Source organism: Denticeps clupeoides, chromosome 7 (assembly GCF_900700375.1).
Source record: "Denticeps clupeoides chromosome 7, fDenClu1.1, whole genome shotgun sequence".
In the NCBI taxonomy this organism is placed as follows: Eukaryota; Metazoa; Chordata; class Actinopteri; order Clupeiformes; family Denticipitidae; genus Denticeps; species Denticeps clupeoides.
Window position 1 is genome coordinate 14,303,198 of NC_041713.1, and position 111,857 is coordinate 14,415,054.

Genomic DNA, 111,857 nt, shown 5'->3' on the forward strand with positions numbered 1-111,857 from the left:
TGTTGTATTTAATGTAGGTTATGTTGTATCTAACTTATTTATCATCCATGAATCAGATTCTTCACCATTCATGATACTTTCAGGATTATTGGAAAACCATTCCCATTTACTAGAGAATGAAAAGAGTTTAAAGTGCTGTCATATTAGCTAAAGTTCACAGCTTTGAAGACTCTAAAATATGATGGATATGTGATATGACATATTTGTTTTTTCTACAGTGTAAAAATAGCCACACTTTAAATGAGAACTACTACTATTGTTTTTTTAAAAGGTTTTTTATGATGCTGGAAAATTTGAGAGCCAATTTTGTGTGGTGTACACAGCTGAGGAGTATTGGAAGAACGTGGCCTTTTTGTATGGGAGCACGTGTGTCGTGATTGGATGGGTTGGCAGTGTGACGAGCCTGAAGAGTAAGTAATTACCCAGCCTGTTTGATGAGTGCGGATTCAATTAGCGCTTGGATCACATGACCCATCCAGAGGCGCAGAGCTGTATTTAGCTTCAGAGACTCAGACACCTTAGCTCTGCCTCCATCACAGCTACAGCTGGCTCACTGCTGGAGAATAGGAGGAGATCTCCAGGCGGGGGAACGGGCCTAAAACATGCCTGCAGCTGAACGCCTGTGAATTCCACAAAATCATGTTGCCCAGATCATCAAGGGAAGTCAATTTCCTGTAGTTAATAGGTTGATAATGTGGCTCAACTTGACTTCACAATTGGCCACCAGACACATGCCTGCTGCCTGGGGACGGTAGAATAGCGTTCTGGGATGGTTTCAGTCTTTGTGGATGTGTGGGGAGGTGTTTTCTGGCTCCATGGAGCATGGCACATAGGTGTGGATGAGTATAGATGTCCCTGTTCTGTCTTGATCCCTTGCCTGTCCCTCAGTGTCCCTCGGTCACGGTCTCTCATCCCTCAGCCTGACAGATGGGACCTCTCCATGATCAGCATGTGATGAGATACCTGGAGAAAATCCTTCTGAGGCCTCGCTGTCCTGCTGACGCAAACATACGCACACATATGCGCACAGATATTTTCACTCTCACTCACACTCATACTGGCTCCTGACCGCCTTCTGTAGTTTTAGCAGCAGCATCCTTTGGACTGTTGCTCAGCTCTGTTGTACATTTATAGTTATACAGCATATACAAATGCTTAATCACACACACCCTTCAATAGACACATGTTAATTTTCTGAGTTCAGGACCGAGAGCTGGCATAAAGGAAAGGGTCATGTTAATTATATAAACAATCAATGAATCCCTGAGGCCCCAAATGCATTGACCAGCCCATAGCAAAGGGATAGAGGACCTTTTCAATGTAGTTTTTTTTTAAGTTCTTGAAAAGTGCATTGCTTGTAAATGGCATATTTTAATATTGGTTGCAAGGTTCTTGCCATTGCACATGTTGCTGTGGTGTGTGTGTGTGTGTGTGTGTGTGAGTCAACGTGCTATGGAAAAGTACAGGCCCTTGGGCACAAATCCCAAATTAGTAGCCTTGTGGTGTTAACCCTCACATTATGTCATTTCCTCTGATAATTAAAGAGAAATAGTCCATGAGTCTTATTTTCTCTAATGCATTACTCTGTTCAGCCCCTCCATCTCTGAGGTGTGATAATTAAAGTCAGGAGTTAGTTAGGTCACACTGTGTAGTAAGGAGGACAGCTCTTCCAAGCAAAACGTTATCACTGGTCTCAGATCAGTTTAAAAAGTCCCTGTCCACTAATACCTTTCTAAGGAAGCATGGCTTCAAAATACAAATTGAGCAATAAATGGTTGTAACAGCAGAAGACATTAATGGAAGAATTAAGAAATATCTCTTACAGGATCACAATCCAATGACCATGAGCATGATATACAGTAAATAGCACATACAGAAATTATGAGAAATCTGTCTGGAACATTTCTTGATATTCCAGAAAAATATATTTATATATGTTGTGCAGTTATATATGCTATATAGACTTAATATATATAGCCTATATAAAATGCTTAGATACCACCTCACACACTCACATTAATTACTATTTTATTTGTATATTTGCTGACTTTTTTCTTTTTTTAATAGAATCATTTTAAAAATAAAATAGGGGCAAAAAAAGAGGCATCAGTGCTGCCACCTGCAGTTGATAGAGACAATGACATCTAGGTCTTTGCTGACTCTTTGAAATGTCCACTCCGTTTACAGACTACTGATCCAGGCTGGTATCGACATCAACAGACAGACGAAGGCTGGCACAGCCCTCCACGAAGCTGCCCTGTGTGGGAAGACTGAGGTGGTGCGCCTCCTATTGGATGTGAGTGTTAATTACATCCTCAATTGGTGATCCTCCGACTAATTCATATGAAAATAGACTTCATGATTTGGGGTGTTTGTGCGTGTGTGTGTGTGTGTGTGTGTGTGTGTGTGTGTGTGTGTGTGTGTGTGTGTGTGTGTGTGTGTGTGACAGAGTGGCATAAATGCCTCAGTGAGGAACACCTACAGCCAGACAGCACTGGACATCGTCTACCAGTTCACTGCCACCCAGGCCAGCAAGGAGATAAAACAGATGCTCAGAGGTGAGATGGGGAGAGGATATAGAATACTTTGCATTGGCCTCAGTTCTTAGCTGATGTGTATAATGCTGTGTTTGTGCCCTGCAGAAGCCTCAGCAGCGCTACAGGTCAGGGCTCTCAAGGACTACTGCAACAATTATGACCTGACCAGCCTTAACATCAAAGCTGGAGATGTCATCACGGTAACCCTTGAAGCTCAGTGGACATGTCATGCAGGGGCGGGGATCTTGTATATTTGGTTTTCCGATTTGACTTTAACTATGTTTGACCAAAAGGTGTTGGAGCAGCATCCTGATGGCAGGTGGAAAGGCTGCATCCATGATAACCGCACAGGAAATGACCGAGTGGGCTACTTCCCCTCTAACATTGTGGAGGTGATCAGCAAGAGGGCAGGTGCGCCAGGGAAGGGGGAAGGTATGGGAGATATCCTGCTTTTTTATGGTTCAGAATGGCAGAAAATATCTGAAGCTGACTTTTATGTTGCCTCATTTAAAGCTCAGGACAGGGTTTTTGTTAGAATTCATGACAGATGTTGCTGGTGAAGATGGTTTGTATATGAAAGGGGCCAGACATCTGGTGCACGGGGTGTATAACATGTCCTATGGAATGAGGCCTCGCCCGATCCCGGCTGTTGAGTAGCAGTACGGTTACGTCAGGATGGATGTAAGGTCGCCCTCTGCTGGCCCTCAGCAGTCACACCTTGTATCCATCCCAGCATCACACCTGTCAGCGTTCTCCTGTGGCTCCAGCACTGCACAGCTGGACAAGAACCCAGCCACCCTGCCCTGAGACGTTACCACGGCAACCCTGCACCTCTGTGATGTGTGCTGCCTCGATCATTACCAGTGAACCACTTAGTGGCTTTACATCGAACCTTGATTTGGGAAACATGGTTTAACAGCAGCATTGATGGCCTAATGTACAGTCCTGTTTTTGGTGTATGTGTTAAAAAGACATTGGTTTAATGACTGTTGCCAGAATTTCTTTTATTTATCAAAATAAGTCACAAAAATGAAATTATAAACTACGTACAGGCAGTTAATGGAAAATGAATGTATTTTATCTCAGAAGCGATGACCTTATAAAATAACAAGTGACTGATTTTTAAAACCACATCACTCATTATGTGTGGGGTGCTGAATTAATCACGCTACATTTGCTAATCACCATTCATTATTAATCTCCTGTGTTATAGTATTCATGGCTCGGTTGAAGCAAATGCCGCTGCTTTGTCTTCATCATTTCCTGAGGTTCCTCAATTACCTTCAGGCCTTGCAGTGTGTTCTGGTGGAATTTCTGGATCAGAAGTCTGACAGCTCATTTAGGTGGTCAAACCTGGGCTATGTGCTGCATCACAATGCATGAATGCCAAGGCTGTGTGTGTGTGTGTGTGTGTGTGTGTGTGTGTGTGAGAGAGAGAGAGAGTGAAAGTTATCGCCAAAGCACCAGATGATTCTAACGAGCAGGTGGCAGGCAGCCACACAGCCCTCACCTCAGTGTAGACAGGAGTGACTCCTACTGAGCGTGCTCAGAATCTCGCAAAGGGAAGGCGAACTGCAAGACATCCAAGAGAGTGTGTTCTGAATGTCAGACACTGAAAGCTATTGATAGAAGAGTCATTTCCTCCTCAGTCAGGAAGGAAAGTAGCCATCTTTCTGTGAGTGTGTGTGTGTGTGTGTGTGTGTGTATGTGTTTATGTGTGTGTTAGCAGCTCAGGACCTAAACAGCATCAGTGGCTTCCATTGTTCTGTCAGTAATGCTCTGCCCCACCTGTGGGTCACGTGACTCCTCAACCCGACTTCCATTCCCCATTCAAGGCCAGCCAGAGCCGGTGCATCCTTACACGGTCCCCAGGCTTTAGTCTGAGCTCTGAGGGGTTTCTGTTCTGCTTTTTTTGTTGTCATATCTGTCCTACAAAGCTCATATACACACACGTTGAGAGACATTTCACATTATGAGATGGATATTTCTGATGCACAGTATGCATATACACCAATAGCTGTTTTGATGTTGCTAGGCAACCATAGTGCTGGGTATAAAAATACCAACAATGATAATTAGAGCAAATTTGTATTTCAGTGCTATTAGAGTCATTATATGATAGCAGTAGGCCCATTAAACATCTCAAGGACAGCTGAAGATGTTTTTTTTTTCTCCAGTGTGTGCATATTTGCTGTTCTTTGCTGTGTTTGTCCATTTTATGCCTCATTTTCAGCTTGAGCCACTATGACTGTTTTACTAAATATACACATGTGAGTTAATGTATGTGTGTAGCTGCACTGCTACTTTCTCATCTTTATATGTGTGCACATCCATCCCCCTCTACTCACTACATGACAATAACAGAACTACATACACGCAGATACGCTGTAGTAAGACGTTGAGGTGTGCACACTGTTGCAAATTTCCTGCAAGGCTAGTCTGAGTCAGAGATAAAAACACATTTTGCCATTCCCCCCTGATGCGCAGTTCTTATCTGGTTAAAGTAGCGTAACCCAGTCCTGTTGGGATGATGGACATCATGACCTTTTATCTACTGAACCGTCCTACTGCACACACTGACTCATCATCACACACACTAGACACACACACACACACACACACTGAGTCATCACACAGTCAAGCCACACACAAAACGTGGAAGCACTTGCCAGCTGTACTATTAGAAATGGAGGGCGGTAAACCTGTCTGCAGGGCTCCAGTCGGTTCCCTCTGTGTTCTAGAGGAACAGGGCAGCATTGGTTTAAGCTACAACGCACTCTATGCTCAGCCTATTTATCATCCAGACCGCCACCCCCCCATGATGGCATTTTTGGATACGTGAGCAGAGCTGCTTGCCACAGGTCCTATAGGTGCATTCTGAGCAGGAAACAGATGAATAGAGAACTTTTCCAAACTCTTTTAAGTTGTCGCCTTGGTTTCAGTTTGCAGATTTGTTTGATTGATTTTGTGGTTTTAATTTTGTGACTTTATTTGGAGTTTGTGTTTTTTATTTATCTATTCGTTTCTTTTCGTTTCCCTCTCTTATGTATGTTTCTTTTGTCGATGTTTTTCTTGTGTTGTTGTTGTCCTTCTTGTCGTATCTAGGTTCATGGAGTACAGTCATTTGTACCCAACAGTATCAAAAGATACAGCTGTGTGCGCCGGCCAGCGTCCCGGCAGCCGTGGTCAACGGCGAGTCGTACCATGAGTTTCATATCCTGCCGCCTCCTCCACCTCCGCCAACCCATTCCCATCAGCCACTTTTCACTTCCTTTGGCTATAGCAGGTCCCCAAACACCCCGGGAGAACTGCAGAGTGGACAAGGTACAATCCCCCACACTGCCTCCACTTATTATTATATTTATTATTCACAAAGCTTAAAGGTATGCTGTAATTAAAAAAAATGATCAAAAAATGATCAAATTTGCTATCAAGGAAAAAATACAAGCCATTCCTTTGAGCTTTATAAATTCATGTTTATTATTATTATTTGTTTATTATGTGATTATTCTTTATTTTGGGTTCTTTTGTTATCGTCAGTTTTATGGCTTAGGAGTTTTCAGGTTACCTCCTGTTCCTAAAAAGACAGTCAACACAAAGCCTTCTGGGTACTGTATCATTTACAGCTGACACCCGCAGGCCACACTCTGCTCTGCTGTAGATGGTTCTTTGTGTCCCTTGTGTTTGGTTTGATTTCTGGCCCCCACCATAGTGCAGGTGACGTGAGGTGACCTTTCCACCTTGGTCGTACCCTCCTTGTTCCCAAAGCAGACTGACAGACAGAATGCACAGCCATTCTAACACACTGTTCTTAAAGCTTCACCATCAGTCTGAGTCTGAATGTTTCCCATCCCTCCATCCCTATCCATCTGCTCCTCTTACCTGTGTACCTCATAAACATGGTGTGTCTCTGTAACACTGTCACCTTGTGCTGTTACACAATTTTAAGTGTCCTTTAGTGATATTCAACTCCAAAGATCAACACAGGGTTTTGGTACCTCTCTTTTCATCAAACCCACATCAGTGGAAATGGGGGAGTGTGAGCTGCAGTGTGAACTGTGGCCCGTTGTCTTTTTGATGGGTGATTTGTAGATGATTTGATGATTGCAGTGTGCTTTGTAGGTTTGGGCGTTGGTGCCACGTTCCGATCAGTGTGAACCTGGCCAGACTAGGCTCCCCACCATTTAAATATATACTGGAAGGCTGATCTCTTAAGTGCGTCCATAGTTTTTTTTTTCTGCAACATTCTCATTGTATGATTACATGAATGCAACTTATCTGAATATTTAATGAAGATGGTGTTATTTAAATGTTTATTCTAGATCAATTATAGATTAATTATTAACAGTTAAAAACTATGAAACCTTTAATTGAATTGATAAAAATTCAGTGATTAATAAGTGTGATTTAATACGGAAACCTAAAACAAACACCTAATCATGTGGTAAGACAGGCATTCAGTACACAATAGTTTAATGAGAAATTTTTGTCAATGAGATCTGAGGATGTTTATGAACTTTTTCTTCAATGATAAATGCTCTTGTGATGCACTGCAATTAAAATTTAAATGAATATATATTCATATATTCATTTTTAAATTCATATGTATTTATATGTGTGTGTTTGCACAAGAAAGCATATACATGTATATTCACAGATATACATCTATATTTGTATAAATATGTATGTGTAGTTTATATGAATGTCTCATATATATGTGTTATATACAGTATATATGGGAGTGTGTGTATGTGTGTGAAGCTGCGCGTGGACAGGTCTGATGCTGCTGACAGAGGAGAGGGACCCTGCAGACCTCTCCCGGTCTCAGGTCACATAGAGGCCTGTGGGCTCAGGAGAGGAAGCAGTTAGACTGGAGGTAGCCTGGGCCCTGGCCTGGGGGCCGCCGGCGGCAGTTAACACTGGTCTCTGTGTTGAAGGTTCCCGTGGCTCGGAGTCCAGCCCCCACCGCTCGCCTACCCTCACCAGCGGCCCGCAGGGTGGCAGCAACGAGGAAATCTGGGTGCTGCGCAAGCCTGTGGCAGGTAATAGCAGCAGGGCCGACCCCCACCTCCACGACCATCTTGCCTTTCGTCCCTTCTGCAGGCATGGGTCAAAAACATGTCTGGCTCCCTAGATATTTTAGGTCTAGATCCAGATTTCCTAGTGGCTTTGCAGTGTGCTATGATACATCATTTACTTCTAGTAATGTTGTTCTGATACGCTGTCCTAATTCCTTTCAGAACAAACAACGTGGAGCCTCCTTTCCCAAATGCTGTTCTGCAAATGTAATTGTTTCCGGCTTGAATTTGACATCATTTTCTGTTGTGCAACAATACAGATGTGCACAATAAAATGCATGATATACATTTATTACATTTATTTATTGCAATTATTTTTGTGGTTTTTGTTGACCATATCCCACTGGCCATTTTTTCATCAAAATAATTTGAACAGGACATGCTGACTATCGAAAGAGAGTTGCTATTACTTGACACTCCAATTTAATGTTTTATAATAAGGAAAATGCAACTCTTGATCTTTTTAGCCCAATCTGAGTATGGCAATGTTTTTCAGTAAAGGCCACTAGTACATCTGCCTACTAGATTACCCAAAACTGGTTAAAAAGAGAATGCGTGGTTGACCCCAGCCTGCCCTCCTCTCCACCCCCATTACGTCCCCTCTCCGTTCCGTTGTGTGAGCAGCTGCTCCATGCCAACCCTCCAGTGCGCCACAGCCTTTCACATCCACTATTCTGACCTCCACTGGGGCATCGTGGCCATTAGCAGCTGACCCCTCTGCCTCTGTTCACACTCAGATCCCAGTGGCAGGGCGAGATTCGGCATTGCGAGCTACTGTGTCAGGCAGCGTGGGGGGGCTCTAGGTGCTGAGCGGCTGTCCATCTGGGCCCGGGAGCCAAAACTCTCTTCCTCAGTCGGGGCATCTCTATCTCTCTCTCCCTCTCCCTCTTTCTCTCTCTCCACTGTCTGACTGCATCATGCTGTCTGTGCTTCACTGAACGTGTGGCCATTACTGTGTCAGCCAGCCGTCTGTGTGTCGTCACTGTGTTGTGCTTCACTGTGGCGTGTGTTCTGTGCTCTGTGGTTTTTGTGATTAGTGTGTCTTGGGATGGACCTTCAGTGCATTACATTGGAGCATGGGGCTCAGAATTGGCACACCAGCCACAGCAGTAATGTGGACTGTACATATGTTTATATGTGTGTGTGTGATCGTGTGTGTGTGTGTGTGTGTGTGGGGGGGGGGTGTTGCTGTAGGTGGAGACCGCAGCAGTGTTGGCAGCTCAGGCAGCGTTGCCAGCGCTCGCTCTTCAGGCAGTGGGCAGAGTGCAGGCAGCAGCTCCCACATCCTCCATGCCCAGGCAGAGGGGGTCAAGGTCAGTTTTTTCTTTTAAATCAATACAGAGATTATTCTTCAACATGTTATTTAACTGACTGTTTTGTAGCATTAAATCAGATGCCTTATTAAATGTCCATTCTGTGTTGGCCTAATAGTTTTTGAAGTCCACAAGGGGGCGATATATAAAAATCTATACTCCTAATTCACTCTGACAACTCATTCACATTCGTTATCAAGCAGTCCGATCTACAGGTGCTTTCACATATGTAACTGAATGCTGAAGAAACCTTCAGGCCCTTTGGGACAATGAGGCAAATTGTTATATGTGAAAGATGCTAACCAATATATTAAAAATCTGGTTAAGGTGCTGACAAGCTACAGCCAATGAGACTGCAGGACGATGATGAAAATGTTTTAAGGCTAGACACCATTCAGATGAATGATTAACTAATCTTAAAACCATTTCACTTCACAGAAGCTCATGTATTGCATTTTTTCAATGAGTACCACATATATATATATAAATATATGAAAAGCTGGGGCACCCACTAGATGTGTGGGATATAGGCTCACATGATTGGTTTGTAGTGTTGTCCATAGGAGAAATTTGTGGGGGGGTTATTGGTGTCACGACCCCTGAAAAAAACAGATTCAGCCAATATTATCCCCCTCCAAATTAATCATATCATTCTGGTTGATAAATATATGAATTATCTCAAATTTTTCCATTTGTCAGAAAAATTATAGAAATTTTAATCATCTGAAAATGTTAGTCACTCCCCTGCCAAATTATTTATATTACCAACCCTCTATTTTTAGGGGCATCTGGACAGTTTTTAGGTAAATTAAGATTCATCATGTCATGTGCTTCCTACACAAAAAGTGCCATTCTGGTAAATTTTATTGTAAAGAAAACAACGGATTTTATGCCACTGTTTTAGAAAATGTACTTTGTAACTGGGGAACAGTAGCTGCTTTTCTGATTTGTACATTCAACCGATCACAACACCCCCCCCCTCAATAGCATCACCCTGTGTTGACACTTGATCCTGATTATGTTTTATGATCTGGTTTTATATGCCCTGCTCTTACAAGCTAAATATAACTGATGTAAACTTATGTACTGGTATATATAATTTGATTTCTGTATCCTGCAGCTTTTGGCTACTGTCTTGTCCCAGTCAGCAAAAGCCAAGGAACACCTGCTGGAGCAGTCCAAGAGCCTGGAGCAATCGTCTGTTAGCAGTATAAAGGGTTGGTCTCTGCTTCTTCTGCTCAGAAATCCTTCACTACCTCAACCGAGACACAAAATCGTTCCCCGAGAAATCAGCAGGCTTGGCGCTCTCTTCCTTGGGCAGATGGGACTGGAGCTGTAATGGTCGTGGGCGGGAGCATAGCTACGATTAGATTGGTCAAGCCGGGCTATTTGGTTAGCGTGATTGGTTGTGCTCTGCCACTGTGTGTGTGCTACTGTCTGTGTGTGTGTGTGTGTGTGTGTGTGTGTGTGTATGTGTGGGTGCATGTGTTTGATGCATTTGTTTCCTCCTCCCAGGCTCCACTTCGCGCAGTCAGAGTGTGTCGAGCTGTCCTCTTCACGAGTTGCCGTATGGGGAGGCGGCTTCCCAGAGAAAGGGGGAGGTTCTGTCTGATGGGAAGGTAAGGTGGTCCCATGCAGAACCCTCTCTCACTTTTGATCCATCTACCTCCCCAACGTACTCTCTCTATCACTCACATACATACACACACACACACACTCTTCTGGGCACACTGAGGATGCTGCCCAAGCACTTCCTCTCTCACCTGGCCTCGTCTGTCCTGCGGGCGTTTGGTTGTGGCCATGAGGCGGTGAGTGGGCTTCACTTCTCCTCTCCTCTCGTATCCTTTTTGATGTCTTTGCCAACTTGTGCTTTTGTCTCATCTTATTCATCTGGTTGTTGTTGTTATTTCCTATCATTTGCAACTATTCTTCTTTTGTTTGGGGCTTCTTACCTTCTTCATTTGCTCTGGCTCTTTATTTCTAATCTTTTCAGAGACTACCCCAATAATAAATGACCAGTTGTTGGACTCATGTTGTGGTGTGTTGGTATTGTGCTGTTAAAGTGTCTTTAGTGAAGACATCTCAACTTGTCAAGCAGTGCTCTGACCACAGACTGTGAAAATGTGTTACAGTTTGGAGCATTTGTAACAGCGGAAAGGTTTTTTTTTATGATGCAAAAGTATCTAAAGATCTAGTGAACGGTTCAGAGTTGAAATGTGAATCTAAATAACAACTGAAGTATCTTACAAAGACCTGTAAGATGGACTCCCAGCATGTTTTGGTCATCTAAGATGAGGGGCTCAGTGGACACTGTTCCCAGCATGCCAGTTGGAGCTGGTGGGCATAGATGGACGCTGTTCTATTTTTTTTTTTTTATATACACCATCTGCTCCAACAGTCTCTTTCCCACCTACAGCATCTCCCTCCTCTACCATTTTCTATGCCTGAATGCCGAGCCGCATCCTCCCACGGCCCGTACAGAGACCTCTTTCACACGGTCCTGTAGCCAACACTTGTGCTTTTTTTTAAATGTTATTTTCTTTTAATCCACCTTCATAGTGCAGAGAACTCATTAGCATTCAGCAGCTCTCAAAGTAGTCCGAGCATCGGCCTTGAAGCGTGTTTTGTATGACGCTTGTATACTTGTATATGTATAGCGCTTTTACGAGTCTTGGGGCAGATGAGCCGCTCTGACCTCCCTCTGGGCAGCTGCTGGGAAGGTGGGAGCCAGGTGGGGGGCGGCCTTGCTCTCTGCTCAGTGTGGGTTCAGGCATGTTACCGAGGTCCCGAGGACCTGGTGGTGGCAGTGCTCCCAATCTGAACTCTTTCCAACATTAGGAAAATGTAACAAAATTAGTAATGGGAATGTAGTCCAGCTGTCTTTATTCCTGTAACCTTCCCGGAAACGTCCCCACCAAAGACGCGTTCTCCCCTTGCAGCAGCACAGTTCGTGACAGAATGCCGCCTATCTTCTCTTTCTAGAGCTCAGAGGCTGTTGTCCAATGGCTGAGCGAATTTCAGCTGCAGGTCTACGCTCCAAACTTCATCAGCGCGGGCTATGACATACCCACCATTAGCCGTATGACCCCAGAGGTAAGAGCTACCCCGCCCTCGTCCCCACGCCCCAAAATGACACCCAAATAAACCCCACTTTCCCCCCAAACCCCCTAATCACCGTCTCAAAAAAAGAACCCAGGCTAAAACCCTAAACCGCCAACCTCGTTCTTCCGACCCGTCTGTCCTTCCCCCCTTCCCGTGTGAACTCTGTGTGCAGAGTGTGTGAGCAGCCAGGTCCCTGCGCATGTGCCATTGGCTGCATGGGAGAAATGACAGAATCCCTGATTGGCCATGCCGCCCACCACATGAGTGGGCAAGGGAGCCTTCCTGGGCGTGAAGGCCGCTGAGCCACACCTGCTGCCGCCCCGTGTGTGTCTGTCCCAAGTACGCCTCTAAGTGTGTCTTTTTCTGTAACCGTAGGATCAGTCAAGCTGTGGAGATGTGAATAAATTAGCTTGTTGCTGAGGCTGTTTCCCAGCGCTGTGCTGCAGCCAGTGGCTTCGCTGATTAGGCTCCACTGAACTGTGTGAGAGCTCATTTGCTCTTAAACACTCGTTACCCACTGAAGCAATTTGTCCTGTCCTTTCCTCATGTGCAGGAAGAGCTACGTTTTTTTATTATGAAATCTAAACCAGGATCGGATTTTCTTTAGATTTGACACAGAAAAAAGGCTGTAATAAAAGTCTGGTTATTGAAATGCTTTTATGTGCCCAGACCTTATTAATATTTCAGAGCAAATTTATCTAATACTTTATTTATCTAATTCTTCAGTGTATTAAATAGCTATTTTAATCATTTTATTCATTTTTATCCACATACTCATTTTATCAAAAGTGAATTTATCACGGGATTGTTTCAGTGTATAATGACTGTTCTAGAAAGAATCACTCAGCCAGTGGCATTGACAGGTTTTAGAAAGCATTTCTGAGTTCGTGATTTGTGGGTGCTCTGAAAAGGCATTTTTCTCTTTTATTGCATTCTTTTTTTTTATTTTTTTCTGTTATTTTGGGGAATTCCACATCACTATCCATCATTTTCTGAAAAGACCTAAATCCGTCTCAGTGTGTGCATGTGTGTCTATGCACTATAATTTGCAGTTTGTATGTGGCCTGAATGGTTGAGTGCATATTGATTTTTGCGCAAAATTTGAAAAGGCTCTGAAAAATATGGTTTTTGATGATGGTGGTGGCCGTCTGTCTTTCTGCCTAAGGATCTGACTGCCATAGGAGTGACTAAGCCGGGTCACCGCAAGAAAATGACCTCAGAAATCAACAAGCTAAATGTCACTGAATGGTTACCAGAGCAGAAACCTGTGAGTACCAGACTTGGCTTTCTCCTGTGCACTCACTTATGTGTTTATCTAGAAAACTGTGTGCTCATTGCAGGCTAACCTGGCAGAATGGCTGTCGATGATTGGACTGAGTCAGTACTACCAGGTTCTGGTCCAGAATGGCTATGAGAATGTAGACTTCATCACTGATATCACATGGGAAGATCTGCAGGAAATTGGCATTACTAAGCTTGGTAAGTACTTGCTTTTTTAGTACTGAGTTTTTAGTGAGTATTTACTAGTAATAAAGTTCTATATGGTGAAAGCGTTATATTTCATATTTTCTGTCATAAATCATAAAATGTTTTTGAATCATAATCCACAACTCTGAATGGCTCTAGTATCTGCCTATGTAATGGGTCTTTATGAAATGGGGTTTAAACAAATATTGACTAACACTGGAAAGTAATATTGGGCTTAAATAACCAGCCTTCTTACTGTTACTGTTCCATCACTAACAACACACACATGCGTTGTTCTGTAGGCCACCAGAAGAAGTTAATGCTGGCTGTGAAGAAGCTGGCAGAGCTGCAGAAATCTTCAGAATCTCGCAGCACCCTGCGGAAGAAGGGAGGGCCCTCTCAGGAGGCAATGTCCATCGATGGTCCACCTCCCAACAGTGGCGAGTGCATGTCACCAAAGATGAGCACCTTCCCAGACAACGAGCTGAGTGGGGAGCACCAGGCCACAATTACCCGTCCTGCAGAGGCCCAAGAGGCACCAGCAGAGGTCAAGCCTAATGGGGGCCACACGGCTACCCAGCGAACTCGGAATCTCCACGAAAACAGCCTGGGTAAGAGCAGAGAGGGTGAGGAACCTGTTGGCCCACCAAGGAAAGAAGCTCGAACCATGAGACAGAGCAGCCAGAGTGGCCAGCGGGCGAATGTGCCATATTGTCAGAGCAAACCACGCCAGTCTTACCCCCAAGGCCCAGGGCCTGCCTATACACCACCTCAGACACCAGCCAAAACCAAATCGACCACACCACAGACTACAGGCTCTCCACAGGCCAAAGCCAGACCCCCACCTCACCTGATCTCCCAGACGGAGCGGCCCATATCTCCCCGCTCCATCCCTCAGTCACCCACCCACAAAGTCAGTCACTATGCGGCACCACCACCGGTGACAGAGACTGCAGAGCCGGTGCTGGCACCTTCCACTCCGGGGGTCTCTGTGCCCCTGCTGTGCCTCCCTCCAGAGGGTGACACCGAACCTGATGATGATGACCAGAGCCTGACAAAGAAACGCGCACACAGCCTGAACCGCTACGCCGTATCCGATAGTGAACAAGATCGTGATGAGCTCAATGTTCCAGACGGCGGGGGCAAGTACGCCACCGTGCAACCCCGGGTCAGCCGCAGCAACTCCGCACGGGGACAGGCGGACAAGAATGTTAACCGTAGCCAGTCCTTCGCCCTCCGGCCAAAGAAAAAGGGTCCGCCTCCACCCCCTCCCAAACGCTCCAGCTCTGCAATCTCCAGCTCCAGCAGCAATCTGACTGAGGAGCCCAAGGGCCCCAGCAGCAGCGGCCCCCTGCTGGATGTGAATTACCACCCTCAGAGACGAGCCAGTGACGTGGGCGGAGCTGTGGACACGGGTAGTGCAGGCAGTGTCAGGAGCATCGCCGCCATGCTGGAAATGTCTTCCATTGGAGGCGGGGCTAAAGGGCTGGCACTGCAGAGGTCTGGGCCACAATTCCTGCAGGTAAGACTTCTGTGCTTCCAAGTCATATATGGTTGCTCCTGTGGATGGGACAATGCATGGAATACCACAATATCATGGTCAAAAATATGTCTTAATACCATTGCACGTCTGTGAATGTGTCTACATTAATTGTTAGTATAATTATGGTTAGGTGACTAGCATTCTGCCTTATGAAAAAAACAGCAGAGGGCACTTAATATTCACATACACAGGCGAGCATATTTTTTCTAATTTGCTTTTGCTACAGGTAGGGAAGCAGCATGATGCCATCGGCCTCGATGGGGAGGTGGTCAACCGCCGCAGGACCATTAGTGGGCCGGTTACTGATTTGGTGGCAGCTGCAAAGAGTCAACGAGCCAGGGACTCACCACCAGCACTGGGGCCGGGTCCAGAGCCGACCCCTGAACCGAGGGCGGCAGTGGAGACTCAGCCAGGCTCCACCAGTAGCTCTGCTGAGAGCCTGCCCTTCGCTGAGGATGGCAACCTCACCATCAAACAACGTCCCAGGCAGGGGAAGGGTGAGGGAGACGAGCTCTCAGATAACATCTATTCACTTCCTCAAGAAGAGCTTTCTCGAATGGACGCTACAGCAACTCTGAAGAGGAGGGTCCGGGGGTCAAAGCAGCACCCTAACGGCTCTAAGTTTCATCTTACGGAGTCCAGCACGGTCAAGCGCCGACCTAAAAGTAAAGACAAAGACACAGACGATCTCCAAGACAACCAGGTTCCAGTTCCCTATCAGAATGGTACAGGCACCATCAAGAGGCGACCGGTGTCTGAAATGAATGCCACAGAGCATCAGACGAGGCCACAAGACCCTGTGGAGAATACTCCACGAAGGGACAGCGTGGACCTGAGTGCTCAAAGTGCTGAGGCCACGCCACGAAAACCTGCCAAACCACCAGTTTCTCCAAAACCTGTCCTCGCCCAGCAGATGAAGAAACAAGGACCTCCAGCAGCCTCTGCTAAGAAAGCCCCCTTTCCTGGGCCAGGGGCACCAGGAAGTCCAGGTACTGGCTTCCCAGTTTGATTTTATGATATAGATTTTTTGTTGGTAAATTCATGTTAATAATAAATGTAATGTTAATGATAAATTATATATATTTTAACCTTGCCAGTCTTTCTGACTAAAAACTATACTAAAACTAAAAAAATGTTCATGTTTCTGATCATCTGCTCATAAAACAGTTTTGGTGAAACTCTTAAAACTCTTGACTGTTGAACTCTCATTTACCATATTAATAAAATTGTAAAATTTTTAGTCAAGATTCTAAGATTCAAAAATGATTGTTCTCATTGGGATCTAACGTTCCTATTCCAGATTGTGACACTACAATATGAAATGCAAATGGAAACTGTAGCTTCTTCAAAAAAAAAAATTAAATAAAATTTAATAAAAACAGTTAAATGTATAGAGTTTGGTATGTATATAGACATATTCATTTCCGTCTTCTTGTATTGGCACAGCTGAAGGAAAGAAAATACCTCCCCCAGTTTCACCGAAGCCTGCACCACCTCCAACTGCTCCAAAGCCAACCAAGAACGTTCTGCAGTCAGTGAGCACCACACCCACCCCTTCTCCAGCCAAGCAGCCAGTGGCTAAAGTCTCCATCACGCCCGCCACTGCAATCCCCGGCCCATCTAAACCCTCCAGCCCTCCTGCACAGAGTCCACAGACGCCCCAGACCCCCCACACCCCACAAACACCCCAAACACCGCAGACCCCTCAGACTCCCCAGACCCCAGGACCATCCCCGACACCCGCGCCTGTCAAACCACCACGCTCTTCCATCAGTGGGGTGTCCATGGACTGTGGAGTGGGGGCGGGGCCTGCAACAGCACCAGGGGCAACTCAAGAGTCTGTACAACAGAAGCTGGAGGAGACGAGTGCCTCGCTGGCTGCGGCGCTGCAAGCTGTGGAGGAGAAAATCAAGAAGGACGAGTGAGTGGTCATGTCTGCCATGAACCTTTCATTTCTTTATGGTCAAATTCAGCAGAAAGGGTCCGTTTTGGCACGTCTGTTTCATATTAGGGTCATAATGCTATTGCCATCATTTAGAAAAGCTCTAGCAGCCAATCTCCGAGATTGTGTATATGCTCTTCATAATTTATTAATTAATGTTTATTAATGTTTTGCTTGGAACATCATACTTGTAATATAGATTTTTACACTGCAAAAATGTGTAAGGAATGATCTGGGATGTGCAGTGTTTACAGAATGTCAACTAGCAGTTATACAATACTTCAAAATGAGCTAAGTGTGTGTGTGTTTGTGTGTTTGTCACCTGCAGCTCAGTGGAGGAGCAGAAGAACACAGTGAGTATTCTGGACGACATCGGCAGCATGTTCGACGACCTGGCCGACCAGCTGGACGCCATGCTGGAGTGAAAGAGCACAGACTGTGTCACTGTGGCACAACCTCAGGACCCGTGAGGGCACAAGGGCACAACAAGCCAACCAACCCACCCAAACTCCTCCTCTTTGCCTCCTTCCTTCCACTCTTTCTCCTCGTTTTCCCACACTCTGTCGTTAAGGGACACCTCTCCTCTCTTCTCGTCCCTGTCGGTGTGCACAAACCCCCAGATGAAGTACCTCAGGACTGGGCCATGGTGCGTCCAGAGACCACAGAGACAGAGCAGGGGTGGAGGGCCGCACTGAACTCAGTTGACTTTTTCTGTTTCTTCCTGTTCTTTTTTTAATCATAATTTAAAAATTCTTTTTTTTTTTCTAATATTTCAGAATCCCCGCAATTCTCTAAGCTATTGTGAAAGACGACTAGCAAAAACAATATAAAAACAAATGATCATATGAAATTTTAATTCTAATAATATGGTATGTGTACATTGTAAGCATGAAGAAAGTTTATATTAAAGAAAATAATCTCATAGTGAGAGTCATGCATTAGTACAGTAATATATATATAAATAAAAAATATATATAAATTTATTTTATGTTTTTAATGACATGTTAAATGGTACAAGTGTTGTAATGTTGAGAAAACTATGGACCTTTGATGAGAGTAACTTTTCTTTTTCCCTTTTCTATGACCAAAAAGCAGAGGTGTTTGCTGTTCTCTGCTTCAGACTCTCGCTGCCTGTGTTGCTCTGTGTGCTTCGCTCTGGCCGGCCATCGCAGGTGGCTTTTCCATCGACTCCTTTCCACTCTGATCCTTTACGTTTCCGTGCTGACTAAGGCACACCCCCTTCCCCACCCACCTTCAGCTACCTTGTCTGGGTCACTGTCCTGCGTGCCTTAAAGCGACAGGTGACCTCAGCGCTGCTAACAACACACACATTCACACAAAGCGGTCTAGCATACAGCGTCTGTGTAGCAGACACACGTACTGGGTGGTATGTAGTACTTGTTGGTGATTAGGGAAGTTCGGGGGGGGTGCGCGGTCAGTTCATTATGTATCGAAAAGCACAAAGGGCCTCGAGGGGTCCCATAGGGCTACAGAACCTGGAAATGCTCCTGGGATGGAGATGGGCAGTGCATGACCGTGACCTTGTGGAGTTATTTGTTCCCTTGGAACAATTTGGGCGGTGTAACTCCCCTCATTATGCGGATGGTTGCGTTCCTTCCCATCTCCCTTCTATCTTGTTTCACATCCCTTTGTTGGTATGTTTGCTTCATCTGAGGAGGGCCCATTGCCTCTTTGGAATGGCTGCCGTCCTTCTGCAGTTCCTCCAGCCGGCCGCTGAAGGACACTGAGCAAGAACTGATGTCAAGTTTTCCAGAAAGTTCTTCAGGTGAGCAGGCTGCTGTAAGGAGGGAGTCTGTCCTGCCCCACTGTCGGCGAATGTCGTTATCTCATCATCAGATTGAAGAAAATTAAACGTCCCTCATTATTTCTGTACCATCGATGTTGCCATGACAATCTCTGAGCTCATTATTGTAATTGCCACTGTATCCAAGAGATGCTTCCGACGGCAAGTGAGTGTGATTAGAGTAAGGAATACGACCCATGGGGGGACAGGGAACGTGAAACACTTCCAGATGAGTGAAAACAGCCCCAGGAAATTTCCCAGCCTCAAAAACACAGCTAAACATATTTGCAATATTTCCAGAAATTATCTTTCATTTTTTCAGTTCAATAGCTTGATAATGTTTGTGATATTTAAGTTATATACATAAATTATATATACAGTTAATGTTGAAGGCAGACATTTCATAATGTGCAGCATCCTGAAGGCTTTTTTGTCAGATTTTTCTTGAGGAGATGTAACAAACTTATTCTCAAATCTGCCTAGTGGTCTGAAGTAAATAAATTGTACATGTTTTTTTTTCTTTTTGTTTTTCAAAGAAAGCCTCTCTTACTTTTTTGTAGTCAAATAACTCATGTAGTTTAAAAATGATAAGTTGTATATTATGCAATGTTAAGTTTTTAAGACATGTATGTGCCTTGCTTTTATTTTTTATTTCTGTTCACATGAAATGGTGTCCATGAATAATGTACAGATTCTGTGTATACAAGGCAAGTGCTAACGTGACCATGAATAGACGTTTTATTTGGCCCCTCAAACGTGGGTGACCAATCTTCCACACACGCAGTCTGGTAGTTGGTTTTGGGAAACATCGTGTTAAAAAGGCTCGTACCCCGTGCATTAAATGGACAGGGCTGCTTTTCCATTGTTTCTCCAGTCATCACAGCTCTTGTCTCCTGTGTATATAGCTGGATGTTTGTGGCTGTGAAACATTATCCCTTTTGTTTGTTTTGGGGTTTTTTTCTGCTCCCATTTTCTTTATTTTCGGTCATTTTCTATTTGTCTTTGTTTTCCCTTGAAGGGAAGAAAAAAAGAATGGAAATCTGAAAATTGTGACAATGGTCAAACTTGTCGTGGTGCAAGATATTGTTTGGTTAAAAAAAAAAAAAGATGTTAAAATTTTATCCTGTTTGCAGAGTTGTATAAAAGAAAAAAAAAAAGATTCCCTGCACTGCTCTGTATGTGAGGGCTGTATATTGTGTTAACGTTCTGCCATAGACTTGTATGAATACTGCTGTGACTGGCAATGGGAACAGTGGTGTGCTTGCAGTGACTGCGTCAACAACCATCTGCTCTAAATAAATGTTATATACAAACTTAATGCAGATGGTCAGTGTTCTTCGTTACTACAGTGCCCTCCACTATTACTGCCACCCATTGTAAAAATGAGTAAAAGGGTTTGTACAATACTTTGTACAACCTCCCTTTGTCGATATAACAGTCCTGACAAGACAGGACAGTCTTTTGTTACCTTATAAGGTTAGAGAATATAGAAATAGGAATCTGAGACGATTCACCTTTACAGAATGTCTGCAGACCATTCGGTGTTCCAGGTTCTCTCCTATGGATTCTTTTCATCAGCTCACTTCACAGGTTTTCAGTAGGGTTCAGGTCAGGGGATTGAGATTTGCAGAACCTTCATTTTGTGGTTGGTTAGCCATTGCAGGGTTGATTTGAACGTGAATTTCAAATTATTGTCTTGCTAGATGATCCAGTGACACCCCAGTTTTAGTTTAGGATTTAAAATGGCCTGATATTTAATTGAATCCACAACACTATGTTCCCTAATAGCGATAGGCTAAAACCCCTCCATCATTGGCAGGGATCATAGCCACCCTACTTTGAAGTGAAAGTGAAGTGATTGTCATTGTGAAACACTGCAGAACAGCACACAGTGACACAACGAAATGTGTCCTCTGCTTTTAACCATCACCCTTGGTAAGCAGTGGGCAGACATTTACAGGTGCCCGGGGCACCTCAGGTGTCAGTGGCACCTCAGTGATACCTTGGCGGCTCAGGATTCAAACCGGGAACCTTCTGATTACGGGGCTGCTTCCTTAGCCAACCTTGAGTGTTTTTTGCCAAAAAATTTACATTTTTGTTTACTGGTTACAGTAAAAAGTGTAGTAATTTTTTTTTAGAATTTAAAGCAATTTAAGTTTGTGGATAACTGACTGAAGAGGCTTTTTCTGTCACATCTTCCCAATAATTTGGAATATGGAGATGCCATCTGATGGTGGTTCAGGGTTTTCAATTCCCAAGAGTGACCCTTGGAGATATTTTTGCCTCTTACCATTCTTGTCACTGCTTGATGGGCTAAAATAATTTTTTACCTCTTCCAGTCAAGTTGATCACAGTTCATGTCGATGAATACTTTTTTTATTGCCCTAACAGTAGAAAAGGAAATTTTTTAAGAGTAGCTCTTTTTAAACCATTCCCTGAATTATGAAGGTCACAATACTCAATCCTCATTTGGATTGAGTATTCGCTTTTCTTTTCTTTTCAGGTTCACATTATTTCACGTTAATGTATTTTTGCTTGATGATTGGTGTGTTTTTCTTTGCTCACATTTGTTTTCGGTAAATTGTCACATTTTTTTTTTTTTACTCATTTTTAACATGGATGCCAATTGTAGTGGTTTAGTAGTGTAGGTAGATTCAGAGAATAATACAGAAATGAAAAGGGGGAATTAATAACCATAGTCCTACACTAGAGGGGGCAATGTATCCTAAAACATCTTTTCTACAATGCTCTCACGGCATGTTGAAAGAAGGACAGCCCCTACCAGACATTCTCCCCAAGACCTTCCCAAGCCTCCAACCCACTCCACTCCAGCTGTAAGCTTATAATGGCTGTGCCAGGTTGGAGCAAAAACTCTTACGGCAGCAGGATTGGGATTGGGAAACACTGTGCTGACAGCCAGGGGCAGGGCTTGTTGTAACATGCAATGAAAATGTTGATGACCTTATGATAATCATTTAATGACAACAACAGTTGCCACATTTAATATATTAAAAAACTCTGCTAAAATCATTTAAATTCATTTTTTCCTCATTAATATACACAGCACCCCATATTGACAGAAAAACACAGAACTGTTGACATTTCTTTGTTAACAAAGAAAAACTGAAATATCACATGGTCATAAGTATTCACACCCTTTGCTTCAATACTCATACATTTAACTCCAAATCTGATCATCCTTGGTTCTATATTTGAGTTCTATTATACTGACTGGTCTTGATGAGGAAAGCCTCACACCTGCTGTCTATATAAGACCTTACATGCCGGAGCAAATGAGAATCATCAGGTCAAAGGAACTGATTAAGAGCTCAGAGACAGAATTGTGGCAAGAAACAGATCAGGCCAAGGTTACAAAATTTCTGCTGCACTTTAGGTGCCCAAGAGCACAGTGGCCACAAGAGTATGTTTGGGACAACCAGAATCCTTCCTAGCGCTGGCCATCCGGCCAAACTGAGCTACCAGGGGAGAAGAGCATTGGTGAGAGATGAAAAACCCAAAGATCACTGAGCTACAGAGATGCAATCAGGAGATGAGAGAAAGTATTAGAAAGTCAACCATCACTGCAGCCCTCCACCAGTCGGGGCTTTATGGCAGTGACCTGACAGAAGCTTCCCCTCAGTGCAAGACATATGAAACCCAGCAAGGAGTTTGCTTTATAAAAAAAAAAAAAAAAAAAAAGGATAATACAGGTCAATGGACACTGTTGGGACAAGACATGAATCATGGTGGTGGCAGTATCATGCTGTGGGGGGTGTGGGTGCAGCTTCAGGGACAGGACAACTGGTTGCAATTGAGGAAAAGATTAATGTGGCCAAATACAGGGATATCTTGGACGAAAACCTTCTTCAGAATGCTCATGACCTCAGACTGGGCCAAAGATTTACCTTCCAGCAAGAAAATTACCCTTAGCACACAGCTAAAATAACGAAGGAGTGGCTTCACAACAACTCCGTGACTGTTCTTAACTGGCCCAGTCAGAGACCTGACTTAAACCCAATTGAGCGTCTGTGGAGAAACCTAGAAACAGCTGTCCACCAACTTTTACCATCTAACCTGCCAGAACTGGAGAGGATCCTGAATCCATGGGTGAAAAACCAAAAAGGCTCATGGCTGTATAGTGCTTCTACTAAATACATAACAACGGGTCTGAAGACTTAAGACCATGTGATATTAACTTAAAATATTATAAATATATATATATGTGATCTTAACAAATATTGAACTATTACTGCATGGACTTCACTAGACCTATGAAGATCCCTCTGCACAACCCTTCAAGTTGTGCAGAGGTTTCGTATGAATAAAATAAAAAAAAAAAAAAACAGGACACCTTCTTCCAATGGTCCATGGTCTAGTTCTGGTGCTCACATGCAGTTGGTGGAAGAGATGGGTCAACATGGGCACCCTGACAATTTTTATGCTTCCAACACACAAATGGCAGATGTCAAGATAATGTATGACATTCACTTCACCTGTCAATGTTGTGTCTGTTCAGAATATATTCATAACAAATTAATATTTTTTTTAGTGTCATCATTATTCTTATTAATATCATTACAAGGAACTAAATAAAGTTGAAACACCAACAAATATGCACAAAAAGGAGAGATACAACCAATCCAAAAGGTATACTGTTTTAATGAATAAAATCAGGTTTACATGATTTCATATCATTTTTTGTATACATGTGGCCATTTTCAATGGATGGCAATGACGGAGAAGTCCAACTCTGACCCCTACAGCTTAGAACACTGCATCTGTGTGATCTGGTAGTGAAGGCCTGGGAGCGGAACTTGGCTACTCCGCCCGATGGCACAGCCAGGAGCACACACACTGCAGCATTCCCATACAAGGCCATCCTGCTCCCATCAGCCCCCAGCCTGAAGCCTCCTGACCTCTGGTCTCTTGCATTCTGAACAGGCTGTTACTGTCACTCATTTACTAATTTGGTGGCTTTTTTCGCAGCTGTACTGACTCAGTCTAGCATGTCACCAATCAGCCAATTAAAGTTGATTCCAGGATTAGAGCCTCCAGACATGAAGAAAGACTGAATTGAGCAGTAATAGCCCTCAGGTATGGAAATGCTGCTTTATACTGTTAATTGTCAACCAACTATCATGACAAAGGGCGGCGGTTATTGTATCGAGCATCTCTGAGAGAGTAAAGGCCTCAAGTGCCGCTCTACCAAATGCCTCTAGCAGTTGTTGTTGCCAGAGTCAAAGCGCTAAGTTGGCACTGAGAAGTAGAAGTAGAGTTACTGACGTAAGAGCTGCGCTGGTCCACGGTGGAGACTGTTCTACGCTTGGTGCTTTGGTGGAGGCAGACAAGGTGCAAAAAGGCGACAGAAGCCAGCGGACAGTGAGCGTACATTTAAAGAAAAGGGGGAGAAAATGCACTTGACGGCACCTCAAGCCCACAACGCCATGGTTGGTCCTCTTCAGGGACCAGTCGGTGGTGACTGGGGTCAGCGAAGCGGCTCAGAGAGGTTTTTTTCATTTTTGTTTTTACTTCTGTCACCGGAATACTGCTGTGGCACTTCCAAAGACAACAGACTCGCTTTTTAAACTGGTGCGCATCTTATGACCAAAGTAAAAGCTGTATTTACAAGCATTAAAACTCATTTCTCCTCCCGTGATGGGGCTGTGGTCATGCGGCATTTTTAAAGACCGTTTGGTGCCGTGCTCTGGTGGGGCACAAACGGCTGCCATGTAGACATGCGATTTAAGGCATACAGTTCAGCTTTAAGAATTCAGCTGTACCCATAATGCACTAGTATCCCTTGATCCCGTGGATGAGGGCTATTCACCGATCTTGTAAGTCCCACTCCATTCTTTTTGATAAAAGAGTCCCATAATTTAAAAAATAGCTCTGATCCAAAAATTGTGTCATGTCTTGGTTGCGTTGATAAAAATCATTGGGTTGCACTGGAACCGGAATCGAAAAGGATTTAAATGGTGACCTGACGCTCTGGAGTGATGTGCAGGGTGTACAATGAAGTTTAACGGTAGTCCACTGATGACCATTCAGGTACAAAGATTTCACCGATCAGCAGGTCCACACCTGAGAGAGGCAGACGGAAGTGACATCATTATAACAGGGGCAGTAACCACACCCGAAAAAGAAAAGGTCAGAATCACATTGTAATCTGAAAAGTTTATAACAGAACGTTTTTCTATTTCCATATTTTGCACGAATAAACACTTAGCGTGTAAAAAGGTACCACCTCTGCCTGAGAAGTTATTACATAAAATGTTTACATTTTATAACAAGACATGTTTTCAATGTTTCTTTATTTTAATAATAATACTGTGTTGTTATATTGTGTACATATTTCTATAGAAAGTCACTGTTCATTGGTCAGGAGAGTCTCACACTAGCCCATAAACCTTCAGCGTGGACAAGTGCTTTTCATTTTTTCAAGATTTTGTTGTAAAATTTACCACCTCACTTTAAACAGGTTTTATTCAGGGCACATAAATGTATGAGAAATACTCTCTGGCGCACCTTTACTGTACTGTCCACAGCGCCAGAGAACAAGCGTCCCCTGGACACAGCCAGTGCCGTCACACTGCCCTGGTGCCGCAGCAGTGTCTGGGTGCAGATCATATTGTCCATGCTCCACACCTACAGAGCAGTGGGGAGGAGTCAAGAGTCAGAGTCAACGCAACCATGAGACGATGGCGAGAACATCAAGGTGGTCGTGCCCCTACCCTGAGAGAACGGTCGTAGGAGGCACTGAACACTTTCGTCTGGTCTGGGGTTGAGATCACTGCCAGGGCGTACACTGTACCCACGTGGCCAGTCAGCGTCCGCACCTGCTCCTTAGACTCGATGTCCCACACCTGCAAGGAAAATGGAGGCAGTTTTTCCTCTGCTTCCTCAGGCTTACCTTATTCAACACACAGGCAGGTGCCAAGCCATGGCCCCTACTCCTGGGCCCCGTAATTATTCCTTCACCATCAACCGATTATGCACATGAAACATGTATAACGTACATTTGATCAATTTGGTTCTTACATGTATGAGGTTCTCATAGGTGCCACACACTATGTGGTGGTTGGTCACTGCTATGGAGTACACACTGCCACCAGATGTCTGCAGGACATGGACACACTCCAGGGAGCGGATGTCCCAAATCTAAAACACAGACAGAAAGGGACAAAAAGGATTTAGCACTAAGACATGCCATTGATCAAGTGCTACCTCCACACTGCTTCATGGTAAAGCATTTACATTTATGGCATTTATCAGAGGCACTTATCCTGAGCACTTATCCACTTATCCCTGTATCCAGTTACAGGGACAGTCCCATTGGAGCAGCTCAGGGTTAAGTGTCAGAGACACAAGTTTAGTAGGTGGGATTTGAACCTGGGCCTTCTGCTTCATAGGCGAGTGTATTACCCACTAGGCTATTAACACCAGTAGACATGGCTTGAAAATGGCGTGAATGCTGGTGGCTTTAAATGTTAAATTCTGTTAACATCGTGAAGCCGACTAACTGGCTACCATGTCAGCTTGGTGACTTGCTCCTGAATTGTGGTTCCACCTCCAACGTTGTGGTTTGAAATCCAGGCTCCAGCTTTGAGTGTTGGTGTGGGTTTCTTCTGGGTTGTCCAATTTACTCCCACTACCAGTCCCATGTACACTAGGTGGGGACTGGTGAATCCATATTGTCCAGAGGTATTGAGTGTGTGTGAATTCAGCGGGTAGTGAGTGTTTATTCGTTTTCCCATGTGTTTAATGTGTTTTAAGAGATTAAGGGATATTTTATTTCTCTGCTATTTAAAAATGTAGAAGAGTTACAGAGAGTTATACGACACTAATGTCATATTCACTGCCTTGAATTAACATTTTATCTGCATGTTTGGATAATCTATCTACATGGACCTAAATTTACTTTGGGGCCATCAGCAGACATCACAAAAACAAGTATGACTTAAAGTAAGTCTTCTGGGTTGTAGGATACTAAGCTCTCCCAAGATACAGGGAACATCAGCAAACTTTCTTATTTGTACAGTTACCTCTTTAAATCCAGAAGAATCCAGAAACTGCATCTTATTTCAGGCCCTTAATGTGCATGTACCAGCCATAGCTCCACATCAGAAGTGTTATTGATAACTAACAGTTTAAGCTATCTTAAACACCAGCAAGCACGCTTCAAGTCAAAAATGTAAATATTGCGGGTAAATAGCCGGCACGCCCGGCATCTGCTCTCAGCCTGTGCAGACCCACTGGGCTCCCCTTGCTCTTATCAGCTTTGGGAAAAGCCAAACACCAAGCAAAGCTGGAAGCCATCTAGCTTGTCTCCATGGCAACACAACAGACAACTGGTAAAAACCAATGAGCGGGGTTTCTGTTTAAGTTACGCCCCCCCATCCCATAGCGTTATGTGCCGGGGTGGTGAAGGCACCGTAGGGTCTGTACAAATGACTCTACACTCCTTCGTCTCTTCCTTTCATTCCGGCGGCAGCCGAGTGGAGATGAAAGGCGTTAGAAGCTGGCACACTAGACCGGTTCCCGTCTACCATCTCCCTGGAGACTTAATTAGACATGTTGAAATGACAACAGCGGCCTCTCTCTTCCTTTTTCCGTGCACTTTCTGAGCTCCCCCACACCACCACCGGCGCCGCAATCTCTTTTTCCCTATGACCATGACAAACGCATCTCTGAATTTTTCCATGGCAACAAAGTTTCGGACATCTGAGCCCATCTGTTGTCTATTTTTAGGCATTAAGATGATGAAATCCCTCTCCGCTGAAAAAAATGCTGCTAACTGAAACAGGATGTGTTGGAACAGGCTGAGATGAAACAAAATTGTGTTGGTGGAGGAAATAAAGACTTATAAATTCTACACAAATGTGTTCTCACCTTGATGGTCTGGTAGGACCCACTGTACAGGTGATTCTGTGAGGCAACCAGCGCCCGCACCCAGTGGTTTAAACCAGTCAGCTCCTTCTTTAGTTTGAGCTCTGTGCCCACAATGTCCCAAACCTGTAACACCAGAGAGAGGGAAAGATGAAGAAATAATCGTATGATGCAGTTGTGGATTAGTGGAGGTTCTTGACTCTGGAGCAATGTGATTAAAATGAGATCACTCTACATTTCATCACCTTCTCTAGTTCTCCTCTCTGTCACTATGGTGATATAGGTCTGTGTTTAAGCACAAAAAAATTTAACATTTTCTAACTCCAGAATCTAGAGAGGAGAAGTAAAGAGACTCAGACTAAAGTAAATTAGCATTAGTTGTGCTAACCTTGATGGCCTTTAGAGACCCACTGAACAGCATGTTGTGTGAAGAGACCAGTGTGCACACTGGGTTGTCATGAGCCCGGATCGTGTTGACTTTCTGCAATGTCTGGATGTCCCAAACCTTCACACAGACACAAACAGAAAATGTAGTCGCTAAAATGGATTCTCTGCATTCTGCAGCAGACACATTGGATCAGACTCCCTTACAATGATTGTGCAATCAGCAGAGCCACTGTAGAGCCGGTTCCTGCAGAGGGGAGGGAGGAGGAGAAAATGAGTCATGGAGCAGACTGGAACCACCATTGTCCAGACAGAACACCCTCTCGTACAACTTACCCCTGAATACACAATGCAAGCACAATGCCATCGTGACCCTCCAGAGTCTTCTGGCACTTGTAAGTGGTGCAGGTGTCCCACACCTGGGTACAATGAATAGAAAAGAAAGAGAAGTATGTCATGAGTTTTCAAAAGATACAAGAGCAAATGAGAAAAGAAGAATTCCTTTTTTACTTTGATTGTTTTATCTGAGGAGCCGCTGAAAAGAAGGTCTCCAGTAGAGTAGACACAGAGGCACCACACGGGACCCTGATGGCCGACAAACGTGCCTTTGCACTTGAAGATTTGCTGAGGGTCGTAGGCTGTAGCACAGAGAGGGGGAATGTCAGGAGTTCAACATTAACCACACAGATGATGAAAAGAGTAAACAGGAAAAGACACTTACAGCCCAGAATCCCCATGTTGAGTCTGGCATTGATGTGTGACAGTTCATCCTGCAGATTCCCAGAGAAAGAGAAATTCAGTTAAACTGGTTTAATCTAACTGAGAGACCTCACGATAGCATGTATCGGTCCGAAATGGGCTTTCCACCATCCGCCAACCCTTAAAAATCCAATGAAATTTCTTTATGACATGTCTGATTTGTATCCGTCTTCTTATGAGCTCTGGAAAGGGAGTTTCAGTCAAACAGATGTTTACATAACGAATACTGATCAGTTCGATGACGCTCCACTCACGTTGAGCATTGATGCGTCTCTGCGGAACTCCATCAGGTCCTCGCTCAGTTTGCTCTGGTTCTCATCAAGAACATCTGGAACATGATAGATGACATCACCAAGGCAACAGGACACAAACACCCAGGAATATTACATTACTTACCAACTGATTACTTTATTAGTTTAGGCATATGAGAATATGTATGTATGTATATGAGTACTTTGGGGGTGTTTTTAAACTGCAAAAATGCTATAAGGGAAATTAAAAGCAGATTTAAAATGGAAGCTTCATTAAAGAATTCAAGTTTTGCTTGGGATAATCCTAGTTTTGTTTTTTGTAATATTCTGGATTCTTTAAAAAAATAACAGTAACAGTCCAAAGAGAACATTTTACTGTAGTACTGACTCACCAAACTTGAGGTCCAAGTTCTTCTCCAGCTGATCCAGCTTCTCCGAGAGCTTCCCCAGCATGGCTCGCAGGAATGAGATATCCTGGTCTTTCTGAGCCAGCATCACCTGCATCTCATGGAAACGATCGTCCGTCTGCTGCAAGAACTCTTTCAGTCCCTCGAACTTGCACACTTCTAGGTGGGTCTCATAGGTGTCCTGATTTCCAATGAAGGTGCATCTACCAAAATCAAAATGAAGGAAATGCTCATGATCATCCAAAGGAAGTCAGGTCCTGAGTTAAAAAAAAAAAAAAAAAGCCCTGACTTGTGTTTTACCCATATTTGGAGTGGGGGCATTTAATGTGCTCGCATTCCTTCAGGTGGGCTTCCAGGTTCATAGTGAGGAGTGGGGGGCAGCTGGGGTTGTTAGGGCAACGGACCGGACGATAATCACAGCTGACCTCATGATCTCTGAAAAAAAATTATGCTGAGTCAATTATTTTATATCCCAGTCAATAGATAAAACAACTGTGTAAAAAAAAAAAAAAAAAAAAACTCACTTTCTGGTGCTCAGCTTGATGGTGAAAGGGCAACCAAGGGGGTCAACTTCAAATGAGCCAGGCTTGCCAGATGCTGCTGGCTGACATCCATATTTGCAGTGGATGAAGAGTTCACCAATTTGCTCGGCCACAGCAATGTTGTTCACCACAACCGTTAGCTTGGAGTTGTCAACTGGGCACTTCTCTACAAACAAAACAACAAAGGACAAGAGAACAAACTGAGTGACAAATACATGTTCTGACTGAAAAGAAAGATGTTTTAATCCCTGATTATACACTACCAGTCAAAAGTTTGGACACACCTACTCATTTATGGGTCTTGCATTTTTGAAAGTGAAAGTGCAGTGATTGTCACTGTGAAAAACTGCAGCAAAGCACACAACAAAATGTGTGAAATTAACCCATCACCAGTGAGCAGCCATGATAGGTGCCTGGGTAGCAGTGTGTGGGGCCAGCGGTAAGGGATTTGAAAGGGCAACCTTCCAATTACGGGTCCACTTCCTTAGGCCACCTTAGACCCGATTGGCCACCACTGCCCCATTTTTACATTATAGATCAAAACTAAATAAACAGGACTATGAAATAACGTGAGCTTATGTAATAAAGAAAAAACTATTTGAAATATACTCAAATGTATCACTTTTTTTTAACAAGCAATGCAGTAAATGACTACATCACATACAAGTATAAATCGTAACGTTACTGTTAACTAGACAGCATGTCCTTCACTTGAGGTTTGCTCCCAAGTCCATCCAGAAAACTCTCCTGGCACAGGCGTTATGCACAGCGCGCAATGGTCAAAGTTTAACAAAATTCAACTTTGACCACAGTGTCCGCAGAAGCTCAGGAAGCGTCACTTTCTGTATTTATGCAGTGATTGAAACATTAAGATATAGCTTTAAATTATTGCAATATTTTTTATAGGCCATATTGTCCAGCACTTCTTATGCATTTCTTATCATTTCTTCTTGAAGAATTTTGATGATGACAGTAGTGAAAAAAACTGATTCATCAAACATACTTTGGATAAATAGACTTTTCACATGGACCACAGGGGGGAAAAAATCATGGTAATGGAATTTTAATACTTTTAGGGCCTTGTTTTTTGCTAATCTATAGATGGCTTATTTGAATACTCACTAACACAAAACTACCATCTAAATGAAAACTCTTAAAAACCTGAGCTGGGTAACTGAAGATATTACATTGCAAAGTTCTAAATAATTTGAAGCAGTAAAACATACCTGAAGTCAAGGCACATCGCCTGCAAAATGTATGCTGCGGAGAAAAAAAAACACAGAAAACAGTTAATGTTGATGGAATGGTGTCCACCGCTATACACAGCTTTTCCACAGTCCGTCTGCCGCCCGAAATAAATGGGTCAATGAGGTTCACGCTGCAGCACGGCAGACAGGAAATCAATACGTGGCGCGCCTCCAAAGCAGGACAGGCATCCGCCCCCCGCAGAGCACCAGGGCAGCTGACTCACCCCGCAGGTGGTGATGACGGGGTCCTTGAACACGCTACAGCACAGCTGACAGCACAGCTTGACTGAGGGCTGCTCGGCGAACACCTGAGGCTCCTGGAACGGGGTGGTGACACTAAACTCACACACTGAACTCGAGAGCTGTATTGCGCAGGAGACATGAAGTTAGCAGAAGGGACTCACTGCGTCCTCCTCTTCCTCGTGCAGGGAGAAGGTGGACCGGAGGGACATGTTGGACTCGGAGTGCAGCGACCGGACGGAGATGGCGGAGTCCGAGCGGCGTGGAGTGCTGATGGGAGGCTGAGTTGGGGAAACAGACTATAGTACATACTGTACATTGCTGTACACTATCCTATGTTTTTAGAATAAGTGGACAATACAGCATAATTATTTTTAAGACTGCTGTGTTATTACATTTTTTTTTTTAAATACTCATTCTGTGAGAGCGGCAGGAATATGAACTCCTGTGAGAGCTCAATGTGTGCATTATCAGCAGTATAATGTGAGAGTAAGCACAAAGCATGGCTGACAGAAAAGAAACAGCAGCACTAATCAAAGAGGGACAGGGACAGGAGAGTCACCATCAGCATGAGCAAATAAGGAAAGGCAAAATGGAGAAACCTTAACCACTTCTTCTAAAGTCAGTATCAAAAAACGTCCTGAATGTGTTGGACATATATGGGCTAAACATAATCATTCATCTATACCAACAGAGAACTAAAAAAAACAAATAACAACGCATGTAATAAAAAGACCAACCATGTCATCCTCATCACGGGGGGAGTATGTCAGGGTGCTGGAGGATGATGGTGTCCTGCGGTGTTGTTTGTAATTGTTGGACGTTTCTGCTAGAGTTGGACATCAGACAAACAGAAGATATTAAAAGTTAAGTTTAAGTCAATGCAGTTAAAGAACAGAGATTGAAAGCGCATAGTTCACAGGCCAAAACTGGCTTAATAAACTTCCATTAATTTGGGGGGTGTACTACGCTCCTACCACAGAAAAACAGCAAAGATGGTAAAAATCAAACAAGTGCAAAACTCACCTTTGGCTACTGGGGTGACTGTGGAAAATGTGGGCCCAAACGTGCTCTCCATTCTGTTCTATTTTCATTAAAAAACAGATTGTGAACATTAAAGGCCATTTTAAAGCGAAGAATTATTGCTGCCTGGATCCCAGATGTCCACATCACCTGACCAGGCCCATGGATATGGCTCTCACCCCGTTAATGTTGTCAGCAGTGGAAATGTTGATGATGGCTGCTGCGGCAGCACCTCCTGAGAAACGGTTGTAGCGCGTCTTACTAGAGCTCATAATCCAACCGAGCCTCGCAAATCAGAAATTCTGCAGCCTTGAACACCACACACACACAGAAAAAAACACACACAAACAAGAAAACAAGTGAATTTACACAAAATGTTTTACTAATAATTTGTTAACTGGCAATGAATTAAATTCTTTTCATCTGCACTGACTTATTTTACCCATTTGACATAGGCACCTCAAAATGATGTAAACAGAAAGGCACGCGGGTCAAATCACAAGGGGTCGGGATCTGACCAATCAACGCGCTGAGAGCCCTAATCCGCGTTACGTCACGAGTTTGGGACGTTCTAATTTCCCGAAAACGATCATCCGTCAAGGGGACGTGGATTCGGTCACTGGGTGAGAATACGCAAAGGAAACAGCACGTGTTTTAACGCTATAATGCATCAAAGCAGACTTCCTTTTTTAAAACTTTATGAGAGTATAAATGTCAGAAGCATGTCTAACACGACCTGTACTAAAGCGCACACGACATTCATGTTTTGCACTGTCGTGCGACATTAAGCATGGGGATCCCACTTTAGCAATAACGCAACAACGTTTCATGAGGAAAATAAAGAGGCTGCCATTTTGCCATTATCTGGTTGAAGTGAAAACTCAAATAAGCGTCACTGTAGAGACACTACGACTGTGTTTATGTCGGGCCAGGGGCACAAAACTGTCCACTGCTGGGACAACCAGCTGAGTCGGATATAGACTGAGATTGAAGTCGATGGCGAAGCAACTAACTAACTAATCGATGGCGAAGAAAGCAGCGAAAACAAAGTCGATGGGAAACCAGTCCGTTTACGAACTAGTCACATTACATAGAATAAGAAACGACGCACTATATGGTGTACGGTTTCTTTTTAGATTCTGAAACCCAAGAGGAATGCGTTTGAGGGTTAAAAAAATCTCACTCGTTAGCAGTCTCAACAGCTAACTTGCTAACTACCAAGTCGCCACAACTCGCAAGTGTGGCAAGGCAGGAACAGTGTCGTCGCAAAGACAGGCGACCAATTTTCCGTAAGAAAGTCTCACATTTAACAGCGCTGTTATGATGAAATGTCAATGGTTAATATGAATCTTCACGTAAAATAGCTTACCATTGATGCTACATTGCAGTCTCCAGATGAAATCCTCATCTTCCTCTCCCACACGCCTCAGTCTGCGCGCGTTGAGTTGTGGGAGTTGTAGTCGGTCTCCTGCAGGTGCCACGTTGCTGAACGTCAGAAGCGACATGCTGGACTACAAATCTCCGTACCCACCGTCAGAGTGTTTTTCAACACAGCCTGCTATTGGCTAATGTTATAACGCCCCGCCCTAAAGTCACGAGCCCATTGGCCAGATGGAATATCCGTCTGCGGCTGTAAGATCAGCCAATGGTCGTGTCCACGCGACACGACCAGCGTTCTTTTAAAAAAAACCATTCAAGTGGGATTCTTAGGCACGTGTTTGATGGTGTGATCGAGTAAATGTGCCGGGAAATGTGAGCATATAGCAGACCGGGATCCGATCACGTTCTCCTCACACATGCCGCTCGTCCAATCAGACGTCAGATCGCAGCAGTCTGTCCGCAGCATCCTTCCCAGCATCCGAATTAACCGGATAATTTCTGTGCCGCAGAAAAACCTGCTGACGTCTATATAGCGGTGTGATTGGCATAGCAAGTCATACACATGTAATTACATATTAGTAAGATTGAAATTCTTGACAAATTACACCTCGACGCCTACTTTAGATTAGTTTTAGCGTCATGATTCTCGCAATGATTCCACCTGCTCCACGCAGCAGCGAAAACAGATGTTAGACGTCTGTAGATGAGCGGATCTCCAGTTGCTCATCTCCGGCTGCAGTTTTCCTGACTCCATTTTAGATCCGTCTTATTGATATCGGGGTGCTCGTTGGTTCCTTAACAGAAGAGGGTGCTGTTCGTCTAAAACAGGCGATGATCTTTGGGCTGGTTGAAACTTTTCCAAATCAACTTTCATCACCTGCGAAACACTGATTAGGAGCACCATTAGGTCCAAGCCAATAACACCATTTATAAAGAGTAAAGTAGATAAATGATGGTTACCGAATTATGAATCAAATTTTATACCTTTCAGCATGCTGTTCATACTGAGCTAAACGAAAAGATGTTTAACCAAATCTTTACCAGAGAACTTATTAGTTACGAGCATGAGAGTTACTGGGATGTGCAATATAACATTTAATATTAAAGCAGATTCAATCTTGATCAGTGCGTAGGTAAGAATGAATGATTCGACTTGGCTACACTCTTGGTTGGAGTCACTCCATTAGCTGCTCTTAGACGGGGCTGCACCACTTAAGAACAACTTGAGTGCTGCAATGTGATAAATATGAAATGTCTTATGTGGTCTGAAAAAAAAAAAAACAGCATAGCCATTCGGTTGCTGGCTCCATTAGAGGAGCCCGTGCATTTCCCCTTTGTGTGAGGAATCGGAAGCGGCCGCGCACCCCTGAATCGGGACAAATGGATTTTTCTTTTGTCTGCATTATTCACCCTTGGGCCCATGAGAGTTGAAAACGGCCAACTTCTTTTGATTTGGAACCTCGTCATCCATTAACCTCGTCTTTAACTCCTGCAGTAAAATGCCACTGCGGTCACGGCCCAGGGCTGTGGCCCTCATAGAAAACCACCAGACACTACCTCCTCATTCAGTGCCTACATTGTGCCTCCCTATTTGGAGAGCAAAAGAAAGAAAAGAATGTGTTTATTCAAGGCTTCCACAGGTCAAAGGACCGTAATAGTCAAATCAGAACACAAACGTCTACCACATTTTCATTTATTTCAAAAATCAATGTATTCCTATAAATATATATTTGCATATGTATATATGTGAATAAGTTACTACATATTTAGATATTTGCTAACTATAACATATACTATATACAATACATGGACCAAAGGGCATGCTGGGATTTAGGAGAAGATTATCTGCCTTTACCTTCTTACACCATCTAGCATGGATCTAGCGAGATGTCTAATCCTGACCAGTTTAAAGTGGGATTGACAAATCCAAATAATACAGATGCACCATTAATCTGATCAGGGTCCCGCTTTGGCATCACTAAATAGACACGAAAATCAGCATCATGTGGGATAATGTGGTGGGCAGAGTGCACGTTTCATGTAAGCGTTTTGTCATCAGAGGCACACACACTGGTGCTTCTCCTGGAAGATGTGCAGGACCTGAAGAGGACGTGAACATTGTCTCATGTCTCAGCTCTTAATGCCCTGCTGCTCCGTGTGATGGCCATCCTGACAAGTGGCACATTCACCGGTAGCAGTCACGTCTTTATTCCTAACAAGAGCTGCTGACTGCAAATAATAGAATGATATACAGCTGACTCTTAATAGTGATTAAAATGGTGATCATGCCACAAAATGCTTTTGTTCCATTGTTCATATAGACGTGAACATAGGCTGATATAAAGTGATATGACGGCACTGTATTTATATAGAAGTATTTAAACAGGCATATTTAAATATGCATGAAACGGCATGAAGTGGATCTATTTTAAAAGTCGCTGTTGCTTTTTATAGCAGCCAATTAGTAATTCACAGCTTCTCCAATAGAGACCGCGAACATAGTTACAGTCGCTATGGTACATGCAGGAGTTTCTCCATATTAGGGCAGACATTTGGACATTGGGAGGCTCTGGGTCCGAATCCAGAATCGCGACAAAACACACCAGGAACGGCGACATCTTGAAGCGCCGGCACGAAATATCAACACAGCGTAGCCCGAGTTCAAGGGGAGATGAATTAATTCGGGCATCCCCACACACACACGCACACACACACACACACACACACACACACTCATAAGAGCAGCAGAGAGCGAGCGGCGCTCCGCCACTTTTATCCGCCCGTCCTCGCCGCCACGGACACAACTTGTGCGGCTCCATCCTCCTCCGCCGCACCCGGCACCAGCACCGCGGGCCCTTTTACACACTTACTACCGCGCCCGGATTTTATCATCCTCACAACACACACACACACACACCGAGACCCGAGGCTAGAACAGTCGGACGTTTTGGGATCGGAATCGGCAGGAAAAGCCGTTCGTCTCCACCCGGCCGCCACATCGGCGAGGTAAGCGGCGCGTTTTTATTTCTTTGGGGTTTTTTTTATTATTATTTATTTTCTACCCAATGCGCAATTTTCGCGTCGTCGTCGGATGGATGCTAGCCCGGATGGTGTTACCGAGACGGATAACAGAGAGCAGAGAGCAATCTGCGCCGCCCGATCTCCCGTCTCAGCAGCTAGAAACGATGCTCAATCCTGCCGCCCTGCGCGACGATCGCGCTACAGATGCTGCTGCTGCTGCTGTGCTGTGCTGTGCTGTGCTGTGCTGTCTGCACATTCCGCGTCCGTGGCCATCGCATCACTGCAGAAAAAAAGTGGTCTGTTCTTCCTCCCCCCCATGTAATCTACAACATCCGTTTTCACATGTACACCACATTTCTTTCACAATTTCGGATGAATCGAATGGCCTTCGTGGAACATTTCGGTTGTGACCTAAATTTATAAACGACCTACATCTGGGACTTTACATGGAAACTTTATGTAAAGCTTGGGTATCTTGGAAATAAACCGGTCGTGTGGAAGCCCTGGAAGCCTTCAGCCAAGGTCTGCTGAAGGAAGAGCGATTCATTCCTCGAGTTCTTCTTGTAAAAATTGCTGGATTTATACCCAGGGGATGGGCTTATTCTGGGAAACCGAGGGTCTGCCTGGTCAGGGTTATGGTGGGACACATGGCGCATCAGCACTTCCAATCGGGATGTCCCAGACGTTGTCTGCTAAGGGAAAATTCCGAAATTTGTCTTTCAGCATCATCTTGTTAAATGTAGCACACATCCATTCATACCGTGCTGTAATTTAAAAAGAAATGGCTCACTCCCCTCAGAGCGTCTCTGGAGAGTCGAGCTCCTGAAATCCGAGCTCTTGGAACAAAATGTATCTGTGTGCCTGACTTCTGCAAAGTAATTTCAGCCTTTACAGCGCGGTAACCATGAGACGCCGCAGCCGCATCCTTATGCACCGATGGTGCTGAGGAGGACAGAACAAAAAGTCCCTCCGATTTTTCACTGTTTACATGCTTAGGAGACGCATCATTAGCATCACTCCCACTCTTCTGCGTCTTCTCAACAAAGGCCCAGAAAGGCCCACTTGTATGTGAAGACAAAACAAAGTAGGAGATGCGACAAAATGTCCCTTGTTCACCAGAATTGCAGCCGTGTGGGACACGTGTTGGCTTTATTTATTGAGCTTGGTGTGTCCTCTGCAGGTTTTTGTTCTGGTGCTCTTCACATTAAGCCGCAGTCATGGATGAAATGGACCTTCCGCAGATGAAGAAGGAGGTGGAAAGCCTCAAGTACCAGCTGGCCTTCAAAAGGGAGAAGTCCTCCAAAACAGTGACAGAGTAAGAACTTTCGCCCCCTCCTCGCAACTGCACAGTTTTACCATGAATGGAATAAAGCTCAAAAATGCCCATGGGCTATATGTGGCTCAAAAATGAACTCACCTTTAACTAACCGAAACCGAAACCCTCTGAAAACTGAAACCCAACGTAATATTAACGTTAAATATGCTGCTGCCATTTAAACGTTGCGATTAATCTGCATTTTGCCAGAAATAATCCCTCTGTGGTTCAAAAATGCTTTTATGTTGATCACCGCGCGAGAGGATTTAGCCGCAACCTTCCGGAAATCGTTGAATGATTACTGTCCGCCCTGAATGCGTGCCAGTTTATTTCACCAACAGGGCCCGCATGAACGTGACAAAGCGCGCAAGATAGAGCTCCTTGGCCTCAATGGTCATTGCTGTTGTGCTAAAAGTGGGTGTCCCATAAGGCCCGCTGTCTTGGAGCTGATTGTACTTATCAGGGGTGATAAGTAGAGAGCTTCTGCTGCCATCATTTTTTTCTGCCAGTGCTGGAGGGCCAGGTCTCTAAAGCTCTTCTGGAGCAGTAATTATCTCTGTGGTTATGGGACTGACTGGTGTGGCTGATGGTGCTTGTCCAGAGCAAAGTCCCGTCAGATTTCAGAGCAGTCCCTAAAATGGCCCATCTAGCGCAAACCGATAGGGCTTAGTGGCGTTTAACCCAACGCCATTACCAGAACCAGAGTGCCCTCACTGAGACACTACAGCAGTGTCTCATTTCCCCCATCCCAGGACAGTCTCCCTAAAATATGCATGAGGGTAATTTCTCCGTTATAAATTAGATTTCACCAAGCAGCGAGCCGTCCCATCTCCGGTTACTGGTGCAGACATGCCGCGGACTGTACAAATCAGTGCAGTGGTTTTCAGAGATTTGGGCCTGAGGGTTTTTTGGTGAATTAAAAAAACCTTGCACAGACCACGCTGAAGGTATTGCACTCAATTTCCGAGATAAACCGGCCTGCCCATCTTGTGCAGGACACTCCCCGGACATGACTTTCGTCTTTATGGTGTCCATGATGGATGGAGCCTGCAGGATGAGTAATAACTGTTATCCTATTACAGTAATATAACCCCCTCATTTGTGTTTGGCATAGGTTCTGCAGATAGGGTTCAGATAAACACTCAGTTCCGTATTGACATCTTGCGTTTTCCCAGATGTAGTCGGCTTCCCATCTATTCTCATTTTCAGTGCCATGCTCAGAAAAGAAACCTGCTGCTACAGACCTGTCAAGCCTGTAAATACAGTGATAGAACCTTTTCCTTATTCCTAAATCCTTATAGGATTATTGTGTATTAAATGTAAAAAGATATAGGACCCTTTGGATTTGTGTAATATTCTAATGATGGTGACATCTTCTTTTTTCCATAGTCTGGTGAAGTGGATTGAGGAGGTTGTGCCCGAGGACCCTTTCCTGAACCCAGAGTTGATGAAGAACAACCCCTGGGTGGAGAAGGGAAAGTGTATAATCCTGTAGTGGGTGGGGGGGGGGACAGGACGCGTCCCTGCCCTTCCCCCAGAGTCTGCACTGGGCCGCGGCAGGATGACGCTCTCCTTACCCACCTTCCTGCCCAAATCCTCCCCTCACTATGAATGTACAACAGCTGAACATCCTGATGAGGACCACCGCTACCATTACACCGAAAACATGAGCGCCATGCAGTCACTTGCAAGATTTGAAAGCAAGAAAAGAAAATTGCCATGCATTACTATTATAATCATAAATGTCTTTATATCTTTATATACAATTAACATTTTTGGGGATTTTTTTTTTTGCATATTATTCCTTTGGTGTTGTCAATGCAGCTTGCGCTTTTTTGTTAATGAGTTCAAGCATAGTGTCAAATTCCCACTGCCAGTAACAGGTTGATAGATGACTGCCTACATCAAAGAAGAGGAAGAATGAGAAGAGAGAGAGAGAGATAGAATGCATCTAGAAATGATCTTTATTTAGAAACTATTGAAGTCTGAGGCAATCTTGTGAGCTTCCTCTTTTTCTTTGTAGTCTGCAAATCATTCCTGCAGGCCAATGCACTTAAACACGCTGCACCCTCACAGAATTCTTCTTTTCAGGCATGTACAGATGAATCTGTTTAATTTATTAACTTATTTATAGTAATTTATTTATTTATGGGCCGAAGCTGTGTAATTTAGAGGTTACCATGGCCTTTTTGAGTGATTTTTTTTTTATTTGTTTATTTATTGTCCACACCATCCCTTCCTTCATTTGAAAATATTGCCACCATCAGATACTGCCTTGTACACTGTTTCCTTAAAATGAGAATGTATGTGTGTTGTAAGGGTTTGGTAAACCATTGGCAACCTCAGCTTTTGATTTGTGTGTATGCATGAAGCTGACGGGTTGCGCACTGGCCTGGGCGTTGGCCACAGCGTCCAGCAGCACAATCTGTTCATTGCCACGGCACTTAATGAGAAAAAAAAGGCAAGGATGTGGATTTCTTTATCGTTTTGAGTTCTTTTTGTTTTTATATTCAATATATTAGAAAACTGTCTAAATATCTAGCAATGTATCAATTAATTGTGGGAGTGCTTTGGGGAATTATGCATAAGATCAAGTACTAGTTTAAAGACTAAGCAATAAGTAATGACAATTTTTTTAATGAATGTTTTACAGAAACATTTATCCTGTTGAATAAAGTAGAGGATTTTTAGACAGCTTGAACAGTATTTGTCTGTTTCTCTTGTGTGAATGGGCCAACAAGGTCCAGGGAGAGAGGGAATGGAACTGAAAAAATGTTTACCTGTGCTTATTTTAGGGACTTACGTCACACAATCAAAATTTCACAGATTCACAGGCTCACGCATTCCGACATCAGTTCAACCTGGCGTTCATTTGCTGCATGAAGCAATCTCTCCCTCTCCCTGTTGCCTCTGTGGCCCAGATCTTGAGGAATTCATTATTCCACTAGCCACATGTGCACCAAAGGCTGATGCAGAGACCTTCTTGACTGTAAGGTCAAATTATGAGTGACTCAACTCCCCCTCTCCTCACTCACTGATTGAGTTCAGGTCTCCAGTGACACGACTTTGCTTTGAAATAGATGTTGTGTATGTGTAGGAAGAGCAGGCTATCAGGACCAGTGGACAAGTGAGCCCATCTTGCAGGCAGGCATCAACATTATAAAACCCATGAACATAATTACTTTGGCTCTAAATGCATCTCTGTCGATTTATTTGGAAAGACCATTCATGTGATATACAGGAAAAACATCTGTGATTACTTTTGGAGAGCGAGGCTTATGGAAATAGAGCCAACATGGGAGAGCTGGGCACTGGACATCTACAGCCCAGATGCTCCCAAAATCCAGGCTTCAGGGGTGGGCGGTAAAAAGAAACCTGTTGTAGAAAAAAAGCTCACATCAAATCACAGCCAGTGTGTTCAGAAACCAAGTGGGGAGAAAAATCCTGTGGGTTGAGAAAAGCGAGATGGTTGGCTTCAGAGCTATGCCCTGTGTTTGGGTAAGAGCACTGTGCTTTGTTTGAACCATGGGTACAGCTGCATTGCCTTTCAGAATCTTTTCCACCTCAGGCTATTACTGTTATATTAATGATTTACCTAAATACTGATATTAACATGTTCCGTATATATATTTCTCAGTGTTTTTTTAATATTCTCGCACAGTGTTAGAGAAAAATTCAAAACTACAGTTCAACGATTTTGAGGAAAATATTATTATTAAAAAAAAAAAATCTGTCATTATTAAATTTGAACAATGTTAGTGTTATACCACTGTCAATTAATAATTAATAAAAAGAATAATAATATAAAGTAATAATAATTGACTCAATACAGGACATGTATACTGGCCCATCGTCAGATTTAAAAATCTACTGCGAATAAATATGCTGTTTTATCAAAATATTATTACAGGGAAACTATTTAACTACATAAAACAAACATTTTACATTTACATTTACATTTACAGCATTTATCAGACGCCCTTATCCAGAGCGACTTACAATCAGTAGTTACAGGGACAGTCCTCCCCTGGAGACACTCAGGGTTAAGTGTCTTGCTCAGGGACACAATAGTAGTAAGTGGGATTCGAACCCGGGTCTTCTGGTTCATAGGCGAGTGTGTTACCCACTAGGCTACTACCACCCTAACCACAAACATAACCGAAACATAGTTCGATACTTTATTATTTATTATCATTATTAAGCTACAAAGGTTCTATTGGTTATTGAACAGGAAATATCAGGAGTGCCTTTAGTATTATTTAGTTTTGACATTCATTTTTTATGCTTGAAAAGGTGTTGGAAGGGTTTGGAAACAAGTTACATCCTAAAAATCACAGTGAATCTGTGTATCTGCTGTGATAAGGGCAAGGGGAGATTATGGTAAAAATCATACATAAATTAAATCAAATCCATCATTCAGTTAGATTTATATTACATCTCAGCCACTTACATTTGTTAAATCTTCATGTTTTCTTACAGTACCTTTGAGCCATCTACAGGGAGGGCCATTTATATGGATCCACCTTAATAAAATGGGAATGGTTGGTGATATTAACGTCCTGTTTGTGGCACATTAGTATATGTGAGGGGGCAAACTTTTCAAGATGGGTGGTGATCATAGTGGCCATTTTGAAGTCGGACATCTTGGATCAAACTTTTGTTTTTTCAATAGGAAGAGGGTCATGTGACACATATATTTGTAATTTTACAAGAAAAACAATGATGTGCTTGGTTTTAAAGTAACTTTATTCTTTCATGGGTTATTTACAAGTTTCTGACCACTTATAAAATGTGTTCAGTGTCACCAATCATTCCCATTTTATTAAGATGTATCCATATAAATGGCCCACCCTGTATTGTTCATAAAAGGCAGCTGTCGATGACACCCTACTCAGCCCTAAATTATAAAATAAAAAATTATAAAAATAAAAACTAACACAGCAGCATGCTCTCAAATCATCTGACAGGTTTGCCTGGCACACAATTGCTGCACCTTAGTATTTATACCCCAACCCAGACCAAGATGGCCGCCACAGAGGTTAATGCAGGGGATAATGGCATAGCGCACTCACAGCCCTCCATTCACTCTCGGATTAAGATTGGTAATCCCACTGGCCTTCGCCATCTCCTGCCAAGCCCCTCACGCGTTCATGATTGTCCTCCGCACCATGAGAAACCTGCACCAGATGACACTTTAATCTGCCCAAAGTAATCCACTCTCTCCCTCGCCCTCTATCAGCCCCACCAAATAGCAATTTATAAATACATATGGGCTGGAGCAGTGCCCCTCCCACTCTACTCAAATGTGTATGTCTGGCCTGGCATGTTCCACCCGTGATGCTCAGTAAAAGTGAATCCTCCTACATTTCAAATCTTATTGCCCTCTTATCTGAATTTAGCTGAATGTGCCACACAACGCCACCCTCATACAGCTTCTTGATTTTTCTGGGCATAATACAAAGCATACATTGCAGGATCTGTCTTGCAACAGCCAGGCTAGTCAGGACACAATAATGTCCTAAGAGACCCTGTCTCTAGGGTCCATAGGCTATAAATGGGTAGGGTGTGAAGGTGGCAAGTGAAAACACATTTTCACTGAAAATCATTTATCCCTTATGACATCTGATAATTCTCAAATAGGGCCAAGTCGTGGGGCCGTCTGTGCTTTGAAATAAATTATTTTATTCCAATGCTTACATTTTGTACACGGTTCAATGTTTGTTAAATCAAAAGCAACTTTTGAAACTAAACTACATTTACCACTGGACCATTATTCTCTTAAAGGTAGATGTGAAGTTCCTCTTTAATGAGAGTGAATGTCTGATGTGACACTGATCTTTTCCATCCCTGGTTCCCACTGCATGGCCAGTATTGCCTTAATATCAAGAAACCTTTGAAAACTGCTTGGACAGCTTCAGCACCAGCAATTAGGGGCTTTATAATGACTTCACACGTAGTTTCACTTTCACCAGATGGCACATGCTGTTCCAAGAGCAGCATACATCAGCAGGCAGACTGATGGTCGATTAAAGGTCGACATTTAACGGAATATGTGTGAGGTCCGGTGAAGATGATTTTATTTTACTAAAAACAGAATGTGCACTCTTATTTCAGGCCATGTGGATCAAGTGGAAGTACCATGCACAATGTGTCAATAGAAAGAGAAAAATCTTTTTCATCATATTATAATTTTTCAACATGCCCTTAACATTCACACAGTACATTGTGGTCGTTCTCTGTTAGATGGTGGCATCTTCTTCTGTTGCTTATCTGCTTAAAATAGCTCTTCCTGTGTTTAATCCTGAGCTGGAGTCCGGTTCTGACAGTCCTCGCGGGTGTTAAAACATGAAGAACCTGCAAATCAATTCTTGGTCTTTCCAGGCAAGTTTTCTACGAATCACTCTTACCGCCAACTCAAACACCTAATTGTCGATGCACCAGGCACAGCATTCTGATTCGCTTTCCTGGGCATTCAAGGATACACATACTAGCAGTCAGAATTCTCACACAGAAGCCAATGTTCCTTCACTGAACTTCAGCGTGTGACACTGTAAAGGTTATGATGTCACATTTCTGTCAGTGTCAGTGTCAGTGGCTTCAAAAGGAAGGTTCCAGCTGTTTTTATTTTTCATACTTCTGCTTGTTGTTTTGTGCCTGTGAACAAGCGGGTTTATAAGCACACTGGGTTAAATGATCCATGTGAAATGCGTGGTGATGTATGTGGGGTTTAAATGTCTCAGGCACCCTCATAGATTACAGAAATGGCCATAAGCAGAAGGATTAGTAGTCACCCCCACGACCCTGTCGGCCTACACTGCCTGGCATTTATGCTACTTGCCATTACAGGCCACCTAATGTTCTTTGAGCTTTAGCTGTGCAGACTTGTCCAAACCAAGTAAGGCCAAATGTTTATCTCATAAGATTTTTTTTACCTAAAATGGGAACAAAACTCATGTAAATTTTATATTCCATCACATCAGTTAATGTTGCAATAGCGTTGCCATAATGTGGCTTCCCAAGCTGTCCTTCAATCCCACGGATGCTGGTATGTAAAGCTCCTCTGAAGCACAGCTAAAACCATCTATCTCCCATTAACCTGCTTTTCCCAGTGCCACTTGGATTAAGTTCAGGAAGTTGCTGTTTCCCGGCTGCCCCATCCCTCATTAAGAGGGTCACGTCCCCCCCACAGTTCACGAGTCTCTGCTGCTTCCCTGCTGGACCCGCCTAATGAATCATGTGACCAGGCTGGCAGACGCCGGGCAGCCAGATGAACAGACAAGTGGTAACCCTGGCTGGCTAGGACATCCCCGAACAGGGAGTGGGAGCTGAACCCCACGCTGTAAACAGAACAGAGGTCTCCTAGTTGTAAACGCGTATTTTCTGACGCACACAGACGGCGCCCATTTCCTCCACGGCCAAAAAACTGATCCAGTTCTGTCACCGCGTTCCCCGAGCGCTCACCCGGCACCCAGAAAATATCTTGGCGCCGTCACGCACCTGCACGCCTCGATCTATCTGCCAGGTGCCAGGGGAGCCAGGCCGAGTCGAGGGCACCGCTTCATTTCGCTAAAATAGGACGGAGCGCAGAGTTCCGAGACAACCAACCCGCTTCTTTCACCTTTTCTAAACTGTCCTGGGCTAATTATACCCACGATTGTAAATCCGACGTCTGTGGAGAGAGCGCTTGGCAGAGGGATTGTGCTCTCTGGCCTAGTTTTTTTTTTTTAGCAAAAAGTGGCATGAAAAGAGGGGGGCTTGAACAAAACCTGTCCGCTGCATTGATACTGGGTCAGCTCCTGCGCGTGGCATCCCTGCACCTGAGGCAAGGTGACTTTGTTTCTACCATTAAGGCAGATCTCTTGTCATTAGGGTTTGAGTTCAAAGAAAACAAACTGCTTCCTGCGGGCTCGACTGTATTTCTCTGTGGTGTCATTACACGGCTGATCTAACCCCTGTGGGCACGCAGTGTTTACCCAGAACACCTAGCTCGGTGGTCCCCCGGGGACGAGCGGCTCTGCCACTCTTTTACTTCATCTCCCGGGCAACCGTACAAACCCCGATGCCTCGTTCGGAAGGCCGCCGTCCAGACAAGGCGCTGGCTCCGCACAAAGAGAGGCAAACAAATTCTGACCGACATCCCGCCCCTGGCACAGAGAGGACTTCTTTTTTGCAAGAAAACCAGAGGTTCGATGAAGCTGTCACCCCCAAACGTCACCCAGGAGGAGACAGACAATGGCTGTGTGCTGTGACCGTGGCTCAGCAGTGCCTCTTTAGCAGATTAAAGCCTCCGAGCTGACAGCTCTCTAATCTCTAGTGCTTTGTTAGTCTACCATGTGGTGAGGAAGCATCGCTGCTCGGTGGGGGGAAGGGGGTTGGGGGCCGTGTGTGTCTGTGTGTGTGTGTTTGTGCGCTATTGCATGGGTAGGCAGGACCACACACGCCTCACCTTAACGGCAGAAGTGTGTTATTTCCTGATGAACTCCCTAAACTCAGTACGCTCCTGCAGAGGACGGGAACGGCAGTGAGGACCAAAAAAAAACGGAAAGAAAAAAAAAACCCAGTTGTGTTCGTCTACGGTGACTGCGTTGTGTAAACTGACAGCCTCACCCCCTCGAGTGTGCGGGCCGTACGCTAACAAGGTCCCCCCGCGGTTGCCATCCCTGACTCATCGCTGGGAGACCACGCTCACCTGTGAGATGAGGCGGCGCTCAGGAAATGTCATGGCTACATAAGCAACAGCGCCGCGCTGGGCTGGATCTCGCAGGGGGGGGGGGGGGGGGGGGGGGGGGGGACGTTCCTGGCAAGCTGAGCAGCCGTCTTCCGTCGTACTTCGTCAGGCTCTGAGTCTGCAGTTCACATGGGGACTTGGCAAGAACTTGGTCCGATGCCACTTTTCTATAAGAGAGAGACTATGTTATGGATAATTAATGAAGTTGGGAGGGGCAGGGTTTTGCACTGTGCGTTGACAGTGAAAGCACTAACACTACTTTGAAATATTTATCGCCGAGGCAGGAGCTTGGATACATTTAAGTTTGGGACTCGAGCGCAGACTCAAATCCACTGCATGATGAGTGCTCAAGTAATGTGGAGACTGGGCGAGAGCTACCAATGTGCTGTGAGCTATTTAAACAGCATTCATCGCACTGAAGCCACTCTCTTGACGCTCCTCTCCTTTTCCACTCTTCCTACCGTCCCACAGGCCTAATTAAGCAGCAGAAGCACAGGAAAGCTCAGTCAGCCAATCCAAATGCATTAACAATTCATGGACAGGCGTCACAGAAATAACCCAGGCCTTCTTCCGTGCGTGTGGTTGGGATGGGGGTGGTAATGAAGGTCTGATGGGGATCAGGGCCTACCATAGCTACGCTCGTCTCATGGCCCTAATGGACTCCGGCTTCCCCCTGAGCGAGCTCGGTATTACACCAGAGACTCAGCTAATGTCGGACCCCTCAGCCACATTTCACGGCCCGGCGGCTGCTGTTAGTGCACCATGACTAAACCATGACTTCCAGCTGTTCTGTAACGCAAAAATTAATTTCTTGTTTCCTTCACTGTGTAACTGTGGTGAATTGCTTAACTAATTAAGTGGATCATCTCATTCCTGGGTTGTCCATGAAATCCATACTAGCTCTTTTCTGCACAATGTTTAATACATTCTGAACTCTTCTTTACTTTACTTTAATTAGCAGACGCTTTTATACAAAGCGACTTGCAAGAGGAAGACACCAGCAACAAGAGGAAGACACCAGCAACTCTAAATATCCTTCCTTGCCTATTTCTGTATTTGAACAAAAACCACAACAAGCATCTGGAGAGAAAACTGGTCCTCATGTCATGAGTGAAGGTTCTTCATATGAGTTTAGTTTAGTTAGAACTTTGGTAGTGCTGCACTGAAAATGTATTGTATTGTTCCAGATAGACAGATATAAAAATATCTATGAATATTTGGAATTCAGATTGCAAACCACCAGAACAATAGGTCAAGATGGCACAAGCAGCATTATATGTGGACTCCTTACAACAGCTAATGCTTGTGGGGTTTGTGTTTTGTAAAGAATCAGGCTCCTGACAGCTCTCGCCCACAGTAAATAGGTCTCAATTTGCGAGCGAGGTCCACCCCTCTACTTACTGCATCTCCCAGCCAAGAGAATGCTACTCAATAAAACATTGCTGTCATTGTAAATCTTTAATGGTTCTGTCTTAGAGCATTAGCCCACATGAGCACACATTTAGGGCATCTTCTCTGAGTAAGTCACTGTTGACTCCTCCCACAGAATTCATTGGATGGGATGTAACAGTCATTTAGCAAATAAAGTATGTGTAAAATAGCAGCTTTATAGTGATTGTGCAGAATGAATTTTTGATACACTGGCACACGTCATTTCAAAATAAAAGCTTAAAAAAATGTTTTTATGTTTGAAAGTGTTCAACCTGCAAGCATGCTCCTGTACAGCATGGATCAGCCAAATAGTACAAATCAGGTCCCTTGCTCTGCTGTGGAGATGTATGGAAGCACCTTCTGTTCAACATGTACACAGTCATAAACGGTATGATAAGCAGTGAAATGCTTTTGTGACTGCTACTGACCTCAATATTGCAAATATTTCAAGTATTCAAGTGAAAACAATATGCAAATATTGCAAACATAACCAAATATTACAAATGTACAGTACAGGCCAAAAGTTTGGACACACCTTCTCATTCAATGTGTTTTCTTTATTTTCGTGACCATTTACATTGCTAGATTCTCACTGAAGGCATCAAAACTATGAATGAACACATGTGGAGTTATGTACTTAACAAAAAAAGGTGAAATATCTGAAAACATGTTTTATATTTTAGTTTCTTCACCCTTTGCTCTGATTACTGCTTTGCACACTCTTGGTATTCTCTCGATGACCTTCAAGAGGTCGTCACCTGAAATGGTTTTCCAACAGTCTTGAAGGAGTTCCCAGAGGTGTTTAGCACTTGTTGGCCCCTTTGCCTTCACTCTGCGGTCCAGCTCCTCCAGCTAGGCTGTCTCGTCGTTGTCAGAGATCAGGCCCAATACCACAGTGCTGTCAGCAATCTTAATGATGGTGGTGGAGTTTGTATTGGCTGCACAGTCGTAGGTGTACAGAGAGTACAGCAGGGGGCTCAAAACACAGCCCTGGGGGGCTCCAGTGCTGAGAGTGATGGTGGCTGAGACGTGTCCGCCCATCCTTACTGCCTGTGGTCTGCCAGTTAGGAAGTTGGAGATCCACTGACAGAGAGATGAGCTGAGTCCCAGGTGCTCCAGCTTGGTGTTGAGTGTGGAAGGGATTATCGTGTTAAATGCTGAACTGAAGTCAATGAAGAGCTTTTTAACATAATCTCCCTTCCGAGTGTCCAGGTGGGTGAGTGCTGTGTGGATGAGATGGGAGATGGTGTTTGTCTGGCTCTGGAGAAACTAACGTATATAATTAAAAAGAAAGAAGGAACTTTATTCACTTCTTGTAAACTTATGTTTGGTGATGAAAGGTCTTTCGTTATCTACGTCAGATGTGCACTGCCCCTGCTTTTATCTTTAAAAAATATATTTGATTATTTTTGCATGTTTATGCTGATTTTACTTTGTTGGGTAGGGTGGGTATTTGCAAGACACTTAACCCAGTGTCTCCAGGGGGGGACTGTCCCTGTAACTACTGATTGTAAGTCGCTATGGAAGAGGGTGTCTGCTAAATGCAGTAAACATAATTGTTAGGTGAGCACTGTCAGTCATTCCATTTCAAATGTCATTTCAAAAATGAAGTTTGCCTTCTTGAAGAGCAAAATAATGACACAAGCATAAAAGGCTGGGCGGGTAGTTACAATCCCTCCATGGCTCGGACAAGGTGTGAAGTGGTTGTTGTTCATTGTTGTTGTTCAGCTGATAAAAGGGAATCAGCCAAAATGTAAGCCAGTTATGGCTTATATACTATTATGCTATAGCACTCACAATCACCTCTAGAGCAACAGTGTCATTACAAGACAGAGCGAGCTGCTGCTGGCTAGTCAGCACGCCAACTTCTGTAAAAGATCTCACATTCATTTCTTCACATTCTTCTGATAATTTTGTTTTTGTTCATCTTTAATGCTTTTGTCATTCTTACATTGGAATTCTTAACTTTAAAGACAACAGCTGTCCGCTACACAAGATCTTTTCCACCCTTACAATATTATATACATACATTGATTCAATGATTGGCTTCCATTGGTAAAACTTAATTACTACACCATGTAACAAAGTGCAATCCACCAATACCTTTCTCCACTGATGTCTTAAGCACTTCAGGGAATAGACAATATTGTTACTGTGCAATGGCCTCACTAAGGAGCTTAAGCATTTGCATCCATTCAGTAAATTACTTGCCCATCTGTTAAATAATTTGAAACCCAATTGTGAAAAATAATTGTAGACAGCACCAACCATTTTGTCTTCATTTTAAATGGGATTATTGCAACATTGCTCTGCAAAACATCTTGCTGAACAGATGCAATTGTGCACTCAAGTATGTATGTTTTCCCTGGGTCGGACATAGCCATTAGGGTTATGAGTTTCATTTTTCAGATTTCTGGTTGGTGAATGTCCGTGAGCGAAAACATTCATACGACTGAACTCTATGTTTATATTAATCTTAATATATTATTCAACTCTTTTGCTGTATCATTTTGCAACACAAAGCAACGCACACAAAGACACAAGTGCACAGCACAGCAGGGTTTTTATAAAAATTAAAGCCAGAAAAGCAGCCCTCCCTGCACAACTAAGTAGAAATGACAAATCATTATTGCCTTACCACAATGACTTTAATACCATATGTATATTTACATAATATCTTATATACATACTCACAAATTAGATTATTAGATTATATAAATACATTTAGTACCATATTTAGTATTAACATTTATACATTATAAGACTTTCCTGCATATAAGGAACCTTTTGAAAATATATTAATACATAAACATGTTTTGCTTTCTTAATATAGCAAATTATCTGACCATATACAGATTTAGGGCTTACTTAGCCCTCTTCATACTCAAAAATGAGACTCTGAAACTGTCCTATTCTGTTTTCAGCAGTTGCTCTTGATTCACAAGCAGACCATCAACAGTTTTGACAAAAATTCTTGTCTTCTCTTAAGAAATCATCGCAGCAACCCCCATCTCTTCAGCTCTGCCTTGATTGAAGAGGGGTATTATATCAGCCAGGTATTAACATATTTACAAGGAAACCTTTCTGTGGTGTTGGTTGAATATAACTTGCCTGGAAGACAGAAGAGCTGAAAACAGACTCCAGAAATGTGTTTTTAAAGAACTGCCTCCCCAGTTTGAGATACTGCAGGCCCATCAACCATGAGGTCCAGGGCATAAAGACACAATGAGACCGAAGCAATCAAAATCCATCGCCATCAGAAGCGCTTTCTTAACATAGCCTGTCCACATCATGGATCCAGCAGCCTGTAGCTCCGGGTGTGGTGGGTCGGGGGCATCAGTCCTCGTTGCTAGCTGACAGGCTCATGTCGGTGGTCTGGTTGCTGAGGGCCTGCTCCAGGAGAGCATGCTGCATGGTTGCGGGCAGATAGAGGAAGGCGTAGAGCAGCCCCAGCAGCAGCAGCGCGATGATCAGGGGGACGCCCCAGTCCGTGGTCATGATGGGCTCATCGCAGCGAGCCTGCAGAAAGGACCCCTGCATGTTTCCTGTGTGAAGAATGAAGGTTTCTCGCTCCTCGCTGGTGTGCCTGCCCCTCAGCAAGCCGGACACCTGACAGATCCTGTAGACAGTTGGCGGCCCTGTGCCACTGCTGCCAACTCTGCCCGTTCAAAATGCCAGCGAATCAGGACTGTCGTGGTTCATACATCAGAGAAAGGGAGAGGTGCCACGCCAGGTTAAACGGACCTCCCAGTGATAGGAACAGGAGGACTGACTCAATCAAAAATGAAACACAAAAAACAACTAAATATTCTGCCACTAAGCCCTTTTATAGGATTTTACCGTGGTAGGACTGACGACTACAATGCCTATCAGGCAGCCCAGGGCAAATCGACAAATTAAGCTAGAGACAGACCAGTTTCAACTGTTATGCAATGCCACCCAGCCACAGGAACTACATGTGAATATTAATATCTGCTGGCATGGTCCTTCTCACCAATGAGGGAAAAATATTTGGATTATTACATAAGGTTCCTTGGAAATAGATTCACGGTGCCCAGACATATTTCAGCTGCTATCTGGTTAAACCATCAGGCAGCTAAGCTTTTGCTATTTCCTAAATACATGATCATACATTATTACATAACAGCTTGGGAAGCATCAATTTATGGTGATCAATTTAATAGAGAAATTAAAGAGTTACTTTTTGTGCTGTAAGAAAACAATCTTTTCACCTTTACTAGGATTGATTAGGGCTTTCAGTCTGGTGATGGATGGCTCCCACTTTTCATTTCATCTCTGTTCATTTCTCACTTTGTTCCAAATCTTTGAAGAAAAGAAAGGCGGTCAAAATAAGGACAAACATGCTCTAAATTAACCTGTTCTTGGAACAATGAGAACAGGAGAAAAATGGGATTTGTGTTTTGCCTGGCCCAATCTCCTCTGTCCAAGGCCTCTTCTTGAGAGAAAGAAAAACCAGGACACCTCAGTCTAACAAACCAATGGAAAAGTCAGAAAGAGTCCATTGCCCCTTATAGGAACCATATAAATAGCCTTATTTGTTTGGCATCAATAAACACTTGAAGAACTATAGACAATTTATGTGTAAAAGGAAGAAAAAAATCCCTGAAAAGCAGATGTTGTTAAAGGAGTGGCCACCAAAAACAGTGCATGGCATCTTATGTGTCCAAGTCCATAGAGGATGTGCAGGTTATGACCTGGTGCATCCAGAGCGGCCTTCCCTGTGGTTGCAACATGCATACGTTAATGTTAAGAATAGGCTGGCATGAAAAGTGCTCCTTTGGTGCATTTAGACAGTTCCTGCTCACCATGGTTGCCTGACATGAAGCCAGGAACACGGAGAAATCAAAGAGTATTGGATCGTGGACTCAAACCGCAGCAGTATGACTCACCTCTGTAAGGCCTCGTAGAGGAGCAGCATTAGTTTGCGGCTGCCTTAAATAGCGGAGGGAGGATTATATAAGACCTTGTGCGACATGCCTTCATGCAGTGTTTGGAACTTATATATATATGAGTGTGTGTGACACAAAGAGAAGAGGTGAGAAGTAGAGGGATAAGACGGTCCTGAGTATTCGTGCCTCCAGCCCCTTAACACGGGCAGAACTAATCATCCCGACACACATGCAGTTGACGCGGCGATGACTCCGTCTCCCTTCTGAAGGGATAGTGTGTTGGACGCCCACAGGCATAGGGGGCTGGATGCATTATATAAAAACGTCTTCCACCGAATACGGCACTCCACAAACGACAAAAAACCCACACAAAGCAGGAGGCGAGAGTCGTTTCTGAGCCGGTCATCCCCCGGCCTTCCCTTTGAATAGTGTGGGATGGCCTGGAAACAGAAGTAGGGCTCAGGCACGACAGCGTCCGGAGAATACGTGAAGATAGTCTCGGTTCAACTCAAAGGCACTGCGTAGATTACGGAGGCAGCAAAGTGAAGCAGAAAATAAACGCAAATGAACGCTGCGAATACATGAGACGATCTTGTCTTTATCTACGTGACTAATCCATTTCAGAAAGACTCTGGATGTGATAGGTTAAAAAGAAGCTCGTGCGCGTTCCTTTGCTATGGGAGTTTCAGGTCCAAAACCTGTTGTTCCTTTTCTTTCTATTCCCATTAATTTAATCATGTGTGAGAGCGTGTACGGGGTTTCCTCTTGGGGTGGGGGGGTTGGGCATGATTATTGGAGATGTAATTAAAAGGCGTAAACAAAGCTCAGGGATTCGAGTTTCGCAGCTGCGTGCATGAGGTGAGGGGAGTAAAGAAGAGGAAAAAGAAAGTCGCGCAAATTTAATTGCGCTCTCTCATTTGGCGTGTGGTCTGGAGAGGATGCGTGGGGCGAGAACCATTCAAGTCTGCCCACCACCTGTTTACTCTCGTTTTTTTTTTTAAAGGACGATATTGACCAGGCTGTGGTGCTGAGGGCAACCAAATCAATGAGAGAGACCCTCAAGAGCCGCAAGAGCCCCCAGAAGCCTGGCCGCACTGGCAATGATTAAACACCGCATACATAAACAGCGGGGGTGTGAAATGTTAAGTCGTGAAGGAGCTGCTGACATCGATAGTGAGGGGCCAAAAAGAACAGCATGACCCACCATCTTCGATCTGATTTTCATTTCTGGTTTTTAATGCGGTTGTGCAAGCTGAACTAAACGAATAATCCAGCAGGTAACTACTTTTTTGGTTTATGTTCTAAACACTATATTGTGTTAAATGGAATAATTTGTAAGCTTTATGATGCACACAGTACAGCAAGATCATTTTCACAATGTCCTAATGGGAAAGCTACTGTAAAAGAGGCTCGTTATTTGTGTACACACTGATACAGAAGATATTTTACAGCAACGCGTCCCAGTCAACACACCTTTGAACAGCATTAAAGCCGCCTGACTTTCCTTTTTTCTTTTAGCCTCGGTTGCTTTTCATCCGTGCACTTGCCATCAGCTCCGCTGAAGTGATTATACAAAGACCTGACTGGTTTCTGCACAGGAGAGGATAAAAACAGCACCATATATGGCATTACAAATATTGAGACAGGAATAAGTGCATTGGGGTTACAGCGGCGTCACGGCAGTCACTGTTCACTTGAAGGGTGCATTACAGCGGGGCAAGAGAGTGACAGTTTCCTGTTTCTAATGGGAAGGTGGCTTTACGAGAGACTGAACATCTTCATGATAGCCTGGTCCTTAGAGTGTCCCTGACATTATTCAGAATCAGAAAGACACCGCCAGACACAATCTGGCCAATTGCTAACATTGACTGAGTGTGAATATAAACACGTGAGACGTTTCTGTCATGTGCAAGCTGCACTTGACCAGCACCATGACAGATGCCTAGGTCTCTTTTGTGAGAAAGAAAGAAAGAAAGAAAGAAAGAAAGAAAGAAAGAAAGAGAGGACCTGCATCTTGGACTCACAGGAAAATCACAGGATCATCATATGTTTGTGGAGCAGCTTTTACTGTAAATGCTAATGGGATCATTCCAGAAAATAAACCCGTAAAGGGAAAGACAAATCCATAAACAGCTCATGGAAATTATCGACTGTCCATTGGTCAATAAAATGCTTGCTCGTCCTCTCCAATGACATTGTCATCTTAAACTACTCTTGTATAATTTTAACAATGCCATCTGCCAGATGCGACCGTCTGGGGGATTACAGGGTGGCCTTACACAGCATGGGCATCTCTCCATGGCTCATATTATCAGTTTGCCCACAGGTAGGCTGTTTACGAATATGTATCTATACATGGCATACAGAACCAAGCACATCTGTAAAATGCCCTCAGCCCCGCAACTCGTACCCAGATTGCAACTGGCACAGATTAAGGGCCCGTTCTTATTGGACTGCTGCCATATGCTCATGCAGCTGCCCGTGGCTGCCAGCAAGCATGCAGGATTTACACACTAACAATCACGTGCCCCCGTGACTGGCACGCTGCAGGCACAAACCAATTAGCGCCGGCAAAGATCAACCCAACAGCGCCCTCTGCAGCCAGACTGCTGAAGTTAAAATGGAAACGAAGAGGAAGCAAATCCTTTCTCACCTACAATTGTTTACTACAAATTTTATGTGTATTTTCGCTTCTATTCTTTTCCCCGGTGCATTCATGACAACGAAACATTGTTGAATGAGCAAACATTTATTTTAATAACCCTAAAAGCAATCTATAGCGCCACCTGTCGTTCAAACTAGTACTTTTTGGAAAACGCAGGCAGGCAGAGTTAATCAATTGAAGAAAGGCGGGCTCGCTTACAGAAACACTTTGAACATTTGCTATTACATTTATAGATTCAACTACATGTATAAACGCGCAGTCTAAGTGTTACATTTTACCGGTATGCAACAAAAAAAAAATGTTAATTCCTTTCCGGTGTGAAACTCGTCAGGTACTCGTCAGGTAATGCCTGCCGCCTGCGACCAGCACCACGGCGGCGCAGGGAGTGGCGCGGCGCGGCGCGGCGCAGGTTCGGGCTCCGGGACGCCGACATGGAGCTGTGCGAGATACTGTACAACAAGGCGGAGTACATCGAAACGGTCAGCGTGTGCATGTTCGCGCTCGTGTCTCGCATTGGACGTTGAAACGATCACAGTTGCCTCGAAAACCGCAGGCTAGGGTGGCTAACGTAGCCGAATTTTAGCCATTTTAGTCAACAGCGTGCTTTTATACCTTGAAAACGTTAGTGCGGTTTTTTATGTGCACAGTGGGTTGTTGCTAAATGGTTTTGACATTTGAACAGACATTTAATAAGAACATAGCAACCCCATTGACGCTTTAGCTAGACCATTTAGCTGGCTAGCTTCACTGACATCTGCAGTCTTTTTTACCCCCAGGCTTCTGGTAATAAAGTCAGCAGACAGTCGGTGCTTTGTGGGAGTCAGAACATCGTGCTCAATGGAAAAGTAAGTACGTCACGCATTAACGTAGGTGAAATAAATAAATAACTCCAGTTTAGCCTCCGTAGAGGTGCTAGTAGCCTAGTCGGTAACACGCTCGCCTATGAACCAGATCCCACTGACTACCATTGTGTCCCTGAGCAAGACACTTAACCCTGAGTGTCTCCAGGGGGGACTGTCCCTGTAACTACTGATTGTAAGTTGCTCTGGGTATGGGCGTCTCATAAATGCTGTAAATGTAATGATTGTTGACGTTGAATTTCAGACGATCGTCATGAACGACTGCATCATCAGAGGGGACCTTGCTAACGTGAGGGTGGGAAGGCACTGTGTCATCAAGAGTCGTAGTGTCATACGTCCACCATTCAAAAAGTTCAGCAAGGGGTAAGGCTTTTCTTTACAGCAGTTCTTAAGAGAGGTAGCTTTAAACAGATGTAGGTTTGTAAAAATTGGTTCATGATGCCGCCACTGGTTCTTGGTTTTAATGTGTTATGGCTGTTTTGTATATTTCAGAGTGGCTTTCTTCCCCTTGCACATCGGGGACCATGTGTTCATAGAGGAAGACTGTGTTGTTAATGCAGCTCAGATTGGATCTTATGTCCACATTGGCAAGAATTGTGTTATTGTGAGTACGTTATTAAGGTTTATTTCAGTAGGTTTATTGCTGTTAAGTGTGTGACCAATATCTCTCCAGTAACGTTTTATGTGCATAATAAAAAAAAATGTTTGTTTTAGGGTCGGCGCTGTGTTCTAAAGGATTGCTGTAAGATTCTGGATAACACCGTTCTCCCTCCTGAGACAGTGGTCCCGCCCTTCACAGTGTTTTCTGGTTGTCCAGGTAGGTCATGTTCAGCAGTCCAGAGGTGCTGTGCTGATTTTGTGTTGAGGATGACTCTTGAATGTGTCATCTTTTTTCTGTTTTTAGGCCTCTTTTCGGGAGAGCTGCCAGAGTGCACACAGGAGTTGATGATTGACGTGACTAAGAGCTACTACCAGCGGTTCCTGCCACTCAGTCAAATCTAAAAGCACCCACAGCTGTGGAGTCATGGACCAATAAGAACTCTCTATCCATTTTCATAAAGCTTCTCAGAATAGGAGTGCAGATGGAGGTTTAAGCTGACCTGTGTGGAAGCAGGGAAGGGTTGATCCTTGAATCATTCCTTGTCTAAGAGACTTTATGAAATGCAGACCAAGGGGTCTGGGGGATTTGTGATTTGGCAAAGGAAGGTAAGATCAGCTTAAACGAGAAGTGAAGAGGAAGTGCTTACTGTACAAAATTTCTGGTCACCAAGCTCTTTTATATTGTTTTCTCAAGTATGTGTGGGATCTGTTTGCGTTAATGTCATTTTGCCATTATCCATCCAGTTTCTTTTTAAGCATCCAGATCACAAGTCTGGATTACAGCACTGCAAACTACAGATTTAGAACACGTTGGTTCTGCTTCATTTTAGGCTGTTATTTATTGCCACCATAATGCAATACAATATAATTGCAAAAAATTCAACGTTTAATGTGTTATTATGCAAACCATTCATTTAACTGATCCATTTGTGTTTTATGCAGTTTAATCAATTTGTGTCCAAAACAATACCGTTGTGCCCCCAGTATATACATTTTTAGACTGATTGTATTTGTAGCCTGCAGATAATGGAATCTGCCAAAAACTGATCTCAAAGGTATCAGTCATTTGACCACATCCATTGCATTGAGTACATGCCAATGTACTCAATGTGCAAATCAGAATGTATTTGGTACAGCTGAAGATCTTTACAGCGGCCTGATTAGTAGAAAAAAGCACCATTTTGACCAGTCATGCTGCCTTAATTGGTCATGAAATCCATCAGAAGCTGTAACATTGTATTTCCCCCCCAAAAATAAAAACAATAGGTAAATAAAATTTATTTTTAGTTTATTGAAACAAGCCACACTGCTTATGTCAGTGATCAGAACATGGAACATTTTAGTACGAATACATAATAGAATATGTATAACTTTGAAAATGTACTATCAAGGCCACATAAGAGTTAAAACAATATGGAAGGCATCTGTAATAAATAAAGATCAAAACATTCCATGTAAATTTGCGATCCTGAGAAACGTTCCACTGATGTTAATAATAAGCAGCAACAAACAGTAATAAGTGGTATTATATACTGTCATACAGAGTAGTAAAGGAGTGTGTCACATTGTGTCCAAAGAACATAAATAATAAAATAACCCTCTTCCAATGAACTTTTCTCTATATTTTACATAAGATTGAAACATATTGCTAAAAAGAGAAATATATTGCAGCCTGTTCATAAAATAAAACAGTACTCTGCTTATCAGAGAAATAAATTAATGCAGCTGTTAAAAATACAAAAACCTACCATGGTAAAGTGATAGTTAACACTGGTTTTTGGGGGGGTCTCATCATGATGAGATTAATGGAAGTGAAGACATCTTGGGGGTGCATTAATCGAGAGACCACTCACACAGCCACTGCTGACACCGAGCCCTCTGCTCCTCAGTTTCCTCTGGGCTGACTTGACGCTCAACTCTCCCTGACTCCTTCGGGGTCTGGTCCTTCGCATCCTCTTCAAAGACCGCCTCCATTGCACCCTCTACAGTCTGGACCGTTCTCTGCGGTTCCCACTTGGCATCTGTATCTGGGATGAAGGGGTCAGGGGCGATGACCTGAATGGGCTCCTTTGGCAGAGGGATTCGCAGAAGGTAGGCATGCAGCATCATACGATAGGGGCTGTTGTCCTTGCCCAAGCTGTAAGTAAAGTCACCCACAATGGGATGGCCAACAGCACTGCAGTGCACTCTGAGCTGGTGAGTCCGTCCTGCGTGAACCAATCAACAGAGCAAATTGCATATAAGCTTCACAGAATAATGCGCGGGGTTTTTTCTTTTATAGTAATATTTTATAGACAGTGAAATCACCTGTCAGTGGCTGCAGCAGAACTTTGGTAACCGGCTCCCCTTCATATGTGCCGTACTCCAGCACCCTGAGCACAGTCTGACTGGGTTTTGGATTCTCACAGGCTGGGGAAGATCAAAAGCCAACAGTTGTCCCCCCAAAACTCCGACCAACAGTGGGGTGTTCTCAATTAACTATAAACGCAAAAATTTGAACTCTGACCTTCGGTTCCCTCTATGCACATCATGTGAGTCTTGCCCTCTGTGGTGTTTTTTCCAATGGCAAATTCTACAGTCATCTCCTTCTCCTCCACCGTCCCTCTGACCTGGGTGAGGGAACAGTGCAACCATAAGGTTTATTATGTTTTGTCGAGCACTTGCAGAACAAAGCGCTCAGCCAAACACCGATCTAAGCGACTAGTGGCGTGTGTAAATGGAGGATATGTTACCAGTGCCAAGTAAGCCTTTGTTACGAGTCGCTCCTTGAAAAATCTGTATGCATTCCCAGCTGCTGCTTTATTCAGAGCCACGCATAGCGCCCCACTGGTGGAGAAATCCAACTGGTGGCAAAACCTGAGAAAGAGCAGATGTATACTGTAGCATCACAGTAGCTTCCAATTTGTTGACTTTTTAGGTGGCCTAGCGGTTAAGGAAGCCCCGTAATCAGAAGGTTGCCGATCCGCCAAGGTGCCAATGAGGTGTCACTGAGCAAAGCTCCGTCCCCACACATTTACATTTACAGCATTTATCAGACGCCCTTATCCAGAGCGACTTACAATCACTAGTTACAGGGACAGGTTCGTAATGTACGAACCTGAAGCCGTAATATGTCACCGGATCGGCGAGTTCGGGGAAGCGGCGCTTCAGCTGATGTTGCACAGTCAGCTTCTCATACCACATCTTGCTGTCAATACGAACATCCCAGTGCTTGTTTACCACGATGTAGTCCGCGCTGTGGTGCAGCACTCGCAAGTTCTCCAAACTTGCGGCCTCCATTTCGGGCTCTTTCAGCCTGTCGAGAAATAAAAGGACGTTTGCAAGAGAGGAGGGTCAAGGTTTAATTTAGAGAATGCTACTTCTCTTTCAACACCGAACTCTTTACAACGTTCTTATTGCGCAAAACTATAACGCAATTTAGTTTGCCTAAACGGTGTAAAACCTACAAATGAAACTATGAAATATATATTTGTAAATTAAACCTGTCCGTACTGGTATAGTAAACGTAAACCAGGCTACATGATCAGAAGAACGTCTGTCGCGGAATCACAGGCGAAAGCTCCATGTGATCAAATTATTTACTTCCTGGTTCTGGTGACGTCGTCTTATTGCTTATAGTCACTATTGCGTCGGCATAGCGCAGTCGGCGCTCAACACGTAGCCATAACTTTTGTCTGCGTAAAATAAATGCAGCTTTGACGACGCAAAGAAGCTTGATCCTTGAAGCAGAAAAAATGTAAAGTCCTTAATAACTGCTGGTTTTCAGAAATAAATCGTGAATCTTACCTGTTTTGGGACGGGAAAAATTACACACAGGGTCATACAAATAATTAGAGCCATTTTCTTTTACGCAAAACCGAACGGCAACTAGGTGCGCATGCGTCGTTGTCCATTTTTATTCGCAAGGCATTGTGGGAGAGGCAGGTTTCCCAGAGACATGGCGGCCCGTGCTCTTGCACAGTGTGTCCGTTCACTCGCCCGGCCCTCCGCAAGGTTACACCCGGGAGCCGCGGTCGTCGGGCCGGCCGGCTCATCGTGGCGACGCTTCGCCGCGTTGTCGTGCGGCCAGAGGACGCGGCCGGCCGAGCGGGCGCGGGTAGGGCTTTCTTTCCCGCCGGTCCGGCCTAGGAGTGCGGGTCGTCGCGGTGACCTACCCGCGTCTTTCCCCCCCTGCACGCCGGCCGCTCTTCTGCGTTGGCGGGGTCGACCGCGATGATTGACCGTTTCTGCTTCCCTCGACCAGGTCCAGGTTCGGCCACCTCTGGCTCCGCCGAGTCGCCGGTACGGGGACCTGCCGCCGCTGACGCTCCAGTCCATCGGGGACCGAGTCATGTACGTGCTGAAGCTGTACGACAAGATCAGCCCGGAGAAGGCGAGTGTTGCGACTCTGAAACCCGCATCACGATTATACCCCAAAAGGAGGAGTTACTGATGGCGTTAGGAATGTAAACTTGGAATGTTTCAGTGGACTTCTTTTTTTTAAATCAGTTATCAAAACTTTGTAGTGCTTAGTTTTTTTTTTTTGGTCTTAGTTTTCTCTTTAGTTTTTACCTGCAGGCATGAAGCCTGGTTCCAAAATGCTTTCAGTGAAAATGGTGGTGGTATTTTTTTTATATATATATATATATATATATATATATATATATATATATATATATATATATATATAAAAACCATACTTGCCATGGTCCGTTGCAGACATGCACAGATGAGCTGCTGCAGGCCATTTCAGGTCAAAGGGTGTCCGTGGACCAGGTATCATTTAGGTGTAGTTTGTGTTGTCGTCATTTCATTGTCATGGGGGAACAGGGATCTCCAGGCGGTCCAGAGTATATTTATTTGGCTCAACTTTGTCCTTGACCATTTTTTTCATATGAATATGAACCAATTTTCTTTCAGCTTCAGACATCATCTCATTTCATGAAGGATCTGGGATTGGACAGTTTGGACCAAGTGGAGATTATAATGGCGATGGAAGATGAGTTTGGTAAATAACTTTTTATTTATTTATTTTTTTTAATGTTCCAATTTCATTGTAGGCATGCAGTCTAAATTGAATTGTGTGTGTGGTGATTCCTTATGTAAATTCACACAGGTTTTGAGATCCCAGATGCTGAAGCAGAGAGGCTTATGACTCCCCACGACATTGTACAGTATATTGCAAACAAGAAAGATGTCTATGAATAAGGTACTTGTACAGGTGCTATTACATGTGCATGAACATTAATAAAAAAATTTAAAAGTGCATAATGTAGGTGGTATCCACACCTTAAGGCATAGTGATCATAGACATAATGACTGTTTTACATTGAGTTAATTAGCAAAAGACACAAATTAGTTGGTTTATATTTAGATGCAAGTATGAGACAATGCAAATATTTAATTGTTTTCTTATAATGCCAAAATGTGCTTTGAAGACATGATTTTCATGCAGGCCCCTGTTCTTTCTTTCAGGTGTGATCAATGCATCTCTTTGATCCTGCAGCAGGTTTAATTTGGCAGTTGGTTCCATTCATTCAAATCTCTGTCTCTGGTTTTTGGTGTCCGCTGCCTTGTGTAGCGGTGTATTTAATAAAACGTTGTTTCCTTGGATCTTAAAGAAATTAAAATCTGTGTGTGAACGTTAACAGAAGTTGTACTGGTTTTAATAACTTTACTGCCACTAGATGGAGCCATTTATGGTGTCTGCAGTAACATTCATTTCACAGCCAGAACGGTGAGGGGAGGAGTTAAGTAAATAAATAGCACCATTAAACTAATTTAGATTTACCCACATGTGTAAATAGAGTAGAAGAGACCAGTAGATCAACTGTAATAAAAACTGATTGCACTGGGTAACTTTTTTTTTTTCTCTTCTTTGTCCCAACTCTGCGTAAATGAGTTGTGTCAGGAAGGTCACCCGGTCAATTGTGCGCACCACCAGACTGGCCGATCCGCTGTGGCGCCCCCTAGAGGGAGCAGCCGGCCACAGAGCAAACACCCAGTTTGACAGCACGGCACTAAATTATCTTCTGTAGAAAAGGCATTTAAAAGGACACCGGATGCATATTCATTAGTCTTTGCAGATATTAGGATTATAATAATACTGCTCCTCAGAGCATAAATACGTAGATCCAAGAAATCACTTCTATGGTGTGTCATATACTGACCCGCCACTAGATGACCCTACCTTCCTAAAACATGAAAACGGGATGAGAAGTGGAGGAGGGTATATAAGTCCAGTAGATATGTCGCCCGCTTGTGGTCTCCAAACGAACGGGTTTCTCCTCATTAATTTGTTGCTGCTGTTGTGTAATATAGTAAAAACTAATTTGGTCCCCGGCTGCAGCCCTCTAGGACCGGAATTGATGATTGGCTGTTTAATGCATTGATTCTTGAATAATTCTACCGAGACCCTTTAATAGCAAAGCACCATCCCCACACAATGCTCCCCGGGCGCCGGTCATGGCTGCCCACTGCTCACCAAGGGTGATGGTTAAAAGCAGAGGACACATTTTGTGTCACCGTGTGCTGTGCTGAAGTGTTTCATAATCACTTCACTTTCACTATACTGGAAGGCAGGCATTTCCACCTCTTAAAGTATTATACTTTTTTTTTTTTTTTTTAAACCGAAACTAAGACAGAAAAATGAAAACACATTCAGTGAATGTTAGGCTTTTATTGAGGGTGGTACCCAAGTTATACAGCTTTGCATTCTGAAGTCAATCAGAACTTTACAGTTATCAGTCTACAAGTACAGCCAACAAAAGACCTAATATCTAATCTACACCTTATTACATATTTCACTTAAGAGCACTAAAATTGAAAACCAAGCAACAGAGTAAAATAAAACACAACATCTGAGGAAACATTCATCACTACAAATGAGTTTCTACCGAGTATTATTGGACTAATTTAATCAATTAACCAATACAAATAAGGATTGTCCTTCAAAAAGTGCAGTTCCCCAAGTTACATTTCTAAGACCCCAGGAAGACATTTAAAAGTCCTTCCTGCTCTTTGTAGTTGGTAAATTGACATTGATTTGAATTCATCATTTAGAAAACAGTCCACCAAAAGCAGTGTGCATATACGTTACAAGTGAGCAAATCTCTTAGTTGTGTGTTTGTTAAATCTTTGTAAGAATTTGTAGTTGAAAATTTGTCTATTCTTGCGGTCCCCTTTGATACCTTTTTAAATGGAGGACTTGAGAAAGGGATGCAGTCACATAATGCTCCATCTGCTACAACTGGCCATCGTGAAAAAAATAGATATACCTAAAGAAATGAAAAATTTCAAATCATGGCACATGGTTCAGGATTTTTTTCTGAATCCTGTCACTACTGTGGTTAGGATTGGATTTCAGCAGAAAACACGGACATTTGAAGCCTCACCTCTCACTGCATAGACTTTCTTAGAATTCTTCCATCGTCGGAAGCTAAGATTCTAGCGCTCATTCATCGGTTTCTTTGTGCTGGTTTTACTAAAGCTTTTTAAGGGTTTTGTAAAATGACAAAACAGAAATAATCACAGTTTAAGTCAATTGCCTTAGCACATTGTTCAACAGTAGGAACCTTTAGAAGACATGGGTGTACTTTGCTCACAGGATTAAAAAAAAAAACAAAACAAAAAAAAACAGGAATTTCCATATAAAAGTAGAATGTCAGACCAAGCAATTTTTTCCTCCACTTCTTGCTGGTCACACAAAAGAGGGGGATTGTACATTGCTCATGAAAATTATCCTCCAAAGAGAGAAAAAAAAATCAATTTGCAAGTTACATTTTAAGCATAAACATTGTCAAGCTTTTAACAAAAGAACATATCCCTTTCCTCCAACTCCGAAATTTGGCATGACTGAATTTTCAGGTCTCAGAGAGACGTCCAACACCAGAACAGCTGTACATACATAAAACATGACTATCAGATGACCTCCAAATAAAGAAAATAAAGGGGTGCCAAATGGCTTTTCCCTATGCTACTGATTCACTCCGTTATACAAAGACAGGGTGTTCTGAGGAGAGGAAAAAAAAATTATAATAAAAAATTCAAGACAGAAAGAGACAGCAAGGAAGATCCAAAATCAGAACCACTGCACAGTGCCAACCTTCAGAACACCAATGACCCTGGACAATGGTCAGGCCACCGGAAACACTAATCTCCTCCTCATTGCTGAAAAACACACACACACACACACACACACACAACCACAGCAACCTAGCAACAAACTAGTCAGCACGATGGGCCACCACAGGCTCCGCCTTCACACAACCAGCTCACACCACTGGCTCCTTCAGCACGGAAGAATAGCACAGGCCAGAAACAGAGCTCAGGCACACGCACAAAAAAAATAAACCAGCATCACCACACCATTATTCAGATATAGCCAATGTACGCGAAACAATCAAATAAAAGGACAGACAGCACACTCCTCCATCCGAGCCATATAAATCCAAAGCTAAACTCTTCCAGGAAAACAAATACAGTACAACCTAATCAGCTTTTTATGTACACCAAGTGCAAATCCAAGGCTTTTTGCTTAAAGTATTTTTTTTTTGTATAATTTTTTCCTCCAAAACCTGTTGTTTCCAATGTTCCACAAAATATTTGTTTAACAAATGAGAAGCAAAATGGAATTAAGTAAACAACTCTTCTGATTGAAGTATATTTGGTAAAGCGGTTACTTAAAATGGTTCAATACTGGCACACCACCATAAAGTCAGGGTAATACTCAAGGTTCTGTACTATGCTTTTGAGTCATTAAATACAGATTAAAAACACAGTGAGCGAGTTTTAAATTGTCAAACAAAACTAAAATGGAGAGAAAAGGAAAAAAAGGAGGAAAAAAAAGCTTAAACACAAATATTAAGGTCCATGGCTTACCCTAATGCTGACATCTCACTTTTTCTTTGAAGCTTTTTTTAATATTGTGCATCTTCAACTAAACAATCAATAAATGTATATAGTCAGTAAATCTTCACACATTGTTTAAAATGTGTGGACTTTAACCTACCAGCAATAAGATTACATTCACCCCTGCTTGAGCCTTCCATGGCTTAAGTTACAGAGGCTAGCCATTTTAAATGACAAAACCAGCTCTGGAGAGGAAACTAAAACAGGTAATGAGCAGCCAAAAAAGTTGATTTATTAATATTGTAAGGAACTTCAGATTAACACAACCAAACTGTACATATTACAATCATAAATCTATTTGTAAACAGTTAAAAGCCACTTGACTTGTTTGCATCTTCGGACACAATTCGAATCAAGGCAATGAAATGTGGACGACTTTTGCACTGTTAAAATTGTTTTTTTTTTTTTTTTTTTTTTTTTTTTCCAACACCATCTCTGGCAATGAGAAAGATTCAAAAAAGAAGGTATTTGCAATTATTGAAACATATAAAACATTTCATCTGACAAAAGAAAAAGCAATTCTGTAGGCCTTCAGAGGCTACAGTATGCATAGTTACAGATTTCTGCTTTTTCTTTATGTTGACAGTTACATTGACGTCACAGAGCGGAAACATCGAGCCACTCAACAGGAAGGAAGGGGTGGGGCGTTTGGGTCGGGGGGCAATATGATGATTCAGCAAACCATATCCACCCATTATTTAAAAAAAAAAAAAAAAAAAATGAAAGAAAGAAAGGAGAGCATATTTTTGAAAGCGGTATGTAGAACATCTCCAGCTTAAAGCAGTTATTTGGCAGAGAAAAACTTACAGAGCTATAAGTAGTTTCAGTGCTAAAAGTTGGATTTTTCCTACAAGTTTCTACAGGGGAAAACTGGCTATATTTCCTGAGAACCATGCTGGTTATTTAGCAGACAAGAGGAATAGGTAAAATAACCAACAACATGGCCAAACACTGATCAGTATTCCCAGAGATAGAAAGCTTCGTCTTCATCCTCAATATATTTTTCATTTAATTTTTTAAAGATTTTTTTTGGACTTTTGTACTTTTTTTTGGAAGATTTTTTAAATTTATATACTTTTTATGTTGATTTTTTTGTTGGTTTTAATTTTTATTTTAAAATGAAGGAAGAATGAACATACTTTCCCCCTCAAAAGTCTGTAAACAAGAGGGCACATTGTGGCACCTCCAAAACAAAAATTGAAAGCCTATTTGAAAGTGCTGTTCCCCCTGGCTTGCAGGCTGGGTTTGCAAGTCACAGCTGTGGCTACAGTTTTTACACACTGCAGAGCTAAATTCTTTAGTTTTAAAACACAAAATTGGTGCAATACTTAATTCTGTAATATCATCAAATAATCCTAAGTCAGCATTTATATTTTGATCTTGAACTCCACAATACCACAATAAGGTAGGCGTACATCAAGGCATAGTAGAGCGCACACTTTTAAGAACATCCTTGAGTAAACAACTACACTGGAACTGTCGGCTCCCTCGATATTGCAGATTATACTGAGAAAAACCACATTCAGTGCAAAGTTAAAAAAGCTCATACTCGAACATTGTCAGCAAACAAACGCAAATAAAAAATATATAATAAAAAGAATTGGAATTCAAATAAACATGATGAATAAACATATGAGCTCAATTGAAGCTTTTTTCTGTATGAAGAGCACTACCTGGAAGTGTAAATACATCCTTTCACATTATAGTATTGGCCTGCATGATTCAAGTATTCGAACTGATATGTTTTGGGCTAAAACAAAGTGGACATATGTGCAGAGAAAAACGTAACTTATTTCCACAGGGCGACCCTGTCTTATTTTTGTAAGTGAAGTGTCCAACTAGTGCCTTTTGTTTATTTTTTTTTTCCTTTTTCTTTTTTGTCTCATCATATGATTACGATTAACTACTCCACGCTGAGGTCACGGTTATGTTTTCTTCTTCTTTTTCTAAGTCAGAAAGATGTACTACATAGACTCCCCACCTCCAGTCAGGTGATCAACAGGAAGGAAGGAGCTGATAGGGGAGGGGCTACTGATTCTGGCCCCGTCAACAGCACTCGGGCTGCCCCACAGGCTAGTGGAATAACTGGGAGCCCCCCAGAGAGAGGAGCCATGGAGGTCTCCGCTGCCTGCACCTGACAGGCTGCTGCCATTCCAGTGAATTGGATCAGTGCGATTTGGGAAAGGGTGGGAACCCTCAATGGATCCGATCCGGTTCTGAGAGGAGCCCAGCGTCTGCCAGCTGGGAGAGGCAGTCATGGACTGACCTTGTGCAAAGAAACGGTTAATTTCCTCTTCACTAGCAAATTCAGCGAGAATAGTAGTGTTCCCTAAAACGCACCTGAGGAGAGGGAAGAGAAGAGAGCCAGGTCAGGGGGGTTTAACAATTATATGCAGAACCTATAAAGTAGGTTTGATAATGTCATGGAAATCGATATCAAACAAGAAATAATTATAAAAAATGTTATGGTGCAGAGTTTATTGTCTAAAGACAACCACTTCGTGCAATACAGACAAAAATATTTGTTCATCAAATTGTTCAGACCTGTTTTCAGCTGGTGCGGATACGGTTACTTACATGTGCAGAGACTTTTGAGCCTTGGCAGCCTCGTCCTTTGAGCTGTAGCAGACGACAGCGTTGCCATGGGGCAGGTTCAGGTGGAATGTAATCAGTGGGCCATGCTGCATACACAGCGTCCGCAGGGTGGAGCCATCGATCTGGCGGGAAGAGACACAAAAACACACTAACGTCTAAACCTCCTAGTGGGTGACACACACGCCTATGAAGCGGAAGACCCAGGTTCAAATCCCACTTACTACTATTGTGTCCCTGAGCAAGACACTTAACCCTAAATCGCTCCCTATAACTACGGAATATAAGTCGCTCTTGATAAGGGCGTCTGATAAATGCTGTAAATGTAAATTCTGCAATTTTTTTCCCCAGCAATTAATTAATTACTTAATTGATTGATTTATACACCGCACTCTTCAAATGAATGAGTGGTATGAATCACAATCCTGAGTTTCAATGGAAGAGAGCCACATACCTGAGGTGTAAGATTTTTAAGAACAAGCCAATTAGTTCTCCCTGAGCTGCTATCACTCCAGCTGGAACCTGAGAAGGACACAGTCAGACACGTTCAAAACGCTCATTCTTAAATGTCACAGAACTCAGACAAAATGTCAGCCATGCACCACCAACCAGGAGTGAATCTGGATTCGGAGCCGCCCCAGCCCGCAAGCCTCATAGAGCCGTTGTCCCAGGATGAAGGCGGCGGCTTTTGGCCAGTGAGGCCAGGAGGGGGGCGGGACGGAGCAGAGATGCCTTTTGAGGGGAGAGGAACCTTCCACAGCTCATGAGCCAAAGAGGTGTTTGTGACTGTACCAGGGGACCATTTAGAGTCACTGTTTCTGGCTGAAGACCAAGGGTTTAAAAAAAAAAAAAAAAAAAAAAAAAAAAAAAACATCTCAAACATGTAGCAAGGACTTATTTCTGAATCTCAATTTAGAAAAGTAATTATGAACTACCTGAAGTGCTTTGTGCTGTACTGCTGAGGGAACCATTGTGGTTGGAGGCACGAATGGATGACCAGGCACTATTTGAAGGCAGCATGGTGTTAAGTGATGAGGATGGCCCTGTGGAATCAAAGCAAGAGCATTGAAAAGAACTGTCCAGAGGGACACCATGCATGCACATAAGGGGGCACGCACGCACACACACAAACAAGCAGAGCTGCATACCATTGTTCCTGTCCCTGAGGTGATCAACATCCCGCACTGTATTAATGGAGAGGTTATTGATCACACTGCCGGGAGTGACAAAGGGGTCAGTTTCAGGATCAATGTTTGGATATCCCTTCCAGGGTTCACCAGGGCGGAATTCTATAAGAGAGAATGGATTAACACTGCTACACATACACATGCATGCATCTAAACTGGATGCAATGTTGTGATTGCTGAAAATAATACACTGCTGTAATTGCTTTAAAAAAAATGAATCTTCTCAATTACATGATATTGACAATATTTATTGGCAGTTAGTTGCACTAAAGTTGGCAAGAGATTATTTGCTATGTGATACACATCAGCATACACAACTCGGCATTTAACAAATCACCTATTGTGCAGCCAGGGTGCAGTGCGTGGGGACGGTCCAATAATCAAGAGCACCTCAGTGCCACCTTGACAGTTGCTGGATTCGAGCATGCGACCTTCCGGTCACAAGTCCGCTCCCTTAAATGATATTACTAGCAGATGTGCAATGTTTTGTTTTTTGGTATTCTAAGACAGACTTGCTAAATGCAACAAACTGATTAGAGCTGCTTGATTTCCGTATTCTGAATACATCACAACCATGACTATTTATCATGTCCAGTGTGACTGCTCACCTGGTGGCCAGTTGACATTGCTGGAACTATGAGGTGATTTGGCACGACTGGGCCAGCCGTCTCCCACTGAGCCTGGGGGGCTGATGGGAGAGTTGCTGGCATTCATAAAGTCATACGGACCAAAGGGGGAGTCATCCAGCCTCAGCCCAGAGGAAATAGCACCTGCAAGATTAATATTATATTAGTCAACCAAACAAGCATATTGATTTCTGATTTACAGGGAGGGCAAATCTCACCAGGTTTGCTGGGATTTTGATCGAGAGGTGAGTTGGAAATGTCCATGGCAGTCCACTTTTTGAGGCGGGACTGGGGCTCCTTATATCCAACACTACCAATGTCTAGGTTGTTTACATTCAGGTTTGAGTTTAGGCCTGAGGATCAAAAGGACAGAAATTTATATGAAAACAATGCCAAACATTATGACTAAAACTAAAAGCACCCTTATGAAGGATACTGATGGTAATTTTGTTCATTTCTTCCAATCAACTAACTCTTTTAGCAAACATGTAAAACTCCTAATAAAAACATTAACATTTACCATATATTTAACTCCGTATTGCAAAGATGCAGAAATTACATAAAAAAAACACCACTGAATTTAGTTTGCAAAACAAAACATGGTGATCAAAACCAGAATTAACCATTAAAAATGTTCAATAGCTAAAAAATAGATTACCCCGTTTACATCATGTTTTAGAAGGCTGAAATCACATTGGTATAGGAAGAACGAAACGCAAGGTTTATTCACCTCTTGCTGACAGACTGCTGTTGTCAGGACAGGCAAATGTCCTTCCTGCCCGGGATGGGATAGGTGAGCTTGGCCCCATGTGGCCATTACTCAGGCCAGGACTAAGGAGACCATGAGTTTGACTATTGCCAGCTGGGTGATATCCTGACATCTCAGAGGCAAACATAATGTTGGGTTTGGCAGCTTGGTGCAACAGAGAGTCAGCCTGGCCTACACTGGGTACACACCCACTTAAAGGAAAGCTACTGTATGAGCTCATGGTGTTTTGTTCTTTCTGTATGTCGGGTGCATTCTGGGGCATGAAGTTGTCCAGGTAAGACTTGAGACCAGGCTGGTGAAGAGAGGGAGGCTGAGGTGAAGTTTGATGCTTCATCAGGGAAGGGTCCAAGTGACGAGGTGGCTGGATCATCTGCTGGGAATGGCCCAGTGGGCGACCCTGCATGTAGAAAATAAGACAGTCAGGCATTTGAACAGAATGCATTGTGTTCCATGTTAGTTCTGATAGGGCAGCACATGTACCTGCTGTTCCTGTTGACGTCCATTGACAGGCATAGCTCTGGGGTTCACTTTTTGCTGCTGAGCCAGAAGGCGCTAAGACAACAAGAAACACTGGACTCAGAACATTGACTAACACCACCAAACACCACAGTGCCTATTTGCAACAATGAATTGAAGTGATGTTTCATACCATATGTAACTTAAAAAAGGAAAGCAACACATTTTTATTAGTAAACATACATTCAATTTGACTACTTGTTTAAATTAGATTTTTTACACATTAAAACAAGATCTACTAATACAAAAAAAAAAAAAAAAAAAAAAACTATAACATGTCCAATGTGGTCAAATTACCACCATAATGGGGTGTCATATTTTCATACCTGCAGCTGGTTCAACTGGGAGAGTTGAGACAGCTGGTTTAATTGGGACAACTGGTTGAGCACAGCAACCTGCTGTGGGCCTAAAAGGTTCAGACTTCCATTACTGGGAGGATATTTAAACAATGATGGGGGCACCTGAAAAATAGACAGGGCACCACATTACTTTCACACAGAACCAAAAGCAAAACCAAAAACAAGGGGAAAAACAGAAGAGAACACTACCTGAGAGGACTGTAGAGCAGGAGGCACTTGACTACGGAGATTGGGCTGAACAGTGTTTGGAGGTTGTGCTGAAGGCTGTTGTGGGTTTCGGCCTTGTGCTGCAGAGTTGTTGCCACTGAACATAGAATTGACATTCTGTAGAAAAAACAGATTATTTGTGTGCAGTTAATAAATGTAGCAAAATGTAGATGACACCTAGGGAGAAACACACACACACACACACACACACACACACACACACACACAGGGGGACCACAAAGTATTCAGACCCCCTTTCACTTTTTTTATACTGCAGAAATTTGCTAAAATCATTTAAAGTTTATTTTTTTCCCTCATTAATGTACACATGTAATGTAATAAAATATTACATGGTCCTAAGTTTAATGTTGGGACTGTATCAGAGAATCTTATTTCTCACCACCTTTGAGCCCTTCAGGTGTTTTTCATTCAAGTAAGCTTTCATATGTCTTGCACTGAGGATAGGCTTCCATCCAATCTCTGAGCATGCTCTTCACTGACAAGTCTGAGCCTTATCAGGGCTCTTAGTTTGTAAACTCAATATTCTATAGAAATCGAACGAGAATTGCTGGTGTCTTCCTCTTGTAAATTGCTTTGGATAAAAGCGTCTGCTAAATAAAGTAAAGTAAAGTAAAGCTGTAAGGTCTTATATAGACAGTGTATCTTTCCTCATCCAATACAGCTGGACTCAAATGAAGGCATAGAGCAATCTCAAGGATGATCAGAAGAAATGGACACCACCTGGGTTAAATATGTGTCAAAGCAAAGGGTCTGAATACTTATGACCATGTGATATTTGTCAATATAGGGTGCTGGGTGTACATTAACGAGGAAAAAAATAACTTAAATGTTTTTTTTTAAATGTTTGCAAAATAACAAAGAATGAAAAATAACTTTCTGTACCCACTGTGTGTGTGTATATATAAACAATAAGTCCATAAACCACTTAAAACATGCAAGGGGTAAAAAGGACACCACAAAACTCCAGGCTCTAACTCACCTGCCTAGCAGAGACAGAGTTAAGGTGGTTTGGGCCTAGCATGGGGCCATGGTTAGGCGGCACATTGTTTGGAGGGGAATAATTGTGGTTTTGAGGATCTTCCACTACAGACATGTCATAAGTCGAGCCAGAGTGTGTGAGCTGCCCCAAAATCACCCAGCAAGCAGAGAAAGGAGTGCACAGCAGCAACCAAGCAGAGGAATGAACCGGTCATGAACCAGGAGGTACATAGAAAAGTAGCAGAGGAAGAGTTTAAAATAAAAAACAAAAAAAAGAATGCAGGATTAGAATTAGCTACAAAACACTGCTAAGTCTCGAGCAAAGAGGAATAGGGGGTATTACACCCAAAAGAAACCCTGCATGCAACTGCTATTCAGGCACACCTACCCACCATTACACAAGAGCAGCAAAACAATCAGGGAGAAAATGGCAGAAAATGTGCAGCACACATTCAGTCCACTAGACGGTGCTGTTTGGCACACAACTGCAGAATGGTCCAGGCAGAAGTGCAAAGAGATCAATAACAACTGACCTTATCAAAATAGGGACTGCGGTCCTGTGAGTCTTTGTGGACTGGGTGTCGCGATGCAGAATTCTTGCCGTACTCGCCCATGGTGAGAGGGTGCTTGTCAACATCCATCCGCTTATCACTCAACATCCCTGAGAAATTTACAAAAAAAATAAATAAATTCTCTGGATGAAGGAAACTAATTATTTATGACTAATGACTATTAGACAATTTATTCAAATGATTGTTTTACCACAATATGGCAATATCCCAAAACATTATCACAACCAAAGATGTGTAGCCCTATTAGGCACTGTATTATTCATGAATCACAAATCCAAAGCTAACTGTAATGATTAACAACGTACCTCCAGGAATGTCCATCTTATTGCTCTTTAGAGATTCATCTACCTCCCTCTGAAAAACAAAGCATGCTACTTAGATTTGTCATTCAAAAAAGCAAAGTCTTTATGCTAGTCCCACTAATAATTGATCAGAATATAGATGACTTGATCAGAATGATAAAAGTAGAAGACTCACTGGGAAATTCATGTTGTTGAACTGCTTCACAAATTGATTCATCCAAGGGTCATCTGGCTTGTTAGCCTGTTTGTTCATCTGTGGGGGGAAAAAAAAATAAAAAAATTATATATATATATATATGTGTGTGTGTGTGTGTGTGTGTGTGTGTGTGTGTGTGTGTGTGTGTGTGTGTGTGTGTGTGTGTGTGTGTGTGTGTGTGTGTGTGTGTGTATTAAACAATACCAGTCACGTTCACATTAATACACTACCCCAACCCCACCCCCAAAACAAGAACATTCAACTTGAACACTGCTAATTACCTTCGGAGGCATTTTCTTCATGTAAGACCAATTTCCTGATTGGTTAACCTCCTGTGATTGGGTGTTGTTCCACATGCCAATCTCCACTTCCTCCTCTTCCTCCCAGTTTGAAGGGCAAGGTCCTGACATGGACATCTCTTCACCACCCCAACTATCTTGCATAGGTTTGGCTCCTGCGAAAAGTAATCAGTCTCTTAACTACAAGAAACATTGTAATCTCCAGGAACACTTATTTTAAAATATTTAAAAGCATGTAGCCACTTGGTAGTTCTAACTGACCAGTCTTGTGCTGAGGCTGCTGGCCAGCTGAACCACTGCCCCAGCTACTGTTTCCGGACTTCTCTCTGCACGGCTCTTCCCATTTAGAGCCTGTGTCCATGGGCTTTCCCCAGGCAGAGGTGCCATTGTCCACAGTGACTGGTGGCACTGCTGATTCAGCCCATGATGAAGACTCAATTTTCTGTGGTCCAGCATACTGCTCCCCCCACCCTAATTGGAAGCAGGAAAAAAAAAAAGTACTTAAAAAAAGTGAAGTATAATGGCCACCATGTTAAAGGGGAAGTAACATACTAAGGCAAGAGGACAAATAAAAAATACTTCAACAAAACTAAAGGAATGAATAACAGGGACCCTGGCCTGTGGAAAAACATGCCTTATGTAAGTTGTGTTTACTTTCAAGCGGTAGACATATCTATCTGCTCACATTTGACCAACAAGGTTCTTGCAGTTTCACAGTCCATCAAATGCTCTGAATTCTTATATTAAAAATAGCTTTGTACATGTGTCCTGCTTCTCAAGTTGCTGCCACATGACTATGTAATCTAAGCTTATTTTTCCATGTGTACAGCTCAACTGGAGCCAAATACTAGGGCAAGGACATCACTAAACTAAATAGCAGCAATGGAATAGAGGACTTTAATACACTTCAAGTAATAAAAAAGGATAATGAGATTTCTAAATATATTTCTATAATTTAGGTATGAAATATTTATGGAACAATACATGAGCCAATCTGCACTAGATGAAATACCTGAGTTGCAAGTCTTGTCTTTCGAGGGTTGTGAGGGCTGCTGTCCACCATGGGGCTCATTCTCCCCTGCATTGTTCTTGTTCCACATGTTCACACTGCTGTGGCTGTACTTATTGGGGTCTCCCCAAGCAGAGGTGCCATCATCAATCTCCATCCTGCGCCTTACTGACTCAGGAGAGGGTTCTTCCCAACCAGTTGGTTCTTCTTCTTTCATTTGAGAAGGCATTGGACCTCCCAGCCATCCTGAGGGTTTATTTGAGCTAGAAGCCACAGTCTGCGAATTCAGGGGGGGAGCCCCCCTGAAGGAACCTGCGTTGGAATCCTGTGATTTACCCCAGTCTTGATTACAAGATTTAGTGGAATCTCCCCAGCCTTGGGGGTTGTGGCTTGGTTTGACTGGCTCACCCCAGCCCTGGCTCGGATTGTTAGGCTTGGAAGGTTCACCCCAGCCACTACTTGGGCCACTTTGGTCAGGAGTGTTTGCTCCTCCAGTGCCTCCCCAGGTGTTGTTGGTGCAAGAGCGACCAGGCTCACTCCATCCTGATCCAGAGCGGTCACTGTCACTGTCCCAGCCACCAGAGCCAGACTTTTGGGATTCACCCCATTGATTTCCACGAGGTCCATCTCCCCAGCCCTCACCACCAGAAGGCGCGCCCCATCCTTGTTTAGTTTTCTGAGTGTTATTCCAGGTGGAAGACTTGTCTTCCTTGCTGCCTCCCCAAGAGGAACTACCCTTGTTCATGGAGACTGAAGTGTCCTCCCATCCACTCTGCCCAGTCGGGCCTTTGATGTCTCCCCATCCAGAGGTGGGCTTAGTATCAGTCCATCCAGATCCTGAAGAATCGCTACTGTTTGTGATGGTTCCATCTCCCCACCCACCTGAGTTTGATGTCTGGGAAGGAGCATTGCCCCAACTTGACATGCCATTTCCTGCTTTCTTCTCAGCACTCGAGACATCCCAAGCAGTGCTTTGCCGCACTGGGGTCTGACCCCATCCAGTGTTGGACAGAACACGTGGATCCATGTCAGATTTGGAGACCACTGGCTGCATGGACCCATGCTGGGTGCCTCTTCTGCGGCTAGCACGCTGACCATCCCGCTCACTGTGTCCACATGAGCTTTCACCACTGCCTTCACTGCCTGTAGATTTGTTCCATGTACTTCCTTGAGATGCCGGACCATTTCCACCACTTATTCCCAGAGCATCATCCTCCAAGGACTTCCAGCCATTTGTTCCCTTCCTGCTCCCATTTGTGCCATCATTGGAATGCTGATTGTTGCTGGGCAATGTGTTCCATTCCCCATTGGAGACCTTAGTGCCAGTGTTTGAAGAAGAGGAGGAAGAGGACGAAGAAGAGGAGGAAGAAGATGCACTACCCCAGGGGCGGGGGATCCCCGCAGGGCCCACGCCATTCCCTACTCCCCATGAGGACATGTTCTGTGGGACTGTTGAGCTAGAGTCCCAGCCACCTGCATGAGTGGACATCCCGTTGCTATTATTATTCTTCAAAGAAGCAGCGCTCACAGTGGAGCCATTCGGCCCTGACTGCATTAGAGTTGCGTTCACAGTGTCATCCACAGCTTGGCCTTTAGGGACTGGGCATTTATCTCCAGGGTAATTAGTGCTGGAGGGAGCTCCCCATACCGTACCGTATGACCCGCTATTCATTGCTTCGCCATTGCCATGCTGTGAAATGGAAGTGCCATTAGAGACTGGAGAGATGGAGAGCTGAGGGGATCCCCCGGTGCTCACAGGCCAGGCTCGATGCCCTAGGGGCTGCTCGCTCATTTGCACTGAACCTGTAGAGTTTGGTAAACTAGAGGTCATCGTGTTAGTAGTGTTATTTGGTCCATTAATTTCAGTGTTAAGGTTTTGAGGCTGCCCACTTAGAACCTTGTTTGTACCATTTACTTCAGAATCAGCAATGTTGTCCTGCAGACCACCCCAGGACATCTTAGAGTTAATACTCGGAAGGCTGGGCATTTGACCTATGGTGCTTCGTTGAGTGTTGGTGCCACTGTTACCGTGGGGGTTAGGCTCAGTGCTCTGCAGAACAGGCCAGGCACCATGGTTGGCATTTGGGTTCAAAGTGCTTGGATTTATACCTCCATTGGTTGAGGGACCTTGGGTACCCCATGCATTTAATTTGCCATGGCTACTTTCTGCCATCTTGCCGCTGGCATTCTCTCCTGAGCCTTGGCATGTGCTTAGCATCGAGCCATTGGAAACACACAACGGGCCCTTTACACTCCCATTGCCCATGTTATTGCTGCCGTTTGAAACCATGAAAGGAGAACTCTGACCGTTGCCTTGTCTATTGCCATTGCTGTCGCCGCCAGTGTTCCCAGAAGCCATTATGCTAAGGTTTTTCTCAGACCCGCAGCTGGATGCAGAGTCAGCGTCCATACATTCTGAGGCCAACTCTGGGTCACAGATGTCTACAATGACTTTGCCCCAGTTGCTGTTTGAATCACTGCCAGAACTCCAGGGCAAATTTTCATACTGCGAATCAAGGCCAGTATGTTCCAAACCTGTAGACAGAGAGAGAGTGGGGAAGGGAAGAGAAAAGGATCACTGTAAGTAATCACCTTGGCCAGCAGTCATACGACACCAAGGACAAAAACTATGGAGCTGCCACCACCACCACCACAACAGAGAGTATTCTTCATTATATGAAATGAGACTAAGCAAAAAGTGTTATGCATTCTTAAGGTTGTGGCGGGGTGAGTGTTGTATTAAACTGAGCAACTGACAAAACTACCATGACAAAACATGAAAAACACGCTATTTAAAATAATGGTATAAAACAAAGATGCCACAACTACAAGTAAACACATTAAGTGAAAAAACACAATGTTTTACTAGTAGTATATTTGTTTTTGGATCAAGTGATATTAGAGATGCCTGACCACAGACAGAGCCCAAGTCCTACTGAGAGCAGTCCTGCTTTACTCTGGCTTGAACGGAGGTGCAGCTGCCACCATTTTGTAGCAGCAGCATGATCCTGCCACATGCCAGAGGATCAAGGAGTGTAAAGCCTGGAGGACAGCGCAGGGCTGCAGCGAATAGAGCATTTGTTCACTCTTTTGTTTTGACTGCAGAGTTTCCCACTGAATTTTAAAGCTAAATAAAGCAAACTCACTGAAAAGGGTCTTTTAAAGAGGCAAACTTTTTTTTTTGCTGGCCCTTTCACATTCCCCCTCAAGAAAAGCGAGCAGTCCTAATTTCTGCTAGTCTGCTCTTGCTCCTTCAAATCATACTGCAAGATGGCTGCCAAGCTCCCCAGAGAACTGTCCTCTTGCCAAGTCTGAGAGCAGAAACTCTCCTGGTCTGATACAGGCATGCTGGGACATAAAAAAAAAAAAAAGTCCAGGCTTTTCTCAAAACGTCAACCCTCACAAAAATGTGACAGTTTCAGACAATCACATTCAGCACTGCTATTTGAATCATAGCTTTATGATTCTGTTTACTTAAACTAATTACATATTGTGATGTTTCAGCACAACGTGGTTACAACAAATCACTTCCCTGAACTGTTCTTACAGAAAACTCTGAATATGAAACATGACTTATTTTTGTGTGCTCATTCATATATATGGCCATTTTTAAGAAGGTTTTAATAAAACAGCTGTAATTTCTGAAGCCCGCTGAAGCATGTCAGCACATGATGAAGTTCAACACCACAAGCACAAAAAAAAATAAAATCCCATCACCTTGCACACTACACAAGCAACTACTAAAAATCTCTGGATCTACAATGGAGTTAGTGAGCTGGTGAATAGGGTGGAAAAATGGGAATCACCTGTTTGGTTAGGGGAGTGGCTGACGGAATCCCGAATGGGAGCCATGCCTATGAGAAAAAGACGACACCATAAGGACAGGACAGGGCGACCTGTCAGCTAGGAGGTGGACAATTTTCCAAAAAGTAATCAGGCCAGAGCATTACTTGTAAAAAGGTAAGAGATAAGTGCTATGGAAAGAGTTTCACTGAAACGGAATCTAAACCCATATAAAGTAAATGGATGGGATAACTGAAGCACATTATTTGTACATACAGTAATTTCCCCAAATAATTTAAACTATAAGCTTGCACAACACACACAAAAGCAGCACTCTGAAGGCACATTGCCTATACAAAATGAGCATTTCATAAAGGGCTATTTAAATAAGTTTTTTTTTTTTTTTTTTTTAATGTCATACTGCACAGAAGACATTAAGAAACTACTGTCTCACAAGAAGGTGAAAAGCCACTTTGGCCATTTACAAATCAGCTTTACCAGTACATTGGAGTGGACCATATGACCCAAAAATAGAATCATGATATTTCAGATAAATTTGACAGCGTGCATAAAAATGACCAGGGGTGGTCCTAGCCTGTTTGGTGCCCTGTGCTGCAAATTTTTTTTTTTTTTTTTTTGTAGAAATCACAAAATAAAATCTTTGAATGCCGGGGGGGACTGCCTGATAAAAAATATGAACAAGCATAGTGTTACTTATTATAAATATATTCAAACAATATTTTTAAATGTAAACTACAGCTGAACATAGAAAATACAAAAATGTTCAAATAATCACTCGTATCATTCAAATACCTGGTATTTCACTGGTTTTATACATGTGACAGAAACTCCACTATCAGTAGAATTGACCAGATATTGTTTTACCTGGAATATAGTTATGCTATATGTTGAGGTATCGGTCAAAATAGTTTATTTTACAACTTTCTGCTGCAGTGCTTTTGCAATGGAGACGTTACCCCTGCAAAAACAGTTACATTTAAATGCACTTATCAAATTATATACCTCAACATATACCATCAAATTTATACTGCAATATGAAGTTTATGCCGTATCGCACAGCCCTACTCCTGAGTTAACTGCCTCCTGGGATTTCAGACAATCCTCAGACAGACTTGGGTGCTGATGCTTGAGATGGTGAAACAAGTTATTTCCCACTTTCATGTTTACAGGCTACTTTACCGTGGTCTATTCTGCATTTCCTTGTGTTTATCCAAAATAATTCTGCTGCTTTTTTATATGCTTTGCTTATGACCAAGACACCAGACGTAATCACGCAACAAAATGAGCGCAAAAACATTTTTACAGATTTAATTATGGACAAAATATGACCAACCTCTACCAGTATATGCTTAAAACTGCTGCAAAGTTTTTAAAATGCACAATATGCCCCAGAGATCCGTGAATCATATTGAATGTAGCAACAAAATCCCTGCACTTGTCCATGAGCACAGGCAAAAAAAAAAAAAAAAAAAAGTCGGAGACTTGGGAGGAGCATGGCGTGGATGACAAGAATGGTCCTATGAATTTACCTGAGAGGAGGCCGTTGTCGCTGTGCTGCAGAGCCCCCTCTCTTGTAAGAGCGTCCCCTAGCTGGCTGGAGCTGAGCTGCACGTGAGTTCCCAGGGTGGCAGCGAGGATGCGTCAGGCTGCCCACGCTTCAACAGCTGCTTTTGTCAACGCTGGCCGAGACACGGCTGAAGGTGACTGAGCGGGTACCGAGGCAGGGCTTGGGGCTGGCTGAGCACTGGGGCCCTGTTGGCATTGCTGATGGCGCTGAGTACAGTGGAGATGCCTCTGCTGGGATTGGCAGACTGGAGCTGGCTTAAACTAGACTTGATATGTTCTGGCACTGAGGCGATAGTTAGGAAGGGGGGTTTGGAGTGGGGAAGAGAGAGAAACAGAATAATATTAAATATATTCCAAACGAGTTTGGAGTAGAAAAATATGAGTTAACCCAAACAATCAAGAGTGAGGGGCACTAAACGAGACGTCTGATTATGAACTTGTAAAAATGCTCCTTATTCTGAGTGCTTGTACTGCAGACCTGCAAACCAAAAAACCCTCGAGTGTTACACAACAGGCTTTAACCAAGAGATTTCCAGAGCGACAAAACCTCTTAGGACAGAGGGAGACTGTGGGCTTCAGGCAGAAACACACATTTAAGTCAGTGGCAACTTAAAAAAAATAACACACATTAATGCAGACCCTATACAAGAAGAAAAGTTGGAAGACCTTCAGGGAACGCATTGGTATGTACTGCTACAGACCGAGACGCCAGTGACTCAGAAAGAATTTCCTTCCAGCATGTCAAAAGAAGGGTCTAGTGTAAGAGAGTGGGTGCATAAAAGCTACCAGTCACATACTAAACCAATAACATATAAGACAGTCACATGAAATGTCTCCCTTTCTATCATTGAGAAGATCAAAAAAAAAAAAAAAAAAAAAAACACCACCTCTCGGTTTGATACAGGGGGATTTCCTCTTTAAAGTGATCTCATGGTGCTGCAATTCAGGGCATATTCAAAAAGCAAGGGAGGAGGCAGAAAAGGAAGGAACAACCCTCTGCAACAAGTCACTACTGCCCCGTTCCAGTGGGTCCACAGTCCAGTTAGTGTGCATAGTAGGGGTCTATTTATAAACAGTAGCTATAATAAACAGCCAATTATGTAGCTGGGCATTAATAAAATGTATGCTAATAGCAGTAGTGATAATGCATATTTGTGGTTACTTCAACACAATAAAAAGCAGCATAGTGAAGTATGCACTGCACTGAACAAGTAGAACTAAAATGCATCGGATTTCTACCTTGAAGCTGTTCCGCAGGGGGGCTGGGGGGAACTTCCTGTCTGGATCTTCCTACTGTAACCGTTTATGTAAGACAAACATGCTCTGCATTCAGCTTTGTTCCTTCCTTCTCGCTTAGTTACATTGAGGGGGTGGGCTAAGAAGCAGGGTGTCATTTTACCATTTTCAGCAGCAAGTACTGCTGTACTTGTCCTGGGGGGAGCCAGTACTTTTTTAAAAAGTATGCAGTAGGTAATGCAGTGTTTGCATTTGACAAGCCATTTCCGGTTCAAGCCTCACTGAGGTGAGCTCAATAACGGTCATGATGGCAGTCTAGCTGCAGCATGCACCATCAAGTTTTATAATCCTGGGACCACAGAAACATTAGCAAACTAGTGCTAAAATAAATAAATAAATCATCCCTATTGTACTACAGTCTGGCCAAGCAAGGGCTTGCAAGCAGGTTGAGTTTCACAGTACGACACATCTTTTCAAAAGGCTCCAGCTCCAGGAGGATCCATCGCTAAGCAACGCTCACAAGATTAGTCAACAAAACAAGCTTTCACTGATCGCAGATTCCACAGATCATCCCACTTAAAGCTTGTCCATTTCAACCAGACACACAGCAGCCAGGCAGAAGCACACTGTACATAAAAAGCACAGACACATGTGAACATGCTAATTTCATGTTGTTTGGCCACACGACAGGCATGGCAACCATCTCAGCCAGTACATGAGGGCTTTGGACGTGATCAAAACCAGAAAATATGTAGACCGCTCTGCCCCCAGGCACTTTTTGAAGAGAGCGCTAAAAACAGATGTCCATTTTTTTTTTTGGTTTATTATTGAATCATGGAAAGAATTGGCTGAGCACAAACATTTCAGAGGACTTTCACAGCATCGCCTCAGCAGATCTCGGTGTGAAACTTGACGATACAGCTCTGTTTGAAGACAGTATTTCCACTCTGATTAATTTATTTACCATCATGAGGAGGCCACCGAGCCGTCTGCGACTAGAGATAAGTACAGAGTCACATGGGGCTAAAGGGAAGAGGGAGGGCACGGAGCTGGAAACCTGATTCTGGCCATTTTAAATGCCCCCGACCGCTACTCGTTGCCAACAACATTTTTACGCTCACAGCACTAGGTTTGCACAGTGCTGTGCTATGACAATAGCGGATTTGTTTTTTCAAAGAGAAACATTTTGAAAGTTCTCAGGAAAGTTTCAAGATTTTCTTTATAACAAGATGTAACTCGTGAATGTCTGTTTGGGTATTAGCCAATGTCACTTTCCAAGCTACAAATCAGAACTTTACTGCTGTCCTGGAATCACAGGGCTGGTGCCTGCCTCAAAATGGCTGGACATTGAAAGTCTGTTCAGTTAAAGCGCCAGTCACACCACTGGCTTCAATCCTAAGCCACTGAGGCAGAATAAAGACAAGGTCAGAGATAAAGTCCAGAGCAACCAGGCTTTCCATTACCCTTCCTGGAAAAATGACACCAATGCTGATAACTTCAGTTAAAATGGAGAATACCTGGGGTCAAACAGCTTCTAAAATATACTTTCTACAGAGCATTAATGTTGTTTTTATTTAAAATAATAAACAAAACCAAATAAATATAAAGAAATAAATATGTTTGTTAAGCATGCATGGAGCTACGTGTGGGAAGGGGGTGCAAATAAATTACCATCTTACCTTCACACCAGCCTCCCTTAATGTACTGTTACTCCACTGTACACACTCTTCCATACACTGCTTTCTCCTTTCCTTGGACTGATTTTCCCTGCAAAGGGAGACGATAAAAATGTGAATAAGATCCATGGTCAGTGGCGCTCCATGGTGAAAGAAGTCAAAAGGCAACCTGCAGCCCTTCACCTGCTGTCGGTTCCTTTTTGCACCACAAAATAAATGATGCAGTAACGCAATTAGAAAATAGGAGAAAGCTTCAGCTAATCTCCTTAACGGATTACACCGGTGAATTACTACTCTATAAACAGCCAGCAATATCGGTGGGCCAGACCTACATCCAATGCTTTGACCAACGACACCTTCTTAATGTGCTGCTCAGTCGGTCTGGCTATGCAAGAGTATAGCATGTTTCAGCATTTCACCATGGAATGTGTGTATTCAATGATTAGAATTCCACTTCAAATCAGGCATCTGAAGCTGCGCAGAATTGGATTAATTGGGGAATGCAACCCCTATACATTTCGCAGGGATAACAGAGAAAGCCACTTAATCAAAAAAAAAAAAAAAAAAAACTGCACAAATTGGACTCCTGTTATTTATAAATGTCTATCTGGTCAGTGTAGATCTAGAAATCGATCAATAAATTACCATTACCAAGTGAAAATGTCTCACTCAGCCTATAAGCAGATCAAATTCATAACTGCAGTGCACTGTGGCATTTGTAGTTCCTCTTCTCCAGTTCTTATCTCATAAAAATTGTCACCTCCAGAAGCTGAAGGCAGTGAACCAAGTCTCCCTGTGGCCTCATGACACCACCCTCCCCCCAACCTCTTCGTCCCTAAAGTGTTTAACCAGATGGCAGTCAACAACAGGAGCCTCCCCTGCACACAAAGACAGGGGCATCTGTTTACGAGTGAGAAACAATCAGCACGGCTCACAGCTGAGAGAGCCATCAGTCAAAACCGAGCACAATTTAAAAAAAAAAGCCCACCATGTTGAAGCTACTTTCTGAAGGACGTCATGCACCTCACACACACTGAAATGGCTACAAGCTCGGGCAGATCATATTCATTCCTCAATCATTTGCAAATGAGGAAAGCCTTACTTTAACACTACAAAAAAAAGAAAGCCAATGGAAGTATGAATATTAACTTTCATTTAAAAAGTAGACTTTATAAACTGTGTGGAAAAATCCTTAAAAGCTTTTGTTTATGAAAACACAAGCAATGCACAACAGGGCCATGTTGAAAGGATGATAAAAATCAGGGAATCAACGGCAGCAGCAGGTCCGTTTCTCTTTGGAAAACATTCTTGCCGCATCTGGTCTGGTCTAACCACATTCAATCCCCCACTTGACAATCCAGCTCTCTAAGAACTTGAAAAATCTGTTCAAAATATGTCGTTTATTTTAAAGCTAACACCCTATGGCTCAGGTTGACATTTCAATTCTGCACTATTGTGAAGATCTTCATAAAAATTCAATTGCAATTAAAACTATTTTAAGATTTGCAGGGGAGGATGTAGGGTTCATATATGATTAGGAAATAAACAATGTTGGTGCAAATATACAAACCCACTTAGACAAGGAAGAGGTGATGTCTACATACACAGAGTGTGAAAAAAATGCTCAATTGATTTCTCTATTCATAGAAAAAGGGACAAAAAAAAAAAAAAAGTTGCAAGCTCAATTTCATGGTAGACATGTGGGGGTTGTCGCAAGTCTTTTGTTGCCACCCACTCTGACCTCTACACTGTATAGATACAATGAGCAACACAAACACAGGGTTTTTTTTTTTTTTTTTTTAAAGCAAAGCTTACTCAGCACTCCGGACCCCTTTAATTCAAATGGAGCTGCATATGCTTACACCAGCAGCATCTACAGCTGGAGGGGTCCAGCACCGGTTGTAAAAGAAGCCAGAAGCTTGTGAAAAGGCAATGCTACAGACCGCAGGGGGGGGGGGGGGGAGAGATAACAATTTTTTTTTATCATCATCAATTTACTACAAGCTGTGCAGTGGGGCTACTGACCTGTATTGATTCTCTTCAGTGTCTTTGGTGGGGGAGAAAAGCATCGAATTCTGGCAACGTAAAAACATGACACATTTAACACACATTTGTCGTGAGAAACCCCCACTTATACTCCTTTACACACACATGTATGCATGCATGGAACCACACGTATCCAGCGATAAAACAATAACATAACCAAACCGGGTAAAGACATTTCACGAGCATAAAAAACGTGATTTTTTTTATACAGCATACATTGCCATTTTTAGAAAAAGTACAAAAAAAGCACGTTTTAATGCCATTGACTCACTTTGTTAAATGCAAGTAAGAGTTAATTGCTCGAGTTAGCTACGAACAGGCTAAGCTACGATGTTCACGGCTGCACGTAACTTTTGATGCGGCGAAAAAAATGACTACGCCAAAATGTACCAAAAAGGCACAGCTCAAGCTGTAAAAATACCTATTTTGCAAATACTAAAAATAGATATAAGCACACACACACGTGCGTATTATTCCTTGAAAACGTTTAAAATGGTTGTTTGTTAATGCGCAATTCTGAAGCTACGCAGCTATTTCGTACAGCATGCTAGTGCAGCTAAACACCAGAAATTTAAAAACATGGGACCGGGGGGTGAAAAAAAGCATAAAAGGCTAGTTAGAGGTCCAATCAATTCATGGACATGCAACTTTAATTACAAAGTCGTAATGTGTGAAAAATAATATCGCTTTTATGATGGTTAAAGTTAGCAAAGCACGCCCTTTAGGAGCTGCGTTCCTCCTAACCCCAAAAAAACAGCAAATGGAAAGACGCGATACACCAGCGACTAGTAAAGCAACTGAAACGAGTCCTAATAAACTATAAATAAAATAAACCCTAATACATTCGCGATACAAGAATATCCCAGCCGTCCTCAACATTTCAGCATTGATTAACCTTGACCCTTGTATGAACACGGCGTCGCTGGAAAAATAGATATAAAAACCATCAGCATTAGAGTGGTTCAAAACAATTCGCAGACCATCAGATTCAGCCCAAACACCCCATAATAAACTGGCAAGAAACATAACCAGTGCAATATAGCGGGCTGAAAAATTAACCAGGTCTAAAAAGAAAAAGTATGCAAACATACCATAGTACAATTCGTTTTTTTAAAAAAAAAAAAAAACAGGATATGTGGGTATCAGGATAAAAAAAAATCTAATCTGGCAATCAGCCGCAAATAGCTGCGCGTATGTAAACAGCAGTCACATACTGACCGTCAAAATCACCAGACGCTTAAGACCATAATTTAAAACGAGCGCAGCGCAAACGTAACATCATCGAAGCTGCCTCTGGGATTTTCTTCTATCTTTTCAGTAGGCAAAAGAAATATGGCTAAATTACAAACTAAGGCGAACTGGAACGACTGCAACGCCAGCGACATTTGCACAGGGCAAATTTGGCGAATTGGAAAGACGTCAACCTCCACCAAACGCCCCGCAAAGGAAACCTACCTGGTTTAAAGTGTAAAGTGCATCAGAGGAGAATCGAAAGCGGGTAATAAGGCGGACGACGGGCGGGGGAAACTACAACAACAACGATTCAGCGTATTTGCTGAACGCGAGAAGGGAGCCGTTTGTCCTGCGTGGTCGCCATTTTCTTCGCTCGCTCGCTCGCTCGCAACGCCGATCTCCCACCTCGCCGAGCGCAGGAAGAGCCCGGATCGACGCGAGGCCACTTCCTCCGGCCGGTCCAAAATGGCGCCCCCCTGGCGCTGCGGATTAGCCGCGACTCACGTCCGCATTCCTCTCGGCGTTTTGTTTTAGCGCCGTCGGGATCGTTTCTAGCAGAAGCCCGTGACACCCGACACACGCGAACCGACACCGAGTCGAGAGTAGACCGGCTGGGATTGTTTAACAGTCAATGGGCTACGATGCGGTCATAATGTTAGCACAGAACCAGCGCATAGGAACTAGGTACAGACGAGCTGAGAGCAAAGAACCACGGAAAAGCTCAGTAGTTAGAGGTTACGTGTTACACGTTCAATCACTTAGTAGGCCTGTTACATTTTTTTTTTGGTTAAGACACAGATGAGTATTATACAGACATGCGTTATAAGATAGGTTACATTATAAAGTAGCACAATGGAGTCATTTTCAAATACCTTGTCCTTCTCCATTGTATTATTTTGATTCAAAGTGTAGCTGTTTAGTTCTCTACGAACCTTGCCGCACCAGCAGAATTCTCTGTGGTTTTTGTCAAGCCACATGTTTTGTTGCTAGTACAATTTTCATTTTGTGTACAGCACCATTGTAGGGACAAGGAACGTTTCTCTAATGTAATCCAAAGACAAAAATCACGAGCCAGTTGCAGAAAAGTGGGGGAGGGGAAAAAACCCTAAACAAATCAGTAACAATGTAAGTACAGTCCATGCCCCGGTGTGGAATTTGCCTACGTTTCACTCTGTAGACAAAGCGACAGCAGACAGCTGAGAACGGCTAAGCACTGTCAACCTGAGTTCTCTTTTGAAGATGGCCATTCCGCCTCAGTTGGCTTTTGATTGAGGTGTCCATTTACACATAATTTTATTAGAAGTTGTAGGTGACCGTTAACAGCAATGAATTAAATGTTGTCCTTTTCATAACAAAAAAATGGCAGATGAATACACTCGTTCAAGATGCAATTCTCTTTTTTCAACATCAATTCAAGAACTAAAAGCATCAACCCAGAAGCTGTAAAGTTAAAGCAATCTTGTGCTTTTACTGACAGCTGTGCACAGAAACAAAAACTGGAAGCAAGGGCAGTGCAGTGCATGTCCATGCAACGTTCTGGAACAGTCGCATTCTTCAGTCGGCTCGACACATGTCCAGAACAGAACTGAATAGCATTGCTGGCATATCTTAGGTGCAGGAGCTCTTTGCAGAGTTATGACCTGCAAACAATCTCTTCTATGAGGAAGGTTGAAGAGTTTACCACAAAAAAACTAATTTCTAACAAAATAGCCAATGACAACCAATATGTTTGGAATATCCTGTTTTTCAATTTATTCAATAAGGGCAAAACTTTCTGTTACCACAAATTCAAAAAGTGTCACTGGACACCTCATTAGACGGCATAAGATCCACTGCAGACCTCAGTGGTGAGAATGAATTTTGTATGAAGCATGAATATTGATGATTGGTGGAGAAGGGGCTCGGCAGGGACAGCTGTGTGCTTGGTGTGTGCTGTGGTCTGTGTGTGTGTGTAGTAGTATAAGTGGAATAGAGGTCAGCATGGTCAGGCCAGCGGGCCACTCTCCCCCCCCAGGCCGCTGGGGCGAGGACCCTGGGAAAATGGGCTGCTCCATTGTGCTCAGGCAGACAAGGCAGGAGGAGGGGATCAGCTTTGCATGACAAATACACTGCTAGGGAAGCTCTAGGAGACTTGCCTCAAAGGCTACTCTCCTTACCCAAAGATTCACCCTGCTTAGCTAATTTTACTGCTGTTTCTCATGTTTATTAATCAGTAGTGTGCCATCATTAATAAAACAAAATGTGATACCTATTTAAACTGTACTATTAAATTTTGGATCATTTAAAAATGCAATGTCTCTAATTACTATACATCATTTCCACATTTTGAAATGACTGCAAGCTTTTTGTTGCAAAACCTTTTCATCTTTCCCTCAATTCCATCTCTAAAATCCTTATTATACATCACCCCATCCACACTCACTTTCCATCCCAACCAGTGCCCCATTTCTCATTTTCTCCCTCAGCCAGGCCAATTCTCCCACAAACCCCCATCATTATATTCCATCTCAATCTGTCTCTCACCCTTCCCCCAGCACACTTCCTCAGACAGGGTGCCAGCTGTGAAATGGATTTGTTGGGGCTGAATTACACCCTGCATCCAACCAATTACCTGTCCGATCATCTTTGCAGGTCGGTGTACACCAGTGCACAGCACCACACATGCTTCCAGACTCCCATTTATTTTTCAGGACACAGCTCTGCCAGGGGATTTATCATTCTTACACAGGCCCCCGTCTCTGTCATTTACAGATGTTAATACACACAGCACAGCTCCATCAAATGTTCACACTCTGAGGTTTAACGTATTCCATTCATCACGTCAACAATTTCATTCAAATTCATTTTCAGTCAGTGTTTTTTTCATTTAAGCTTTTTTTTTCCCACTCAAATTTTTGATTGTGTTGGGGTTTGCTATATTTCCACCAAACTGACCTTTTTAATACCTCATCACACATAACTGTAGTGGTGTCCTTCACGTGTCCCTTGCAACCCAACATATTTATTCATTCTAGTATAGTCTCCTGATGCATAATGTGTCACATTTTCTAATCAACAGCCCTGTGCTGTTTGCAATCTTGAAATACGAATGAAGTATAAAGTCTGCATATCAGCTGTGTACGTCAAATGGCCCACATAGAGCATCATTGAAATTCAAATGAAGCTGTATCAGCACCCTTAGTAAATCCATGCAAATGTGTTTAAATATAGTAGCCTATTAAAAGAGGTTCATTATCAGAAAGTACGGTCTTTACAAAGACAGGTACAGTATGACCAATTTATATGGTTCCTCAATGTTGCACAATCACACCCCCAGCCATTCATGCAAATTCATGGTCAAAAGGCCACACTTATTTATGTCTTATTGTCATTCATGTATGCAGTACATATTTTACATGGACACCTTTTACACTGACGTAGCTCCATTCAGAAACTTTCTCCCTTTGCAGACAAGTCTCATTTGCATGTGGCAATCCCACCTCCCGCTCAATAATTCACACCCTCTCCCCTCACCCATCCCATGCGCGAAGATTGCTTCTAAATCAGCAATCTCCTTCTCCACTAGTGTCCCTCCGGCCTCTTCTGGTGGATATTCTTCTGACTGCCACTGAGTGAATAAATTAAGTAAAGATACAGATGCGTTTTAAAATTGAATGCCAGCAGTTGTACTCATGCACCATGAAGCCATGCTCTTTTTAACCGACTGACAAAGAGCCACACTTTCCATGGCATTAATTTCCATACAAAAAGAGAGTCTTTTTTCTCGTTGCCACTCTGTATCTTTCAGGACATTTGAACGGGCCATAAAAATATAAGCCATATAATACAGAAGGACACCACTGTTCCTGCCCCATTGTCCTCAAACGATGGGGGGGTGTCGGTGTGAAAGCAATGGATGTAAAAGGTGCACAGGAAAGTGAGTAGAGCTCAAGATGAAGTGTGAGTTCCAGCAATGTCACAAAGTGTATCATTGTAACCCAGACTGTCAAGACCAGGCGTGTGCCTACAGTAAACAAAAACTGACCTGTACCCCTTAAGGCTCCATCTCTTTGAAAGCCACCTAATTTTCTGTCCCATGGGACAAATGCTGGAAGAGCACAATGTTTTTCTGTCAAATCATGACTGTGTGTCAACATTTACCTGACTCTGATTTGGGAATACATTGTTCTCCTATACTTGGAAAACTTACAGCTTCTGCAGGGTGGCATTCAGGAGGCAGCAGTGCTTGGGCTGGGTGGATGAGATAGCTGGGAAAATGGGGGCGGGGGAAGGGTGAGTGATGAGCGGGGCTCTTTGGGGATTCTAATGAGGTCTCTCTGCTGAGGCTCTACAGCAAGCCTGGCAATTGTCCCTTACGCCAGCCCTAATGAGCAGACCGTCTGCCTGCCGGACCCTTCCATCACCAGCACTGAGGGAAAATGCCACGCCTGCTCTCCTCACCCACCCGGTGCTGCCGCCCCACCCCCAATTTCCTCTTTTTTTTTATATATATATATCAAACGGCTGAAGCACAAGCAGGTCATTCCACTCCAAACCTGGCTTTACAGGTCCACGGAATTACAGAGGTTTTTTTTAATGAATGAATAGTCTGTATTTCTGTAAATCACATGTTTTGCTTTTTACATTTTATGTTGATTACAGCTTGATTAAAGACAAACATTCTGTCCTGGGGCAGATCTCAGACTGTCAAAGATTTATGAACGTTCAATAATGTGTTTGGGCTGTTCCCATAAATCTTTCATTACGGAAACGTGCATTAGAGCACATCTCTCCCTCCCTCTGTCTCTCTGTGTTTGGTATCAGGTAATCTGTGGTCTAAAACTGAAGTCTACCTCTTGTTTCCATCCTCTCACCGAGACCCTTACTTGATTTCAGCTGGCTGTAGCATTACAAGGATTCCAGGCTGAGACCCACCATTAACTACATTCTGGCTTGTGGAAATCATCTGAGCAGCTCTGAGGAGCATGGGCTGCCTTTGAAATGCACAACCCTCCTCATGGCACACAGACCAGACAGCCTTTAAAGGAGCTTTATTAAATAACAAGACAGAGTTTGTCACCATTGTCAGCAACATCATCGTGTATCAATCCATGCAGGCAGAGGGACAAGCAATTGGACAGTCTATTCACATGGACAAATAACCCAGCTGCAGTAAATAAAAGGCGTGTGTGTGCCGAGGTGCAGTTCGCATTTCCAAGTTGAATAACTGCGAGCACGACGGGGCCATGGTGGACTCGGCAGGAGCTGTTGCCAGGGAAAACTGGTACCAAGCGCATTAAAGAAAAAAAAGCAGGAGTGCAAATGGCTAATGGCAAAGAGAGAAACGAAAGGCTGGAAGTGTGGGGGTGCAGGAGGTGGGGTGGGGAAAACTGTCCTGGCACTTCGCCAAGTGCTCATTACAGCCGAACGCGCGTGCAGTTGGGCCAGCCAACGTGACGGCCGTTACCCTGGCAACCAGCGAAGAGGCCCAAGATGTAATGCATCATATTTGACTAGACAGACAATCTCACTCCACTCTTAACAGTTTCAGTATGGGAAGCGTAGCTGCGGGGGAGGCCTAGACATGGGCAAACATGCAGGAAATGTTAAGGTCTACAGGTCTGCTACTTTTATTACTGGCTCGTGGTAATCAAAATCATGGGTCTATGTTTGTAACAACCATTTATGTGCTTCTAAAATATAAGCTTACAATTTAATATACAGTATGCCATAATAAGAACCAAAGTTACAATCTGAAAACTTAATTGATCCCTGAGGAAAAAGCTTATGTAATTACAAAAGATAAAATAAATATGTATTCCAGTCACCACAAAGTGGAGTGAGATTTTAGCATTGTCCATGACAAATTCAAATTCTAATTTTATTTGTCACATACACAGTGATACACGGTATGATTTAAAGTTTGGACAAACTATGCAAAGCAGTCCAGTTCCCCATTCAAAATCATTTCTTCAGAGCAAAATCATACATTTAAGGAGCATAAGTACATTTACATTACATTTACAGTATTTATCAGACGCCCTTATCCAGAGCGATTTACAATCAGTAGTTACAGGGACAGTCCCCCTGGAGCAACTTAGGGTTAAGTGTCTTGCTCAGGGACACAATAGTAGTAAGCGAGATTTGAACCTGGGTCTTCTGGTTCATAGGCGAGTGTCTTACCCACTAGGCTACCACCACCCCACGGGAATGGTGAATAAGTGGTACAGAAGGGTATTATTACTCCTCTATGACTGTGAGAAATGTATGGATTTTCTTTTTTTTTTTTACATCAAATATGGGCTGCTTTTCTTAAGCCAACATGTTCCAATATTTTCTTGTCTTATTAATATGTCTATATACACAGCTCTGGAAATAAATGAGAAAACACTTCAAAGAACTTCCTTTCTATTTCTATGGTCACCATTCCATTCCATCAACAACAGGAAATGTTCAGTGTAACCACCGAGAACCACTGCTGCTTTTTTTCTTGTTGTTGTTATTGCAGTCTTAAGAATGACCAGGGTTACATTTCACTGCAAATTATGCATGTATGGCTGTGTACAAACAAATCTTGTGAAACTTGACAGCTGGCCTAATGGCAGAGGAAACCATTTGGATTAAACTGTGGTCAACCGCAAGGATCAGAAAGCCACACAAGGATAGTGCATCACAGCAGATGTTCTCTAATTACACCAACCCTCGCTCTCGCCTGCTCCTAGCTACCATCAGCTGCTGCAGCAATGCACCAGGAGGAGCAAATGGCCGTGGAAAGTCGCCTGGCAGGGGAATACTCGACCTCAAACCCAAACAAAGCAGAGCTAAGCACACACTGTGTCAACTCACAGTCTTAGAAAGCAACTGGTAAATTCTAAATTACTTTTTAATATAGCAAGTATTATTTTCACTTTTAAATGCCCTGTGTGATTTACCTGTTTAATTATTCATTGTAATATAATTGCACGATTCCTCATTACTCTGTGCCATCAGATATTATACAAAGGTAGCAGCTTGATATCTCCATAATGTCCTATAATGAATACACAGGGTCCTGTCTGCCTGGTGTTGGGTAGACTGTTTTAATGAGTGCAAGGTTTAAACCCTGCAATGGAAAAAGTGCCTGTCAGTGCTCCAGAGCACCTTGGCCCTCCTGGTAAACAAAAGGGCTTTCCACATGATGGGAACGAGGCGGGGCAGAGAGGTTCAGCGCTGGTAATAATAACTTATTCATGTGGGGGATCACATGTCTCACCAGCCCATCCTACCTTGGCAGATCAACAGTAATTTCCAACCACGACCAGGGTTTTAATAATGCAAAGTTACTAAACCAACTGCAAAGCTGACACAGAAAGGACGTGCTGTTGTGTTAGCAAACACGCCTAACACTGAGCAAGAACTCCCTTTAATTTCATACTTTTAAAGATAACACATCTACACTGGTCATGACCCTTATTTCGAATTGGGATTCTATTTAAAAATAAATACATTTTAAATAAATACAAGCACTTAAAAACAAATGATATCACAGCTGGTCACGTCCAGCTCCTCTACACAGTAGGGCGAGAACTTGGCTTCAGACATTTAAGATTGACGCAGCTCTCAATGTCTTTCACACCTATGTGGGCATGTAGACATGCAGTCACTGGAGTGTTACTGGGCTTGTCATGTACACACTCACACACACAACCCACAGACTGAGCCAAAGAGCAGCCTCCCAGTCAAAAACAGCCTCTGGCAGATTTTAAGTGTCCATGTGAAACCAGTCAAAAGCTATCCACCATGGGACCAGTGGCGAGACAGCTGGCCACCTACTGGGTGCACCTTTAATAGCTTTTCTATACACAGCCCTTTTCACCTTTCAAAAAGCACAGTGATATTTTACCACATTGGTGCAGTAGCGTTATACGTTTCTGTTTTCAAAGTAACACCATTAGACATTTGGCTTGCTCATAAGGGGGAAAAAAAACTGTCCCTTCCCTGGCCCTATTTGCTGATATTATTACATACAACATTTATAACACCATAAACACTAAATCAAAAATAAAACCAATCATGCAAAGTTGTAGCTTGACAACACTAATTTCTGATCTACGTTGTTGTACAGACATACGATTATGAGCATGAATCTGCTATAGCTAATTATCATCCTTCATGGTACCTCTCTGTACCTTTTCGAGGAACAAAAATTATAAATATGTCTTATAATGAAATTTGGAGCTGCCTTAGTAACAAGCCCCTGTACCCCTGAAGGTGCAGTTTCCTTTCGTGTAACAGTACATTTATTAAATTGAAGGGGAATTCGAAGAAGAAACCCTAGCCTGTCTGCATTAGATGTTTTGTTAGATGCACTCATGAATCATATCAGAAACCTCACAAAACTCTGCTAGCCGCTATAACTGAAACTACTTACCAGCAAGTAAGGGAACATTTCAGGCGACACATTTCAACAAAGTGTCAAATAAGTGCATAGAAAATATGGACTTTTATACATTCCACAGTGGTGGCATGTGTAAACATCAGTATCTAGGCACACATGCAATTACTAATTAATAAAAGTATATATCATAGATAAAAGTATTGTAACAAAACAAGCCATAAATGCATAAAAGCATTTTGTATTCATTCACATTAATGTATTGTAAACAACCGACGGAATGATACTTTGTCATAAGTGCTGATGAACTCTTTGCAATACACAGTCCTAATAACAGATGTGTGTATATGAATATACACACACACACACACACACACACACATTTTTTTTGTGCTCCAGCTCTGTCAGCCTCCACATATTAATGCTGACTGTGCCACTCATCTATCCTATTACATGAAATGAGCCTTCTGGCTGTCTGTGTATCACATCATGCGTGTGTGTTGTGTCCTCTTAAGAAGGCTTCCGCTCTGTTCTGTGTGTCTGAATGCACTGGTGCTCTGTTTTTAATCTGCCATTTCAATTACAGCAAGGGAAGTATTCTGCCTGGTTAATTAGGAATGCTTGAGACTAAATGAGGATGGATGAATGAAGACATATTGTTACATAATAATAACGAGGATTTCTACCCACCCTCTCCCTCCCAGGGTTTGTGAAGGGGCACCATCGCCTGCAGGAAGCAATATTCTTCACACTCATGAGTAATTAATTGTCTTTATTTATCTCTTTGTATATGTATGCTGTGATCATGACGTGTATGTTTGCACTCATGCTCTTTTTCCATTGCTTGGCCTGAGTTGATTTAACTTTTTCTGCTAGGACTGCAGCTCAGCACATGCTCGGTATCTGCCCTGATGTGCTGGTTGCCTCCCAGGAATAGTAACACAGACGGTGAGGAGACGGGTTGGGTGGGGCCAAAGCCAACGAAAATATTACCCATCTAGTCATATGTGTCAGACTCTCTTTTTACTAACACAATGACAGTCACAAAACCCACTGAGTTGTTAAAATCATTAATGTGTATAAACACTCTCTCAAATGCACACACACTACTCAGTCACAGTCAGACTGGATTGATGGTTCGCATTTGACACAGCTACGCTCCAAACAACATAAACACTCATCCGGTCTCCACAGACTTGGATACCTTGGGATCCATCAGACCAGTCTAGACAGAAATACAGAGGCAGGGGCAGGGAGAGAAGCAGAAAAAAAAGCTCTAAAAACATGTTTACAGTTGGAAGATTTGCCAAGAGGAGTGGACTTTGTTGCCTGGCTCAGGCATGATGCAGCACTGTGTTCAACTGGCAGGGCTGGGAGTTAAACTGGCGCGAGGCACACAGAACAGGACTGAAGTGCACAGCAGGCTTTTAATTTGGTGCATATTTCACCTAATCTGTGCGCTCCGCAGGGACGGGGCGGATCACTCGTCTCTCTGGCACGGGCTCAGCCAGGACAATACACACAACACTTTTGGGGCTAATTACGTGTGTGGTCAGACGGTGCCCTTTAAACGGGTCCCCGAAAATCAAGGGTTTGGATGAATGAATAAGACAAAGTGGAAAAAGAGACCTGGGGGTGACCAGGGTTAATTAGGAAATAGAGTACAAAGCATTTTACATGTCAATCTGTTTTTTTTTTTTTAATCCTGAGAGCATAAAAAAGGTGCAATTTGCAGTCCATTGAGAGAGTGTTTGCACGTGCTGCTGGCCGCGTGTCCGTCGTCACACACCCGTCACGAGTAACTACATCGATTTCTTCCGCAGGGTTTTGTTTGTTGAGGTTCATATTTGCGGTGATTGAGCTCAAAGATTAGTGCGGCAAGAATAGGCACGGTTCATTATCCATAAGCGTGAGGAACCGGGTCGTTAGATCCTCAGCTGCCTGACTCGGTCCCCTGCCGATTATGATCTCTCTCAGGTGCCACCGACCATTTGGGAGACTGACTTCATCACGTGTTTTCCACTTGTCACGACCTCCGCAGTCATTTGCCTGTTACTCCTTTCGAAGGGGGCCTGATTCTGGAAGACACTCTTAACAGATTTGGGCTCATCTGTTTGAGATCTTTTCAGAAAGCACTTGCTCCAGTTTGGGTCAAGTACAGAAACAGACTTTGTGTTGGTCCAAATTGTGTCCTGACACACTTTAGTGATATTTTGAGGTTTGGTTGCCAGGAAGAACCAGAACAAAGCTGCCGATTTCAGAAGCAAGAAATTCCCAGGTACAGGTTACATATTTAATATATGATATTTGTGTTGCACATGAAATGCACACAATTGTTTTTAAACAAAATTATGTTTAAATTATTAACAAATCTGAATTTTCCCTTCTTAAATGGCCAAATTGAATTGAAATGGCAAGCATTTCTATAAACAAAAATATTTTCTGTCACATATTACTATATCAAACACAAATTCATTTGAGCATGCTGGTCTTTTCTTCAAACAGTAAGAACCTGGGGAAAGCAACTGCTGGGAAGAAAAGACTTTGACCAGCAGCTATTTCCATCACAATAGGATGTCATAAGCCTCTTTCTTCCTTTGAGATGGTAATTTGTGGACTGGGTGGTGTCTGATGACCAGAACTCCATAATGGCAGTCAATTTATTTTCCCTTATAAAAGAAGCTCTTCAGGGCCTACATGGCTGTAAAGATTCATTTTTAAAAAATCAAAACTGGGTTAAAAAAATGCCAATATATCAACTACAAATATATCAATGTTACACTTGTGCAAATTAAATATTTTTGTGTATATCAGATTATTGTGTTTCAATCACCAGATACATCTAGCTTCAAGGATTTTTGTTATTATTATGTTATTATGAATGTGATTATTACTATACATTACTATATAATAATATTACTATTATATATCTTATAAAAGAAGTTACATTCCCAGGAGACATGACGGCTCAGAATCCAAAGCTGAATGCGAATTCTAGTGATCCTTTGGTACAAAGCAAGGCCACACCTGCATGTCTCCAAAACTTAACTCTTATCCCCAAGAATGAATGTGACATTAGCATGAAAATACTGCACTCTTTACAGGAGTAGGTTTCCACCTATCCTCTCAGCAGCACCCTCGCCACTGCTAGTTACTGCTAAGTAAAGTAAAGTAGTTAGCACGCCGTTAACCGTCTGTCCTGATGAGAATACTGACCTGTGTGATGCAGGCCGCAACATTAATCATTTCTCTGCCCGGGCTGCAGCTGAGGCTACTGTCGGGGTGTTGTGTGTGTAGTTAGTGTTCACTAACTTCATTTTCGTTTTATTATGTTAACTGGGCTACATTAGCCACGCACAGCTGCCGCCATTGGGCATAGCTGTTTGCACTGGAGTTCAATTTGACCCGGCCCAGCCCTGGGCAGACACGTCTCTCCAGGCGTACACTCTCTCACACACAAACACAATTTAATCACGCCCGTCAGCAGCCGCCAAGCAATCAAATTCAATATTGACATTTTCTGGAACTGGAGCTTACAAAATGCCACTGGATCAGTGCTGGGACTCCACCATACACAGTCACTACAAACAAGGCACACAAAAGGAAATTACACAGTCTGACATGACAGCGGAGGCAGGAAAAAAAAACATTATTCATAAAAAGCATCACCTTTTATAGACATTCAGCGATTTTGAAACGGGGTTAGGAGTTGTAGATGTGTGACAGGATGTCACTTATTATTGCCTTGAGTAAACTGTTTATTTCTATGCCCCTGCAGGTCCCAGAAGACATGAACTGCTGTAAGATACCTGACAGGGATCTCAGTGGGCCACCCAGTCAGTTTATGTGAACACAATTACCAGCAGGGCTCTGTGCTTCTTACTTATAGATGTATGAATTGAGAAGCCTTTGCAGTGACTTTTAAAATATCCATCTGAAGACGCATTCCTTAAAGATGCTGGGAATTAATACTGTTATCGTATGCTCTGGCATTAAACCATACAACCATGTTATCTGCGTGTATTCTGTGAACTCTGACGTAAGTCATGTATGTGTGGGCCATGAGGGGCACCTGCAGCAGGACGTAATCTAAGGAGATAACCAGAGCGACCATTTCTGAAAAAAGCTTCGATTGTCCTGGAAAATATTAATGACACATAGGGCCATACATTGACAAGCTAATGTACATTTTAAAACCCTGCTTTGCACTGCCCTCCAGGTCTCTGGTGGCTCATCTTTTTGCCACACTCCCACGTCCTCCAAAAAAAACAACCGAAGGCAGACGCAAGAAGTGAAGGTGAATATGCTTATAACGAACACAAAAACTATGGTTAGAAGATACTGACCAATTCGGGCAATGTTCCTGCAGCCGAACCAACACAGTTTGATTAACCAAATTGTGGCTATCACTCAATCACTCAATTTCATCACACAAGAAAAACTTTTTGTAGATTCACTGAGAAACAGTAACACACACTGATTAAAAAAAAATACAATAATCTGAATTTGATGTTGTATTTAGTATTTAGGTTTTCCAGTCCTGAGATGTGCAAGGACAAAATAAGAAATGACATTTTTCAGGCAGTTAGCAAGGTTTTTTCTTCTGTAATCCCAAATCATGCAAAATCGTATTTTTTAACTTTTTTTTTTGTATTACAGTTCCGATTTGTGGTTGAACAGAAAGATGGTAAGGTGGTTGGAGTGATAATTAAAAATCTCATACTGACCATGAAGCAGAGTCTCTTGAATTGAGGAATTGATCTTTGACCTTCAGCCTTGTCAGCACCTTGTTTTTTTACTTTTACTGTAGTACATATGAGCAACTGCATTTGTACAGATGTTATTGCAGGTCAAGCATGGTTATGCCACCTTCCTCTCTGCATTTGTTTTGTTTTGGCCCATGTTTTAAGCTCTACATGCATCATGGTAAACTCTAGGTAAACAAGGCTTATCCCACCAGCAGGGCTGTTCGCAGTGCCTACTGTATGTAAGTGAAAGTCCACAGTGCCTGCATTATTCTCCCGTTTCAGACATGTACATGCAAGACAGCGAGTGAGACTGTTTGGCCTGTGAGGTCAGGCTTGTCAGGCAATACGTTCTGATTACCATACAAATCCCCATCAGAAGCCGGTTTTCCCAAGCACAGAGTGGCCAGCACAATGCCCGGGCTCATTCTGTTCCTGCCTTTGTGTGAGGCTTAGAGCTCTGCGGCCAGGGGAAAATAAAAAAACACATTTGTTCAGAGGTTATACTCTACAATAGAGAGAGGGGGAAATGCCTGAGCTATTCCGAACACATCATGTTGCACTCTGCTTGGGTGGAACCAGGAAAAGGCCAAAGCTCAATTGCACAACAGTACAGAGATATTTATTTACCTTTCCACCACCACAAACTGTCACAGAATAAAGGCACAGGCAATCATTTGTTGATGGAAACGGCATGAGTAAATGATCACTTCTTGAAAAAGTGCCACACTAAAAGCTTTAGAAGAGTTTTTAAAATTAATTTATCACCCGCATTGAGGTCTTCCTGAGTTGCAGTTCACTTTGCGTCTGGCCTGCTCTGCCTCATTAATCATTGTGCAAATGAGTAATAGCGGCACGCGGGTGGGGAGAACGCAGGCCATTGGCTGCTGAGGGGGAGGCACGGATGAAAGGGCTCCCTGTGCCGTGAGTCTGGGGTCTGGAATGATGCCAGGCTGCAATCAGCTCATGTTTTGAACAGAACAAAAGATCAGTGCTGACTTTATGGCGCACAATAAAAAAACTGTACTTTAGTTTAAAAAAAAAAAAGGCGTGAAACGTTTATCAACCAGGCCATCCCATCAGCATCGGATGAAGGCTTTTGCAGCTTCCTTTGCATGGGCTTTATGTCTCTTTGGTTATCTTTAGGCACGAAAGCTGTGGGGAGCTCATCTAAAACACACTTGCTCGACTGCCAGAGCATACTTCCTCTTGTAAAATGGGTGGTTGTGCAGGCTCACACCTCAGTAATCCTGGGGCATCCCGCTGCCAGATTTGGCTCTGTGTTTAAGGGAACAGACAAATATTGTGCATCCTACAATGTGAAATAATCCAGGAGGGAGTGTTCTGAGAATAGTAAGCATGCATTTATACAGCTGAAATCTGCAGAGAATTTGGAAATTATATTGTGTCTTTGTTGAGAGCAAAAGATGTATTAAAAATGACTATGGATGGTGGGTTAAAGGTCCCCTGACATGATTTTTTTTTGTTATTATATAGGTCCGCTAGTACTGTATTTGTGATACATAAAGAACTAAGTTCTCAGGGCACACAATGAAACATGTCCCCTGCATTTAACCACTGAACCACCACTGAACATCTGTGTACTTATTTGGAAAGCTTGCAGATTTGGAGCAGTACCACTGGAAATTGGGGGATCAATATTGATCAATATGAATAAGGCCATAAATAAAAAACATTGGGGTCAACATAAATGACCTAAATGGACAATATCAGTTGAAACTCTAATAGACATTCTTATTTTCATGTGCAAAGGAAGCATAAATGAGCCTTAAAATGAATCATGAACGAAAGCTGACATTAAATATAAGATGCAAATATAAGTACTTTCATCAAGCAGTTACATTCCTCACAATCCGGTACATTTCCACATAGGTGCAGTGGCATTTAGCTTTTTATTTGAAACTCAATTCAGCCTGCTCACTTCCTCATCAAAGTCCAAAAAATGCTTTTCATAACGCCCATCACCAACTCCCTACTGTGTCCACTAAACCATCAGCCCAAACTCATGCAGCCATCATCACCCCCGCAACAGAGAGTTCCCCGTATACTTACTGGCAGCCCCACTTTGCCCAATTATCCTCAACAGCCCATTTTCACATGAAAGACTACGTGATGAATAACACAAAATTGCTCAGGCCAACAAAAGAGCTGTCTGGAAACATGTGTGTTAAATCATACAGGGAGTGGAGTCATCTTACGCATGCTGGAATTCGGAGGAGAGAGTGATCGAGATTAAAGCAGACGGGACAGCGCCAAGTCAACAACCACATGCTGGAAAATGACAAAAACCTTTAGTGTGCGGACTGCATTCAAACCTAAACACAGGTATACCACACAAGGCTGCTGGATGACGCACTGCCAGAGCCTGCAATTAATGCACAGCTCTTCTGTACTTTCCACTGAAAGACTGGTGAAAAACTCCAGCCGGCTGAACTTAAATGGAAAATTGGAGACTAAACAAACCAGCAGTTCCCAGCACATTTGTATACAATAGATGTCCAGAAAATTCTTTTGCCTCATTTTGGTGGGAGCTACAGAAAAATGTACTTGAAATCACGGAGAGGCTTCTTTCAATATGCTAGATGACACCGGCTGATAAGATACAATAAGCTTTGGGAGTGTTTGCAAATGTCAGATTCACACATTTGCCAATCGGGTGGTTTTAATCTATCTGCATGTTTGGTTTGGTAGCAAACGTAGTCCTGAGATGACTGTAACAGATAACATTTAACATGTTCACCCACATAGTGTAGAGAACAGAGGGAAACAGATAGACAAGCATGTAATGTGTTGACACTGTAGGCCCTACAGGGTCCTCCCTTTTCAAACTTTGTTCATAAAGCATCACTAAACTCCACTGTGTCAGAAATAATTTCACATCAACAAAAAGCTGAGTGGGTAGTTAGCTTCTTCCTCTCTGAGAAACAGAAAAAGGGGCTGTCAGTTTATTTCTGTAAACCCTGAATGTGTTGTGACATTTGCAAACCTCCCCATTCCAAATTAATTAAATCACATTATTGCAATAGGACCACCTTATAAGGGGAGTCTGACTACCGTAGGGGCAGTGGTGGCCTAGTGAATCCCAAACCGCAGGGGTGACAGGGTGCCACTGAGCAAAGCACCATCCCCACACACTGCTGCCCGGGCGCCTGTCATGGCTACTCACAGCTCACCAAGGGTGATGGTTAATAGCAGAGGACACATTTTGTTGTGTCACCGTGTGCTGTGCTTGCTGTGTATCACAATGACAAATCACTTCACTTTAATTTATAGTGTTCTTGTGCCCTACACAGCAAGGGTTCCAGCAGTAAATACACAAAATAGTTTTGTCTCTTTATACTTTTTGCTTTGCAGCTTACTTTAAACATTAGACCCAATCTAGGGTGGTGGTAGGCTAGTGGGCAACACACCCGGCTATGAACCAGAAGACCCAGGTTCAAACCCCAGTAACTACCATTTTGTCCCTGGGCAAGACATATAACCCTGAGTGTCTCCTGGGGGAATGTCCCTGTAACTACTGATTGTAAGTCGCTCTGGATTTGGGTGTCTGATAAATTCTGTAACTCAGTAATGGTTTATTTTAGAAAAACAGACGTGACGGGATGGCCCTATGCTATTATTAGACATGCTGAGTGGCCAACCAGACAGAACAGCAAAATGGACTGTGTAGTACATGGGCAGAATTTCATGTTTCAAGGCGTAAAAGAGAGCTGTAAACATTAACTGTCACACACACACCTTACTGCCCACTGGTGCTGGGCTGAGCAGACGGTCCCCGGTGCTGACTGTGTCATTAGGTGTTAACTGCTTGTTAACGCAGCCTGACAAATCGTTTCCTTGCTTTGTAATTTCTTGTATGTGAGTGTGTGTATGAACATGTGTGTGACAGATAAGGGGTCCGTGATTACAGCCGTCTCGGTCAGAAGTCACAGTGGGATGGAGTCTTATTTTCATCATAGCAGTTCGTGACTCTGAGGATGTGACTGTAAAGCTCTTCCTCTGGTCACCAATAATTAACAATTAATTTCTTAGAAGGAGACTGGAGCCCAGATCCATGACTGAATGGTAAAACACAGATGACCTTGTTAACCTATTTTCACACCGTTCATTACTTTTTAAACAGGCTATACCATTAAAAATGTAATGCTCACTTTCTGAAATATTCAGGACCCTGCAAAGTTTTGATTTTGAACTGTTATCAGATTCCCACTCACCCTCGTTGCTCAAGATAGGTAAATATATTCCATAAAGCTAATGCTATGTGCATAAAGCTAAAAAGTGATCAGCCACGGCTACTAATTTGCACAGACCCTTCATCAACACAGACGGCACCTATGCGTAACATCATTGCCATGGTAATCACGCATGCACAGGTCACAATCACACTAAAGCCACCAGCGTGCGGCGCTGGGCATCTGCATTGTCTGCGGCGTACAGCGGAACGCAGCACTGAAAGACCACAATACCACGATGACTGGGGAGCGAGGACGAGGACTCTTACCTAATTGGAAGTTGCAGCACGTAATCTCAGCACGGCTGTTTCCCAGGGTTAGATGCGGTGGCACTCACATCCGAACACTCTCACTCACAGTCTGCGGGTTATTTTTCCTGCCTTAAGGGACTCGTGCAGGGAAAGAGGGCACGTGAAGAACAGAGAGGCAGTTTTCTGTTTTTTTTTTTTTTTTTTTTAATGAAACCACAGTGTGTTTTTCTGGACCAGACCCCCCTTTTTTAAAAAGGGGGGTCACAAATGGCTGCAAGCATTAGTACATAGTCATGTGACCATGGTCCAGAATCACATGGCCAAATAAAAGGTCTGGATATCCACATGCCATAAGAGATGTGGGCTCTGTGTGGTGCCATCCGACAAACATCCCCCAACTTGGTCCTGTCTGTCTCAGGTAGGGGCAGGGCAGGTGGCATCACGAATGCAAATGGAGAACAGAGGCAAGAGAGCATGAGACAGACAGTGAGAGTTCTGCAGAAACGCTGAGGTTTTAATGAATATTTATCATCCCACCCGGCCCGTCCAGAACCCTCCCCTGTTAGATCAATGTTGGATCAGCGCCTAATTCATTAGAATGCTTCCCTTTGTTAAACAGCAAATCAGCAATGCTGTTAACTGCTTGTGGTAAGTGGCACACACACACACACACACACACACACACACTCACTCACTCTTTCACACAAAACCACAGGCACACACTCAGTGGATAACTTGCAAGCCGACACACTTATCCCTTCTCCCGCTCTGTCCTTGGCACACGGACAGACACCGACAAAACCCCTATTGTGCCGCGTGCCCAGAGAGCACGCAAATTCTCAACCTCGTCCCGAATTCACCCGTTCTCATCCTGCCTGAAATTTCTCACCGCTTCAGCCCTCATCGAAGCCACCACGAATAATAATTTGAAAGCAGTGGTGCCCTCTGCTTCTCTTTGTTCTTCCAAAGAGATCTTGGATGTCGCAGACACGGGGGGTTAGTGGGTTGAGGTGGGCTTATTAAGAATGGCCATTTCATAAATGAATTCAATTTCATCTGACCTTTCTCTTTTTGAAAGGTTCCACCTCTTGAACATGTAAATGAGCAAGAAGTTTAGTAGATGTGCGATTTTCATTAGTCGGATTTTAATCAGCGCCCTCGGCTGACTGCCTCAAGCCAGTGAAAACTGTAGGACAGCAGCAAGACCACCAGAACATGAAATTATCAAGGTATAAACTGCTAAATTAACCCTGTTTAAAACCACGCCCCCAATCCCCCCCAGTAAATTCGGAATGCGTGCACACACACACACACACACACACACACACACACACACACTTAGATGTATGGCAATGCAGACAGTGTCTCATCCTAGCACAGGGCTTATTGATATTCTGTGCACAGCACGGTCACAGGCAGAGCAGAGGCGAGGTGGAGGCACAACTTTGCTCGGCTCAGAGACCACCACTACAGCGCCAACCTGAGCCCCCCGCTTAACACCACTCTCAGAGCCATTAACAATAGCGCTTTGTCCGGTGCTGCTGTGTGCCACGTGAAAACATACACCCACCAAAACAGCAGTGCATTCCGCCATCCAGAAACAGGCCCAAAATTTCAGAGATTCCCATGCTGCCTTATCAAGTGCGAGATGAACAACAAGTAATTACAGAGAATATTTAAAATGAAGGTCAGATTGCATCAGTGTGTGTGTGTGAAACACCATCCAGAAAAAAATGTCCCCCTTTGTGTACTTCCTAGAAGCATCCACTAGAGGGCATTGCCATGTTTTCACTTTTTTATTTTTTAAATAATTTGGAACACATCTCACTTTCAGAAATAAGTACTGAGCATAAACATTTCAGAAGATCATGCACAATACCTTCCTTCATTTAATTAAACTACACAGCATCTTGAAATCCATCATGATGCCCATGTTACATGTTTTTTTATTTAATTCAGCCTCTGGAGTAACAAACATATTCTTTCTAATTAAATAATTATTCTAGTTAATTAAACATACGGCAAGGTCATTTAGAAATTTCATTGTCTTCCATGTAAAAAACATCAAAGAAATGTCAAAATATTTCGAAATAAAAAAGCAATACAACAGTTATTGACAAAGTTAGAGCCAAGATTCTGCTAATGCGCAATATTCTCAACTAGTATGAATTTAGCAACTGTTTTAATCTGTTCTGAGATAATTGTAAATGGGTTTTCTAGTAATCAATGAAGCTTTTAAAGCTTGCATTAGTGAACACAGCACTGTGTTGGAACTCAAGAATGATTACCAATAATGGGTCTATCTATCACGTTTATACAAATATTGCATTCATTAACAGCAACAAAATTTATTTACAACCTTAATACGGACAGCATTTTTGATAAATGCAATGTTTTAATGGACAATTACAAAAACCCAATTTTCTATCAAAAATTACGATGTTTCTAAATTACCCCATTCAACATTTGAACGGTACTGTAAATTATTTAGTAAATCATTTATTAATATGAGCAATGATTGTGGAAATGTAAAGAATTCAAACATGTTTGTTATAATGCAAGACCACGCATGTGGATACTCTTCAAATGAAAAAGCCTGCAAGGCTTACCTTACAAATGAAACCTTTTCCTTTAGTCTGTGGATCACATGGTCATGTTAAGGCCATTCATTACTGTGCATCACCTGCAGAGAAAGGAAGAACTTTTTCATGCTGGGCCAGAGCTGCCGTAAGGACAACCAGACAAACAGACTTAGCAGGTCTTTATCACAAAAGGAGGCACGTCCCCAGTGGCCGAAGGTGCTTTGTACTCAGGTGTGAGGTAGACCTCTCTGTGTCATGAGAACACAGGATCTGCTAATTACACAGACAGGGCAGCACAGTCTCCATACGCCACTTCACATCTCCCACGTCCCCCTGGGGTTCGTTACAACTCGCTAATGTCAACACAATGAGCGCAGGGAGGCAGGAAAAAGTCGCCACCAGAGGGGGAATGTGTACAAGATAAACAGAGCTTTAACAGGCACTTCAGACCTTCTCCTGCGTACGCTCAGACCAGTTGTAAAGAGCTAAAAAACTAATTAACATGAAAATGAATGATATTAGAGATGATGTTCAGAATACAACAAGGAAGCATACTATACACTAACACTAACTACAATGATGTCAACATCACAAATGAAAAAGAAAATATACACTTACAATTAAAGCATTTATCTGACTCCTTTATCCAGAGCGACTTACAATCAGTAGTTACAGGGACAGCCCCCCCCCCCCCCCCCCCCCCCCCCCCCCCCCCCCCCCCCCCTGGAGACACTCAGGGTTAAGTGTCTAACTCAGGGACACAATAGAAGTATGTGGGGTTCAATACTGCATTACAAGCTGCTCTGTTTAGGAAATAAAAATGTACTTATGAAACTATTACATCAATCCCTGTACCAACTGAACATGTCTAAAATTTATCAAGCACACTAAACAAAAAGTAAACAAACATCACTAATAAAAGATGAAGTTATATTAATAAGATTACATTATATTAAGGTGATTAAGTCTTTTTGTTTATTATGTGTGAGATCATAGTAAATCCTGGCAACAGTGTCCGCCTGTCTGACCAGACAGGGGCAGTATTTAACCCTGAAAGCTGTTTGCAGAAATTCAGGGTTTTGATGTCATAGAACAATAAAACAATTACTTCTTAAAGTAAAATCCAACAAAACTAATAATCACTAATAATCAGCGAATCTTTATAGATTTTGAGATTTAATATAATATATAAGTGGGGATATTTTAACATAATATATTTTAAATATCCCCACTTTATAATTCTACAAAGGTTGCAGCACTCAGCCTCTCAAAAAACAACAATTGCCCAATACAGAATAATACAACATTCAAAACTTAACAAAACACCACAAAAATCAAACCCAAACGGTGTAAACACAAAAAAACGGATAAATGCTGATAAATGTAAAAGGCTATGCCACTATAATTGCATTCCTCTGTGAGCATACATGAAAGTGACTGCTGCAGTCATTGTTCTAGCTGTAAGCCCAGCCTCCAAGACCAGACAGAGCTCCTTCAAGGGCATGACGGTCTTGGCTGGCTGCCATAAATCTGAGACGTAGCAAAATGAGGTAAAGCCAGATTAATTAACAGAAAAATAAATCTGCAACGGCAAGATGTCCCCATCAACGTACGCTATTGATATAAACACGAACGCTCAGCGCACTTCAAATGCTAACACAGAGACGAGCACTGCCGACGTCCGTTATGAGAGCAAATCGGAACATGTGAACATCAGTCTAAATAATGTAGTGTGTCAATCAGAACGGTGCAAAGAAATGACAGCCATCCCGCCAACTGCAAAGACGAACACGGCTGCGTGCGGCCCCCAAAAACACACCTTCGCCAATCACCAGTAAGTGCGACAAATGTTTCCAGCTGCCATTAGCTAAAGCAAGGAAGATCTGCATATGCTTAATCTTAATTAGGCAGACTTGGCACGAAGCCTGGAGACAGGCACAAAACAAGTCGCTCACAAAGAAAAGGAACGAAGACAGGAATCGCACCCCAAGCAGGTTTGCATCTTAGTGACTAAAGCAAAAACCAACACGACCAACGGCAATTTGGACCGCGTTGTTCATAATCAAGCATGATAATCAAGCATCAAGCGTTGTTCATAATCAATCAAGCGTGCACGGCGAGGCTTCCTTGCGGCCACATCTGGCGAGGCAGTAGCATCTTCGACGCACGTAGATGCAGCCCGGGGGGCTTTACAGGCACCAGCCAGGGCCAGGCGCAGAGGCAACAGTGATCTGCACAATACAACTCCCTGAAAACAGCCATGGATGGAAAAGTTCTTGGTTTCTGGCAATCATTGTTACATTATTGTTGTTATTGTGAAAGCACATTGTAAGTCGCTCTGGATAAGGGCATCTGCCAAATGCCGTAAATGTAAATGTAAATGTAAATGTGACAATTATTGCTAAAACAAAAAAAAACTGAGACAGAACCGTAGTCCAAATGCCGTCACATTCATCCATCCTTGGATCACTTTAGCGTTCCTGAAGTTGGTGCATGTCTGGCATGGCATGGTTTACTACATTTTGCATGTAAACCCGGCGTAGGTTTGCAGGACAATCATTTCCACAATAACAACCCAAAAAATTAATTCCTTGTTACCCTTACGCCACCCTAGCCAAAGCCTCGATGGGCTCCAAGGGACAACACAAACAACACAGCATCTATGCCCCTTGGCAAGCTGGCACGGCTGCTTTCATTCATTTTTTGTCGCCGCGCCCCAACCCCCATAGCAAAACCTTTTCAATTTGAGCATCTATACTAGACCCAGAAGACATCAAGATCCAAACCTCATCCCTCTCCCCAGAAAAAGTATTTGGAAGTTGGCGAAGACGTCCTCACCTTGCACGGAGCCGGCAGAAATGGCAGCGAGGAACGTGGAACAGCAGCCCTGCGCAGACTGCCACACTCAGCGGACAGGCAGAGCAGTGCCAGCTATGGCGGCAGGGGGAGGTTGGAGGCAAATGAGAACGGCGCTACACGTGGGGCAGACCCAGCTCCCCCACCTCGAAGGTTCATCTGCAGCCAACAGTGGGCACCAGGCTGGGCACCGTGGCTTCACAGCAACACGACAGATGCTTCCCTTTAACGGCCATAACATTACTCAATGAATGCACGCGGAATTCACAATTACACCCTATTGTTAATTTAAAGGACCCCTGATAATGTATCTGAAGTGTCTTGCCGAAATTCAGCCATGGTGCAGAATTTCAGCCATTTTTGGCGAGAGATTTACCTAGGATGCGCCGTTTGGGTGTGTCGCTTTAAATGATAATGGGGAGGAAAGCGGCGGCTCGAGGAGGGGAGTGGTGCAACCAGGAAGGTATTTTCCCACAGAATATTTTCATTAACCCACTGTTTCTACAGCGTTATGAAATTTTCATTTATGGCAGTAATGAATCTCATCCTCTTGGACAAAAACGCGGTGATGTGCCAAATATACGTTACACACAAAAACCACACCTATTTCTTAATTAGCCTAAAACCACAAGCACAATGTTTCAACGGGCTTTAGCAGACCCGACAGTTGACACCTCCCACACTTTGACCCAACCTGCTGACTCGTGCCAACAGGCCCACCAGTCTCACTTGACTGGGTTAGAAGCAGAGGACACATGTTGACAATCACTTCACCTACATCTCTGTAAAACTCACTCAAGTCAGTGGCTAAAGCTCACTGCTGGTTCATGAGTCCACTCCACATGTTCAAGTTCAAGTTGAGCTTTATTGTCATTTTATGGCATTTATCAGACGCCCTTATCCAGAGTGACAATGAGTAGTTACAGGGACAGTCCCCCTGGAGCAACTTAGGGTTAAGTGTCTTGCTCAGGGACATAATGGTAGTAGGTGGGATTTGAACCTGGGTCTTCTGGTTCACAGGCGAGTGTGTTACCCACTAGGCTACTACCACCCTGTTAGACAGTACATAGTGAAACGAAACAACGTTTCATGGGAACCTGGTGCTTAAAGTGCTCATGTGCGACATCGACACATAAAGTGCAAAAACATGGTAGAGCTTCTCGATCAGGTGCTGAAGGATGATGGAGTTGAATGCTGAACTGAATTTGCGCGTATGTGTCTTTATTGATCAGGTGGGTGAGGGTGGTGGCATCGTCTGTGGAGCAGCTTGGGCCGCAAATTTCAGTGGGTCCAGGGTGG

At 43.2% G+C, this 111,857-nt stretch overlaps 7 protein-coding genes across 19 annotated transcripts in view; 4 read left to right on the forward strand and 3 right to left on the reverse strand.

The window, feature by feature from the left end:
* caskin1 (CASK interacting protein 1) overlaps positions 1-18,734 on the forward strand; it is a 69,682-nt gene extending 50,948 nt beyond the window's left edge. Inside the window, exons 7-23 of one of the 8 annotated variants that reach the window (XM_028985556.1) lie at positions 2,188-2,296; positions 2,450-2,558; positions 2,643-2,737; positions 2,831-2,969; positions 5,643-5,861; positions 7,475-7,579; positions 7,778-7,822; positions 8,810-8,928; positions 10,049-10,145; positions 10,444-10,547; positions 11,911-12,021; positions 13,196-13,297; positions 13,371-13,509; positions 13,800-15,019; positions 15,267-16,029; positions 16,487-16,961; positions 17,311-18,734. In XM_028985556.1, the coding sequence (XP_028841389.1) occupies positions 2,188-2,296; positions 2,450-2,558; positions 2,643-2,737; positions 2,831-2,969; positions 5,643-5,861; positions 7,475-7,579; positions 7,778-7,822; positions 8,810-8,928; positions 10,049-10,145; positions 10,444-10,547; positions 11,911-12,021; positions 13,196-13,297; positions 13,371-13,509; positions 13,800-15,019; positions 15,267-16,029; positions 16,487-16,961; positions 17,311-17,407 (4,048 nt within the window). In that variant the 3' untranslated portion in view covers positions 17,408-18,734. The remainder of the gene's footprint in view (positions 1-2,187; positions 2,297-2,449; positions 2,559-2,642; positions 2,738-2,830; positions 2,970-5,642; positions 5,862-7,474; positions 7,580-7,777; positions 7,823-8,809; positions 8,929-10,048; positions 10,146-10,443; positions 10,548-11,910; positions 12,022-13,195; positions 13,298-13,370; positions 13,510-13,799; positions 15,020-15,266; positions 16,030-16,486; positions 16,962-17,310) is intronic. The other 7 variants (XM_028985557.1, XM_028985559.1, XM_028985560.1 and 4 more) reach the window with 7 other exon arrangements.
* A 4,691-nt stretch (positions 18,735-23,425) lies between these two features.
* Positions 23,426-34,147, reverse strand: traf7 (TNF receptor-associated factor 7). 2 transcript variants are annotated; one of them, XM_028986147.1, is made up of 21 exons: positions 33,895-34,147; positions 32,705-32,834; positions 32,529-32,586; positions 32,243-32,328; positions 31,667-31,783; positions 31,487-31,579; positions 31,242-31,275; positions 29,998-30,181; positions 29,774-29,908; positions 29,459-29,676; positions 29,070-29,143; positions 28,778-28,826; positions 28,567-28,694; positions 28,393-28,475; positions 28,264-28,303; positions 28,061-28,177; positions 27,676-27,798; positions 25,825-25,944; positions 25,518-25,649; positions 25,312-25,431; positions 23,426-24,867 (listed from the first exon to the last, which is right to left on the reverse strand). In XM_028986147.1, exons 2-21 carry the CDS (start codon positions 32,795-32,797, stop codon positions 24,853-24,855), a joined length of 2,019 nt encoding a protein of 672 aa, XP_028841980.1. In that variant the 5' UTR covers positions 32,798-32,834; positions 33,895-34,147; the 3' UTR covers positions 23,426-24,852. The 2 variants fall into 2 exon arrangements, with proteins under 2 accessions (XP_028841980.1, XP_028841979.1); XM_028986146.1 differs by having other exon boundaries at positions 32,243-32,331; positions 33,895-34,145.
* Positions 34,148-36,429: 2,282 nt separating this feature from the next.
* Positions 36,430-40,942, forward strand: gng13b (guanine nucleotide binding protein (G protein), gamma 13b). The gene is made up of 3 exons (XM_028986896.1): positions 36,430-36,911; positions 38,107-38,241; positions 39,631-40,942. Exons 2-3 carry the CDS (start codon positions 38,144-38,146, stop codon positions 39,734-39,736), a joined length of 204 nt encoding a protein of 67 aa, XP_028842729.1. The 5' UTR covers positions 36,430-36,911; positions 38,107-38,143; the 3' UTR covers positions 39,737-40,942.
* Positions 40,943-56,292: 15,350 nt separating this feature from the next.
* dctn5 (dynactin 5) lies at positions 56,293-59,046 on the forward strand. The gene is made up of 6 exons (XM_028986212.1): positions 56,293-56,454; positions 56,752-56,820; positions 57,080-57,198; positions 57,328-57,439; positions 57,550-57,652; positions 57,740-59,046. The coding sequence occupies exons 1-6, from the start codon at positions 56,407-56,409 to the stop codon at positions 57,835-57,837; spliced, it is 549 nt and encodes a 182-aa protein (XP_028842045.1). The 5' UTR covers positions 56,293-56,406; the 3' UTR covers positions 57,838-59,046.
* Positions 58,806-61,035, reverse strand: rpusd1 (RNA pseudouridine synthase domain containing 1). Its single transcript, XM_028986211.1, has 6 exons — positions 60,928-61,035; positions 60,533-60,730; positions 60,168-60,291; positions 59,942-60,044; positions 59,743-59,844; positions 58,806-59,642 (listed from the first exon to the last, which is right to left on the reverse strand). Exons 2-6 carry the CDS (start codon positions 60,712-60,714, stop codon positions 59,269-59,271), a joined length of 885 nt encoding a protein of 294 aa, XP_028842044.1. The 5' UTR covers positions 60,715-60,730; positions 60,928-61,035; the 3' UTR covers positions 58,806-59,268.
* A 293-nt stretch (positions 61,036-61,328) lies between these two features.
* Positions 61,329-63,062, forward strand: ndufab1b (NADH:ubiquinone oxidoreductase subunit AB1b). The gene is made up of 5 exons (XM_028987220.1): positions 61,329-61,531; positions 61,679-61,807; positions 62,335-62,422; positions 62,531-62,623; positions 62,890-63,062. Exons 1-4 carry the CDS (start codon positions 61,373-61,375, stop codon positions 62,620-62,622), a joined length of 468 nt encoding a protein of 155 aa, XP_028843053.1. The 5' UTR covers positions 61,329-61,372; the 3' UTR covers position 62,623; positions 62,890-63,062.
* A 1,016-nt stretch (positions 63,063-64,078) lies between these two features.
* LOC114794927 (trinucleotide repeat-containing gene 6A protein-like) lies at positions 64,079-105,163 on the reverse strand. 5 transcript variants are annotated; one of them, XM_028987795.1, is made up of 24 exons: positions 87,741-88,001; positions 86,265-86,314; positions 84,243-84,330; positions 81,291-81,610; positions 79,764-79,811; positions 75,961-78,492; positions 75,210-75,419; positions 74,931-75,103; positions 74,629-74,706; positions 74,457-74,505; positions 74,113-74,240; positions 73,581-73,721; positions 72,563-72,697; positions 72,341-72,475; positions 71,979-72,050; positions 71,460-71,895; positions 70,948-71,082; positions 70,712-70,873; positions 70,065-70,205; positions 69,852-69,959; positions 69,526-69,738; positions 69,371-69,438; positions 68,902-69,041; positions 64,079-68,664 (listed from the first exon to the last, which is right to left on the reverse strand). In XM_028987795.1, the coding sequence occupies exons 5-24, from the start codon at positions 79,807-79,809 to the stop codon at positions 68,289-68,291; spliced, it is 5,478 nt and encodes a 1,825-aa protein (XP_028843628.1). In that variant the 5' UTR covers positions 79,810-79,811; positions 81,291-81,610; positions 84,243-84,330; positions 86,265-86,314; positions 87,741-88,001; the 3' UTR covers positions 64,079-68,288. The 5 variants fall into 5 exon arrangements, with proteins under 5 accessions (XP_028843628.1, XP_028843633.1, XP_028843634.1 ...); XM_028987800.1 differs by lacking the exons at positions 86,265-86,314; positions 87,741-88,001 and adding an exon at positions 105,139-105,163; XM_028987801.1 differs by lacking the exon at positions 73,581-73,721 and having other exon boundaries at positions 87,741-87,993.
* Between the last annotated feature and the right edge of the window lie 6,694 nt (positions 105,164-111,857).

Coding starts and splice junctions, on each gene's coding strand:
- traf7 (XM_028986146.1), bottom strand. CDS start 32,797: ATGAGCTCTAGTAAGACGCGCTACAACCGTTTCTCAGGAGGTGCTGCC. Junction 29,677..29,773: donor TGCCCCCACTCCAAATATGG/GTAAAACACAAG, acceptor TGATTTTGGTAG/ATGCACCTTCATTGGAAATC. Junction 25,432..25,517: donor CCTACGACCGTTCTCTCAGG/GTAGGGGCACGA, acceptor ACTGCTCTGTAG/GTGTGGAGCATGGACAATAT.
- gng13b (XM_028986896.1), top strand. CDS start 38,144: ATGGATGAAATGGACCTTCCGCAGATGAAGAAGGAGGTGGAAAGCCTC. Junction 38,242..39,630: donor TCCTCCAAAACAGTGACAGA/GTAAGAACTTTC, acceptor TTTTTTCCATAG/TCTGGTGAAGTGGATTGAGG.
- dctn5 (XM_028986212.1), top strand. CDS start 56,407: ATGGAGCTGTGCGAGATACTGTACAACAAGGCGGAGTACATCGAAACG. Junction 56,455..56,751: donor AGGCGGAGTACATCGAAACG/GTCAGCGTGTGC, acceptor TTTTACCCCCAG/GCTTCTGGTAATAAAGTCAG. Junction 56,821..57,079: donor ACATCGTGCTCAATGGAAAA/GTAAGTACGTCA, acceptor GTTGAATTTCAG/ACGATCGTCATGAACGACTG.
- rpusd1 (XM_028986211.1), bottom strand. CDS start 60,714: ATGGAGGCCGCAAGTTTGGAGAACTTGCGAGTGCTGCACCACAGCGCG. Junction 60,292..60,532: donor GTGACATATTACGGCTTCAG/GTTCGTACATTA, acceptor GCTCTTTCTCAG/GTTTTGCCACCAGTTGGATT. Junction 59,643..59,742: donor TCTGCTGCAGCCACTGACAG/GTGATTTCACTG, acceptor TGGTTCACGCAG/GACGGACTCACCAGCTCAGA.
- ndufab1b (XM_028987220.1), top strand. CDS start 61,373: ATGGCGGCCCGTGCTCTTGCACAGTGTGTCCGTTCACTCGCCCGGCCC. Junction 61,532..61,678: donor GGCCGGCCGAGCGGGCGCGG/GTAGGGCTTTCT, acceptor TCCCTCGACCAG/GTCCAGGTTCGGCCACCTCT. Junction 62,423..62,530: donor GGCGATGGAAGATGAGTTTG/GTAAATAACTTT, acceptor AAATTCACACAG/GTTTTGAGATCCCAGATGCT.
- LOC114794927 (XM_028987800.1), bottom strand. CDS start 79,809: ATGGCTCCCATTCGGGATTCCGTCAGCCACTCCCCTAACCAAACAG. Junction 72,051..72,340: donor CCCAGTTGAACCAGCTGCAG/GTATGAAAATAT, acceptor TTGTTGTCTTAG/CGCCTTCTGGCTCAGCAGCA. Junction 69,739..69,851: donor TACAGCACAAAGCACTTCAG/GTAGTTCATAAT, acceptor CTTGGTCTTCAG/CCAGAAACAGTGACTCTAAA.